General features: G+C 38.0%; 1 protein-coding gene across 8 annotated transcripts; it reads right to left on the bottom strand.

Annotated features, from left to right (window-relative positions):
• Nucleotides 1-6,285: 6,285 nt before the first annotated feature.
• SFSWAP (splicing factor SWAP) lies at nucleotides 6,286-56,037 on the bottom strand. Of its 8 annotated transcripts, XM_052795536.1 has the most exons (20): nucleotides 55,588-55,728; nucleotides 53,488-53,624; nucleotides 52,985-53,107; nucleotides 52,269-52,406; nucleotides 48,984-49,069; nucleotides 44,702-44,927; nucleotides 44,128-44,243; nucleotides 43,099-43,234; nucleotides 40,211-40,448; nucleotides 39,750-39,881; nucleotides 39,292-39,385; nucleotides 36,775-36,952; nucleotides 33,975-34,208; nucleotides 32,243-32,433; nucleotides 21,442-21,707; nucleotides 15,007-15,162; nucleotides 13,565-13,690; nucleotides 9,715-9,885; nucleotides 9,046-9,118; nucleotides 6,286-6,702 (listed from the first exon to the last, which is right to left on the bottom strand). In XM_052795536.1, exons 3-20 carry the CDS (start codon nucleotides 52,992-52,994, stop codon nucleotides 6,637-6,639), a joined length of 2,637 nt encoding a protein of 878 aa, XP_052651496.1. In that variant the 5' UTR covers nucleotides 52,995-53,107; nucleotides 53,488-53,624; nucleotides 55,588-55,728; the 3' UTR covers nucleotides 6,286-6,636. The 8 variants fall into 8 exon arrangements, 7 of the variants coding, with proteins under 7 accessions (XP_052651496.1, XP_052651491.1, XP_052651492.1 ...); XM_052795531.1 differs by lacking the exon at nucleotides 53,488-53,624 and having other exon boundaries at nucleotides 52,938-53,107; nucleotides 55,588-56,028; XM_052795532.1 differs by lacking the exon at nucleotides 53,488-53,624 and having other exon boundaries at nucleotides 15,020-15,162; nucleotides 52,938-53,107; nucleotides 55,588-56,028.
• Between the last annotated feature and the right edge of the window lie 65,859 nt (nucleotides 56,038-121,896).

Raw genomic sequence — 121,896 nt, 5'->3', positions numbered from 1 at the left:
CAGGCACAGACGTGGCTGCGATGGACCTACAGACGGACATACCTACAGCCAGCTCGGCAGAGAGCCAAGGCGTTGAGCTGAAAGCGAGCCTCCGGTCAGAGGCTGTGAGTGAAGGTTCCATGCGAGGCTGGTCAGGACCATTAAGGTCTATTACTCCACTCAGGGCCCTGACAGAGAGAACACAAATGAGCTGGAAATATCTTCCCACTGATAAATTGCAGCACAACTCACAGGGACAGTGTGAACCCAAACAGATAAGGGACCCGCACAAAAGAATAATGATCGTCTATTCTCTGTTTGCAATGGCAATTCTGAGAAAACTATTAACTTACAAACTCAAAGGCTTTCACAATTCATGATTCAACTGAGTAAACTGGTGGCTTCTTATTATGCAAATACATGAGATGTTTTGTTCTGGGAATATAAAACAATAGATTGGGGCATCTAAAGAACCTTTATTCCTCTGCCTGTCATTATTATACCATTACACTTAAATCCCACATATTCTACTCTAAGTATCCAAGGGAACAAGAGGTTTCCCACTAGAAATACACCTCTGGAGTAGTTGCCTTTTCACTCCGTCTTCAGTATCCGCTCGGAGAAGGTTTCTAGGTGAGGTCAAGGTCATATAGCTTTCGAAATTCTCTTGCAGCATAGACAGCTTACTGAAAATGGACTGTAATAATGCCATTGTAACACAGGCTTCATCCACCCCACCATTTTTTTAAGGCAACATCTTATGATTTTCATAAAATCTTTTAATCGTTGTACTTGGCAATTTATAGTCTTCACTGTGCATAAGCTAGGGCACTCAAAGCCCTGTGGACAATGTACTTCTGATTGTCTCAATAGCTTAAGGCTGAAACATCTTCTCACACTTACTTGGTTCAAGGTAGAAAAATACTCATCTTTTCATCAGTCCTTACAAAATGAATTTTTCCTTTCCATTTTTCCTTAGAAAATGAATTAAATTATTAGAACTTCAGAAAGGAGGAGCAGAGATTACAGATTACTTTTATTTCCTTCCTTGTGATGCCAAACCCTCTGACCTGTTACTTGGTCAGAGTTAAGGTTAGTTTTTTTCAAGCTTTAGCATTTCTGAAGGAAAAAAGCTGTTACAACAAGCGAGAGCAATAATTTAACAGACAGTCCTACAATCACCAAGGCTACCATATCCTAATAAATAAAGTTGCAGATAAACATCTTTGGATTGCATTTTAACAAGAAACCCCAAATCTTCCTACTTTTTAATAGAGAAAATATGAGCATATATGGGACTTCTCCCTGGAAGAATACATCCTTAGAATTTATTTTACAACAAACAGGACAAGGAAAAGCTTGGAACCCCAAATTACACCAGTTTCCCTGAAGTAACTTATCATATCTGCCACTCTATGCTGTCTGGGGAAGTCGGCATCTGCCCTTCTCCGGTCTTGCATACTGGGATTTCTCTTACCCTACCAGGCAGCTGTATTTATAAACACTGTCAAGTACCATCAAAAAGTCATCACACTTTCTATTTAGAGATCAACACTTTAATACTCTGTCTAAAGAGAAAAACAAGTTTCTCAGCATGCATCTAGATGTGCAGCCATTTTGTCCTTATCAGAAAAACCAAGTCATAGCAGGTCTCCCGACAGGAGTATGGCAGTTATCCAGAAATGGCAGATTATCACCATCGCTTTTAAAATGGTCTGGCAGAGCTTTTTATCATGTTTGTCATGCTACATATTCAGGATTAATTGTTGCCAAGAGATTATCATCTTCATTCAAATTAAAGATATTAAATTAACACCATGGAAGTTTCAAGTTCACTGGAAGGTAAAAGTGGATTTGTTATAAACAGTCAGGACTTGCTTTAAGATTATACAAAACCCAGTAGGGTATTTCTATACCTATATTCACCTCCTGTGTAATCCAGAACAGGGAAAAATCAAAGACATGCTTTGCATCAAGAATTATCAAGAATCCTTCAATGGTTCAAACAGAATAACAAAAGCAATACCACACCAGTTGGCCACCAGAAAGACTGAAACCTAATTAGTGTGCAGACAGGTATTAGTTTCTAACCAACTGCTCCAATAAAGCCTTTCCTTTTATATGTAACCAAACCACACTTCTGGTGCTTGAAAGAATCTGTCTAAAAGCAAAACAAAATATTCAGAACATGTTCATATTTAAATCACAACACAAAGAAATTAAAACACTGAGCTTTCAACTTTTAAGAGCTGCATTTAGGAGAATTTCAAACCAATTTTCATAAAGTTATAGCCAAATTAATTTACGAGATGAAAATAAGAATGTTAGATCAGTGCAATGCTGTATTTCATGCTTTCAGATCATGAGGCAAAAGAAAAATTAGTAAAGAAGATGCTCTGGCATTTTACTAACCTCAATCCACAGGTCTTTTACTTCTTTGCTTCATATAATTAGTTGCTGGGTAGGAATGGGAGAAGAGGAATAGATGATAAACAAAATTTAATTAAGTAGAAATTTAATTAAACAGGATTTCCCAATAAAATTTCTTCACAAAAGATAATAGACATTGCCTTAAATCCAAGAAAACATGAATTCTAAATGTTATCCTTTGTTGTTCCACTGCAAAATGCAGAGTATGGTTTTGCTTGTCTCTAATGCATGAAGTTTACAAATAACAAAGTGTACATTCCAAAATAATTGGCGTCAAGCAAAATGTTATGATACAAAGAGTTGCAAGTGACAATAGATGTGAAATCATGATCAACGCCAAGAGACCACAGATACATCTCAATGCCTGTCAGCTTCTTGACAGAACCAAATCGTTCAATGCCAAACCATTAACTCAGTTTGATAGAAGCTGCCCTACAACTGGAAGCAAGGTCTCTTCACCTGTTCAAAAACAAGAAGTATATACTGAGATGGCCAAATGATTTTAACTTTATTATTATTAACAGGCTACCCACCAGCTGACCTGAAGAGCCAAGTAGGAAGCTGTTGAACACATCCAATTAATTCAAAGTAGAGCATCTGCAATACAAGTTATTAGGAATTCACATCTTGAACAATGAAGATTATACCTAGATGGGCAGATTGATCAAAGCTCATGGAGTCTGTACTGAGAAATATGCCCTGAAGGAAACTGGTCAGGGATTGGGGGACAGATGCATACCAGCACCTAACACTTACCTATTTCTCTTCCATTTGACAAAGAAAGGCGGAGAACCTGAGGCTATACACCACCTTTGCTGTAGCAATGCCTTTGCCCTATTATCCATCCCTGAGAAAGTATGTCTATAATACCTACAAATACCCAAGCCCGCAAATGATTTAGTGGTTCAAAACTTAACAAAGTTGTATGTACTTTTTTGATATTTCAGTTGAACCTGAACCTCCACAGAGCAAAAACTGATACCTCTTGAACAGCTCCTACTGTTTTTCTGTCGTGGAAATTTGTTTTGAGAAGGCTACTCTGCATGAATACAGAGAATAAAGTTGCGTTGTATAAACTGACAATTTTAAAAAAAGTTTGTTTATCTTCCAAACTATGATCTGGAACTCCTAAGACGAGGAAAGACTGGCTAGCACATTAGGGACAAAAAGGCCCTTCCAAAGCGCTTTGGAAAGCTAGCATTAATATTCCAAGTGCTTCTGGTTTGTTACACACACACAGAGGAAATAATTCAAAGTACCTACAGCTAAGGAGTTGCTTAAATTACTGTATTTAACCAAATTTAAAGCAAAGCAACCTCATGTTATATTGTTTCCACAAAACTGAGAAATTTGAAAAATTAAAACTAGTTGCTGACAACTCAGAGCTACCACAGTACCTTCCCCATGACTACTCAAAGCCCACTTTCTTCCAACTGAAGCGCTCTCAATTCCTTAACTCCCCGTTGCAGCAACCTCATGGATTTCCCATCAGAAACAATATTCTGGCAATACAGCCAGGTGATACAGGGCCTCTTTAGGCCCCTTGCTGTGTGGCCAGATCGCAAGGAATCGAGTACGTACAGTTTTTGTGGATGGGAGGTGGGGTGGGAGATGCAGTCCTGTTCGCCTTTTCTGCAAATCGCAGACCTGCTGCCTGTCGTCCCAGATCCTTAGGCAGGCTCCTATAACTGGGTTGACAGAAAGGTCTCTTTCAGGGGTTGCACTGAAAATCCATACCTGGAAAATAGAAATTTGAAAATTTTCCAATTTGAAGTTCTTAAGACATTTTCCTGATACTGGTTACATTCTCCTGATGTACCAAACACCAGAAATTGTACTGATCATATCACAAGCTCCATGCTGCATTTACAAGCAGTTACAACACAGCTAGTGCCTGTGAAGACAGACCAAAAAGCAGCATCGATTTCTAAATGTGAATACATACAAAGGAATTATTCTGGTAAAGCAGTTCAAGCCCCTTTAATATGGTGAAAATGTCCATTCTGGTTTGAAAGAGAAAAAATAACACAATAAAAACACTACTACTTTTTAAATTCTGGAGAATACAACTACCCATGAGAGAGTGCTAAATGCAAACAAACCTCAGTAAACAGTAAAGAGTGTATAAAAATGTAGTTTAATCTAAATTTTCCTGGAGCTAAACGCTCCATCTCACTTCATACCACAAAAGGGAATAAGAAAAAAAAGAAAAAAAGAAAAAAAGAAAAAAAAGACTTGCTCACAGGGAGGGAAAATATTTTAAGAAGTCATTAAAGCAACAACCTTCCCAAAGAGAATAAATCTGCAAAGCAGCAGCAAAACAAGCTGCCCAGTCTATTTTATCAAAGACTTGGGCTTTTTTCCTATTACATGACAAACAACTGGCATCCAAGCTGCCAATTATTTAACCATGGTGAGACTTTTAACTCCATTTAGGAGGGAAAAATATAGGTCCTGTAAATTTAACACTGCACAACAATCTACAGCAGCTGCCTACAAAATTTACTTTATCTTTTTTATCTCTGTGTCTACTAGTACTGTTTCATCAACACATACAGAGAAAACGTTCTCTCTCCCCCACTGGTTGAAAGTTATTTTTGTCCTAGTCAACACATTACAAATAACTTTGAAATAATAAGGTAAATGGTGGGTAACATGATTCTGCATTACCATTTGGATGGCTCTGTTTCATCACAACTAATGTGCACAATGAAATTTCTCTGCCTCAGACAGCATTCTATGTTGTTTGTAGGAGTGTAAACTCTGCTAATTATTACTGGCCAAAAACTGAACAGAAACCCGACTGATTATCATTTCCAGTGGTTTAAATACTGTTCTTGCATTCCAAGTGAGCACCGGCAAGTGGCATACCAACTGCCATTTTGACCATCATCTTACTCAAAGCTTGAGTTATATCAACGCATTGTTTCTCCTCCCCTTGCTTTAAACAAAAAGATTTTGCATTGAAGTTATTAATCTGTGTAGTTCTATGTAGTTAACTTACCAACTAGTCTGTGAGTAAGCGTAAACTTTACCACATTAATTTCTCTAATCCATCTCCAACCTCCACCTACTCTCTATAAAATTTGAGAAAATTAGGACATGAGTCACTGTAACCACAATCTTTCTGATTACAGACCACAGAGTTTTTCAGGGGTCTTTAAAAGCCCTGATTCCACGCTTTATGGAATCAGATAACTGCCAATAAGGGCACTTTTTGAATGCACCAACTGTTACAAAACCTCACAGTTAAAGCAGGCTTGGGGAAAAATTCACACGTGCCTTTTTGTACTCATTTTAAGGATATTTCAATTAAAAAATTAAATAGTCTCAGTGTACAACAAAGAATAACCAAATGTGCAATTATACTGAGGCCACAAGCTTTCTGAAGAGTGTTAACTGGTATATGTCAGTAAAACATATTAGTAAGCATCTTTCCCAACTGTATGAAAGATGTTAAACCAGAAGAATGTTGGATTTATGTAAAGTATGCCTGTTGAATGACCACAAAAATATACACTTTTCTGTAGCTAACTAGAGAGAGCAAGGCGCATTAAAACAAAGGGCCTACTGACCATTAGTTATTGACCTCAAAGGGTCAATTCCTCAAATGGAGGCTCAGAGATCTTTCTAAATGAGGGACAGAAAAGCATGTCCCTTGCCCAATACCTGTCCACTACTAACATCCAAGCAAACAAGCATCCTTCTTAGATTGTTCTGTGCATGAAGGAAGATAAAAAGTATTTCTCAGCTTAAGGTGGTCAGGCAGGCTAGACAGTTGTTATTTTAAAAAGCAGAAAGTACTAAAGAAAAAGAAAATTAATTTGTAACAAAAGTCAACCACAAACAATTAAGGACTCCACAAAAAAATCTAGCTAATGAAAGATGTTTCCTTCTTTATTATTGTGTAATACTTCTTTCACAGAAACATGGTATTTACAAATATACACATATAGACTGCAGATCATAAAATGTTACTGAAGAATTAGTCAAAAAATCAATTTACAAAAACCAAAAACTTTCCAAAGATATTCTGGCTGAAAAAGTTTAATGAAATTTCAAGGAGACGCTTCTGTACAGAAAGATAGGTTTTAGCTCCTTGAGTTCTGGTAATATTAGGCGAGTTGTGAACCAAGTGAGCTAAGCTCAGCTGTACATTTGAGATGAGGCAGTTTTTTTTATATTGTTCTTTTTCACACAATTTCTTGATGGTCAGTTCAACAGGTCTCAGGAGGCACTAGTTTGTATGTTTTTGGAAGCTGCAAGCATTGCTCTCACTTTGGCCATAAGATCCTGTAGAAAACAAAAGGAAAATGATCAGGCATGTCTGGGCTTTGAACAGAGCTAAAGCATGTGATTGCAAAAACCTGCATGAAAGGGTTAGCTTATGCTCCAGTCACACAGAATACTTAGATTCATGATCATCAGATATTAACAGTCCCGAGGCTAAATGTGCAAAATAATTTGGAGAAAGTTCATATGACAGCAACTGGAGTCTGTTTTTACTACAATGCTACAAAGTTCTCTGCATAAATATTTAGAACAGTTTCTATGCAACAAAACACAGAAATCACGTCAACTGAAATTGAAAGAAACTATGTCTGTATCTTCACAAAAACTGTAATGAACATACAACTACCAACCACTGAAGGTTTAAAAAAAGAAAATAAAAAAAAAGAAAGAAAAGAAAAAAAAAGAGAGAGCTGGAAAGAAGAGAGTGCTACCAATTACTCTATAACAGAAAGCTTTTTTTGTTCACTTTGTAAACCTGAGCTAAAAATTTACATAGCAGCTGTATTTTCACATATGACAGAGTGACTGAAACATTAAGACTGTTGTGAAACCAAATAGCAACTCTCAATCTTGTCTGAGTATCCAGTGGAAACAGCATTACAAAAGGACATGAAATTTCATGTAAATGGCATCAAATAATTGCATTTCAAAAAATGATCACAAAATAAAAAGTGTGTATCGGTAATGAATTAAAGTTACTTAAAATGTTTCTTCACAAATGCAATATAAATGAATTAAAATCCTTGGTTCTTTTAAAGCATTTTTCATCTGAAGCTCTCAAAACACTTCATAGGGGAATTCAGCATAATTTTTCCACTTTACAGATGGAAGGATTTGAATGAGAAAAGATACTGAATTAGTCAGGGTCAGCAAGCACATTGGCAGCAAAATAATCATACTAATAATTAGGTAAGTTACATTTCTTTGGGCCCTTAAAGATAAAAAGATGCTAAACTAATCTATATTGGGAAATATCTTGCAGATTCACAAAAGTTTCATTCCTCTTTTTTACTTTTTGCAAATAGTAACCAAGAACTGTATTTTAACATAGTAATCTTTCCTCCTCTTACAGCTGCGCTTCAAGCAAGCAGACTAATATTTAACTAGCAAATGCTATGCCATAAGCATTATTTAACCCAAGAAATGCATGAACTAATTACCTTTCTCTGAAGGGTCTATGTTTTTAAAGGGTGGGATGTTTTACTCTGAAGACCATGATGTAGTTCACATCTTATTTCTCATACCAGGAATTTCCATGCATTTGTTTGGTAGCCTAAGTAGTGCTATGGTGTTAGTACTCCATTTTATTTCCCTGGTGCCTATACTTGTTATTTTCTATTCTCCTAAATATTCTTGTTTTGGGTTTCTCATCGAAAATGGATCAAATATGGTATGTAAGGTACTAGTCTACTAGTATTAATTTCCAACTACCACTATTTCCCTAGCGGAACTAAATCTTTGAACAACATTAATTTACTGAAAGAATAATCTATCCATCGAAAGAAATGAGAATATAAAAAGCAACTCTGATTTTATATTGTAAATTTTCCAAAGCATAATTAAGAGCTTTCCTCCTCTAAACTTGGCATATTCAATTGAAAGAAAGTTAAATATGCATGAAGACTCTAAGAGGACGAGTGAAATTAAGAATTTTGAAGAGTGATACCATGCAGTAGCTTTTAAAAAAGCAATGGAATTATTTTGATGGAGGGTGGGTATCTTAAAACTGCATTAGGGAAGCTGAATCCATTTAGAATGTTGCACAGTATATAGAGGCACATACCTGGTATGTCATGATTCACAGCAAACTTGAGTATGTCAAGGAAATCATAACAATAGTTCAGAGACATAAACAGCAACAAGAGTAAGATGAGTGAGTTGAAGATTCTGCTTAACGCAAAGCATACACTTACTTCAGTTTGCAAGAGGATGTATTTTTCCTCTACTGCCAACACTACAAACTTAGCCTTTGCCAACATATTTCTCCTTCTTTCCTTTCTTCCACGAAACTTAAGAGCATTACATGGTAAGATGGGCTCTCAGTAATACCTGCTATTGGTAACTGGGGGTTGTTGGCATAATGTGGACTTTCACAACTTAACAGTGGATATACTGCAGCATAATGAATTTAGCTTGGTCTTTAGAGGCTTGATTAAATTTGAAAGGACGGCAGCTAGAGAAGCAACAGAATTGTTCTTCTCATAAGCAAACAACTTAAGAATGACAATGAACATGTCTCTACACCATATGCAAATCTCAGAATTGTACAAGGTAGCAAGAGGAGGAAATGATATGATGGGCACACTTCATTAGGCAACATACTCTGAATTTGTTTATTTATACCTGAGTGATTTTACTCTGCACTGAAGACACAATTGCTGAAGAGATTTGGCCATCTTTTTCCTGAGAAACTCCCCTAAAAAGTAAAATTAGAAGAATCAGAAATTTATAGTATATGTTTTAAAAATGCATTTTACACACCATCACAGTTTTGGGTTTTATTGTAAAAGTCTCTCATATGTTAGTCAACAGTTATCTCAATCAACTAGAAGCCATGATAAGTCAGTCAGAAGAGTCACTCATACAAGTGATACAGAGAAATATGAACAGCAGCCTAGGAATTTTTAACAGGACTGTTCTATATTCTGTAGAAATAATTTAATTATGAATCTTGCACATACATTACAATTCAAACCACTCTATTAAAATTCTACTTCAAAGAGTTATCCCATTTAGTGAGAGTTTCCAATTTCTAACTTAGAATTAGGTTGCAAAATTTTCTGCACCAGTTTTACAGTAAGAGTATTGTCAAGATGTTTACTCCAGTAGGCAAGAGAGATCCAATGTCTTCATTAGACTGATGCACATAGTGCTGTTCTCCCAGTGTCTTCTACTTTTAATATGCACACATTACACACACACAGAGCTCCTCACCATACAAGTTGGGTCGAAAGACACACTCACAGTCAAGAGACATCAGCACTGCAGTATTACAGTAAAAGATCACATTACCTGGAGCGTTCCTGGCTGGATTCCCTGCTCTCCACAGGAGAGACACTAGTTGAATGTACAGAATTTTTGTGTGTGGATGGTTTGCCTGGTGACATGGATGGTGAAGGAGACCTAGCTTTGGACTTGGTACGTGATCTAGACCGCCTCTTCTTCTTCTTTTCATGGGGACTTCTGTGAGAAGAAAATATTTTATTGAAGGATATTTAAAGCAATATTACACTAGCTCAGTTGAAGTTACTTTTCACACTTCTAAAAGCTTATGTAGTCCTCTTCAACAGGATACTTCTCATGCATTCAGCAAACATTAGTCTTACCCCAATACTGCACTTCTATGGTTGTGCAAAATACTTTCTCAGAAGCTCTCTAACATATTACATTAGGCAACTACTAGTACCTGAGGTTCTCACTTGGAATGCTGCTGCATGGCTACACAGGAATTACTGGCCAGTATTTGACAGTTTGAAGGATGGCAATGAAAAGCCTTTCAATGGAGATTTGCAGCCTAACTTTGCTAGAGGGAAGTTCCTTCCCAAACAACATCAGACACTTAGAATATAATGAGAAATGTAGGAGTTTATATCCCTTACAATCTTCCTAGCTCATAAATGAGCAAACCATGGAATCATAGCTATACAAAAGATCTACAAGGCAAATCCATGGTTTGTTTGCTTTTTAAAAGAAATTACCCTTTTCCTTGTGATCAAATCTATAATGCGACAAACCACAGACCCAAAATTATAAGCAAGCTCTTGTATGCCACTCAAACCTAGACCTAGCAAAATGTTTTAAGTGCAAACCATTTATAACTTGGAAATTAGATACAAATGTTTGTCACTATGAGAGCTGGAAAAAAGGACTTACAGGTACCTGATGTGTTCATTATTGACAAAAGGGGAAAACAGAGGTAGCCTCCTCATATGCAATATTAAGCTCAAAGAGAATTCAATTAGTAATATACTAGAGATGGAACTACCAAAATCTTGTATACATGGTTATGAATTTATGCCTGTATGATTTACATACCAGTATCGATATTACTGTAATTAGAATTACTAGAGTAATGGCTTAATTAGAGTTAGGCAATACCTCATTGTAGGCATCTCTCTCTAACATGCACTGCTAGAAATTTATTCAGAAGAATGTTGTTGAAACTTCTAGAACATCTTAAGACATTGTAAAACTTTGAGCGATCTTTTAAGTATCACATTATTGGTTCCTTTATTTTGATTTTCTTAGGAATTTGCTACTTTAAAAGCAGCTACGCTGTAACATATTAAATTCCCATATAAATACTGTACACTTCTGATGCTTAGAATTTATCATACTAATATCTGATTTTTATATAGAATTTAGCATTCAAGACTTAAAATCGCAAAACCTCCTTACACTTTTCTTGCATAAATAATCATTAAGTGGCAGAAGAAAAACCCCACAGCTCTACTGGCCTCTAACATTTTCATGACTATCAAAAAACATCAGCTACAAAGTCGGCGATTCCTTGACTAGCTAATTATGTACTGTAATTGCTCAGTTTCTTAAAACATCATAATGTAATCAAGCTGTGAACATATTCCATACTTAACTCTTGAAAATCTCAACAAACATTCATCATGCAAGAAGAATATTTTACAGTAAGCTTTTTTGGTGTTTTTCATCTCAGATTATGACGAACAAACATCATAACAGCTGAATGAATGTGTCTATCCATTTTCTATTTTTACAACAGTCCATTTGCTAAAATTGGCTTATTTTTTAGTATTTTTCTAGGTACAAAAGCTAGCATAAAAGAACTATGCATATTCTCTGTGGACAGTAATTCACTGCAGTCAGATTAAAACACTAATTTACATTAGACTTTTTTTTAAAGTGACTATGATGGCAACTGAGGTACAGGATAAGCAGAAGAAAAAACAACTGTTGTATTTATTCTGAAGTATACCTCATTCTACAGGCACTGAGCCAGTAATTCCCAAACAAGACAAAGTAAAGCACAGCTTCCTAGTTCTTACATATTTTCTTCTGGAAATACACCTAAAAATTTACAAGCAATGCTAGCTATTTAGCACCACAACTGATATTAGATTAACGCCCTGAGCAAGTTTAAAACATTGCAGTATTTATTAATTCTAATTTTCAGTCCTCTGACAGTACTGGATTCTAAAGCTTGCCTACTTTTTAGTGAAACTATGGTTAATAAAAACCATTCAGCTGACTGCTGTCAAACCTGCTCTCAGCTATCACACAAAATATACATTACTTACTCATAGAAAGCCCAAGTAAACTAATTAGCTTTTAACAGACCTTGAACCCAAACCTTGCTTCCATTATACCATTGCAAAGAATCTAATCCATAACTGAAGATGAAAACTGGTCCATCACAGCATCTACATTTTTACCTGAAAATTTAGCATGTCAGTCCTAACAGGGCTGAAACAGTCGGCTTTCTGCAATCAGAGCTGCAAAATATCCTCATCTATGTTTGACAACAATATTCTTTCTTCAGTCTATGTTTTTTGCACTTACTGCCATATTTTATTGTATAGTGTTCCGTTTTCCTGTCTGAAGCCTAATAAAAGTTTACAATTTCCACCTATATAAACAATATTGTTTACAGAGTAATCTAGTTTGTTTCACAATTGTCATCATAATTTACCACTTGGAGTGGCATAACTCTAAACATAATTTATAGCTTAAAATGCTGAATGGTCAAGCAGCAGACACCAACACTGCATTAAAACTAGCACAGGGCTGTGAAAAAATTCTTGTGTGTGTTTACAGGAAGAAAAACATTTTAAGCTTCCATATTTTTTCTGCTTAACCAAATTTGCATGCTGAATTCCACAGAAGCCTCTATTATCTTGAGTTGATGAATGCGAAAAAACTGAATCAGTTGAAGTATACTAATGAAGTTCTCAATTATACATACCACACATCAATTAATTAGAGGCTGTCAGGTATGGAAAGTTATCTTAAGAAACAATAGAAGTTTTTTAATAATCCTAAAGTTGAAAGTGATCTCTTTGCTTCTTATTCCACAAGAGATATGGAGAAACAGGTTAAAGACTAAGTCTTCACCAATGAGGAGAAAAATTCTGTATGCTCAGTTTAGTAACTTCAATGTGTTGGGTTTTGTGTACACTTCAGGTGTACATGTACAAGCATGAAAAATTCTCACTTCCTTGCATGTTGAAGACACAACATGACACGACATTTCAAAGCCTTCTGGGCACACACTTCGCAGATGTTCTTCTTCTGCAATTGGTGAGCTGAAATAATGGTTGGTATGCTATTTTGATTGTAATAGGTTCAGAGAGACTATACGCAAGGTGCTCTCAAAAAAGGCACCTCTTGTTCCATATTTCACATTCCACTCTGCCAGTAAAATAATTGCTACATGTAAAGCATACAGTTTGCTAAACTGGAGTTTCCCCTTATTTGTGCAGATATGATGAGATGTCAAGCAATACCAGCAGGAATAACATAATACCACCATATGACCTCTGTGCAGAGGTCATATAGCTTGCACAATCAGAGCATGAGAAAATGACCCAACAAGAAGGAAATATGACAGTCCAAATAAAATATGAACTCTCACAGCTAGGAGATAGTAGCGTATTAACATTCACTGATTTGGTTGTACTTTTAGTGTTCAAACATATGCAAGAATGGGGGAAGAAGAATGAGTGCTTGTATTATTTTTTTTCTCCACAGAAGTATTTGTCTATGCAAATAAAGCTCCAGAACATAAAAAAACGTAAGTTCTACCTAGGGAGTATACAACACATCAGGGTATGTTTAAAGTTGCTTACGATGCCAGGACATAACCTTCTCCAGGACCACATATACTTACTTGGAACGTGGGCGTTTCCGACTATTTCCAGGACTATTACTAATGCGATAAGCTGTTGGAACACTTCTTTCATCTCTCCGTCTTTCTGGTGTGTGAGCCCTTCTCCTAGGTGACCTTGATCGTGACCTGAGCAGGAAAATAAACATCCAAAAGTTTGCTTTTTGTTACTTATTTCATTACTTCTATTTCAGTGGAATTGTGCTGTCACCAAACACAAATATAACACCTTTCAAATGCCTATTTTGTACCAACATGGGGTATTTAGTCTCCAAGACTTGTCAGCTGCATAAAAATTTCTTACCCATCCAAGACATTTAGGATGTAGTTATCCATTGCTTTTCACTCCCAAGAGGGATTAAAAAAAAAAGCAATTATTTTTTGGTATCGTGTGCTAATGTCAACTTCTGTATCAGTAGGTGGAAAAGTTTTACTTTAGTCTAGTCACCTTTTGTGGCAACAGAGTCTACTAACACTGGTATGCAGAAGTCCAATTTGGCTTGAAGCCTGGGATTCTCAGGCCTGACCTTGTCTTCTCAAATTAGAGGTATGTTTTTAGAACTGCTGCATCACAGAGGTAAATACAAGTTTTTGCTTTCAGCGCACCTCCAACACTGACAAGTCCAGGAAATTTTGTCCCTGATGCTGCAGAATAATCCTAGCACAGCCAATATTTTCACCTGTGCAAGTGACCAACAACCCATGATCAGTGCTGTTTGGCACTAGCACTTCAACTTGAGATACTTTTCCTAGAGAAGTGAGAGAGAGAAAGAGATCAAGAGGGAAAAAAAAAAAGCATGCCCAGTTAAGATCAGAGATCAACTTAAGAGCTTAACTCTTTCTCTCTATGATTTGGAAATAAGTGGATGTGCAAGTAAAACCTGAGTATTTCTTAATAACAAAATAAATGGAATGAGAAAAGCCCTGAGAGATGGAGGGGAGGGAGGAAGATGGAGAAGGGGGCAACTCAGGGACCCAGCTTGGAAAAAAGAAAGAAAAAAAACAAACCCCAAATTCCTGATAGTAACAGTTAGTTTTGTTCTCACTGAAATATATAATTCTAATAATTTTACTTCTATATACTTATTTATTTTAAAGCCTTTCTTATTTATTTACTACAGGTATGTCATTCCATGTATACCAAACATTCATGTTCATGAAAATACCTAATTTGCAGTGACTAAAAGACAAGCCATTTGTGAAATCACTGATCTTCTGCAGACTCACACCATATATGTTATATACATACACACTCCTGAGCCATTTCTCTTACACCTACAACAAAAGAGATCAACTGAAAATGAAAAAAAGTAATCACAATGGCAGTTAAGTGTTGCAAATTAACTGCTTTGTCACTTAGAAATCTGATCTTTACCAGGCCATTGAGAAGGATTAAAAAAAGGAAAAAAACCAACAGATTATAAAGTTTGGGGTCAGTCAGACACCTTGACATTTTACCAGGATTTCCCTCAAAAGAGCTCCAGCAGTCAAATCTTTTCGTTGTCGAAGTTGCCTGATAATTTTCCCGCTCTGTTGCTGCTGCCATTGATGAGCTGCTCAGACTCGGCTCCATGCTCAGTGTCCCTGTGGATGCTGTGAGTCTGTGATACGGAGGCACACACTTCACATTCAGAATAAAATGTCCTAGTTTTGGTATTAACTAGAATCCTGAAAAGGCTCAGTCCCTTAACCAAAAGCTGAACCTTAGTGAAACATGCCTATATGGACCAGCCTAAAAAAAGTCCAAACAATCAGAAAGAAAAAGGCATTAGCTTCATTTTTATGAACTGACGTTTGTGGTTCTACAACACTCTTCCAATCACCAAATGTTAAGAATTTTGGCCATTAGCTTCCAACAATTAAAACCAGCTTAACAGTTTTACTGCAACACATCAATTATTACTTTCATTAGACTGTTATTTCAAAAGACACTTTGTTCCCTTAAAGTCAGTATCACTTGTGTTTAGTAGGGTCCCAAAAGTTCAAAGGGTTATGAAGCTTGGCATATCTCATTACAAATTAGGAATTAAAACTGTGTGAATAGACACTGCCTCAGCAATCAGAAAATCAGTTTGGAAGGAGGAAAAAACCCCAAGCAACCTTTTTTACAAAGAATAGTTACTTCCAAGTCTCTTAAATTTCTAACATCAAGGCAAAAAGTCTCACACAAACACACACACAGGTATACTCTATCCAAACTTATTGAAAAATAACCTGTTAATGAAGTATGCCACTACTAATTACTGTTTATAACTCATTAACTGGATAAAGTAAGTGGCTTAGTACTACTCTATTACTAGACAGTATAAAGAAAAACAATATCAAAGAGAAGTTTAGACTTTCCATCTCTAGTTCAAAATGAACATCCAAATTTCACCTAACCAAATCAATAAATCATTCAGTACGTAACGAGTGCCTCTGCTTTCCTTCCTCTCCTCTCACATACACACATAAACCACACTCACACATACAAATATATCGTTAGCTTAAATCATGTACTACAAAGATCCACTGGTAGAAAACAGAGATTCAGATGAACATCATCATTATTTACACTTACTGCCAACCAGCTGTGAAACCTAACTTCTCAGCTAGAACAGCATACTGAAAACTTCAGCGATTGACAACCTACACTTCTTTAAAGAGCACCACTGGCGGGTACATTTCACATCAAACTTTTAATAGTGCTTCAAAGCCGATTAGAGAGGAAAAAAAAAAAAAAAAAAAAAAAGACACTGATGAAGCATTTACTACAGATGACCAAAAGGTACCAAAGGCTGTTTGTTTTCCAAGACAGATTTAACAAATGTGCCCTATCTTTGACATTAAGTACTTATTTGTAATAACTAATTATCTCTTTGGGACTAACAGCTCCAAAGCAATCCACACTGCAATACCTTACAGCACTTTTGGACACGGTTTACTGTTTCCATGACTTTTGTTTAACTTTAATCTGTCATGTTGGTCTTGAATCAAAACTGTATGCTACCAGGAGCTTTATGGGACTAATTTTGGTACAGAAATTTTGTTCCAGAAAATAACATGCATTTATACAGTGAATTGCTGTTAATTGCTGCCACAATTAAGCCAATATATCTGGGTTCCTTACGCAGCTACAAGTTTTTTAACTTGTTTTTGTAAAACAGGTTTGGTTGTACTAACCAGAAAAATGAATATGGAAAACATGCTTTGAGTCAACTTCATGCTACTTGAACATAATTTTTCAACTTCAATACTGCTGAAGATGCATTAGAAAATATATAAAAATGCAACTGTACAAATATTGTACCTTACCACCAAAGACTATTTTTAAATGAAGCAGATCCTCTAGACCTCTAACAATGCAAAAATAAATTATAAACAAGTGATATAAAATGGTATACAGAGAAGCACATTGCAAAGTTCATCTGTAGGTTTTCTACACAGAATACGCATTTTGGGAAAAAAAAAAAATTAAGATACACAAACCAAAAAGGAAGAGCTTGAAAAGTATACTGAACATCACTTGAATAAAGAGCAAAGGAAGTTACAGCAAATTGCTGTGTTTAACTTCACTTCCCACATGTCATTTCCTACTAGCTTGTCACAATAAGTTATATGGTAAAGGTGATTTTTAATCTTACTTTTTGAAACAACTTACACCATTAAATAGTAACTACTCAAAGTGTTTTTAAACAGAAGCTCAACTAGTGTCTATATGGAAATCTCACAAAATCTAAGGCTTTAAGACTGTTCCCCAAATACAGGACATGTGTTGAGTGGTCATTATTACAATTTAGAGATTACGATTCATTATCATCTGAATGCAATATAGTCTAATGAAAAATTATGAAATAAGCATAGCTCCTCTTTTGGCTGTCACAGTTAATTTAAAAATAACAGTTTAAATAACTTTAAATCCCAAATACTTATTTTCACTGTGCGGATACTTGAAACCTAGTAAGCTACTTCTAAGAAAGTTATGAAAGTTTGTTTATTAAGAAAATGACCTTGCTATTCTGAATTATTTGATTAACAGGAACTGGAGCGGTAATTACTACAGAAAGGGAAAATTCCAGCTTTTTTCAGTCCAATCTTGAGGTAAAATAAAGCATCAACAATCACTTTATATTGAGATTTGTAGGTTAAAATATACATTTTGAACAGAATAAAATAAGGCAACAAAATCTCAAACATAAAACATTAGACTGAGACATTCAAATAAAGCACAGTTACTCAAAATAGGGATGTTCCAGTATAATTTATCATCGGTTTCCACACAATAAAGACTATCTCTAAGCACCATCCACTTAATACAAGATGAACACATTAAACTCTACAAATAGTTTACACTTTATCCCAGGATGGTATGACTCTTCTCATAACTATTCATTCAGCAGTAAGCTGTAACATCTAATGTTTTGGGAATCTAGGAAAAAAACCCATTGTTCTAGGTGAAGCACTGGGAAAACTGAAGAGCAAAGAGACATGAAAGGTGCCATGTTTTGAATGAGACAAGACAATGCATGGAAATAACTTCCTCTGAATCAACACTGAATATATAAATAAATAAAAAAGGGAAATAAACCCAGTCATATCTTCTAGCTAGGCAACAACGTTTGCCTTTTTTTGTCAATTACTAAGACAAGGCATTATTTTTGCTTAAAATTTGTGAGACAAAACACATCAGTATCTGACTGGGTTATGAATCAGCCTCTCACTCTTGATTACTCTACAAATTTTGTCATTTCAGGGGCAAGAGCTTTAATTTTGGAAATACAGTGAGTATGTTAAGGCATAGAGAACACCTTCAATAAAGCAAGCCTTCAATCATCACCACTTCTTGTATAATGTGAGACCACATGGCCCCTAATTAAAAAGGCAGGGCTAGAAAAGACTTCAAGAAATAAGACTATTCAATATTCTCCAAACTATAATTCTTGATACAGGAATTTTCCACAATGGAGTGTTCACAAGCTATATTAACCACCTTTACCACTGAGACACTATTAAATGTTTTCTAGTCTCTCTCTTACCAATTTAAATCCTTTACTTATCATCTAAACCCCAAGGATCGAAGAAGAATGTTCTATCTCCTCTTTTTTGGCATACATGAAGATTCATTTCATCTTCCTTCAGTCTTCCCAAACAGTTATTCCAACTCTTTTTTTCTTCTTAATTCTGAAATTTTTTGATGATTCCCTCTAAACTTCCTCCAGCTACTCTAATTCCTTCTAAAGGATGCACAAAACTGGACACAGTACTCTAGCTGAGGCCAAACAGCACAACACCTTCCAGATGAGGAGACACTTGATGCATCCTGCGTAAGATTTGCTTGTCTTTACTGACTACATTAAAGTAAACCAAAACAGTCACTATATTAAGTATCAGATGCAGGAGTAAGGTATTCATTACAGTTGAATTACAAGAGATCCTTAGGCAGAAGTTTAGATTTAACCATGTTCTTGTGAAATGCTATAGATAGGAAGGTACATTCAGATTTCTAACAGGTCTCTCACCTATATAATTGCCACTAAAAACATTTCATACAGCCTGCAAAAAGCTCAAAGGGAACGGGCACCCACTCCGCACTGATGATACTGCCTTAAGTTCCCAGAAACAATGGGTTTCTGAATGGGAGACAGACCCTCCAAAGACCCTTGTTTAAACTGGTACTCGCAGAACAGAAAGACAGGCTGAATGGAAAGCCCCTTCCCATTCAGCTCTAACTTCTGTCAAGTTTTATAATGTGCAAAATGTTTTCAGTGCAAGATGTGGTGCAGTTTTTCTGAAACATTTTTAAAATTCAGCTAGCCAGCACCAAGCTTATCGGACTTCTCAGGTTGTAGAATTCAACAGCTGATCTAGGAAATATCCAACCAGATTTAATCAGGTGTTGTGTTGACTCATGATGTTAAGGCTTTTATGTATCCGTTATTTGATTTGTGCCAGGAGGCACACTCAAGATGGCACACAAATATTAGCTCCAGTAGATTAACTGTTCTTGGAGATTTTTGTGTAATTTCTCCACCAGCTGAACTATGGCCACCAAAAAAAGAAAAACCCCAACCAAAACATAATGAGACTATCCACTACGTATGTGGTAGACTTCAGTAGACTGTTATTTGTCTTTTCACCAGCAGAACCAAACGTAGACCAGTTGGTGGAAGTATTCAAGCCTCTATAAAAGGACCAGATATCTTATCTCCCTGAAGTCACAGAAGACGTATCTCAGTATGTATCAAACCGAACTTGCAAGTTCCCATTAATCTGGTTACTGCCCAATGCAAACTCATGCAACGTGCAGGATTATCTTTATCCTATTGAGTAGCATACCCAAGTACTGGTAAGGATCTTCTCAGATGATTCTTTGTCCTTTTCAAGGTACCACAGAAGACAAATTAAATTTTTTTCAGCATTACTACGTTTCTCCTTGGTTTTACCATATATCAGTAAAATCATGGATAAATATATGCAATATAGCTTGGATGAAATGGCATGGGAGGTTCAAGTGAAGATATGGCTTGATAGGGAGTTGAAAAGATGAGTGATTCACCTGAGGAGACTTTCCCCAAGATATCCTTAACTCTGAGAAGACTTGCATTCACTTCTTAAACAAGGAAAGCTTCATTCAGCATCATTCCCTTTACACGCTGGTAAGCACAGAAAAGGAATGAAAGGCACACAGTATTTTGGAATGTGCCTTATAACATAGAGCATCATGACCACCTATTGTGAAAGGCAGTCAAATAAGCAGCATGTCAGACTGACCGTTTCAGCCCAAGTTATGTTCATTTAATTCCTTGCATCTCTGAATAGCAGAGATGTCTTCAGCAAAGTACTGTATTTAACCTTAAAAATTTAGTATAAAATAAAAAGTTGTAACATGTTAACACTTAATCATATTAGTGTAGTTAGACACTTTGTTAAGCAAACAAAAAAATGCACAAGGAAAATATGAGAAGTTTTGTCACGCTGCCGTAAAGGGCTAAAAGCTGTTTTTCAGGAAGAAGTATGTCATAGGCATGGCCACGAAGATAAAGGAGTGTATGATTTTGCATGCATCACATACATACATAGCTGTATTAGTATTTATATGCACAGTTACTCAAAACACTGTTCTGTAGCATGATCTGGAGAATGCAACCTCAAGAATAAGCCCTTCCTACTGACCACAATAACTGCTATGCGGCAGAGCATTCAGATACGACAAATTTTACAGACAGTAAACTTTAAAGGTGCCTAGACCCAAATGTCTTAGATGTAATTAACAGTATTAATATAACACAATATATATCATCTTACAGCTGGATAATTAGTAGAGGGAATTTATGATCATTAATGATTAAATACAGATTTAAATGCACTGGGCTACATTCTTCTATGGTCTCCCTTCCTCATCAACTCTGTTTTCACCCTTCTTCGATTCCTGTCATATCTCTCCTGCCATTCATCCATCCATCGTACTTTTTCACATTCTACCCAACTGCTTGCTTTCCTTCTGTGCTTTGCTGTTCAACCACCTGGTTCTCTACATCTATTTCTTATCTTAATATTGTCTGATTACTTTACTCCAGCAACAGTCACAGACTTATTAGCAAGTCCTCTTCCTGCTATAATCGCATTCCTACATATTATAACCAGGTATTTCACAAACCAGAGTGAAAAAGCATTTACTAGTACAAATTTCGCACTATGTAACTAGAAATTAATGATTCGTTATTTCATTAAAACTATTTTCAAAGACCTTCCACATTTGATGATACTTATTTAATGTCTTCAAGGTGACTATGCCCTTTGTAATGGGTACGAAGACGCTTATATAATGGAAGAAGTGCAAAAATGTTTTAAGTGTTAGCCCACACAGAACTCTAAAGAACATGTTTGGTTTCCAAACCCACCTTGAATGCCTGACAGTTCTATAGGCAGTGGGAAGTGAGTGCTTTGCTTTTGAATGTGATCTAGATCTGGACTTAGATGATGAATGATACTTGAATGGTGATCGAGATCTTGTCCGAGATCTTTTCTTGTGTTTTTTTCTTTTCTTTTCTTTTTCTTCATCCCTAGGAGGATCTTTGCTTTTGCTTGAAGGCCTTTCTGCTTGTTTAACTTCTAAGGTGGGTAAAGTTCTGACTGCAGTCACAGGACACGGTATACTATTGACACTCTGAAATCAAAGGCAAACAAAGAACAGTGTTCAGTTTTCAAAGTTGTGTGCAAATTTTTAATTTGAGAAATTCCTGTAAGTGTGGACAATACAAAAGCATCTCTAGTCCTTTATACTAAACAGAGGGCTACATCTACCCCAAGCATCCCACATACACGCACATTCTGGCAAAGAAGCTTAAGATATACTGCTTGGTAGTCTTGCCAATATACAATATAGGTTTTTTGCAGAAATTCTGGACAATGAGTACAACAGCAAGGAAAATAATAACTAACCATCACCTTACATTTTTTGACTCATGAAAGTGTGTGAGACATACATCCACCTAGTTGTGAAATCAATAACAAACTAACCTCCCACAAATGCTTTAAAACCTCACAGTGCTGCATCAGTATTATGTAAAGCGTGCGTAAGTAAGGCTGACATCTTCAAAAATGTGCATCTGGTAGTATTTAATGGAGGCCTATACAGTTCCCCAAAGATACATACACAAGCTGGGATATGCATGCTAAGACTGTCAGCTTAACTAGGACATAGTTCTGAAGTTTTCATCTTTAGTTTTTAGAAGAAATGTGTTCTAAAAAATGGGTACTATCAGATATCTTTTCATCTATTTATCCCTTTCATTTAAAAAAAGATAAACCTGAAAATACAATGAGGAACTACTGAGATTTAAAGTTAAGTTTTAGTGTCACTTTCATCCCTGAACTGTGCCGTTTAGATTACAACCTCAATGAAAACAGCAAAACTAATTAGTGCTGATAAAAATTATTTCTGTACTTTGTGAAATAAATGTTTTGCATGTAAAGGGTTGAGAAGATCACAAAAATTATTATCTCAAAGATAGAACAGGTCCATGCACAATTCATGCTCAGCGAGTAATTCTGACTGCAGTCAGTCAAGCAAAACATACCATACTCTAAAAAATTTTCAAATTATCAGCTTGTACCTGAGAGAATTTTGCTCAATACCTTGTTTAGAACAATTCAAGTCAGGCGCTATAGATATGGTCCTCATTTCAAAGCCTGTCATTCCCCTAGCTGTCATTTCAAGGCAACTGGAGAAATCAGTTTCCCTCTGTCATAATTTCAGCTCCACCTCACCTGACACTTTCACCGTTTGATACAAGGAAGCTTATCGTGATCAGAATAAGAAGTAACACATTAAAAACTGAAATTACCAAATTAGAAACAGGTGATCTTTTCCTTTCTTTCTACCCTTCTCCTACTGTGAATATGTCAAGGCAATAATTGACCACATTTGAATAATCGGAAATCCAGCTTTGCTTCAAGTTAGAGAGCCATGACACTTTTCTGAGCTTTAATGGATGACTGCTATCACAGTATTTACAAAAGTATTTACAAAAATAGCAATAAAGCAGCACTAAAGTAGTTTGCTTCAAGGATTATAAACATTTTACAGCATGATAATTTGAGTGACTGGTTTACCAGATGCCCATTTCCAATTTCACTAACTTCACAGTCCACATGTAATTGCAGACACCTCATCTCCAAACTTCAGAGTTTCCTAAGAGACCACCACAGCCAACTTTCGTTCCTTGACAATGTTATTCATTTCTTTATACAGTGTCTTAGTCTTCACTTTGAACATTACTGAATATGTAATAGACCGGTTTGCCTTGAAGTAGACACCTCTAATAGCTTGAAACGAAATAGCTATAGGCAAAGTAGAGTTAAGAGGAAAAGGAGAGAGAAGAAAAAAACAACTGTTTTCAGCACCCCGGTTCATTTGGCCACATCAAACACAAGCTATCATAACACTGCCAAAAAGGATGTTAATAAATGAATGACACATTTACTTTTAGGTAACACACAGAGATTCTCTCAGCAATCAGAATGCCAAAATGCTAAGCACCCCTAAGTATCCACCAAAAGCATTGGATGCTGAAACCGTGGGCTCTCCTTGACTTTCAGGATACTTACACTAAAGAGTGACAGTGTTGTCCAGATACCTCTGAGAAAAGCACAGCTGCAGGCTGGCTGGTTGTAGATTCAGTCACCACTGCTTCAGGTTACTAAAGAATCATGTTTGGAAAGCCATACAGATGTAACTTTAGCTAGCCCCAGGTGAATTCATAGGTTCTGGAGTGCAGGACAACGGCTAACACACAGGGAGAAGTCACCTACCCGTCCAAACCTATGCAACGCATCACTGCGACCAGGAGCTCTGGTGATACTTGTCAGGTCACAACGGCATGATCAACTGTGAACAAACATGCTGATTCCCTCAGTGGCAACTCTGGTTGCCTTCAAGAAAAAAGTCATGAGCAAAATGACCCAATTTACCATCAGAGCAGAACATAGAGCTCAGTGAAAGAACTTAACGTCAGCAAGTTGCCAAGCCACAAAGAAAATTTCTAGGTGTATAAATAATGCTGCTGAATAAAAATATTTGGAAAAAAAGAAACTGTTAGCCTCTGTCAAATAGGAGAAGCTGTCACTGGTTTGTGTTTTTACTAGTGAAAGTTGATCCAGGCAAACTAAGGTAATGGGAACTAAAATTGGAGGAACAAGTGCAGGAAAAAAGTATCAAAGCAAGCAAAGGGAGATTATTAAGCATTTCCAACAGGCAGAAAAGCTCTGTTTTACTGACCAGGCTCTGCAAATCTGCAGGCCAGTAGCACACCGTTTTGGAAAGCACGGCAACAAACTGGTTACCTGATGAATTTTATTATGAATCTCCAGGGATGAGAGATTTAAACTTTTTGAGATCTCTTCTAAGAGGTTACACTGCAAACATTCAGGTAGCATTCATTTGATCCCACTTCTTTATCCATTTTGTGTAACAGCACATTTCTTTGGCCCTTATTAAACACTACAGTGTCAGACAATTTCACTGGCAGAGTTGTTCTTCAGCATTTTATTTGCACGACTGAAGCAAATCTGACTAAAATAACACTTCCTACAGTAAACATTTGGTATAAAGAAATGTTTCAGATATACCTTTTTGGAAAACAAAGAAGATTCAGTAACTCTTGTTTAGCAGTAATGGGTTAGGAAAGAGCTCTGTATCAGGAAGACTTTATAGCTATACGAGAACAGAAACGAGCACTTTAGTTAATTACAAGACATTTGCATATTTGCAGTATTCATAAGACCAGAACACACATTAGTTATTCTGGGGTTATGCTACTTAATCAATACACAAAGCCAACATTAGAAGTGAACCAAAAGGTGCTTATTGCAACAGAACAAAACACTACCATTGTTCCTGATACAAGCAAAATCAACTGGTAAAGAACATTATCAATAATGTTACTACTACCACTTTTACAACTGGCTAATACTACTTCTGTTCTGAACAGCTGAATTTTGCAGTAATTTGAATCCTGTGTTAGATCAAAATTGGAAACAGTGAGGAATGTCAGATCCGTGAAGAGTTAATCAACAATTTTCTTACTTCATTAAAATCTGAAAATACTCCAGATTCTTTTCTACCACTGTACCTTGTTTACCGCAGGTTCTCCAAAGCTTATGGTGAAGTATTCCCTGACTGAGAATTAATAAGCAACTGTCTACCAGCAATGGAAGCATATGATTGTTCTGTGCATCAAAGCGAGCAGTTACTGCTTTTAGAAGAGTTTGTCAGTCTTAGCCTCAATAAATTGGCCAAAATGATTAAATAGAAGTGGTAAAACATTTCCTATAGAATAAGTTCCTATAGAACAGATTAAATACTCAATACTCGAAGACTCAACCGTTTCATCAGGGTTTAGCTGCTGCACTGAAACACAGCTATTAACAGTACACTGACTGTGATAAGTTCTTCAAAACCAGACAGAATTTGCATTTTCAATTTTGAAGGGCCAACTGTAAAGAAATCAGTGGCTGTGAATCTGTTTGCTGTATGGATCAATAAGCCTTTGTATCTTGAGTACTTTGAAGACTAAAAATCAAGGCACAGAACATTCTTAGCTGCCTCACCTATCTTAATTAAGATGGCAGTTCCTGATATTTACCTTTTTTCCTCCTGTTAAATTTTAATTGAAGTATTTACAGTATGAGGAATTACAACACTCATGTAGTTTTTGATAGTAGGGTTCTTGCAATAAAAAGAAGTTCCAAATGCCAGCAAGCTATCCGCCCCCCAAATACCACATTAGTATGTGACATTTTGTTTTGTGTTTTTATCTGTCCTTTTGAAAAAGCAAGATAAGGGAAATTTAAACACACACACTCCCCCTTCCATGCTAAACAGAAGATATAGACACCTATATTCTGAAAAAAAAAAGTAAAGAAAGAAATGAATGGCCCTAAAATATTGTAAAGCATTTTTCCTTTAAATACTTCTTGAATGGTTTTCATTAGACAATTAGATTTTGCTCACAAATTAACATTAAGAAAATATGCAAACATAAAATTACGTTATGCATTATTATTCCAAAGAGGCATGCAGTAATATCTGCAGTCCATTGCTAAAAAAAGTAGGATCAACTACAGTAGCATGAAAGATGTACACTATCTACAGTTGTGGATAATGCTGTTATGCTTGGCAAAACTTGAATGGCATCTTATTTTTAAACATGGCACACTTCTGTTTTACTCATAAACAGACTGCTTTCCACACACACACAAAGAAGAAAATTGTTACATACAGGACAACAGTAAGGACAAGCTATCTAAAGAAACAAATGATAAAACAGGGCTTCAAAACAGGGAACATGAAAGAACCAAAAGAAGTTAAGTTTTGCTTTGTACTATAGAATCTTTATATTCAGAGGCACAACAGCAGATGACATTTGGGACAAGGCATTAAAATAGAGTTACTTTCAAATCATGAGCTTGTCTGTTTTTGCAGCAGTATGATAGTGGATTTCTCTCCTTGTTTAAATTGGATACTAAGGTTTATACAGGTAACAGTTTGGATATAACCAACTGTCTTTTACATGCATATCAAAGTACTATCACCCCTAAAGCATTTCTGACATAGGATAAAATATGAGAGATTAGCAGAATAATCCGTATTAGAAACCCATCAGACACACTATTAGTTAAATCATGTCCTATAGACAAAAGTCAGACTGTACTACACTTGCAGAACACCTGTCACTACATCAAGTAACTTCTTTGAAGAAGTTAAATACACTGTGCCTTGTCTAGCCAGCCAACAGTGCTGGCCCCTTCTCCTATTTCTGTCAGGTATTACCAGAACCAGTAGATTCTGGGAGACACTTTATCAATTAAATTACTTTAATGGTTACTTACGACCAATTTCTTTGACAAGGAATGCAGGTCTGCAGTCCTTCCTTTCACAGGGACAGCACAGGGGCTTTACCTACACAAATTATATTTACCAAAACTTTTTGCTGGAAGGAATGATTCAGCAGCTTAGATTTTCCCTCTGCAAGACTCCTATAACCTGCTACTATTATCAACCACTGTTAACAAAAACATTAAGCAAGTGTTCACCAGCAAGACACCGAACCATGCGAGTTTTCTCCTGTGAGGCTTGGCTGCACACAGATGGAGACCCACAGCTCCATAAGAGATTCTTTTCCTTTCTCTTTTTCAACCTTTTGCTCCCAGATGCACTTAAGAAAAAATACTGCTCAGATGGACAGGGTTAGGGATAATCAAGAGTTTTGAACTAGCACATTTGCAGACAAACGACATTTTAACCCCTAAAAAAGATGGCAAAAACGTTACAAGCCTGCTATACCAAGTGTACTGTACCAAGGCCTACTACCAAGGGTGACACCTATATTCAGAATTCAGCTTGTGCCAATAGCCAACATATTTGCTTTATTAAGCTGAAAAATAAAAATAAACATAATAATAATTTTTAAAACATAAAACAAAACAAAACAAACATACCATCTTAACGTGAGCTCTCCCAATGTCTAGTCTACTTAATTCAGTTTTTGATAAATATATATAGGAACATGCGCAACTAGCCTTTATTCTACTTTATATATAAATATGTCATTTTAATTTTTAAAATTTAAATTAATTTTAATAATTTTGGATAAGGTTTGCATTTCAGATTACAAAACACCTTACTATATTTGTTTAAAAATAAAAAAGCATTTCAATGCAACACTCCAGACAACCTGGCATACTCCAGCTCTGCATATCTAGAACTGCAGTTGTTAAAGCTACACGTTGTTTCCTGTTATAGGACAAAGAACCTATGTTCACTATAGAATGATTGCAACGTCTCTTTACTGACACTACCTGACAGATGTGCTAGTTGGTGTGATTTTCTTGTTACAAAAGTGTCTACATGAAATATATATGTAAACACAAGAAGTGAGATGCCACCCAGTTATAGTTTACCCATGTCCTGAAAAAGGGCAAAGACTTCACTAGCTACAATGTTACTGGAAGCTGATCAGGTTTGGAAACTGAGCTAAGCTACATGTTTTCCAAGTACTGGTTTGAGGAAGTATTATGCTTAACTGCACTGTTGTAATGCATGCAAGAATGGTGAGGAGCCATTTGTGAAAAGCTGTGCTGCTTCATTGCTCAAGCTCATTTTTCAGCCTTTTCCTGTTGCTTGATTTCACTTTAAGGAAAAACAGGAAACCTTATAAAAGAAATAATTCAGCTATGGAAAAGTAGATCTCACTATTTTTAAGAATCAGCTGAAGTCAAAAAAGCTTAAAAGCACTATGTTCTGTGGTATCAGCTGTCCTTTACATGCAGTTAGCAGAATCAATTTTGTTCAAAGGTATAATGTATGCTCAGTACCAGCATTTCTTTCAAGAATACTAGGTATCAGGAAAATCTGACAGCGGTCAAAAAAGCTTTGCTCATTTAATGCATTTCTACATGTGTGGTAAGCAGGTTTTCAGCACAAATGTACACTGTGTATACACATAAATAGTATTACTAGTTTTTATACAGTTACTAGGCAGGCGCAATCTCATAGCAATCATGCATCTCCCATGGACATCCATAGAGTTGGGTTGTTCAGCCTGAAGAAGAGAAGGCTCCAGGGAGACCTTACAGCAGCCTGCCAGTACCTAAAGGGGGCCTGCAGGAAAGCTGGAGAGGGACTTTTTACAAGGGCATGTAGTGATAGGACGAGGGGTAATGGTTTTAAACTGAAAGAGGGTGGATTTAGATTAGATATTAGGAATAAATTATTACTGTGAGGGTGGTGAGACACTGGAACAGGTTGCTCAGAGAAGTTGTGGATGCCCCATCCCTGGCAGTGTTCAGGGCCAGGTTGGATGGGGCTTTGAGCAACCTGGTCTAGTGGAAGGTGTCCCTGCCCATGGCAGGGGGGTTGGAACTAGATCATCTTTAAGGTCCCTTCCAAACCAAACCATTCTATGATGACACTCATCTGCTCTTCCGAAAAAGAGTCAGCTGTTACTGAAGATTTACTGGTTATTTCAGGCATTCTCTTAAAGAAAAATATCAAAAGAACCTCAGCTTAGAAATACCCATGTCCTTGACAAATCCCCTTGAGAAGGAAAGCAGAACTGCAAGTCTGGGGAGTTTTGCATTCTCATTGCCTCTTTGCATTCACTCTTCAATATACAACTGAAAAAAGTACTGAACATTTGTGCCAGTCAGGGAAAATTTGTTAGCAGTAGCAACAAGAATCCCAAACAGGATCTCTTTTGGGATGTGACCACACTCAATTCGCATATCTGCTACTCTATGCTGATATGGATCACCTAAACTGCAGGTATGTCTCTTTCAATTGTCTGTTCTTCCGAAACCCTTTTGAGGTGTAATCCATGATTCATTTGGAAAAATCAAGAACTGGGCAATGAATTACTTGTTAGGTACTGGAATTCTTTCTGTGGGAAAGGAAATGATGGAAAGCCATGTCATTCATTCTTGTAACCAGTCTGTCACAATCAATATCTGAAATTTTCTATCAGTATCTAGAGATGAAGTTTTGCTTGATCAGTGCAACCAAGAGTGATTTACTGGCTTTTCTGGAAGCAATGTAATTCCAAAACCAGGAAACTGAGGTTCTACTTCCCAACAATATTTGTATTTGCAATGTGCATAGAAGGTCCGACTGCAGCATATACAAACACAGGAATTTCCATCAGGCTTGTGAAGGATCCTACAACAATACCCCAAGCTGCATAAATTTCTGGCTCTATTTAGGTTAAGTTTCAGGAAACTACATAGTCTACACCAAATCCCATTGCTACTTTTTCCCCACAGCTGTTTACAGCTATTGCAGTGAATATGTAAGTCTAAGGTGACTTTGCTGAAAATGGATTTTGACAAGTTTTTCTTCGATTAAGAAGAGATTGCCTGGACTTGCTGGACGTGTCTGTACAGGTGCTGGAAACACAGACTCCCCCGTCTTTTAGCAAGCATGCATCAGATCGCACTGAATTGGGATGTGCTTATCATAAAATGATGCTTAGGCTGAATAAAAACGAGTGACACTCCTGAAAGTAAAATTATCATTTTTTAAGCTAGGACAAGCACTATACTGGCAGAAAGAGAAAGTGGCTCAGTGAAAAAGCTGGAACAAGGGGAAAAGAAAAAAAGGAACAGAAACCAAGTAGGAAAATAGCCTATTGTCCTCTGTGGATGAAGTTAAGCAATTAGGAACTTAAATGGAAAATACACAACACAAATGGGAAAGTGACTCTTTGATAGAGAACATAGCTCTGCTGCCAAAACCTGCAGATGGAGAGAAAAGCTTCAGGATAGCGCTACGATGCATGAACAAATCAATACTTGAAGGATTTTCCTATATAATAAATTCAAATCCCTCATTTAGGCTTTTAAAATCATAGTTATTTTATTGAAATCAGAAAGGGTTTATGTGAAACACATTATTTCTTAGCTATTTTAAACAGCATTTTCTGTTTATTAGTAGGAAAAAAGCAGATGTGTGGCTTTGATCAATAAAGGTTTTTAGAGTTTTGTTTTATATTTCATTGCTGAAGTTTCATTACTAAAGTCTTTTGGCCCAAGATTCTTCTTTAACCTGGCCTACTCAAAAATTCTAAGTCTTAAAACTGACTTCTAGAGGCTCTGCCTAGAAAGGGATTTTTATTATAACTACTCATCAACAGACTGACTAGTAATGGTTCTGTTTGCTGCAGAAGATAATGCCAACTAAATGATTAGCTGTTACTTCTGCATGATAAATCCTCTTTTCCTCTTTGTGATAAATTCTAGTAATCCAAACTATGGCTATGAGAAAATGGCCAAACACCCAAATGGCAAGGGAACTTACTAGCAATCTTATTGTGTTCCTAAAACCTAATAATAAGTCATCATCAATATTCAGGTTACATTCAGATTTGGCCTAAGAGTGCAGTATCATGATGACCTACTCCAAACAGCTTCTGAAAGCCCTCAAATTGACATTACCCTAGTATTATCTATTGTGGTTGACCATCCAAACAGTGAAAATGGGTGCAAACGGACAAGAAAATTACAAGGCAGAAAAAAGATGGAAAGCAGTCTGCCTCTGCCACATGACTATTTCCTAGTAGTTTTCTAAAAGAAGCAGAGGATTTGAATTTCTAACACAACTATCACAAACTGTTCTTTGAAAGAAGTGCAGGAATACTACCACTCCAAATTGATTTGCTACAGAAAGATATTTGCTTCTCCGAAATAAAGAGATTCTGCTGAACAAGCCCAATGGATTAGGTCATTTCATGATCAAGCAGGCAAACGTGGTGTGCCTACTTCCAGTTCTCTGCAAGACATCTAGCAGAGTAATTAGTCCCCTCAGTTATTTCACTGTGAGTTTTTTGTTTTGACTCTTCATTGACTATGCTTAGTGAATAACATACATGTATTTATTTGAATTTTGTGCCACTATCTGTAAACTTATTTTTAAAATCATATCCTTGTAATAACACAAAATCTTTTATAACTCCCACACTAAACTTGGGCCTAAAAGAAAAAGAACAACATCCTAGCATTCTAAGCTTTTAAGGAGTTTACATGAAATACTCAACTAACACAAAGATGATGAAGAGCAACCATTATATAGCCTAGTTTTCTCCCACCTATGTATTTGTTTTCTTGATTAAGGATGTCCCACCTAGAAACCTTAAATCGCAAACATCAGTTCACTATTCATCTCAAGTTTCATGCCAGTTAAATTAATAAAAATCAAACAACAAAACCCAGCAGAACAGGTGCAAAATAAGTCTTAAAGTAAGCTCAATTGCCTGTGAATTGTTTCTGAACTTGAAGATGTCCAGTCACATCAAAATACACATTAAATAAGTAAATATCACAACAGATACCCAAATACTCCTGAAAGGTAAGCATTCTAATTCATGGACCACTAGTACAGAGTTAAACTTGCAAGCTCATTCTCCTTTCTGTAACTGGCTAACTGACCTCTGAACTATGCATCATATTTCTCTACCAGTTCTTTAATGACAGATGAGAGACATATGTAAGATAACTGAAAAATATTAACAGTGCTTAAAACTCAAATTTCTCCCCATTTAGAAAAGCTTCTATCTCTTCAGTCAACTTCATAACATACTGTCAGGTTCACGCTCTATAGGTAAGTTTTCTGCTAGCTTTATGGTAAAGAGAAATTTGTTTCCTGCTTACCTCATTATTGAAGGAATTCTCTTCAATTTTCTCAGTTTCTGCCTCTGCCAGAGGGTTTTTCAGGGTCTGCAAGAACAGTGCAGCTTTCCTTTTGCGCTCTGCTTGTAGCTGCTTTTCTTTTGATTCTTTGGAGGCCTGTGCAAGCTTCTCTCTTGCTGCAGCTGCTAATCTATCCTCTAGTTTCTGCTTTGCTAAGAAAGACAATTAAGCATAAAGTTTAGAGTGAGTCACACTTGGGGAGCTTAGGTTTCCTTGAGACAAACACACCCCCCCAACACAAACAACCAAACTGCCCCTCCAACCATTCTCAAACCTTTCTAATACATCCATTCAAAGACATAATAAGGATGCATCAGCTTGAAATTATGAAATTCCAAGCATCTTAATTCATAGATAAATCATTTAATTGATGAAAAGCAGTACAGGTGAAGTAAAAATTTTTAAGCTTAGAGAAAATGACATGAAAATCCAATCCTGAAAATTCAGGATACTTGTCCTTTTCTATTTACAAAAGCTATCTAAAAAAGTAGCACTGTAAATCCACAAGCTTTTTCTTGTACCTGTTAAAGCAATGCAAACTCTCCACTTTGCTCTTTCCATAGATCTGATCTTTACCTCACATTTTCCAGCCCTATTTACATACGTCTTAATGTTTACACAAAGGGCTGCTCCAGAAATTTTCAGAAACTGTTTCACCATTGTTACAACCAACAGTTATTGTTATGTGATTACAGAAAGAGAATAAGCCAATTTATTTAACTATGTGCCTAATGTGTCTTTTTTCTAATTTTTTCATCTTACACTTCTACTTTTCTGTTCTACGTATATACAAGACGACCTTTTTTTTTGTTCAATTGCACAGTTCTTCCAACACACAAATTTTTCCAAACATGTTTTACACTTCATTTTTATTATCATACAAAATATTTCATATTTGCTTTAGATATGTATCACCACAGCATACTTTGTGTTACTAAAGTTTACAAAGGAACTGCAACTTTGGAGGAAAAGAACATTTTGAAAATGAAAAATTAAATTCCTGTGGCATACTCATAGTTGTAAGAAAAATATTAAGTTTTTAAGCTGGTAAACACTGACAGCATCTCCACTTTATTAAAGACTCTCTGCTGTGAAACAGCCTTGGGGAGGAATGGGGGAAATTTGATCCCTTTAAAAGATCATTTAATTCAAATTCACACAGCATACCCTTCTGCCCTTACATAAACACAGTAACAGGAAAAACCCATACAAAGACTTAATGGCATTGCATTATAAAAGTAACAAAACATCAACAAGGTGATACTAGTCTATATGGGAGTGCTATATAACTGAAAAATAGCTTGAAGCATTTCATTGTTCTCTGAAGAAAATGAGAAACAGACATGCCTTTTTCTGGGCTCTGTTAATGCAATCTGGAAACGAGAAGTTTAGTGTTCTACTCCGAGGTTGTAATGGAAAAACAAAATAAAATTCAGAAAGATCATGCATCAGGGCAAAGTACTCAACTCCAGTGTGTTACAAGTTTGATTTTGGCTGAGCAACCAATGAAGATTTCATTAACAATAAGCAGGAAACTATGGGAAAAGAAGAGATTCTGATTCCTGTTAACATGACATAGTGAAGATTCAAAATACCTAAAATGCCATACTTATTCACATAACAGTTTTGTAGTTTGCCTGATTACAAACTAGGACTCAATCTTTCATTTTGCTTCCAGTGTAACATGGGATACCTTGTTTAGCTTCCAACTCCTCCTGTGTAAGTTGAGGTTTTTTCTCTTCAGCAGCAGTACAAGGAGCAGTAACAGCTGGAGTATGGTTTGAAGCACTATTAGCATTCTCTTGGCCTTCCTTGCCCTCTTCTTCCTCCTCATCGCTGTCATCATCTAGTTTAACACGGTTTTTCTCCAAAGGAAGAAGGTCATTTTCTTTGGCCTTGATTGCAAAGCTTATTGGAGCAAATGATGCTGTGAATGAATGGGTAAGATTTTACACATCATTAGACTACAGTACAAAGCAGGTTGAATTTCTTGACTTTATCCATTACTCATGCAGACTACACCACAAAAAAAAGAAACGGGTATCATCCTTATGTTATACTAACTATTTTGGGGAAAAGGACAACACAATCTTTTTTTTTTTTTTTTTTTTTGTTAAACAAATGTTGGAAACTTCATTTGCCCTGTAAAGATCTATCTCAAAGTCTTTTCCCAATACTTCAGTAGCAGCAGGGAAAAAGAAAGGTACTCTAAACCATCTCAGGAATTACATTTCCTGAGATGAGATAAATAATTTCATATTCTGTCCCAAATAAATTTTAGTTTCAGTACTTCTTCTTCTCCCCAATGAACAATCTACTCTTCCAAGCTTAAGATGAAAACGCTCTGTGCTCGGGCTCCTGTCTGACACACTACAGTATGATATGGTCCCTCATGTTTCCTTCACACTAAATCGATGGTTTGCACAACAATAGCATTTGGCAGGCTCACAGAACAGAATTTAAAGACTTATCTCCATCTATATGAAAATTAATTACTTTGGGGAGTTAACAACATTTCATTACAGGAGATACAAACGCAAAAGCTAAGTCCTTTTCCCCAAATGTCTTAGCTAGTGTTGCTGTAACAAGATTGGTGGTCAACTATTCCTTTCAAGCAGCCCCTACTACTCCCACACAAAAGGACAGCACAACACACTCATGCCAGCCCACTGAAAGGAAAAAGAATGCCTGTAAAAAAATGGAATATCATAATGAAAAGGAAATTGTGGATCATTTCAAGCTAGGCTGTATTAATGCATCTTCAAAAAATATTAAGCATAGCTAATATCTAACTATATTTGAGTCCGAAATAATCCTTTTGCCTCACAGAATTTTCCTTGGAATGTTTTTTGAGAACCATTTTCTGAAAAAAAATACCCAATTAATCTCTAAACCATTTATCCAAAATGCAACTTCTAAGAATAAAGAATGGAATTTCTCACACATCTCAAGCAAAGCGACCTACTACCATATGGTCTGCCGCAATATTTATCTTTCTCAGAATGCCTTTTGCATAGGTAGCCTATAAGATTTCAATTAGGGAAATTTAAAAACAATAATGAAATTACATACCAAGGTTTATAAAATATAAGCTTTGCATCTTGTAATTCTGGGGTAAGAAAACAGGCTTAGAAATAAAGAACTCAAGAATTCCAAGAGAAGAGATATTATAATAGTGATTTTCCAACTTTTTCATATGACAAAACAAATCCTAAAATGGGATTTTGCTGCCTCAGAGGCAGAAGAAAAATCTAGTGCGGATGTTATGTTTGTCTTGCAGCCAAGTACTGTATTTGGGTTACAAGAAAGTGGGATTTGTATCATATTAGAGGAAATGAAAATAAGTTTATAGGAATACGATTGTCATGAAATGACTCACTGGTTACATTCCATCTAAATTTGAGCAGATTATTATTATTAAACCATGGGCTCCAGTTTGCCATTTATTAATAACACAACAAGAAGAAATGATATAATTTTCTGTTGTATATTACACTCTCTTAATAGGGCATCTTTGAAGACAGGGAAGATTGCTCGTTCCCTGGGGAAGCTACTCAGCCTGCCCAGAGAAGAAACTGCAGAGTATGGACAGCCAGACAACCACGGCAAGGAGCTTGGAGCTTGCAGCCCATGGAGGGAAAGAAACTGCAGTGAGGAGCAGGAAGAGAGAAGAATTCCAAGGGACCACAGGCAGCAGATAAACTTATCAGCAATTAAGAAAGCCACTGAGGTGGCAGGAAAGCAGTACCCATCCATAGGAACACAGGTCAAGAGTGTTTTTCCTGTTTGGTTTTTTTCAGTGGCTTTCAGTTCTAGTTAAAAGATTTACATTTCTAGTTTTTACTGAAAAGAAGAAATTTTAAGGTATCTTTTCCCGATAGGCCAGGAAATCAGTTCCCAGATACAAATAATCACTTCTCTAACTCAGGACACTATTAGTGTGTTAGCTGACTTTGTTTGACAGGCTTCCAAGAGATCCTGCCATTTTGTCCCTCTGCTGCTATGACTACAAGAGGAAAAACATTCCACTTAGACATGAAAAGGGTCTTTTATTCCAGCATGACTAATATCCAACACAGGAAGACTGAGCAACTGAGTAGTAAGCCTAGCATACTTCCTCCATATGTATGGTTTCGAACAAGACTACTGGTTTTATTCAGAAGGAATAACTTTTCTTGCACAGAACTTAACTGTCAAGTTTAAAATGACAAAAATAAGATTCTACTGGGGTCACTGATGAAAGCCTTCAACTTTGCACAAAACTGAAATAAAACAATTTATTCTGTCAGACCATAAATACCTGATAGTCTGATAAGAAAGAAATATGAAAGCAATCAAATTACTTATTTCAGTCCTAGTTTGATGCTTCCAATGAAAATATTTTCTGTATGATGAAATTCTTTTTCCTACTTTCCCCCTGCCTCTCCCCCCACCTTTTTTCTTTAGTATATGCTAACAAATATTTTCAGGGCCAACAAATCATGCTAACATACCTTTTACCAATTTACCATCACTGACAGTTTTAGAAGGAGGAACATCCTTTTTATTTCCTGGAACTCCCTTAGCAGTTGGCTCAGATGCATCTTCAGGTGCATGTTCATCTGTAAATTGAGTCTCGCTTGGTGCATCACCGGCAGTATCTGCTGGAACATCTTCAGATGAAGATACTCCCTTTTCAAAAGAAATGTGCAAGCTTACTAACTGGATAGTTCATGAAAAAATTAATGCAGTGTCTGTGGAGCTGCAATTTTGTCAGCCATTTCAAAAGTCACATTATCAGCTAATCACATAACAGCTAATTTTACATCAATAAGTACTCATGACCAAAAGTCTGTTTCTTATAAATAATGCACTGCTTCATGTAAACCCATAGGCTGCAAAAACTACAGACCTACAGTAAGAATGTGTTGTTATTTAACAGCAAAGAAAATGTTCTTCAGCTGGTACACTGTTGCCAACAACTGTTTTAAAAATTATGTTTTTTAAAAGTAGACCCTAAAAGCATATACTTTTTTTCCAAAGTATATTCTTCTAGGTCTTGATCTCCAGGGTCCAGGAAAAAATCCATTAAAATTAATTCACAGCGACAGAATGAAAGCTTATGACATTTTTTCCTAATGTACAATTGCATGATAACTGCTTTACAAAATCAAGTTTTACAGGGATCAACACAGGTTAACGTGTTTGATTTGTTCCAACATTTTGCTGAAGAACACTGGGCCTATCAATGTTTTTTGTGGCATTAAATTGATACAGTATAGATGTGCTGAGATTTTTCAAAAGAGTAAAGAATTACTGGTTCTACTATTACATGACCAAATCATTCAAAATGACCTCTAAACTCACCGTACAGAAATTTCAAGATGGATATTGTAGGAAATTAAAAATATTTACACAGTGAGTCAGGTGATGACATTAAGTCATTTAACATTTAAATGAGCCTCTCTCAATAAATAGTTTGGCTGCTTTCCACTGGCTACTGTTAAGTATACTTTGATGTTAAAACACCAGGTATTGAAGGGAACCTTTCATTGCTCTCTGCAGCCACTCCCTGACCAACAGAACTAATTTCTGAAAATCCTCAAAGGCGAAAAACACAAGGAAATCAAGGACTTCATCTTGTATTTACTGAAGCCAGTAGTACAATTTCTTATTAACTTTAATGGCCAAAAGGAGAACAATCAATTGCATTAGTTGCCTATATATACATTACTAAAGCATAAAGATAATATTGAAATCATTATTCTAAAAAATTAAAGAGAATGGCATTATCTACAAAACCATGCAGTAGCAAAATATGCATTGCTACGCATGACCTCAAGGGACTTAAACGAGTTTCTGCTTGCTTCTTAGCTGTACTCATTTGAACACTTAAAATGAATCCTTTATTGTTACACTTTGGTTAGTGTACAATTTCCCCCCAAAATAAATGTTAACAAGTCCTTATTAATTATGTAAGTATTATGAATTCAACCCACTGGTTTGCAAATAAGAAATTCTAGAATAATAGCTATCATTTTGGAACAGGACAACTTTTCATCATATTTATCAACTGAATAAGATCATGTTTACCGCAGCTTATCTTTAAAAACAGTGTTTTCAAAACATTTTCACAATTAAAACAAAATATTAGACACAAGTGTTTCAAACAGCAACTAGTAATGAATTTCTTCATTTTCCACAAAGCGATTTTGAGGAGTTTACCCACAGGCCTACCTTCTTCAGTTTAAGGCTCCCCAATCTAAGCCTTGGGATGACAAATGACATAGGGCCTAAAAAAAAAATAGCTCTTTCCCATGAAAAGTTAACATCAGATAATGTATTTCTGATACTATTTGCAATTTTCTTTTCAGTAAGAGAACAATGTAATGAGATTAGCTAACATGAGAATAGTTAAAAACAAGGATGCCAAGTCTGGGTATCACTTTCTAATAACATGGACTAGAAGCAGCAAAGTAAGTAGGAAACTGATGCAAGATTTTGAAGCTCAAATATTGTTTCAGTCAATCATGACAGGACTCTTCTACAACAAAACCTCCCTCAGAAAAAAGCATGTCAGAAACGTAGTCTAGCTACTGTGCTACTGTCCTATAAAGAACCATGAGCCATATGAGAAGATATGGTTGTTAAAAAACTATACTTCACCTTTCCTACAACAGAACACTAATCCCAATCCTACAAAGCTCTAAACCTCCACAAAGCATTTACTCCCTCATATAGAAAGACGAAAGATTTTCAGGTTGCCATTTTATATTACAACCACACCGAGTGGCTGCTTATACTAAAACCCAAGAAGTAAATATCACACCACCTCATGTATCCTTATTTAAATGCTATACAAAACTAAAAAGCAACAACAACAAAAAAAGCATTCACATCCTTTGCTGAACAATTTCTCCAGAATTCAGTGTTCCATTTTTAAAAAGTCTCATCGCAACACAACAGATAAGCAAGTCCTTTTCTCACTTACATTGCATTTTTAATATATGTATATACAAACACACATGTACCTGACAGTTATCACTGCTCTCTTTTTGAAGGAAGAACTGTTTTTTAAATTCATAATAAGCATTATACTGGTGCCACGGTTGCAGGAACTCAAATCTGTTAAAAGAAAACTGAGTATGTGAAAATGCACATGAACGTAGTAAATACCAACAATGCTTTGCCATCTAATTTTCCCTAGCCAATGGAATGCTATTTGATGTTAGGAAGCACTGTAACTTATACCTAAACTTCCAGAGGATACACATTCAGAGCATGCTTTCTAGAGATGTTTTTGTTAGGTTGGTTGTTTTGAGGATTTGGGCAACAACGCTTTGGCATTACCTTTAAGTAGGTCCCTGAATTTCAATTAAAAAAAAAAATGATAGTACTTCTCTTCTTGAGACCCACACGTCCTGGTAATATATTTAAAAATGAAAACTTCAACTTCTATTTTAAAAGTTAAAATAACGTTTTCTCTTACCTGAGATCATTCTTGGCACGAACACTGGTTTCAAATTTTATCCCATTCCTAGCAACATACTCAGCTAGTTTATCAATAACAGGTTGAATATCTGGGGGTGGAGGTATAATGGCAACCACTGGAGCAATTGTGCTGAAAACATCAAAATACACCATTTTTATAAATAGAACATAAATATCTTTCAGACTCTTGCTTTAACAGAAAAAACATCACAGAAGTGCGTTCTCTGGGTTCATTATGCAGTTAAAATAACTTGATTTTTCATCATGCAAAAAATTCCTAGTAGCTGAGTAACAATAACCATGTACAATATCAAAGACCAAAGTGGAGGCAATAAAAGCTGCATAAACACTGGCGAATGTTACTGAGGAATCACCAGTAAGAGAACCCTTACTAAATACTTCATATTGAAGTGCAGGAAAGAGACTCCTCCAACCAACAAGCAAATCTGTATGTGGTACCTTGTAGATGTTGTGGTAGAAGTCAACCCACTGCTGCTATCGGTTGTTTCTGGGGGAGGTGGAGGTGTAGTACCGGGGGGTGGAGGTACTGTTGCTACTCCTGTAGTGCTTGATACAGTCACCCCTGCAGGCAACGCATTGTAGTAGGTGGCAACATCTATTCCTGGAGGTGGAGGCGCGAGGCAATAGGTTCCATCAGGTAGCATATAGTAACTATAATACATGGCTGCCACAGTTGCTATAAAAAGACATATTTAAGAACAACGTTCTAATTAGAAGAAAAACACCTAATAAAAAAACCCAAACCATTATTGCATCAGAATAAATACATTGAGAATCCAGATTCACACAACACACTAAGAAGTAGTACCTAATTTCTAGCGTAAAAAAAAAACCAAACCCAAAGAAAAAAAAGAATGCTCCTACTGATGCACTTAGGATGAATAAGAAATATGTAGATTAAGGGACAGAATCAGAACGTACTGAAGGTCAGTTGGAAGCCGAATAGGTATGAATAAAGAAGTGAACCAGAGAAGGCCTCTGGCAGTTTAACTCAGTTAAAACTATGTATGCGTTAAGAAAGAAATGCATATATATTCAAAACTAATGTCGAGAAATTAAACCACTAGCATCACTATATATATTAAACCACTACATCGTTATACATAGACACACACCTACTTACTGAAACCTCAAAAAGTAGACAGATTTTGCAATTTAACACCAACACAATGAACAACCTATCTGAGCAAGTTTTCCACACTAGAGGCTTCTTCAATTCTAAATATTTATTTCTTGAGTGCAAAGGTTTATGGCTTGCTTGCTTTATTTCAGGACAGTATTTTATAATGCTTTAATTAGCTTAACACTTTTAAATGGCAGTTACTTCTTGTAAATCTAAAGCTTTTCTGCAGAAAGATGTATAAACAGAATGTATTCAGGTAAAATATTTCAAAAGGATTTACAGTAAGAGTTTACATTTCTGGAGGGAAAGTTTCATTGATGCATTAAATTATAATGAATTATCCTCTTAAAAGTTTCATAAACATTCCTGTGTGGCAGTATTTACTTTCTTCAAAGAATAAGTTATCTATAAGGAGAGCAGGATAAAGATCTGTTAAGTTTTAAAGGCAAGGAGAAGAGTTGCAAACTTAACTTGTATTGCTACTAAATTATAATCTCCCAGTTGGCATCATACACATTCAGATTCAAGCCTGGCATGAAAGTAATCAGAAAACTGATGAGCATTATTCTACGGAGATACTTATTCTGATCGTAGTCTTTTCCTGGAATAACCAGTAATTTTCAATTTATCCACAGAAATCTTATTTCAGTTTTATTAAGATTCTCTTAAGGTACAGTTTTAAAATTACTTCCATGCATATTCTTCTCCATATATTTCACCCTGACAACACCTGTAATCCTTTGGGGGGTCCTGAACCTATAATGCATCAAAATCAACTCAGATCATTATGGTGATACTTACTTGCAACAACTTTACTAAAAAAACCAAAAACTTCACCACCACCACCACCCTGAACTAATACTACTCATTACCTACAAATTTATATCATCATGAAACCCTACTGTAGTGAAGGCTGCAATATAAATTTTCTTGTATCTCAGTAGTGTCAAATGGTAAGTCCCATATATGAAAGGGTAAGTTTCATTTCTATATTTAAGGAATCAAGGACTTTCAGAATTCTGAAATTTGGAAAGAATTAGAGGCACATAAACCCAATTAAGTTTGACTTCACCTTTTTGAGCATCAGAATTTACAAAATTTGCAGGAGCTTTTTACAAGGCCTGCATTAAGCAGCTTCAAAGATAATGGAAAGCAGACACATCCAGAGAAGTTAAGATAATGTTGCTAAAAATTTCATAGCAAAGTTTATTCTTAAAAGAGGTTATAGACAGAACAGTATTTACATTTATCAAGAAAAATCTAAGATTAAAGATTAAATAATAATTTGGAAATAGGAGGAAGTCTTAGTATTTCAGTATCAGAAAAAGCATTTGAGCATACAATTTTCCACATTGCTTGTTTATTATTTAAATATATAATTGCTTTTGTTATTCTTTTGAGACAAAAATAAAATAGATTATCTACTCCTTTATTAAAGGATGCCCTCTGTAGCTATGGAACTTAAAAGTTAGTACTCCCTCTCAGGTATTGTAATGAGAAATATAATTTAAAAGATCAATTTTTAACTTTGAATCTTGCATATTCCTGAATTTTATTTTCTACATATAACATTGCACCAGTGCACAGAATAAGAGGTAAAAGGAAAAATTATAGGAATTGACTGTATAATAAAAGATTTATTTATTTACCATAAAACTACTTCCAACTTCAGAACAGAATATTAGACTAAAACCTGGTTTTATCACTTCAGTGGGATCCTTCCATTTACATGATTTTACCTTTGCAGATTTTTCTTAGTGTTAGACACTTCAGCAAAACCACTCAAAGTAGATTTACCATCTGCATTTTGCTTAATACAGTAAGCTTTTTTTAATGGGAATCTCATGAATGACTTTATAGGACAGTTTTATATTCAACAGTGAGGCATTCATTAGGCTTCGTTAATAGAAATTGATGGAAGTCATCAAAAAACATTAAGGGTATTGTGCTAACCGTACTCCCAGACTGGAGACTTGGCCTCCCACCTGTCCACCCCCTCCACCCCACTTCAGTTTTTCCTAAGCAGCTAACAATTCGACAGATACTCAGTGGAAGAATGCCCTTTCAAAGATTCAGGAGATTGAAAAAGAATAAATACCAGTTACGAATTATCAGGTATGAAGCTAATGTACTTTCTTCCCACCAGCATCCACATACAATTCATCGAGACACACCACCAGCTGCCTAATCACAATGCACTTACAATCAGAAGAATATTCTGCTTGTGATGTCTGTACAGCTGCCCCATCTGTTGACTGTGGTGTAGACGAGTTATTATCTGATTGCGCTTTGCGCACCAGTGCTGCAAGTGGATGATCAGGGTCTACTACCTTTAAAGGCTGAAAAAATTTTGAGAATAGAAAAAAATATTAAAATTTAAAGTATGTATTCAAAGCATGATAGTGTCAATCTAATTTGGAAAGCAAATTTATCTAAGTTAATAGACATCAATAATATTGTCCAAACACTGAAGTTACTGTTTTTGTAGCTCTCACATCAGAATCAACTTCTTTTTTGAAAATTAGTGGAAAACAAAACAAAACAAAAAACACTTTACATTTAATGTGAACAGAAATCCATGACATTAAAAAAAAAGTGGGTATTACTCTTACTTGTTTACTGCCAAGGCTGGGATAAGACACAGAACCTGACTTGTCTAAATATCAGTCAGCACCACTGCAATTCCTCTGAAAACCTCAAGTGTGTACAACCATCTGTCATTCCTATTATTATTCCATCGCTGATCAAACTCAGAAAATAAAAATAACTAAAACACCCAGCAAAATTTACATTTAATGAGTAGTACATTCTGCTGAAATATTATTTGCTGAAACTATTACTTCATGTCAACATTTTATCTACTAAAATCTAAAAAGAAAACATTCCCTCAGCTTTTATACAGAAGGCATTAAATATCTTAATCTTTTCAGCTTCAATACAGGTTCTGCGCGATAAATCCTTGAGTGATGCCTTCAATACCAGAGGGCATCAAAAATAGAAATATAATTCCTTCCAGATGGAAAAATAACAATTTGCATACTAGAGAAAAGGTAATTTGAAAGTTTACCAAAACAGACTTAAATTACTAAGACAGAGTCTAGGGGGAAAAAACCAAAAAAACAAAAAAACCCTCTTTGTTAACAGAAGATCTTAACACCTGCATATTAGAATTTTTGTGCCCGTGAATCAGATGTTTTACATGATAGAAAGTAATTTTAATAGGGTCAAGTACCTTCATGAGCTCTTCAAGCCTACTGCACTTTTTAGATGCAAAGAGACTCGGATGCAGATAATTTCCATCATCATCATCATCGTCGTCATCTTCTTCCTCAGATTTGACTCTCGAGTCTAAATAAAAGCAATGTCTGAATTTTATTTGGGTTTCCTATGGATTTGTATTGGGAAAGAAAGATGGTACAGGACAAGCATGCATTCTTAAGAAACTACTGTTTTCATAAATTTGCTGAAAAGCATAGATACAAGAAGATATTGCTGGCCATCAATAAAACTAAAACCTAAGTGCACAGACCAACTTTCCATTGGACTAAAGCTATACAAGTGTTTCAAAAGCTCCAAGATCATAGCAGCTCTTGTATGTGAAAGTTTCCCAAAACCATCTTTTCTTTTAAAAATGTTCTCCAATTTAAGCAAAATTTTGAATCATCACATCAATCTCAGCTGCAGGATAACAGCACTACCATTGCAGTGCACCAAAAAGATGTGGCTATTTTACCAAAAAAGACCAGTGGATGTTTCAATGATTCACATCCTGAAGCCATCCATTTGACAGGCAGGCAACAACTTACGTTTTTTCTCGTCCGCTTTATTTTCAGAAGGAGCAGCGTATCGTCCCTCTTTCATAGCCTTCTGAATGAATTTGTAGTAGGGATTGAGGTAGTGATCAAATCGTAAGAAGTCAAACTGGGAGTTGCGTGCTTGCTTGGCTTTTAGCATAATCTCAAATTGTGCTCCCTGCTTGCAGACAAAGTTTGCAGTTCGTTCTATAATCGCATGCATTTTTGCTGTTGGTGGCTGTGGGAGTAAAATAACATATATTTTTATTTTCATAAGCAGCTTGTAAAGTGTGTTAGAACTCCAGAGGGAATTAGAAAGAGCAGTAGTTCCCTGCCCCTGTTCTCAGCTTTCTCTAGCAACTCAGTTTCATAATCACTTCCAACTAGTGAAAGCGCATCAGCACTAAAAAAAACCCAGTCCCAATCTTCCCTAGCTGCTCATTCATTTCCTTTTGCAAGATCCTCTCCTTCCATCAGCACAACTATTTTTGCCATGGCACACCAAACTGAAGAGGGGAACAAATCCTGGTTGAGTTTGATTTAGCAGGAAAGTTATTTTAAGCCAAGTACACTCCATAGCCATATAGACACTTCTCCTGTCACAAGACAGGAGACAGATGTGTTTCCTGACACAGCAGTGCCAACTTAGAGTGGCCCTACCTTACAATACCTCAAGGTGCTCTGAAGGGTCAACATGTATGGTCTTCCTCCCAACAGCTGTCCTTTATTCTGTTATCACTGAATGTGCAAATATTGTTCCCTAACTAGAAAAGCTTGTTACTGTGCACTTCCTTGGAAGGAACACGTTGCATCTTAAGATCAACATAAGAATTGCAATTCCTATGTGCTGTCACACTCCCATAGTCACTGAACACTTTAGCAATAAAAGAAAAAAGAAAATTAATAAAGTTAAGCAGCATCCAGGCATTTCCACTCCTGAAATCCCATCTAAGGAACACTGCCATATCAAAACCAAGAAGTGAAAAGAACAAGAATGAATGAACTTCACCATTCACTGTCTTTAATTTCATACTCAGATAGCTCTGCTTTGTCTTGTGCTCAATAAACTGTAGAAACACATACTCTGTGTGTTATAAAGGTTGAAGTGTCACATTAATGATTCGTTTTAGCTTTGCACTTTTATTGGTCTAGATACAGAAGTATGTTGCAAACCTCAAAATCTTCTTCAGAAGATTGGAAGCATGTGAGATGGTGCTCTGTTTAGGGAAAAAAGTCTGACTGTGATCAAACAGCACATTTTTAGAAATTATTTTCAGCTGATTGGATTCTTTACTAGAACAACATGTTCAATATGGAAAACAATGAGTTTCAAGTTTACTTGTCCCTCTGAAACACTACCAAAGATTATTTTAATTAGAGGCAATGAAGTTCTCAACAAACTGATAACAGTTTGTATATTGCCATTTTCACTATTTAATCATACATTAAGTTTCTCTAATTCTGCAGTTCTTGGGCAGAAATACAAAATACACTTAAGGCCAAAAGATTCATAAACAAAGTTACAATCTTTTTTGAGCTTCCTTGCTGATTTGCATCTGAAATTACTATCTGGTCTTGAATTTCAAACTGATACCACTATAAGCACAGGAAAACAGGCACTATGAATATTAATATACTTTTAATTGACTTCTAAGATTACTAACACCACTGATCTACAAAACTTTAGAAACTCTACAAAGTGAAAAACATTCAATGGCAGAGATGCAGATATCATAGTTTGCTATTACATTTAATAAAACCACTAAACTTTTAAACTGAGAACTGCTAAAACTTCTGAAAGTAGGAGTACTTGCCAGAGTAGAGAAAAAAACCTTCTGAAAAATACTCCAGTGACGTAAGTGCTATCATCTAGTCAAGATATTCTGTTCCATTCTTTAATTAGTATTGTAATTAAAAGTTTTTCATGAGTGAGTTTCCCTTACTGCAAGTTAAGCAACTATCCTCCAATCTTCAGCAAGCCTGGAAAATAATTTTAAGTCTTATGTTGCCCCTCAATATTCTCATCTGGAAAAAACAAAGCAATTTTCAATCTTTCCTCATAAGTTTAGCTGGTAATTTCCTCTTACGGCCCACTTCCATAGCAGTCACGCACTTCTTAAAATGCAATGGTCAAGAACAGTCATCTTTGCCCATAACCCTGACATCAACAGTTTTCAGCAGTGGAAGACCTCCTGCATCCTTGACACAACTCTTCTATTTTAAGTTCCAGAATGACATTACTGCCGCAGTTGGATTTGCCACACACGCAACATTCAACAGCTCACTACAGCCTCTGGATATTTTTTTGCAGTAGTGTTGCCTAACTACTTCATTTAACGTTTGCACTTTGGATTGCTCTGTATTACAGGAACTATTTTACATCTGTCTTTATTGAACTGCACCTTGCAGATTGTGAACAAAGTCTCCAAGTCAGCTAGCTGATTCTCAAATTTTATGTTACTTCCAAGCACTACAGTTTCCTCCCCAAAATGATTCAAGGTTTACAGTTGTTCTCCCCCCACCATGACCATCAACAAGTGCCATGTCTTTTAACTTGAATGTTAATTAGCAGTAAACTCAGGGGAGACTGAGAACACCGCTCTGTCATTTCCACAAATCAGCTATGTATCTATACACCTTTTCCAATCACTTGTGGATTAACATAATGGCAATGGAATTTATGACGTATTTCTCTCTCTCTTTTTTAAAAATGGGAGCAGGGTAGAGTGAGAAGTATTTTTTAAACATGCCTGTAAAACCCCACCAGTAATTTACCAGGCTTCTATCCTTCACAGCAATTGAATTAAAAAATACAGAATACATACATTCAGTGGTAAAACTGAATGACTTGACTAGAACAACAAAAACAACAACAACAACTACTCAAGGCTTACAAAAAAAGATTCTCACAATTCCCTATCCAAGGACAAATATACACTGTTTTCAGAGTTGCTGTCTAGACATTTTGGGGTTTGTAAAAATTAAAACCAAATATGCCCACATTTGCTTTCTGTTCATTTGAATATACTAGAGTTCAACAGCTGACTGAGAAATTACTTCAGTAAGCCCCACACTGAATTATGCAACTTACATGTAAAATACATCTTAAGTTTCAGAACAAAATTCAAGCAAAGCAAATAACTAAAACAGCAAACTTCTTTCACCAGCAGTTAGTTTTTGGAAACAGTATCCAAATGCTAAATAAGCAGCTTCTCACTGACAACTCAACGTTCTTATTCTAAGACTAAAGTATAACTCACAATTTAAAGGCAATAACACATAAAAAATATTCCCTGAACTCAGAAGTAGGTTTGTAAGCACTTCACTAACAAAATGTATTATAAGATTGTAAAGAAGAGGAAGTAAAATTAGAACAAGTAAAGTTGCATATTAGATTTGTTAAATAGCTGTTATTTCATACAAAAAACAGAACATGATAAAAATTTTCAATTAAAAGCTAATGAAGTAGAGAAACATTCTTACACAAATACCCTGTGTTCACTCAGTTATTCTAACAGAGTGCTATGAATCTTTACTGGCCAAGTTTATCAAGTTGAGAAGGTAGCCCAAATATAAATTAACACTGTCATGACCACAGTATAGGAGAAAGAATATTATCTGACTTCCTAGTATCCTTTATGAAACTTGAAATAAATTGAAAATCCTCATGGTTACAACTGTACTCAAATAGGCAACCCTTCAGCTCCCTTCAGGAAAAACAAAGAAGTTGCAATTAAGTTTACAGTTTACTATGTAGCAAATCCTGGTAACACCACATGAAGGAAAGAGCTTCTATATGCTAATACTTTCAAGTTATTTCAGAATTTGCTAGAAATAAACTATTGCTTTTCTCCTTGAATAGGCTAGTCTTAAACACAGCCTTTATATTTGATCACTTCCTACCCCCTTCAGATTGGGACTCAATTAAAAAGAATCCAGAAAAAAAATCTTGAACAGAAGCAATCTTTTGGTTTAATGGTCCTTTACATTTAGAATGCCAACCTTGACATCTCAGTAAGTATCCATTCCAAGAACTGCCTTTTTTCTGCATTATTTAAAATAATATCACAAGTGATACTAAATGCACTTAGCATAAGCACTGCAATAATTTCAGTGTGAAAAAGATTCAAGAGAGATGACAGAACTCAAGAAAGAACATTTGAAATTAAGCTACTGCTCTAGAATAATTTAAAATGTACCACACTAAAGTTAATGGAAAAAAAAAGTCAGTAAAGCACCATAAACTCCTTGAAAATTGACAGAAATGTAGGTTGCGTTAAATGTACACACATACCAGTTCCACATCAGAAGGTACATTCAGTCCCGGAGGGGCAACAAAAGGTTCTTCATTTTCTTCTACATTTTCTGTTTGGGCTGCTTCTACAAGAAATGACAGAATAAAATACTATAGGACAAAACATGTCAAAGTACCCAAATGTTAACAAAAAATTATTGAAATAAAGTATATCTAAAAGGATGTGCAATCAAGGAATTTATCAAATGAAACTATAACCAGCATTTGCACTGAAGACATTTAAATACGTTTCCTCTCCCAGGTGTTATGTGTAGTTTATTTAAGATTGCATAAATTATGTCTTAACAGAGGTATTAGGAAGAGCGAAACCCTATAAACCTTAGCCCTGACTACAGTGCTGAAGACAAACAAGTGTCAAATCAAACAGTAAACATTCATTTTCATGAATATGACTTGTTGTTTTTACAAGAAAACCCATTCAAAATTAAGAGGAACCATTTTCAATGCAGTGGGTGAATCCCTTCCTAACAATGATTAAAATATTACAGATATCCAATACCTTAAAGCTGTTAAGACCCATACATCTGGTCTATCTGAATTCAGTTCCCTGTTAATCAACTATTTCAGCCTACGCAAACAAAACTAAGTTTTGTAAGCTTCCTAACCCTAATGAAAGTTGTAAGGGAATGCAACAGGGAGGCTAAATCCACTTTCATCACCTACAGAGATAAACCAGTAGTTGCCTTAATAATTGATCAAAATAAATGTTGCCATTCATCTGTGAGTTCAGTCTAAAGTTGGTATGGTTCTTTTTTAACATATCCAAATATTTAGCGGATTCATCATATAACTACTCATCTAAAATAGTTATTCTTTTATAAAGGCCAATTTGTATTACATTCTGTTATTTGGTATACCAGAAATGTTCCTCTGAAAACGTTTTGCTTTACAAATTTTTATAATTGAAGTGGAAAGTTTACTTTCTAAAGTAACTTTTAGTATTATCTATTCTACTAGCTTTAAGAGAAAACGTATTCCAGTTTTATCCTAATAAATTAGCACAAACTGCATGAAAACCTGACTATGGGAACTATGGACACAGACAGCAGAACAGCCTAATCATGCGTGAGATGTCATAGCAATTACTGCATACAAGCTCTTACCAATGCAAGAAAGAGAGTTAACTTTTATGTTGCTGTCAGGTGGGTTGGTTTTTTTTTTTTACATGAACTCAAATACTTTAACTCCACAAAGGCACACAGAAATTTTAGCATCAAGGAAAGGAGGAAGAAGCAGCAGACAAAGCAGAATAGGACTGTTTCTTTTGGCAGCAGCTCCAGCTAACACTTGAAGTGTTCACAGAACTCCATCCTGTAATTCACATTACTGTTATCTGCATCTTCCAATACTGGATTTTACTCTACTATGTTTTATAAAAAATGATTGTTAAGAATTTATAGTCCTGTATTATTGGAAATTGTTACCATATAGCAATCTATTATAAGTCTGTATAGTTCAACTACAGCAAAACATAATACCGATGTTTCTATGTCACTTCTGCCCCAAGTACTTTTTCCAAAAGTACTATCAAGTGTTACGAGAAAATGCCCCTCTGTTATCCATCATTACTAAAAATTTTCTAGAAGATAAAGAGTTTGGTAAGAAAGCTCACAACTGAGACAATGTTCCAATGACCCACTGTGAGGATCTCTACTTCTCATCAGCAGCACTGAGAATTCTCACATTACGCTGCAAGATTTTGTAATAGCTTAGCATGACGCTTCCATGATGCAACAAATATTAATTAACTAAATATTAACTTGTTGGAAGACTGGGTAGTTATATCTATCTTTGCCAACGACAGTGTCATCACATTTTAGCATTATTCCTAAAAATATGACTTCATTAAGGCTGAAATACATTATTCTAGGTATCATTCTAGGAAAGAAAAATAAAGTGGAGCAACCCAGACACAACTTGAACTCACAACAGCTCTCTTACCAAATGAAACTGGATTTTTTATTGATTCCTTATACACTTAATCAAAGGTAGATTCTGTAACGTTATGGCACATTTTCATGCAGTTTTACAAAGGCCTTCTACAATACACACACCATATAAAGTTCAGCAGATTCCCTTTTTAGAGACCAACAGAGAGGGATCATTCACCCTTTTAAGCTTTATGCAGTAGAGAAAGATAGGACAGCCAAACTACAAACATGTTTTTCTCTATCGCCTCCAACTTTTCAGTAGGCTTATCCCTACCCCAGATCCACACAACATGAAAAACACCCCTATGACAAGAAACACTCAAAAACTGTATGTAAAGAGAACTTAGAAACTATCTGGTTATGGAATCTAGCAGACAAATGGGAATAAAACAAATGAAATAAACCCCAGAAAAGACAACGCAATTCACCATCAGTACTGAAGAGTACAGGAGAAACCTTTGGTAGAATGCAAGCAGCATGGACACTGCCCTGAAACAACCTGTCACACACAGCAGCAAAAAACATAGAATCATAGAATCATTTAGGTTGGAAAAAACCTTTAAGATTATCGAGTTCAACCGTCAACCCAACACCACCATGCCCACTACACTAAACCATATCCTGAAAAATACTAAATAAGCTTTAGCACCTAAAATGATCCTGCATTGTAGCACAGACCTTGGTAAAAAAAGCACATCTCATACCACAGTAACCCACCAATATGTAGTTAAACAACCCAATTGTTAATTAAATAATCCTAACTTTACTAAACATAATTCAATAACACTTGAAAGCTTCCTTAAGACTTCATGTTAAAAACGCAAAGCTATCATAATTAAAGATGGGAACACGAGAACCTGAATTCTGCATTTTTTAAGATAGAGAGGGGCACACTATGTTGAAGACAGACTCATTTATAATAATTAAGATGACAAAATCTAAACTTAAAACCCATATATTCTCATTAATTACTATTCTGTCTATATTTGTAATGAGCTCTTCCTTCTTGACCAAGAAACATAGTGTTAACAGACAGCCATGTGATGAATTACTAGTTTCTTCTGAATAAGAATCTGCAAGACAGCAGAATTAAATTTCCTATCCTGACTACTATAGTGTTGACTGTGCCATAGAAGGAAAACATTTAAGCACATCAGGAGTGAAGCTTGCAAAAACTCAGTAACACAGTTCCATAAAGACTTTGCTAAAATGCTTTGAGATTTTTTACTTGTGTTATAATGAAACACACATTTTCAACCTTCAACTGCAAGCGAGAGACACAGAGGTTCTATGTTCTTCCTCTCAATTAACCCTTGCTATTTTTACCCCCTACCTCTTTGTTTTGCAGGCTGATGCTCCTCCTCCTCAGTGGGTTCTGAAGGGTCATAATAATCACTGCCATAACGGAATCCCACTGCATTATAGGTACCATCCTCTGCCAAAGCTTCACTCAGCCTTTTATATTCCTCCTCTTGAACAAAAATGCAATTAGCAATTATTAGAACATATTTAAAAGCTAACTTCTTAAAAAAAAAAAAAAAGTAGTATTTCTTAATTTAGTTTTTAAATGAGAAGTTTTTACCTAATCATTTTAGCTTTCATTAAAAACTGAATAGAAAAACACAGCATGTACATATGCTGACCATTTATTTCTTCCTGAAGAGATAAAGGTTGTGGGTTAAAACATTCTAATATAATTATGCATATAAAAGCACAGAATTTCATTTATTCAACACTAAAAATGTAGCAGAATGTGTTTATTTTGGTTTTTTGGGGGTCTGAAATCCCAGTCTGCCCTCAGAATCTGGGCAATTTCTGTGTGGATCTATATTTAAACTATCCTGAGGTCCTCTCACATACGCAAACGATTCCCGTTTTTCGAATCCACTGGGTACTGTCAAGATAACATCAGAAAAAGAGAGTATAAAATTAGGAGTAAATTTAATTTCATAATTATTTATTTAAACGTGTGCTAAACTCAGGAAGTTTCCTTGAGCAATACCTTGCCTCGCCTCCTCCTCAAGCAAGTCCGTATGCAAGGCTAAATACCTCTCTTCATCACAGAGGGCTTCTATTCTAGCTTCCTCTTCAGACAACTGATAATCTCTGTTCCATGTGGAATACTCAGCATCATATTCAGAAAGGTCATGTAGGTGACCACGCCCATCATACCTGCAAGATGAAACAGCTGGTCAATGCAAAAAACTTAGGGCTTGGGTTTATGCGACTACTTAAATACTTACCCATTAAAAATGAAAAAAAAAAAATACTTATACGTTAAAGCATATTTCCTTTTAGAAGTTACGTTTAATTTTGCTAATCATTTGTCACCAACTATCGAAAATTTGTTTAATAGTCTAAATTCCTCTCAAAGAAACTAATAAATTATTACAATTAAAGGCAAAGGTATCCTTTAATAGTTTAAGTGGGATCCATTTCCTTAACAGCTCTTACCGTACGTGCTTCAACCAACCAATCAATGTCACTTGCAAAATACGTTTTTCTGGAAAGTCAAATAGCTTACATTCACACAAACCCGAATACATAAATACCTATCCGTAAGAACCAAACGGTCGAAATTTCCTCGCTTCTTTCTGCTAGTCCCGAACTCTCAGGAGATATCTTCACCATAGAAACTTGCGTCCATTGGAGGTAAAATCATGGCTAGGCTCGGCCCCTAGCCATTTGGCTGAGGAAATAAGTTCTGGGTTATGTGATAGAGAGACACACATACATAGGAACAGTAACATATACATGCAATTTAAGGAGGTTCACCGTAAAAACGGCAAAGATCAATGACGTACAGTTCCTTTCTAAGCAGAAATAATTTTATTTGCAGGAAAAGCACTGCATTGGGATAATGTTTAGGCATCAGTAAGAGAAACTGATTGAAAAGTAAAGTGACAGTAAACTCGACTCCGCTGAGGTGTCTTCCCACACACAACTCTTGACTTGTGCCAACTTGCTAGACCAAAAACAAAGAAAGTAAATATTCTTATAGCAAAAAGTTAATGAAACACGTAGGTCTGGTTAATCAAGCTCTGTCCACAGGCAAACTTCAACCCGTGTCTTCTCATAGCAATGTGCTTTTCTCAAAATGGTGAAAATGAAGACTTCCTGCTGCTGGAGATAAAAAGAATCTAAGCTTCCAAAGGAGTTTATAAGATTAGTAATTGCAAGCTACCTTAACTTACAAATGTATGTTATTTAGATTTTTCGGTATTGTATGTACATACATGCACATACTTAGTTTTTGCTCCCAACAATTTCTGTAACACCTGTAAATTGGGTTACTCTTGCACAGGACCACAAAAATGGCCTCCACCTACTAATGAAATCTGTCACAAAAGTGATCTGGGTTAGAAGTGTGCATCGTAACACTTCTATTCTCAAGTAAGTAAGAAATTAAACATAGCTACAAACTTCTATGGTTGTTTTTTTGTGTCTTTGTGTTTATTCCAATTTAACAACCTAATTTCAGTCATAAAAATCATTAATGGCATAAACCCCAAAACAGTGCAAGGGCATTTCTTTTTTCTCCAGTCTTACAGAAGGAAATGGAAAGACCTTCCCTTACTGATATTTTTCCAAGCCAAATACAGTTGTTAAATCAAAACAAAAAAAATCATGTATAGCACCAAAGCAATGATGAAATTGAGGGAACAAATATCTATAGTATGTCATGTGATCCTTTTCAAACCAAAATCTTTCCATCTTTCCCACTGAGGTTTTCAGGTCAGCCACAACTCTTAAACTGTACCTTTAGTGCTCCACTCAAATATACCCAACCTGACCTCCCACTTTCCCTCTCTCCATGAAAATATTCAGAAACTTCATTCTGAATGAAATTTATTTCTAAATCCCACCCTGCGCTGCTGAAACACCTTAGAGACCAGAAGAAACATCAAAACAGATTCTGTTATCCTCTCTGGCCATGAACCTGTACCTACTGCAAAACAACCGAAAAAAGCCACCCCTGCCATAAAATTTGAAAAGCAAGCACCCAAAATCAAAGCCATTCTGCCTAATACAGTGAATCACGGCAAAGGAAAAAGTAATTAGGCCAAGAATTGCTTTTCGGGTATCCCACCAAAAGCCTGCAGCCAGATTACGTAGGAGAAATAAGAAAGCCCCATTTCCCCTAAGGTGGATAAATACCTTTCCACCCCTCACACTGCACCCTTCTCGCTTAGAGAACATATAAAGTGTCTAATAATGCAATAAGGCTCCCTTGGTTTCCAAGTGAGAAAAGATGATGTTTGTGGTTTGCGTTGAAAAGGAACAGATCACTCCCACTCTCCACTCCACCCTGTAAACCCTACCTTAACAAGTGGAGCAGAAAGACCCAACGCACACTGCCTGTCAGAAGGAGGGGGACCTCCCAACACTGCCAGAGCGGGGAACCCCAAGTTCCCGCTGCCGGGGGGGGGTGGGGGGGGCGGCCCTGCAGCGTTACAAAAGCAGCACTCGAAGCACTCTACCAGGACGAGCTGCCCTCCAACTCTGCCAGTGAAGAAGATCCCCACACGTCTGCCAGAGTGAGCCCTTTTGTTCATCCCCCGCCCTCACTTGCCCACAGCATAAGGGGAGGAACAGAAAGAGGCTATAACAGGAGATCTCGCAGCAGAGTCTGGGGGTTGTGTTACACCGACCTATCGATCATGATCTTGGGGTCTCCCATCCAAGGAATAAGGTGTCGCCCCTGCTCCTGGTACTGAGCCTTCTCATCATCTCGAAACAGCTTGCAGGCATAGCCGAACACCAGCAGCTCCACACGGCTATTCCCACCTCCACCTCCTCCTCCACCTCCTCCGGGGGGCCCGGGGACCGCTCCCCCGCCTGACAACAACATTAGGGGCGGCGGGCCTGCTTCTTCTGCAGTCCGTCGAGAACCTCCGACCCCTCCGTACATCACCAGGGGATGCAGCGAGGAGGAGGAAACTCGCAGTAACAACGACTGTCCGAGAAGCGAGTCCCCCAGAAGGCCGGGGCCGCACTAAACTCCCCAGCTCCAGAGCACCACAGTCGCCATCACCCGAAACAAAATGGCGACTCTTCCGCTTCCGCTGGCAGAGCAGAGGCTACGCTGGCTTCCGGCAGCAGGCAGATTCGCGGTGGGTTTTGGCAGCCCGAGTGGGAAACCGAAGGCAAACGCGGCGCGGCGAGGCGCGGCTCCGCGCCACCGGCGGCGCGGCGCGGCGTCTGGCGACAACAGCCCGTTGCCAGGCGGGAACTGTGACGCCGCGGGCGTGACGAAAGTGCGGAACCAAGCGGGGAGGGGGGGGCGGGGGGAGGAGCGGCGCGTTGGGGGCGGGGGGCGGCCCCGCTGAGGGGGGGCTGCCCGGATCCTGCCGCGGCGGGGTGGGGGTTTGGGCGCTTTCGTGGCACATCTCAGCTGGAGTGCGTACACAGAGTCTAAAAAGAGAACGAGGGCGGTCGCGGAGGCTCCGCGCGGGGCAGGGAGCCGTGTCTCCCGGCGTCTGTCGCCCTGCTGAGGAGCCCCGGCCGGGGACCGACGGCGGGGAGTCGTGGGCGAGATGGGCAGCGGCAGAGCCAAAGCCAAAGGAAACGGAGAGACTGAGGGCTACGGGGCTGGGCAGAAGGAACGTGTCGGGGTGGGTGGGTGGCTCTCGCAAGGAGAGTTGTGGGAAGGTGTGGCAAAAAGCGGGGATTCACCTCAGGCTTCGCTTGGGAAGCGCAGGGTGGAAGTGGGCCTGGGAGCCAAGGCGGGAAGGGCAAAGGCTGCGGCCCTGAGGGAGATTCTTCCAAAAAATTGATAAATTAGGCTGGTTTTGCTAAAATTGTGTAGTCTGGGCTGAAATTTTCAGTATTGTTTACCTCAGGATTATTATTTTCATCGCTCTTCGAGAAGTATGAAGAAACACGTTGTTTTGCATGTTTTATAATAAAATTTTGTAAGGAAGCACGTCGTGTTTTGCAATTCACAATGGGGTTAATCCGTAGCCTTTGTTATGTGAGAGTCTGGATGCCCGTAAATACAGGCAGAGCTGCTGGGGTTTTCCTGTGTGAACAACTTACTGGCATCATCGCACACAAAGGAATGAAATAGGTAAAACAGCGTGAGGAAAAGCAATGCACGAGCACTGGAAAAGAGGTGGATACCTTGTCTCGGCATTTAGAAATACGTCCTACCACGTAAACTTGCTGAAGGAGCAATCTAGAAACTTCCTTGGACACTCCTTTATTCACCTGGAGTCATGAAATTGAAAACAATAATACATGGGATTTCCACTGTGTCTGTCAAAGTGAACTACAAAATCTGAGTGAACCTTATAATGCTGCTTTAAGGTAATTGTGATGCATATACAGTTCCACCTACCATTCCATATCCTAGAAAAGATGGTTAAAAATCTACTCAAGATCTGTATCCTTCACAATGAATATGTGGAAGTTACCAGTAATTATCTGATACTTCAAAGCTATTGATGAACAAATCTGCTAAAGGTAGATGCTTCAGACATATCTTACTGTTATATAAAAATAATGACTGAGTTGTTTTAATGAAGGGAGAAGTTCTATGTGCAACACTCGCCTTTGAGAAACAAAGTACAGCCTTGAACACCAAGGAGACAGGTGGGAACATGCTTTAACATTGTGCAACAATTTTATACCAGCTGGGAAATGTTTGGAGTAAAGAAAAGAGCAGGAGAAAACAATAGAAAGAAATCCAAGAAAAAAATAAAGAATTTTTGATGGGGACTATAAGAAAGCAATATGTGGCAAGATTTTGGATTTGACTTCCATAAGTCTTCTGGTAACGCAAAAGATTCAGCAAAAATATAGTATGGCACAAAAATGGGTCTGTGCAGTTGAAGCAGCAGTGTAATAAGATAACTTTAGACCATTTTATTGGGATATCAGCATTTGAGACAAGGACATGAATTGTGCATGAGTCAAATAAAGGACAAAGATGGAAATCTTAGTTACAAAGCAATTACAGAAAGATGGGGGTAGTATTTTTATGATCTCTTTAATGGTGAAATGGATAAAGGCAAACAAACAGCAATTTTCCAGCCAGCTGAGCCATTTGTAGAAGAACCAAGAGGCGACCAGGACACCCAGGAACAATAAAGCACCAGGTGTTGATAATGTTCCCCCTGAATTATTAAGAACAGGAGGGGATAAGACTTTAAAAACTAATTTGTGTTAGTTTGGTGGTTTGAAAATAATGTAAAGAAATGGAAGAGGGGAACCACATGTCTAATTTTGAGAAAGGGGACAAAATGAAACCTGAGGCCTGGGGCAGCATCTTGCTGTTTATTACAGCATGTGATGTTCTAGGCTAATTGTTCACATGTAATTAGCCTGTAAACAGAAGAGAGATTAAGAGAGGTTTCTGGAAGAACAAGACTACAGCACAACAGTTATTTTCAGATTACTGAGTACCTGAGGAAAAGAAGTAGGAAGATGAGCAGACTACATACAGGGATCTTTAATGTATTTCAGAAAGCATGTCATAGTGCATTATGAATTTGCATTGTAATAAAAAAGTGCCTGTCCCTTCCTTTTTTCCCAGTATGTGTAAAAAAGTAAATATTTTTCCATTTTTTTTGTGTTTTTTACTGTACATCATCATTGGGAAGGAAACTTGGTGCTAATCATAATATAGGGTATGCTTTTTTATGCCATTTAAAGACACATCCAACTTTAATATCTACTAATAAGAAAAAATACTCTGAAATGACTACAGGCTTCTGTTTTAAAGTCTTTATATGGTATGGTGCCCATGTTATTTCATTCAGACTCTTGATTAATCCCAGCTGTCCTGGCTGTGATGAAGAGAGGCTAGCTGTAACAGGCAAAATTTGCAAAATTAATCTCTCTCCTTCTCACTCTTTCTATGCTCATTTTGCTGTAGGTAGAAAAGCAAGAATAAAGCAAGTAAAAACAAGTCTTTCTTTCCTAGGCCAATACCAGTCTTTTTTTCTCTTCTTAATGGAAGTCTAGTTTTCTAGTATTGTTTTGCAGTTTATCTGTAGCTAAAAGTGTGTGATAGCACATTATTTTTTAGTTCTGAAGTAAGTTTGAAAGAAGAGTATGTTGTGCCGATTCTAAAGAAAAATACCATTTATATCACGTTTCAGCGATATAAAGGAATTTTCAACATACCAAAAGAATGCATCAAATGTTATTCCAAGCACATGGGAGATGAAATCTGGAGCTCCGGAGTTAAAGACCCTGCAGAAAACAAAGCATAGGATGGGTAAGCAGTTCAGTACAGAAACACATGCAGTTTTTCATGCAGTAATTAAGAGGCTATAACTTGGGAGTGGGATTTGGTATAAATTCAGAGAACAGGTTTGTAGTCTTCTATATCAGTTATAAGGGGACAAAACTGTATATGAGAGCGCTACCATAAAGGATTTTGTAGATCAGCACAAGTAAAAATAGAAAGCTCGTGCATCACTGTATTAATCTTGACATTAGCACTCTCAAACTATTGAAGCAGGTTTGTTATTTTTGTAGAAAATGCTCTGGTTAGTCAGACTGGAGTCAAGATCTAAGGTTGTTTTTTTTTCTTGGTTGTCATTTGTTCATCATGGAACTTGGCCTGAACCCGCACTGCTGTCAGACTTCTTTATTCTATCTCAGTGGTGTCTGGTAACAAAAGAGCTGCTGTGTTCTTTAGGGAAGGATGCACAGAACCTGCAAGGTTTCCCTGTACGCTGAAATTGTACATAATTATTCTCTTAAAGAAGATATTGTCTAAATTATCATGACTTTTTGAGCAGATTTTATAGTTACTTCTGCCATTACTGTAGCATCCACATATAAAACATACGGTAATTCCGATCCAATTGAATTGCAATCACATTTTAAATACAGAATTGCTGTATAACAGGAGCTAGGTAAACAATTTATGGGTATGTTAATGACTGCAGTATGTAACTGGCTGCATTAATGACTGGGTGCACAGTAGCGGTTAAGGATTTCCAGCTCTTTTTAATTATAAGCTTGCTGTAATTCATAGCTTAGTTCCTCACTTTATATCCAGAGAGTTACTTACCTCTTGTATGAATTGTATAAAAATTCTATTTACCTCTTTTTCTTAAAAAAAATGAGGTAAAACCCCCTTTCTTCTTTTTAGCACAGTGTTTTTATCTGTTCACCACCTTTCTTATTCTGGCAAGTTACACAGATATGCCATGTATCCTTTGGCAGGGTTTTTTTCTTTTGTTTTGTTTGGGGTTCGTGTGTGTGTGTATTTCACAGCCTGCCAATTTCTATGATTAATTTATTTGCTTACTGTCTTTAGGCTAGAGGACTCCTTTCTTGAGGGTGGTTGTAGGAAGCAAAGATACGCTTAAATATAAACAGAAAACAATACACAAAGCTTGTCCCTTTTCCCTTCCCTTTGCTTTCTCTTTTCTTTATTCAAAAACCATCTTCACTGTTGTATTTTATAAGGCATTTTATTACTGTGTGCTTGAAAAGGGTAAATTAAAACTTATGAGTAGCACTAACAATCAATGTTGGATTTGCTCTTGAATTCTCTTATAGCAGCAGCTTTGTCTTACAGTTTTTCCCCCAAAAAGTGCTTGTGTGTGAGACATTTTCAGTTAAAGTGTGCAACAAGCAATTTCTGTTACTGTACAAAATATTCATAGAGCAGATAAAATAGTCTTAAAATGTAAGCAGTTTATAATTAACCAAATTCTTTACATTCAGCTTTCATCATAGATTTGCTTTTGATGTTACTGCAGAAACCCATGACGCAAGTTCCATAAGGAATGTGTTGTGGTTTTGTTTGCAAAGCATAGTATCACTGGATAGTAACTTACATTGTTTTGGTTTTGTTTTTAAGTAATGTTCTGTCTTGCAGATAAAGTAATCAAAATGAACTGCTGCTTTGTAGACAGCACTGATGTGTTTAAGAGCAACCTTCTAAGTTGGTAGTGTATCTGTCTTGTGGTAGGGAGGTTTTACACTAAATTCTTTGTGCAACAAAGCAGCTAACCCTGTGTTACAGTCTGGCCAATTGTATTTAATCTCCTCTTAGCCATTAAGAGGAATCCTCTCTGCAAAAGAAGAGGTCATAGCTGAGCAGGTTTACTGCATACAGAAAATAAACTTATTTTTCCTATGAGTGGTACCATTTGTCTAACGGTGTGATAGCATTCCTAACTGAACATTGATGATCATTGATCTGCTGCGTGAAGAGAACCCCATTTGATACACAAATAAATGCTTTCTGCTTTTTTTTTTTTCTATGTTACATCATTGGGAATATACAGATATCAAAAGGTCAAAGTCTGCCCTTGTGCAACCCTGTATTAAAGCCACTGTTATTTAGTTATGATAGTAGCATGCTTAAAGAACCCAAGACAGATTCATTAGCTTTAATGGATTATGAGGCCATATTTATTACTAATAACGACAAGGAAATACAGATTATTAATGGCTGTCATTTTATATGATAAAATGAATGTAGAAGCTAGGGAAGGGCTTACTTGCAAACTTCATGGCTCTGGCAGTTCGTTTTTTTTGCAAATGAAGTAAATGTTGCTCTTCAGCAGCCACTGCTTTTTTGAGGCTTCTCTCTCAAATGATGCTAAAGCACTCCTGGTCCTCTGTGTGCTTTGAGAAATCAATACTGCACTCCTGTGTGGAAATAATTACTAAAGATTTGGGCTGGGTAGACTACTAATCACTCCTAGAGGAAAAAGGTGGAGCAGCAGCAGTTTGTATTGTTTATTAGCTTCTTTAATGTTCTGTGATCTTCCATTCTACAGAGTATTTTTTGAAGATTTTCATTTTATTTGCACTTAATTTTTAAATGCTTTACCAAAGATTAGTCATTCAAGATAACTTGTTGAAAAGTTTCATAGGTAGGAGACATCAGAGGAGCTCTTAAGCCTCCCATGGTGGGGGCTATACTGGGTGGTGATCTTGGGGGGTTTTTTAATGCTGGCAGTTGAATGTCAATAAACTTAGTTCGATGGTTCCTTTAATCCATAAGAAGAGACACGGGAATGTGTAAAAAGATAAAATAAATGGCCAATAGCTATTTTTTTCCCCCTTAGTTGTCACACTGTTTCTGAACAGGTTGGAGTATGCTTTACTATCTTTTAGTTTTGATTTTTTCAGTTGTTGTTTGCCTCACAATTACTTTCTAATTCCTGTCAATGTTCACAAATAGCAATTTCTTAAGTCTATTAATCCATCTGTGCAGCAAGTCATCTGCTTGCTAGACTGCCATTCATGTCACTGGGGGTTTTGTTGATCCATAATGGAAAGGAGAACATTCAGTCCATATTGTAGGATGTGAGCCTTGAATACAATTATGATTTGCTTAGGTTTGATGGAAAATTAACTTAAAGTTTGACTAGTTTGAGCTGTAATGTTGATTGTTGTCAAATAGAAATCAACATCACTGCGCCTTTGTGTGTGGGTAAAGAGGAGATAAGTTGTGTTCTGAAAGGTTTACATTCAGAATTGCTGATGGAGTCTGCCAGGACTGCAAGAACAACCGGTACATGGACAGTTTGCCTAACAAGCCTCTAGGCAGAAATGTTGCTATCAAGCCCTTGATAGTGTGCATGAAATGATGTAATCATATGGACTTAGGACTAAAAGTTTGTGTGAGGTCTTAGATAAGCAACTGCTGTAACTGTGATATTTCCAATGTGCTTTTTTATTAGATCTTACTGCAGCAAAATTTAAACTTTAAAAGCTGGTAACTTTTGGGTAGACAGACAGTTTACAAATCAAAGCAGACTACAATTGACCTATCAGTCATGTAGCTGAGTAATAGCTTGTCAGGAGTGTGAAAGAAGTCACTGATAGACATATTAACCCAGTGCCAGATGGCACAGTGGGACAATAGACTGCATGCTGTTGCTTATGGCTCTCTGCATCCTGAAGTTGACTAGTGTGCAAAGACCTCCAGCAACGGTGTCTTTTGTAAGGCTACATGATTCACAGAGATGCCAAATAAGAAGGCTGAAGTGCCTTCATATTGATATTGCCAGTTTGAGTAATCAAATCCAGTTAATTCTTCCCTCTAAGGCTTCAAATTTTCTTGGATGAAAAATCCTTAAGTTTCTCTTTCAGTGTTCAATGTTTGGCTTCCAAATGTCTCAGCAGTGTCAAGTGTTTTATACTCAACAGCTGGTGCTTTCAGTGTGTTACACACTGTGCCTTCAAATCAGTCAGTGTAAAGCTGTATGTAATTTGCCACTTCCTTCACGTGTTTTTTTCTCCAGTGCAACTTGCCATCATCCCTTGCAAAACTCTTGTCTTTCTCATTCACATATCTGCTGGGATCAAGTGAGGGCCGTGGGAAGACAGTGGAGCTGTTGTCCCCTCATGGTGGATCTGCTGGGTATAAATTGCTAGTGTTTGCATAATGGCAATATCTAAGACTTGAATCCAAAATAAAAAAAAAACCCAAACCAACCTCACTGCCGCTGTTCATTGATGTGTGCTTAAATACCTTAGCCTCTGCTATATATGATTGAGATAACATCCATTTCTGAAGGTGGATGAAGTTGGAAAAGATACCTGTACTCGATAAGACGAGTACTTGAATCCAATGATTTATTTGAAATACTTAAATGTGAGACACATCTGAGTAGAAAATGCTAATTAAGTGATGAAAGAGAAATCTTGTATTAGAATTTATTTTTCTAAAATTCATTGACTTTTTTTCAAAGTTGTGCCTGTCATGCTGTCTTCCTCTATTGATGTAAATTCCCACAGCTTCTTTCTTTTTTGATGCTGCTTTTCGTAATACATAATTCTGTGTGCAAGGCGCAGAACATTATTGCTCTGAGATGAAAAACCTGAGCTACCAAATCTGGAAGCAAACTGCTCCAAGATCTCTTAATGCTTCATAAAGATGCCTCTCTGCCTGATGCAATGGTTATGGTTTTCTTAGCTTGAAAGTCTGAACTGCATAAGACATTTCAGTTAATATGACTTGCCTGTACAGGAGAAGCCAAAACAAATGCTTCATAGTGCTGGGTAAGTTAATAAAATCTGCTATGATTAGTAAAGACACACAGGCAAGGTGTGTTTGCCATCTCCATGCTGTGTGCAGTTTTGACATAAAAGGAAAGCACACACAGTAAGGAGACAATATTGATCAGCACGATAAGCTGAAGTCTCAGCATACAAGCAATCCAAGCCTTGTGATGTTTTTCTATTTTTGTAGGCTTTATAATATAGGAAAACTTCAAAGACAAAGATCTCAGCCTAGTATCTGCCTTTTTGCAGCCAAAATGATCTGTGTATCAGTGCAGCTGCTCAGGCATGTCGTTGTGCCTGTGCTGATCCAGTTATAGGATGAGACTTTCAGTAATGTTTTCTTCCTGGCTTGCTACTGTTTGCAATCCTAAATCTTTATTAATTCACATTTTGTGTGGGAGTACACTTGTGCTGAAGATATTAAATCATATCTCAGAATAACTCGATTATACTGGCATTGTAGTTCTTGAATAATCTGATGGGTCAAAGAAAAACTTTACAAGCAATACATGTGTTAAAGATCACTTTGTGTTAACTTCTTCAGTAAGCCCAAGGGTTTCTACTGCTATGGACCTGAGGCAGAAAGACTCGATAATTATGATTGTATTGCTTCTGATCTGCACAGTCTTGGTCATATCTTATTGTGTTAACAGGTGTCAGACTGAAGGAGAGGACACCTAAATGTGTTAACATGGAAAGGAAATAAACGCTGCTCAGCAGTCAGTCATTCCTGAAGTTCCTTCCAGTAGAAGTAATTCACATTCAATGCCTTGGTGGCTTCTGTTTAAGAACTTAAGGGTTTGAAATATTGGATCAGACAGCTGGTTCATGTTTCCAAGGAAAATAAAGCAATAACATCATATAGGTGTTTGATATGTCTTGGGAAACAGAATTAATGTCTTAGAGATCTAATTTATGGCATAAGCAGCAATATTTTGGTGACAGGAACTCAAGTTAGGATGGACAACAATAACTTGCAAACTGAAATAAGAATGTTAATTACACACATAACTCACTATATTGTGAAACTACTTTATATCTTTGTCCTAATGATAAAAGCAAGGAGAAATAGAATCAGCCACACACAATGATCCCTAAAATCAGGAGTAGTGAACTCCCCCCTGAGGCTCAGGGTTGGTATTTCATAGCAAACTTATTTTCCAGGACACTTTACAGACAAGTTGATTTCTTTAAGCATCACTTCATGCAGTTTCCACAAATTCAGTTTCTGGAAGGGGAAGAATCTTCAGGTAAAAAAAAAATCTGAAAGACATACAGTACCCACCCCAAGGATTTGGCTTAAGCCTTGAGTAACCTGGTCTGACTTCATAGCAACCCTGCTTTGAACAGGAGGTGGGACTGATGACTGCCTGCAGTTCCTTCTAATCTGAATGATCCTGTGAATCCATACATCTCTTCCACTGACACATACTCAGTGTGAGGAATACACGATCCCAATAATTTCGAGAGGGTCTGTGTCTCCTTTAGGGAAGCAGGCAGTGATGGATAGACAGTGGGGACTATGCTGCTGTAAAACCAAAATGTGGATTTTGTTAATTTTTAAATTTTCCTCTGTAGCCACTGTTCTACTTGTTCACCAGCATTTTGGCTTGGGTTGCGTTGCTCTTTATTATCAAGGCTTCTTAAATTACATGTCATGCAGGAACCTGCCACTGCTGAAGGCTCCTCATTTTTTTCCATCTTTTCAGTGCAGTTTGTTACTCTTTCTCTGTTGCATTTCCTGGGAACTCACGCTTGCCAGCAGACAAGATGACAATCTTCAAAAGACTAGTGGTGTTTCATTGAGCAAAATGGACAATAATACAGCTATGTGAATCACATTTGTACTCTTCTGCCAAGAATTGGATCAATGAAAAGCTTTTTTAATTTTAAATAGCATGTATGGGTGTGTACCTGCATGTACCTGAGGGTATGACTGCCTTGCTAGCAACAGGAGAATAAAGAGCACTTACTTCCTTGAATTTCTAGTCTTTTCTCATAATCTGAGAGCAGACTTAAAGGGCCTTGGCAAGAAGTGCTAAAGGAAGGCTGTCAGGGATTACACTGTATTAATAATCACCTGTGTTTGACTTGTGAAAATTGGTCACTGAACTTCTGTTTGAGTGTGGAGACTAGGGAACAGACTGAGTTTGAACTAAATGAACATCACATGGCCTTATCTTTGAACTGTGGGTTAGAGGCATGAACCAGGCACAGCACAGAACTACAAGATGCAAACTTAAAGCAAGATGCAAGCATTAAGTTGAAGACTTAGAAAATATTTTCTTTTAAAACAAAGGCTGACTAAAAAGCTTTGAAAGCCTTTGTGGGAGAACTTTGGCAGCAGAGTAGATGTCTCAAACATAAGTTTATATCAATTTGTGTAAACAGGACATCAGGATTAGGGAAACCCTAGAACTCCTCCAAAGGTAAAATCTGCATTTTGAGCTCAGGCACCAGTGAACTCACACTGGTAAAAGACCTTAATGCTGTCAGACCTAGCATCTTAGCAAAGCTGAAGGAACCCAAATTTACTGTGCTCAAAAAAGCTACATGATTTAACACAGATCATTGTACTGCAGCAGGGCACAGACACTTCTTGCTTTTTTGGTTGATTATTATCTGGGTGACTCCTGACAGCCTGCTGTCTTTATAAGATTTGTTTCTGGATCATGCTACGTTAATTAATTATTGGCCTAATTATATCTGCAAAATGTCAGTGTGGTTTGGAAATGTGTTCTAGGAATGGAGCACTTTCTTTGCAGTGTTAGTCCTCACAACTGCAAAAAATCTATAGGGGACTTTCTTGTTCCTACCTAGTTACTGCTGGTTTGTTTGAAAAAAGAAACAGTACTTATTAAAAGAAACTCAGACTTTCAACCATGTCAGAAATGCTCACTTGGAGCACTTCAGTGTTGTTTTCCTTCTTGTTTTCCATGGGCACTGTTAGTGCAATAAGAAGCTTGAGAAGGTCTAATAAAGTGTTTCAGAAATGCAAGAAGCAAATACCATTGTGTTCTCAAATGAATAGCTGTCTGCAGAAATGCTTTATCTAAGAAACCACTGCACAGATTTTTGCCATTAGACAGGATCTGACCACACAAACCTTTCCCAAATGTGTACTCCGAGCAGGATTATTTAAGACTGACTTTCTCCTGGGATGCTTCTGTCATGGCAGGCCAGTGAAGAAGCACTTTCCTTTCTCCCCACAACAACCTGTTCTTGATGTAACTTCCCCAAAGTTCACTTCTTTGTTGTTTTTACTGGTAATTTTACTGGTGTTTTTCGAAGGTTTATGCTCAGCAAAAAAATACATTTTGTTATCCCAAAGGAAGACTTTTTTCTATTATGAGTCTTAAAATTCAGGCTGCCAGAAATGTAATGCCAGAAATGACTCCGCTCTGTGCCTTTCTCATGTGTGATAATCTGCTCTAACCACTTTTTTGAAGTCTGGTAAGTTTATTCTTTCTTTAAGACCTAATCATCTCACAAGACACAGAAAATGATAATCTTTTCATCCCCCCTCCAACATCAGTTCCACATTGCATCTGATCTTAGTCTTTCTTTATAAGCAGCTTATTGACAAAAAAAAAAGAAAAAAAAAGAAAAAAAAAAAAGAATGGTCTTAAAATATATCTTTCCTTTGCTGGTCTTTGTGGTGTTCTACTATAAATCCAGTACAACCCACTTGCTCCCGTAAGAGCATATCTTACTCAGGTGTAATGAAGCCCACTCACAATAAATAAAATTAAATTCCCAAATGACTCAGTGTATTGAACCAGCAAAGTGTGACTACTTAGTGTGAGATTGCAGTGTGGGGTTTAATTATTTTCTATGCAATTATTCTGGCATTTTTACCTGGCTCCTTCCTTAGGCAAAAATCTCTGATGTTATTGAGGTATTACTGAGAGAAGCCTGAGTATAATATGAGTATAAATAACTTCAGATCTGGCCAAAATTCCAAAATACTAAATAAAAAAAAAAGTGTTAAATGGACCTTGTAGCTCTTCTTTTAAGGCTGCCTAAAATTCTTTCCTGCAAAATAATTTTCAGCTTTGAAAACTGTAACACTATCAAGCTTTAAGTATTGGGCATGAAATTTTCCTCTCCTGCATAAATTTTCAGCCCAAATTTTTGTTACCAGAAAAGTGGTTTACATAGGGGCATGGGGCATTTTTTGGCAAGTTTTTGTTTTTTTTTTAAATATTAAAATTTTTCTTAGGTAGTAATACCCCTAGTTTTTGGAAGAAGCACAATGTAGAATTTGGCAGTGGTGTTTGAAAATGGTAAAATGTTTTGCTGTAAGAGTCATCCATTCTTGCTGTTAGAAGCCTTTGAAAAGCACCTGTTCCTTTTTAAAAATTTGCCTGAATATCCTGTGAGCCTGTGCCATGTGCCGATGCCCCGCTCCAGGCTAAAGGGAAAACAAACCCCATGATACTCGGCACTGGTGAGGCCGCACCTCGAGTACTGTGTTCAGTTTTGGGCCCCTCACTACAGGAAAGACATTGAGCTGCTGGAGCGTGTCCAGAGAAGGGCAACCAAGTTGGTGAGGGGCCTGGAGCACAAGTCTTATGAGGAGCGGCTGAGGGATCTGGGGTTGTTCAGTCTAGAAAAGAGGAGGCTGAGGGGAGACCTTATCGCTCTCTACAACTACCTGAAAGGGGGTTGTAGTGAGGTGGGTGCTGGTCTCTTCTGTCAGGTGGCTGGAGATAGGACAAGAGGAAATGGCCTCAAGTTGAGGCAAGGGAGATTTAGGTTAGATATTAGGAAAAATTTTTTTACTGAGAGGGTTGTCAAACATTGGAATGGGCTGCCCAGGGAAGTGGTTGAGTCACCATCCCTGGAGGTATTCAAAAAGCGAGTGGACAGGGTACTCCAGGGCATGGTTTAGGGGGCATGGTTAATGGTTGGACTCGATGATCTTGAAGGTCTTTTCCAACCGAAATGATTCTATGATTCTATGATTCTATACTTCTTTCGGCTGACTTTAAGAAAAGGGCAGCAGAGCTCAGTGATGTCAGAAGGACTGAACAGCTCAGTGAAGTCCTGTAATTGGAATATATTGCACATTTAGATCTGTTACAGAATAATTTGATGCTGGACAATATTCAGGGCTAACAGCACAAGCTAATGAGAAGATCAATGGCACTAATGCTTTCCTGTTCAGTGTAGTGATGGTAGAAGGAAAAATCTGTCTTCTAAGACTATGGAAAAGGGATCATCCTCTATCATAGTTTCCTATGTGTTCAAAAGTATAATTTAGTTCTCCTATGCTATTTTTCACATGCTGTGTGCCCAGAAAGTTCTGCTGGTCTGGACAGCAGGCTGCAATATTCCTGAGACTTCGTTTATACGTTCTCGGCAAACAGACTGTTATAGCAGCCAAATTGAATTGATATATACTTTCCACATTGGACTGTGGGATTTTCACTCCTCTTTCCTGAGTAAAGAAGGGCAGAGGTTAGATATCTGGGAAGAGGAAAAAGCATATGGAATTTGAAAACTAACCTGTAAGTTTGAAGCTTTAAGATTCTTCTCAAAATTTCACTGTATTTAGTGCAATGCAATGCCTCATACTTTCTAAAGTTCACTGAGAAACTGCTCAAAAATTAGCTAAACAAAGAAAAAATTTAAACTTTCAAACTGATTATCTACATTTCCCATGTGAAACAAATACTCAGTTTTCCTTCTGTGTTTAGCATAGAAATCCTAAGAATGTTTGTTTTTTCCTAAGTGTTTGGTAATACACTCTTTCTAGCATGATGGCTTTAATCCCCTGCATGGGGAGGAGGAAAACTTGGCTGGATTTCCAGAAAAATGGGAAGCTGTGTATAGTAGCTGCCAACTGTTAACAGATCTTTTTCCCTCAAACCATTATGTTAGAGCAATGCTGCTGTAATTTAGTAGTAATTTATGTGGGATTATTTACAGAAGAAGTCAGTATTTCTTCACTTTAGCCTTGGTCAAAAAGGCCATTGAAAAGATATGCTTTGCTTTCAACTTAACAGCAGAAAGCCAAAAAAAAAAGTCCAAATGTGTTTACTAAACTCTACCATTTAAAAAGAATATTCAACCTATTTTCCTTTTTTTATAACTTTCCATGTTACATCTGATTGCCAAGTCCTTCTCCTCAGCTGCCTTTGCCAAAAGCCTAGATCTGAAAAGTATTTTGTCAGTTTCAATAAGAGAAGTCTCCAGATGTATTTTTTTCTCATATAATCTCAGAAGAAAGGCAAAAGCCCTAGACAAAATTAAAGGTTAGGCTTCACACCACCACCCCACCCCTTTCTTTCTTTGTTTCCCAGGTGAAAGTTACTCAACTTTTATAAGAGCCGCAGCTTCTGTGTAACAAAGGGTGACATGGTAGTCTTCCAGTATAAAGAAAATACTGCTAGCAGGGTGTTTTCTCTGTATTGAGGAATCAGTTACTACTTAGATTTCTTTTTAACTGTTAAAAAAAATAAAGCTCTTAAGTAGCACCCATTCACCTTTCTAGAATGTGATTGTAACTTTTACTGCAAAAGGAGGAAAGCTATTAAAGAAACATTTTCTCTGTGTCACAAGGTTAAGTATGTAAGAGCTTGGCATTGTTTTTCTGGTTTAGTGGAGTTTTGAGCAGCCTGCTTGATTTCTGGGCTATGTAGGCTCTTTATATCCTCTTCTCCAGCCCTTAGATAACTAGAAATGTCCAAAACCTTTTTCTTCTGAAATCACCACCTCCTTTTTCAGATGTGGAGAAAGCTGCTAACCTAGAGGGTTAAATTAGTCTGCCTTGACTGATCATTGATGCTTAAGAGGGCAGAAAAAGCACTAGTTTGATCCAACTTCCCTGTCCCTGGAGCATGCAGCTGTTTTAAAAACCTTTTGTGCAATCAGCTTTGTAAGATAATGGACAGCATTGGTCAGGATTGCACCAAAAGTTAAAAAAAAACCAACAAAACAAACACAAAAAACCCAAACCTGACAAAAAAACCCCAAATAAACAAACAAACCCCAAAAAGCAACCCAAGAAATGCACAGAAAATACCAGGAAAGTAACTTAATGTACAACATTTTACTGTTCACTTAAAGGATCCTGCATTTCTCTTCCCAGATCTATTAGCTATTTGTGTAGATCCGAAACAAACATGTGCCCCTGTAATTAGTTACTTCATTCTTTGATGTGTTTTCCAGTAAATGCAAATTTAAGGACAGAACCAACTGTGTTTTCAAACAAATTAACATTTGTATAGCAAATATTTTCATGATTATACTTTAGTGTATGCATAGAGTAAATTTTCTGCTTAAAAAAATCTTAAAACGCCAGGTAAAAGTTCCCAACTAGGAAGAAGTAGTAGTTTATTAGCCAGTCATGGCCTCCTCTGATTTTGGATGAATAGAACTGAATTTCATCTAAGTTTTTCCTTAACGTGTTATTTTAGAACTGTCCTGTAATTAAATGCTTGTTCATGTTTGAGCAATGTAAAAGCCTTAACTAAAAAGGCAGAACCTGTCTCTTGACAATGTGATGTAAAAACCTTCTGGTTTTGAGAAATACTCCCTTTTAAATGCAATATGTGAAAATTTTTCTTCCTTGTCTTTCTAAAAGCCTCCTTTTTTACTGTCAGCTAGCTATGGAAACACTGGCCATTATGCAGAGATTCAGCACAAGCCCCCAATACAGAGCTTTGAGACATACGTGGGTTTACATGCCCTGCCACTGGGAGCTGCTGCTTATGACTTGAGACCTGACCTCACACGTGCTTGTGTTCAGCACCTACCAGATTGCCGAAAGTGGCCCTGTCTCGTGGGTGGTCTGTAGTCTTCTGCCCCCTTCTCCCCATGGGAATTTGTAGGACAAAATATCTCTCTTCAAAATACATTTAATGTGCTCTTACTCACCCTAGATGTTTGTCAATGAAAAAGAGTAGACTAATCAATAGTTATTTTGAAACCACTCTGTCTCTGGCCCGCTTTAAACATACAAAAAGAATTGAAGGTTTCCCTGCAATTTCCACCAGTGTCTGCCAGAGCAGTAAATGCTGCCAAGCAGCACCATCCCTGTCATGATCTGTAAAGATAACTATCGGCTCTAGGCAGGATCTGGTCAACTCCCCAGTTGGTGCCCTTTTATCTCCAGTCACAAAAGTAACTGTTGGAGGGTTGCAGTGAATGCTTCTGAGCACCAGTTGAAACATTGTTGTTTGGGGAAATAAAAGCAAAACAAAATGTATTTTTATAATCCCAGTTAAGGGCAGGAGGATGGTTTGGATATGTGCATAGCCAAGATTGCAAGTGTAACTGGAAATGGGCTGAGTTGTTCAAATTTTAGTGTATGTAGTTATTAAAGAGATTGAGAGAGGTTCCAGTTACAATGAAGTAGTATTTTTGTGGGAAAAGACGTGTTGGATCCTAAATAGAGTTTCTGTAAGAATCAGCAGGTGGAAGCTAAAGCCAGACATATGCCAATTAAAAAAGATTAGACATGCATCACAACTACTGCAATAAATCCATAGTTCTCTGCCCTGAAATGCCTTTGAACTAAGCTTAAGTATCTTTTTGGAAGATTAACTTTAGCAAAATATGCGTTAAGCTTTAGTCAAATGTAAATAATTGCACTAGGTTTAAGAGTGATACTTTTCCATAAAGCCATTTGATTAGACCTTCTGGGTAGCTGGCTCAGGATGGAGTGTGACTGCCTCCAAGGGGTCTGGGAGCTAAGGTAAGGATCTGTGGTGTTAGGTAGGCGCACGATTCTGAATGAAGTGCGTATTTCATATTAGATTTGAGTAAAAAGTGAATGGAAAATTGTGATGGGCCCCAGGACGGTATTGTGTATGTGGAAATAGCTAATCAAAGAGCATTTTGGGGAGGCTGAGCAACATATGTATTGCGCATCATGCAGAAATAGTGTTAGTACAGCTACCAGACTAATAACCTACTGTGGAAACATCTTGAACATGATGGGAGATGGGAACATTGCAGCTTCACACTTGTGTAAGCTAATGCAGTCTCCAAAACAGGATGTTTCCCCATCAGCCGTTAATGATGAAGAGGGATTGTACTCTTCTAGAGACTCCTTTTCCCTTTACGAGTGGTGGTAATTGAATGACAGGCATTTGGAAGATGCATAAGGAATTTTTACAGATATATCTGTGAACCGGAGCATCTGCTCAACTCTTAACTTCTGCTGGTTATGTGTTCAGGCTGATTCAGAGTATATGTATGACTCACCTCCATAATAGTGTGTAACCGCTGCTACCTCTTCACAGCCTTTGATTTGATGTACGTGTGCATAGATCCAAATGTGTCAAATATACCGCTGAACACTATTCACTGACAATTCATTGGTCTTCATTCTCAAAGCTGTGCTCAAGAAACCAACAGCATAAATGTAATAAAGGATCTTAGGGTGTCCACTGGGGCAATTCAAATGCTTCTATGCTCACATATAGCAGATAAGGTGCTGCGCCAACACCCATTGTTTTGTTTTTATAAAAATGTATTCTTGTGCTCTGAGCTACTTGTTATTGTCTTCAGTGCTGATAGCACAGGGGAAGAATGGCACATTTACTATAAATCAGCACATGGCGCTGGCTTTCTGTTGAGAGAAGTATTGTTTATTAGAGCAGCAGTTGGCAGCACTTACTGGCAACTTTTCTCATCTATTTAAGTGATAGACAGTAGCAGCCTTACTGCATGGCCAGATGCATCTTTGGTCGCATGCTGTTTTGTTCTTCATATAGGGATAATGTATGGTTTGAGCCACTTATGAATGTGTTGTAATCTTCTGTAAAAACCAAATTTCCCAATAGCTGAAGCATATAATTTCTTTTAAGGTCTGTTTCATTGATACTGCACAACTTGTGGGGATGTCCTGGTTTCAGCTGGGATAGAGTTAACTGTCTTCCTAGTAGCTGGTACAGTGCTATGTTTTGAGTTCAGAGCGAAGAATGTTGATAACACTGATGTTTTCAGTTGTTGCTCAGTAGTGTTTAGACTAATGTCAAGGATTTTTCAGCTTCTCATGCCCAGCCAGTGAGAAAGCTGGAGGGGCACAAGAAGTTGGCACAGGACACAGCCAGGGCACCTGACCCAAACTGGCCAACGGTGTATTCCATACCATGGGACGTCCCATCCAGTACAGAAACAGGGAAGTGGGGGGCAGGGATTCGCCGCTCGGGGGACTGGCTGGGTGTCGGTCGGCGGGTGGTGAGCAATTGCACTGCGTATCATTTGTACATTCCAATCCTTTCATTATTGCTGTTGTCATTTTATTAGTGTTATCATTATCATTATTAGTTTCTTCTTTTCTGTTCTATTAAACCGTTCTTATCTCAACCCACGGGTTTTGCTTCTTCTCCCGATTTTCTCCCCCATCCCACTGGGTGGGGGGGAGTGAGTGAGCAGCTGCGTGGTGTTTAGTTGCTGGCTGGGGTTAAACCACGACAGGGGATTAAGCCCTTGTAAAAAATGTACTGATGCTTTGTACAGAGAAATCTGATTGAACCATGAAAATACAAAAAAGCAAATACATTATCTTGGATAACTCCCACCTACTTACTATTAGTGATGCACCAACTGAAGAGAGTTCTTGTTCTGCAGAAACAGGGCAGGGTCTAACCAGGAGAAAGGAGACTTTTATTGTCTTCATTGGTCAGAAGATGGTGTTCAGCAAAAAAGAGCATAGAAAAACTGAGGACCAGCTACAGATTTTCAGTCCTAGTCCAGTGTTTTGTTTTTGAGTTTTAAACTATTCAAAGCTTGCTGTCCCTCAGTGGAGTCCACATAAAGGTTTTTCCCTAGGAAGTTTTTGAAACTGAGCTATATTGGTTACTACCAAGTTTAAGAATATGTCAAATACCTAATTTTCTGAAGAAAGCCCACAGAAAGTATTAATGTAACTGTGAACTGAAGCTGAATGATAGAACTTGGATCCTGGTCAAAGCTACATTATGCCCCAAAAAGTTTTATAATCATTTTGGCCTTTAGTGCAGTGAAAGGCTAGTCACAAGCTTGACCACAGGGCTGGACCTGGGTGTCCTCTCTCACTTAAATCTTGGGCTTAGTTATCATTCTTATTTCAAACCATAGTGGTGTCTTGGATTTTTTGCGTGCCAGTTGAATTCCTTACTGGGAACACTTATGAGTCAAAGGGCTCTCCAGCTCATCTGCTGGGAGGCAGATTAGTTACAACTGCTTTACCAAGTAAGTGATGGTTAGTTGTGAAGAACAGATTGCTGTATTCACTTGAGTCTTGCCCCAGTAGTCATTAATTATTCTAGTTATTATTTTGCTTAGCCAGTAAGTCAGGGATAGGTCTTATGGGATAATTTTCTGCCTTAGAGGCTTCCTGTTCCTCGGACAGTATATACTGCAGTACTGAGGAACAACATCTCTGCAGGTCTTCAGGTCAAAAGAGCTAGATGGTGTACGACTTCCCGACTAACAGCACTGAGGTCCAGGTCTATTCTTAGGTATGTCAGCAGTAACTAATAAATGCAGGACAGATGTATCCAATTATCTCCTATTTATTGTATTGCCTTAGTGTCCTTAGCTAAAACAATAAAACAAAACCAGCTCTTGACAGCAGCAAGTAGTAGTGTTGTGAGAAAAAAAGCACAAAAATATGCACCAAACAAGCCTAGGTTTTTGCTCAAGTGAGGAAAAAAAAAGAAGGAAGCTTGTTATTCTTCCACCGAGCAGCTGCTGTGATTGGTAATTAGGGAAAGAAATGAAAAGCCGTCAGTTCATTTCTGCACTTTGTTGTTAATGCAGCAGTGGAGGAGCAGACACACCAGAGCTTGTGAGAGATTTTTCGCTTGATCTTCAAAGGGCAGGGGAGTTCTCTGCTGAGCAAGGTAAAGCTGCTTCTAATAACAGGTGTGAACCTTGCAAATCTATTGAGAACCTACTTATTTTCTCTTTAAATTATCTAGTTTTGGGATACCCCCAAAACAAATAAATCTAAAAGCTGGTTTATTCACCTCATTCTCCTTCATCCTGCAACACACACGTGTGAGCATCAGGCATGCTTGACATTATTGTGAGTTTACTTAAAATGAGGCACACATTAAACTCAGTGATTTGTAAGACTGAGTTTACAAGGCTCTTCTGAGGGACAGAATAATACATAATCTCTCTAGCCACACATACCCACTGCCATTAGTCTGTACTGCTAAGGAACTGTATAGATGCTTGCATATTGCAACTAAAAGGATAACATAATCTGTGACTAAATCACAGGACTGGGGGTCAGAAGTCTGATGACTTCACCTACTTGTGCCATCACGGCTATTTGTAACCATGTCTTGCTTTACATCTACCACTCAATGCAGCACGGTGGCTTCTGGAGGTATATATGTGGCTGAATGACACTGGCTTTATAGGCTCTCTCAAGGAATACCTCTGGCTTTGCAGGGTTTCAGTAGAGGCTTTTTTTGCAGTGCACTCACATCTGTATTTTTATTTATCTATCATCTGAAACATTTTCCAAACACTTTGGGATTTTCTGCACACCACTAGTGATGTCCTTTCCCCCCCCCCCCCTCCTTCTTTCAGTTCAATTCTAATATTTAAACAGCCCTGAGTTCATATGCACTTTATGAGACTTCTCCCAGTAATAGTTTGGAATTCTATTCAATTCTGCTGAATAGAGTAGGGTAGAAAATATGCCATTTATTTTCTGTAATTGTACTGCTTTAATTGCCAGTAGGTGTGTAGAGGGGCAGAGAACAAAAAAAGAAAACTGTCCCAGAGACCTTACATGCCAAGAAGAGACCTGACAGGGGAGGGTGGAAAACACAAGGGAAAAAAGGAGGGACCACTGATAACAATTTTGATGTTGATCGTCTGTTCAAACTACCTAGAGGACTCAGTACATTTGGTTTTGTTTCAGTAACAGCACACTAGGACAACTGGTGTCCTCATTACACAGTTATTATTAAAAGGTGCAAGTGTACAAAACCAGCAGGCATCTGACAATAATTTTTTTTGTTGTCACTGATGTGTGTTTCTTCCCTCTCTCCCATTCCCCAACCACTGTGGGTGTAATCACTAACTAGGCTTTGTAACTAGAGAGGAGGCTGGGGGATGGTTCTAATTGCTTGGGTAACTGAGGAGGGAATTAGGAGGGATGGTTAGTTTTTGTAGACAAGGTGAAAATTCATTAGCAGGTTTTCTGTGAATGTTAATGATCATTAAAAGAGGGAATCAGTTGCATCCATTCACATCAAAGTGAGGACTGCTGGCTGTCAAAGATTTTGCATTGGTCTCCTGCTTGTTGTGTAGGAGGGCTGATCTTTATGGTAGATTTAGAAGTTTTGCTTTTAGATGAACTAAAGGTTTGAACAAAACCAGTTATGGATGTCATTATTTACTTCCTGATGACTGTATAGCATATGTAACTGACTTCTGAACTGTGCATTTTTTTTTTTTTTTATAAAAAGCATCTGTGCTAACTGGAGATTGCAGGTTGTGCAGATTACAAGATAAGTAAAATAATGGAAGTTATTAGGCATTGCTTGTAGCGTGCAAAGCTCTTTGGCCAAATACATATCTGCACTGACCAGGTGGTCTGTGCAAGGCAGAGGAGGGGCCTTAGCTCCCTGGAAGTGCTAGTAGTTGCTTGATACTCAAGTGCATTTCAACAGATTATAACTCCTTCTCACCATTGCTATGGCTTTCTTTATTAGTGATGTGATCATTATCTCTCCCACTTTTCTTGTATGACAGAATTGACTGGAGTTGGAGACAACTTTGGTGTCCCTCTGCCATGTAACAGCAGCCCTTTTCTAGGAAGGAAAAGTGGAGAGAGATGCAAACAGCATGAATAGAAATTCAGAAAGGGTCATTGTAGAAACCAGTATATTTCTATTTTAGGATCCCTAAAAAGGAAGCCCTTTGAAGCCTGAGTTTTGCATCCTTTATCACCTCTTCTCCTCAGTAAATATGGGATGGAAAGTGAAACGCAAACCTTCAAGCCAACTGTACTGGAAGAGACTGGAAGCAAATGCTTATTTAGAATTATCCACAGCTAGACAGTAAAAAACACATTAATGTTGTTGCCGAAATCCAGAATAAAACTCCTTAACAGCAATGAGAAGTTAAGAAGCAGGCACTCCTTTATTGCAGCGCTGGGCACACGGGGGATCGCTCCACCTATCGTGTGCACCTGTCTTGTCTAACGATACAGTTAAATACACACCTGTTATACATATTCATTAAGTTTCTGGGAAATGTTATACATAATCAGCATCATATATTGCTGACAGAGTCAAACTGATCAAAACCAATATCAAAAGAACCACGATGGGGTGACACAACTTGTTCAGGATGCCTGTAGCAGTAGGTGACCATCCGAAAAGTGTGTCCCACCATTTATGTTCTACATCTTTTTGCACTCTTTCAAAAATTCGGTGTATTTCTTTCACATTGTTATGAACAGTTATTAAGGGGGTTTTTTTTGTCCATTTTCCCTAATTTTTTCTAAAATCTCAACTAGATCCTTGTGTTGTAGTAACTGTTTTACCAAAGCGAGATTCATTCCGATGGGTATAGGTAGTAATTCATGAATCAACATGTAGTTAGATTGCAAAAGTTGGTGAGACGTGACCGGGGCTGAATAGGAAAAGTCACATCTTACAATCTTAGTAAAATTGTATGTCACTGACCATTCTTTCAAATTTTTCCTTGCATTTAATAATCTTCCCAATTTCTCATCCTCTTCTGAATATTTAGGTTTTTTCCTTTGGTATTACAATAGTTTTTGTAAGAATTAATGCCATTTGTAAGGTATTCCTTTTGGCTGTTTCCTTAGCTGATTTATCTGTTAATCTGTTCCCTACAATCTCTTTTATATTCCCTGATTGATGTGTTTTACAGTGCATGATTGTTACTGCAGTTGGTTTCCGAACTGCTTGTAGTAAATGTAAAATCTCCTCTTTATATTTAATGTTGGACCCCTGAGAGGATAATAGTCCTCTTTCCTTCCATAAAATCCCATGGACATGGACCACGCCAAATGCATATTTCGAATCAGTCCAAATATTCACTTTCTTTTCTTCACTCAATTCTAGAGCCCTTGTCAAAGCCACTAGTTCAGCCTTCTGAGCTGAAGCTGTGTTTGGTAAAGCATTGGCTTCTATAACTGATTTTTCAGTTGTTACCGTATATCCTGCATAGCGGATTCCATTTTCAACAAAGCTGCTACCATCTGTGTACAATTCCCAGTCTGGATTGTCCATAGGTACATCCTTCAGATCCTCTTGACTGGAATATACATACTCAATGGTAGTCAGGCAATCATGTTCCAGTTGTCCTTCTTCCTGTATAGAACTTAAAAAGACTGCAGGATTAGTCAAATTAGTGGTTTTCAAAAGTACATCATCTTGCTCCATCAAAATTACCTGGTATTTCATCATTCTGCTTGGGGAGAGCCAATGGCCCCCCTTTTGCTCTAACACAGATATCACCATATGTGGTACATATACCACCATCGTCCTTCCCAAAGTCAATTTTCGAGCCTCCTGTATTATCATCACAGTGGCTGCTACTGCTCTCAAACAAGCAGGCCAGCCTTTACTTACAAAGTCCAATTGTTTGGAAAAGTATCCAACCGGTCGCTTCCAACTTCCCATCTTCTGAGTCAGCACTCCCAGTGCAAGGTGTTGTTTCTCATGTACAAATAACTGGAAGTCTTTAGTCAGATCCGGAAGTCCCAGGGCTGGTGCTGTCATCAGGGCCTGTTTTAGATTCTTGAAAGCTCTCTGCTGATCTGGACCCCATTCAAATGGTGGACCTTTAAGAGCTTCATATAAAGGTTTAGCCAACAGACCATAGTTCATTATCCATAGCCGACACCACCCAGCCATTCCCAAGAAGGTTCTCAATTCGTGGGTATTCCTCGGCTCCGGGATACTGCAAATTGCTTCTTTGCGGTCTGTTCCCAACTGTCTTTGCCCTTGTGAGATTTCAAAACCCAGATATATCACAGTCTGTTTTGCTATCTGGGCCTTAGTTCTAGAGACTTTGTATCCGCTTAACCCCAAAAAGTTTAAAAAATCAATTGTTACCTTTATACACGCTGGTCTCTCCTCTGTTGCTATCAATATGTCGTCTACATACTGTAGGAGCAAATGTCCAGGTTTGGGACCATCTCGTTTCCACATCTCAAGTTCTTTTGCTAATTGGCTCCCAAATATTGTTGGACTGTTCTTGAATCCTTGCGGCAATCTTGTCCATGTCAATTGTGTTTTTCGTCCTGTTTTTGGATTTTCCCACTCGAAAGCAAATAATTTTCGACTTCCTTCTTCCAGGGGTATACAAAAGAAAGCATCTTTTAAATCAAGCACTGTAAACCACTGGTGATTCTCCCCTAGAGCTGTTAAAAGTGTATATGGATTGGCCACTACAGGATGTATGTCTTTCACTATCTGATTTATCGCCCTCAGATCCTGTACTAATCTATATTCTCCTGATGGCTTTTTCACTGGTAAAATTGGAGTATTATATTCAGATTCACACTCCTCTAAGATTCCATATTCCAAAAATTTATCAATTAATTTCTTGATTCCCAATCTAGCTTCAGGTTTAACTGGATACTGTTTTAATCTCACTGGTTTCACATTTTCCTTCAGTTCTACTTTTACAGGCTGTGCCATTTTAGATTTTCCAGGTATCTCTGTGTTCCAAACTGTAGGGATCACAGCATCATCAACTTCTTGTGGCATCTCCTGAATCTTAACCTTCTCCTGTATCATCAGTATTTCCCCTGTCTTTGATTCTGGTATTTTTAAAAGAATTTCTCCTCCCTCAAAAGCTATCTGTGCATTCAATTTGGATAACAAATCTCGACCCAACAGGGGTATCGGACATTCTGGTACATACAAAAATTCATGTGTAATTGCTTTATTTCCAAATTTTAAATCAAGGGGTTGAAAGAATGGTCTATTCTCCTGTTTCCCAGTCGCTCCAATTATGTTCGCTGTTTTGTTTCCTAATTTTCCTTTATAAGTATTCAAAACAGAATATACTGCTCCCGTATCGACTAAAAATTCAACTTTATCATTTCCCAGCTTAATTGTAACCAGAGGTTCAGCTGGGTTCCCCTCCGGTCCCCTTCATTCATTTAAAGTCATCATTTTTGCAGCCTCTTGCTGACTTATTTGCCTTTTAGGGCAATCCCTTTTCCAATGTCCATCCTCCTTACAATATGCACACTGATTTATTCCTAGAGGTGCATTAGGTTCCCGGTTACCAAAGTTTCTAAAACCTCCTCTTCCCCGAGCTCGTCCTCTTCCTCTTGCTGCATTCCCTGTTAAGACAGCTATTAATCTACTGTCTCTAATCTTTTCTTTCTTTTCTTTTCTTTGCTCTTCTTCTTTCTCTCGATTATTATAGACTTTCCATGCTGCCTCTAACATTTTATTTAAATTTCTTGAATCCTCTCCCTCCAATTTTTGGAGTTTCCGCCTTATATCAGGCGCCGACTGTCCCATAAAAATCGAAGCCAATTGTTGTTGTTCTGCTTCTGTTTCCAATTTCAAATCAGTATATTTTCTAGCGGTTTCCTTCAATCTTTCTAAAAACACAGAGGGAGATTCATTTTTATCTTGCTTTATCTCATATAATTTAGACCAATTCAAAGCTTTCGGCATTGCATGCTTTACTCCATACAATACCCATTTTTGATATCGAGTTAACCTTCTCCTGTGTACAGTGTCATTTGGATCCCACTGGGGATCCCCTGAAGGAAAACTCTGTTCCAAAGTCCCAGAAAGCGTTTCATTCATAAGTGCTGCCTCTGCTTGTGCTTTTCCAGTTTTTAATACCATCTGTTTCTCAGTACTATCCAATAAATTATCCAATATTACTTGTAAATCATTCCAATCGGGATCCTGAGTTCTAATAATTGTTTCTACAACCCTTCCTACTCTCTCCGGATCTTCTCTATAAACTCCTGCTGCCTGTTTCCATGCCATCAAATCCATAATAGAAAACGGCACCTTGACATATACTGGCCCATGCTGTCCCACTCCCTGTCTCAAGGGAGCCAACAATTGAGATTGCTGACGAGTTCTCCGAGACACTGGGGTATGAACTACTACTTCTGGTGTCTCATCAGCTTCTTCCCTCATTCTAGTACTGTCCGGTTCTATTATTCTCTCTGACTCAATACTCCTCTCTCGTGGATGTGAGGGAGAGAGATCCTGTTCCTCCCTTGGTGGGGCTATTTCTAATTCTAGTCCCATTTCATCCTCCTTTGGCACCGTACATCTAATGCACCTCCTTCCAACATCACAAGCTGAACAACAGCTCTTAACTTTCTTATTTTCTGAAGTCAATGTTATCACTAAATTGTCTCGACTAATTAACTTGTATTTTTTTTTTTTTTTTTTGCCAATCCGTTTTCTGCCTCAAATAAAAAAACAGATCCACATATGGCACTTTACTCCATTTACCCTCTCTCCTACAAAATAACATTAACTGTAATATAGTATTATAACTTAAAGTTCCATTTGTTGGCCATTTTTCTTGATCTTCCAAAACATACAAAGGCCACCAATGATTGCAATATTCAATCATTTGACTTTTACGTAAATCATCATGTAATTCACTCCAATGTGCCAATAAACATCCCAATGGTGATGTTTTTGGTATCTTTTCATCAGTGGTTATATTTCCCATACTCTTTCTTACTCTTAAATAATTTGGCTAATGCCATTATGCTTATATATCAATTACCAAATACATCAAATATCAATTATCAAAGTTCCAAATATTAATAACCAAATATCAAATATCAAATACCAAATACCAAATACCAAATATCAAATATCAAATACCAAATATCAAATACCAAGTATCAAATACCAAATAAATGCAAATGACAATTGTCTCAGATACACAGATGTCCAACCCAGCAATAGCTTTCGCTTATGACTTACGGGTAGACTTATCCCAGATACACAGATGTCCAACCCAGCAATAGCTTTCGCTTATGACTTACGGGCAGACGCCTAGGCTTCTCCACAGACGGGTACCCTCTGAGCCCCAACCCTGCGAAGCTTTCGCCGCGCCTTACGGGCAGGCTATCCGAACAGATTCCAGAGAAGAAGTGCCTTACCCTTTCTCCAGGGAACGTTGCGAGGAGCTTTGCGAGTCGAGAGCGATGGTTCCCCCCCGAGAATCCCTCGGTGCCGGCTGGAGTTCGATCACCACTCGATCTCGTCCAGTCTCACTCGCAAGGTCCCATCTGGGTCGCCAAAACTGTTGCCGAAATCCGGAATAAAACTCCTTAACAGCAATGAGAAGTTAAGAAGCAGGCACTCCTTTATTGCAGCGCTGGGCACACGGGGGATCGCTCCACCTATCGTGTGCACCTGTCTTGTCTAACGATACAGTTAAATACACACCTGTTATACATATTCATTAAGTTTCTGGGAAATGTTATACATAATCATCAACTTTCCAGTAAATCATTAGCATATGTATATGTCTCTTCACGCAGGTGCAGCAAAGGTCTCTGGTGGTCTTCAGAAGCCCTCTGGTGGTCTTTCATAGTCTTCCTCACTTGTCCGCTTCTTGACCTCCTTTAGCTGATTCTGCGCAGTATGATTCTCATCACTATCTATATTAGTTTGCATAAAAATGTATACTATGTTCTCTTTTGAAATCCAACCTTTTCAATGATTGGTCTTTCAGTTTGTTATCAAAATGGGAAAGGTAGGGAGTTTTCAAGAAGCGAATCTTCTTGGCTTCTTGAAAGAAAATACAAGCCAACAATAATCAGCTAAAAGTACAGTACTGCACATTCTTTAAGTTCTTTATCTACTATGGTTACACCCCACAACTCTATATTCCTAATATTTCAGTTGTAATCAGATTTGATTTCTTTTAAAATGTAACAATGTTAGGATAGAGTGTCCTTAACAATGCAAAGTCCTACTTTCACTAGACACTTGTATAAAGAAATTTTCACAGTGACACTATTAAATTTTCAGAGGACTGAGTCCAGTCCCATTTACAGATGTGAGGTATGTGGGTGGAAATTACTGCACATGGACTGCAGTGTGCTTTCCTGTTTAGACCAACAACATCTGTTAGGTTTTCTTGCATAATGTTTCTTACAGACACATCATAAATGCTTGTTTGGTCAATATTCTGTGCCTGTAAGAGGATGAGCTGAGGGAGATTAGCTAGCAAATAATCACCATTGAAATGCTTGATTTATGTGAAACAGAATTAACTGAGGAAGTTAGTTTGAGTCTGCATCAACCACACACAACTCCCTGGAAACGAGAGCGTGAGATTCTCTGCTGGCTGGTGGGACTCCTTTGGGAGAAAGCAGCTGTTAATGAACATTGTATTGCTTACTGGCTATGGATTTTTTGTTTGGCACAATGCTTTATTTGTGCCTCTCTTACAATCTCCCAGTCAGCCAAATTATGATCGTGTTGAACTCTCAATCATAAATATTACAGAAACAGAGGACTAGTAGAAATTTGCATTATTGTTTTATGCAGTGGATCAGGAAAAAATTTCGTTATTTGAAGTACCAGTTGAGGTACAGAATTTTATGTTATCTTAAAGAAAAGCCTTTGCGATAGGTGTAATCTGTTTCTTTGTATGTATTATACATTCATATAACACTGACATTTCTTATGTATGAATTGCCTGAAAATATGCTGATTATAGCAGCATGTTTATCTGCAACAAAATATTATTCTATGCCTGCGGGTTACATATAATATGACTTAAATTAGAGAAGACGGATTAATCTGGAAACTCATGCAGATTAACACCATAACATGGATGGCACAGTGTTTAAATGGTGCTGTTGTGACCCTCTTTCACAATTGTAGTCTCTATCTCTGTTGCTGCTTTTACACCTTCAGCCTGATTATTGTGTTAGCAATTCTACAACAGGGGCAGAAGTCAGTGATAATTCATGCCAGTATTTTGGAATAGTTTGAAGCTATCTGAGTTATATATTTAGTAAGAACCAAATATTGATTTCATTAAAGTCAATGGCAAAATTCCCATTGACTTAAGTGGGACCTGAGTTCTCATTCCAAACAGGAAATGAATTGTCCTAAGAGTGTGCATTATAAATATGCAAAGCACCTCTGGATAACTCGAATGGCATAGGATTGCAAATAAAATACCTCTTTAATATCTCACAAAAATTACTTGAGTAATCTACTTTCTAAATAACATCAGTTGATGACCTCTCTTTCAGAAGTGCTTGGTTTTTGTTTTTTTTTTTTCTTTCTGCTATATATTAGGTTAAATAACCTTGATGTGATGACAATCCAATCACAATTCCTTCCAAATAAATGGCTTGAAAATATAAAGTATATTTAATCTCATTAAGGGTGACCACATGGAAAAAAATTTAGCATCCCATGTAATGAGGCTGTCAGTGATGTCATATGGAGGGTGAATACTGCGAATCAATACAAGTTGTTCTGCTTGTCAGCATTCAGGAAACAAGTATGTTAAAACCTGGCAGCAAAATCTTAAAATATAGACAGAAATGAATTGAATTTTAAAACTATTAATTTCCCTGTCTTATAGAAACTCAATTTAGCTAGATTTGTACCAAGCCTATTATTAGCTGCAGAAGGAAGAGCTATTGAACAGGCACACAGAGTGTCACAGACTAACACAAATATGAACAAAACTGAAATGTCATTAAGGCATTTAAACTTCACAGATCCCCCAGAGACAGCGGTAGATCTGCTCTACTTTGAGGTGCCTGTGTTATGTACAGAGTAATTATCAGCTGAGCTGATACTCAAATGGAGAAAACCCAGAAAAGTGGCATCAAAAAAATTCACAGGTTTTGTAGCATTACATTTTGTAGCTTTGTTTCTGTAAAGTGAATTTCTTCTCTTGCTACCCTTTGGCTTCATAGCTTGTTCTTGGGCAAAGTATGCAGTGATTTTCAGCAGCAAAAGGAAGGACATCATATCTGAGTGCAGCATAAATAAATTACTCTGAGCTGAAAAAAAAAAAGGCCCATTGAATTACATCCTTGGAATAACTGTTCTTGGAATAACTGAACAGAAATAGCAAGATGAGATCAACAAATACGTATTATGATCCCTATAGCTGGAGTCCTCCCCCCCCTCCCCCCCAACTGTTTGTTTCTTGCATCTTGTACATATGAAAGAGGTCATTTGGATTTATACCTTCATCAGCTGTTAATTAGGTGATATCTCTACTCTCCTTCTCACTTGCCTGTTTTGTGTTATAATAGACTGCTCAAGTTGCTATGCTGTAGCTCAGCAGTGTTGACTTACCTTCTCTATCCTCCTAGGACTGTAACTTTAAAAGCCACAGTTTAAAAAGTAAGAGCAGTTGAGAAAACAGGAGAGCTGGTTGATATTGCAGAGTGCCCTGTAATAAAAGCAGCAGAATCAGGACCGTGCCTGTCCCCTCAGATGCTCATTATATGTTTCTAGATGACAAATTGCAGACCCACAGTAACATTTTGCCCTTTAGTTTGAGGTGCAAACAAAGGGCTATTTTACAAGTGTTTTCTCTGAGCTCAGATAAAAGTGTTAGTAAATAGTCCTTTATTTGCAGGAGTGATTAATGCTTTCAGCTTTGGAGCAGCATTTGTGTTATAATCACCATGATTCAGTTTTGATGGCTAAGTCTTTGTGCCCTATGGCAGGGTGATGCTTCTAAAAAATAAAAAAAAAATTAATGGGCATGTGAAAACATGGAAGGGAGAATATAGTAGCTGAGACACTCCATTATTTCTTTGCTATGGTGGGGGAAATAGATCAGGTCCACTAAAAATGTAATTGTGATACTTAGCAGTTATATATTCAAAGAACTTTATAAGCTTTACCTGATCCTATTCACAGGGGAGAAGCTATCATGAAGTAGGCTGGAGATGAATTGGAGTATAAACACTGTCCTGCCTTGCTGCACTGGAATGCTTTTCTGCTGGATGGCATCTAGAAGCATAGCCTGCTTCTACAACTGATCTGGACAAAAAGTGTGTAGGATCACCTGAGCCATCTGAATAGTCCTTTCCTTACCCATATCTTATCTTGAGACCTATGTTAAATCCACACAGCTCTGTGGGTTTTTCTCTGTAGAAAGACTACAGAAATAAGGTCACTTCTTCAAGTTAAAAAAACAAACGAACAAACAACCCCCAAAACAAAACTGAGAAAGCAGAAAGCAAAGGCAGGGAGATAACTGAAACACTCCCTTGGCTCATTTTTGCAGTGCCACTCCAGAAAGGACAAGACTTGAAAATCAGGTGGGGTAGGCTTGGCTTCAAATTCTGATATTCAGTAATGCTTCTGAAGAGATGGGCCAGCATACAACTATCAATTGAAGTTTGAGGCTTTCAGGATGTAGCTGATAGATAAGTCTGGGCTTGAAGGCCACCCTGACTAGTTGGTATAAGCACAGACAAGGCCAAAGTTCCATGCTGCAATGCATCTTTGATAGAGATCACTGAAGTCACTCCAGACAGGCTGGGGTGGTGCAATGCTGTTTAGCACAGGTCCCCAAAATAGCAGAAGCAAATGTAATGCTGTGGCTCAAGATGAGCAACCCTGCTCCAGTTAATTCAGAAGCAGCCAGTTTATCCAGCAAGCCTGAGGGATCTTGGCGCCATGTTGCATTATGCATAGCAGGATAAACTGCCCATGTGGTAACCAAGATGCAGGTGTGCTGCGGGGGCTGCGACATTTCTCTGCCTCAGTACGACCTTTAATTTTATCTACTCACAGTTCATGCTGGTTTAACCGCTTCTTTGCTGCAGTGATTGTAACTGAATTCATGTGAACACAATATAGAGACAAATTCCAGTTGTTACAATATTAATGTCCAAGACGAGAGGTTGCATTGTCTTGGGACTCTGTATGCTGACACCTATACATACTCACAAACAGGGGTAGAACAGACTTTAAAAAACCACTACCCTCCCGTCACTAGTTAAGTGAGTTAATCATTCACAGATTTTGTAGTCTATACCAGCCTGCTGCTTGAGGATTCTCAAAACACTTTCTGCACTTTAAGAATATAGAGGTGGTGACTTTGCTACCAAACTGCTGTCACTTCTCAAGCAAGGCTACTTCACTGCTATTAGCAGTACTATAAAAGTGCCATATAGCAGCTAGCACAGCTGCTTACATACAAGAGAAAAGTGGACAGATAAGTAGGAGGTAAATTTCTTAATTAGAAATTTAAGATCATGCTAGAAGGAAGTTGTACATTATGATGAACTTAAATGTCACTGCATGAGCTGTTGCATACATCTATATAAATCTCTTCATGGAGCACTTGGCTTGATGGGTCTACTATTGGTAAAAGTAATTTGAGATCCTTAATGGGCGTAACAAGTATCCCATTCAATGGGAAACAGCATCATTAGCACAACATACAGAATAAGCAGACTTGGATAGCAAGTAATTTTACCAGCTATCATGAGTTATCAGTTCCAGAAAGTGCTTTAGGTGTATTGCAGGAGTCTCCTACCTATACAGAGGTATTGTCTAACTCTGCTTAGTGGGGATGTCTGAGTGATTTGTTACCCTCAGTAGTAGGCTGTATGGTTTAGAAAAATTGGTCTCTGATTTTTAGAGAGGAATATTTTTTTTTTCTCTCTGGTTGTCAGTTTATGTACATTTTTAAACGGACACATTTGTAGCCAGGCAATTATCATTTTGTCATTGTGGTTAAATGGAAAAGAGCATTGTAGACAAATGACAGCACTATGTATGTTTCAGTATTGCTAAACATAAACAATGTGCTTTTCATCTCATAACCATATCTATCTGTAATTATCCCTTCCATCCCCTGTTTCTAGAGCAATAGCAGCAGAGCAGCTGCCTGCTCACATGTGGAGAGCATATTGTAAGGCATCTAACTTGTAGTCAAATCATGAGACGATGTACTACTTAAAAGCAAAGGATTCCTTGGGCTGAAGGTATGCCGAAGTCTCTTGTGTAACTGGAGACAACACAGCATCAATAATAAGTTTAGGTTGGATTTATTTTTTTTTTTTATGAGTAGTTATTTTACACTGGTGCCCTATTTATTCTTAGATGGCAGCATATCTGAACAAAAACATGCCATCAGCTAATCATAATACCTTATAACACTGGGAGGCTTGCAAGAACGCACTTGATAGCTAAAAGACTTTCATCAAATGGAATAAGTTAAGAGTTAAACTAGAAATGCTTAGTCCATATTTTGACCTGAATTGTCACAGCTCTGACCTTAAAGAGCACTGATCAAACTGCGGGAACACATGTAACATACCTGGTCTAACTATAATTTAGCTAGTTTAGGCAATATAAAGTGAAGATGTTTTAGGAATAACTCCAGGCACTAGCTTGCACTGATGTGTGTGCTGTCTGCATCTGCTGTGACATTTAACTGGAATATCTGGACGGCAGTCACACCCTCCACAGTGGTGTTTGAGAAAGTTGATGACTGTTCCTTCTCTGGAAAAGTCCAGGGATACTTCCACCCAGTAACGCTCCTTACTCAGTCTTACCTCCTAGCCTAGTGCTTGCATGTCTGAAGGAAGTGTAGTCTGGCATAGAGATGCTGAAGGAGCTAGCTCAGAGCAGCAGCACAACAGCTGCTGCTTCTGGGCGTATTTCTCCTGCTGTGGGCCCCCTATTCTCACCTACTAACACCGCTGCGATGCTTTCGGGTGCCAGGCTGGTACTTCTGCATGCTGCTGTTCTGGGCTGCGCAGGCTGGTTTTTGACAGCTACCTCAGTGGTCATTACAGAACCAGAGCTTGCAGAACCCCAGGTGTGGGCCTCAGAGGAACAGAGATTTTTATTAAACCTCTGAGTCACAAAGGAATTTTAAATTCAGTAGAACAATTCTCACTTATACTCATTTTTAGGAGCAGCTGGAGTGATATGGGCAGCGAGGTGTTAGCCTTCCTTTTGACGCTTTGGCTTTTATCAAGTTCTCTTGGGAACTAACAACTACAGTGAGGCAGAATTTGTTAAAGCCAATAATGGTCATAAATCAGTTCCCAAAGGTGTGAGGTATGCGTAAATTAGTTCCCTGCTGTGTGTATCTCTTTCCTAATTCTTTTGAATCAGAGAAATGCAGGAACTCTAAAGAATTATATATATTTTCATGGTCATCAAGATTAGAGAGAAATTACTTCTCTTCCTGTTGTGAGTAATCTCTTCAAATGAGAAACCCAGTCATTTCAACACTGGCCCCTTAAACCATGCAGTGTGGAACAGAGACTGGAAATAGCCTGTCTTGTTGACATGAGAAAACGGGTGTGGGGATTCCTGACAAAGCCTGTATTAAATTAGAGCCAGGACTCTGAACTGTACCTTAACCTGCCTGGAGAGTGCACACATTGCTATGTAGCATTCTTTCCATCCATACATTCCATTGATAGATATAGCCCATAAAGAAATAAGGATGTCGGAACTGTCATATTGTTTAGACCTCTAGATCAATATTGTGTTCTATAGCAGATGGTATGGAAGAAAGGTACAAGAAATTGAGTATAACACCTCAGCATGGAATAACCTGGATCAAGAAGTATACAACCCTTTAGCCCATATCAGTTATGATTTTTTTTTTCACTCTGAGACATACGAACTGATTCTCCCTCCAAAACTCCCTTGAGGAGGAGATGGGTTTAATTTTGTTATCTGTTTTGTAATGCATGGTGTTGTCTGAGCATGTATTTAGTTACAAGAACATCCAGAGCAGCATTTTACAATCCTGTTGAGCTTTTCATCCATTCCTTTTTTTTTTACCTTTCTAATTAGTAGAGCCATTTATAACATGTGGGAGATGAGTGTAAAAAAACACCCCCCCCCCCCAACCCCCCCCCTCTGAAAACAACAAAAAGGCATTCTGTGCTAGAGAAAATATGTTCTTGTAAGTTCTGTTTTTTAAATGAAATGTTCAAACAAGCTCCCATGACATTTGGAAAAATGTATAATCAGTTATTCTAAATTTCCCAAAGCTTTGGGATTCCTCCTCCTTTTATATCTGTGAATAACACTCTCCCATCATGCTGGAACAGCGTCGGTGAAGAGCCACAGACCGTTTATCCTCACCACTCCCTTCCCATCTTTCATAAATGCCAGGTATCTTTGTTTTAGCTACCTTGGAGAGGACATCTCAGTCAAGCATATGGTCTAGTTGTAACACCACCAAGGCTCAGTCCCTGTCCTCTGAAGGTTACAGTCTTTACTCCTTTCCTGTCTTTCCCACCCAAGGACATGGAGGGAAATCACTTCCCTGTGTTTCTGTCATGTTCCAGGCTGTTGGCAGAGCTGGGAATGGACTCAGATTTCCTAATGCCAAGTGCAGTATTCTCCCTGCTGCACTACATTTTGCGTAGTATGAGATGTGAACAGGCCTTTTGTTTACTTTGCGCAGTTAACTCTGCAATCAACTTAGTGAGTGGAACGTGCTTGCTGAATTTGTGTATTTGCTTATTTCAGTCTTCTGTAGATATGTCTGTGTAATGAAAACTCAATAAAATTTTAATGGTTTAAAAAAACCCCAGACAACAAACCAACCCTTTCATCAGCAGGTCATTATCTCATTGCAGGCAGGTCATGCCAGGGTGTCACTGGCCCAGAATCTAAACAGTGTCTAACCAGGAGAAGTCATTCTTCAAACACGAATCCCATAATGAGCCATTGCATTATATAAGATCTATGAATTATTCATCAGCTCTGATTTAGCATTCATCCTGCCACTGAGGCTAAAACCAGCCATATATTTGCTGGTAAAAATAACAATTTGCATTACAGTGGATAATAATGCAAATTGTTATTTTATCCTTAACTGACAATATCATTACCATGATAACTTTACGTACAGATAGAAATTGTATCAGTTCATACTTTGAAGTCCTCTGAGACCCAATAGTCATTCTTGTAAAGTTGTTTTATATATGTATGTGCATGTGTGGTTTTGTATGTATCTACACAGTCATACGCAGCAGAAACTCTACCTTTGGATTTTGAATAATAGCAGAGAGGCAAAATAAAAGGACTCTGCAAATAACAATATATTCAAGGAGTTAGTATTGCATTATACTTTTGGCTGTGTGCTAAGCAATCCTTCATGTCTGCTTCTCTTTCTTTCTCCATTCATTTTTTGGCATGACTTTTCCTTATGCAGTGCACACTGCAAATGTTACAAATTACATTCTTTGACTTTTTCCCTTTGTTTCTGCATAGCAGTTGAATACATTGACTCCTCAGGATAATAACCTACAGTGGCCAGCTCTGCCTGGAATACTGAATGTATAAATCAATATAATTGACTGGTGGTATTGATTATTTCAGCAAATTTTCCCAGCCCAGTTTTGCAGCTTTCATTCCATTACATATTATTTAGTCCCCTGTAGTTATGTAGGACAGCAGCAACACGGGTTATGTAATCTAAAGGACAAGTTCTTTTTACTTTCAAAGTAATTAGTGCTTTCTTCCAACAGTGTAAAGGGTCAAATCCTCACCCCAGGCCCATTAGGCTGACTAGAGAAGGCACGAAAGGCATTTCAGTTGCATCGCAGCTTCTCTGAATGTTCGTCCATTGACTTGAATGGAGCTTTTCCAGTTTTGGCCTGTTTCATCATCTTGTGGGACCATGGGGCAATAAAATTAACTCTCTGCAGTTTGCCCATCTGGCCTGCTTAGCCTACATCCTCTTCCTCAATACTTCCAGAAAACTTGTAAAAGTTCTTGAAACAAAGGTCTGAAATAGGGCAAAAGAGCAAGCCCTCACTAGACCCAGGTGGAGGTGAGCAAAAGTGTAATGTTGACCTTAAGAGACAATATATTTCATTTTAAAGCCAGCTGGAGTTTATCCAAGATCCCTAAACACATAAGATATGACTTAAAAAAGAAAATGATTCACAAATATGGTTGACCAAGGTCTCAATTTTCTTGTGTTGGTGAATAATGATGGTGAGGGAAACTATCACAGCTATTCATTATGCATTTCTCTTGTGTTCAGAGCAAAATTCTGCTTTTTGTAGCATTCACTGAGATGTTGTTTTCTTTGACTTTGTGTGCAAAGCTTTGTGTGCAGAGTGTGCTGCAAAACAAAAAACCACCAGCACTCCAATGCAAAACCGGTGTGAACTATTGTCTCCCTGCTTACAGTCCCGCTGGGCTCTGCACATGCAAGCCAAAACAGCTTGCACAGACATCGTTTTTTCTTGGCACCATTTATGTTCTGAGCCAAATCTGGTTTGCTCTTATTAGCCCTCAGCCATCAGAGATACAAACATTGCTGTTTATGCACTGTCAGAAGCAGATGTTTCTCCTTGTGCATAATGGAGGGACATTCCTATGGAGAAATAAAAATGTTTCTAAGGAGAGCCACTTGTCACGAGGGCAGGAAGAATTAAGTTACTGGTCCATGCTGCTTATCTTGATCTATTTTGTATGTTCTAAGTAGTAGAAAATCATTTTTAATCACTGTGGATAGGAGAAAATAGATTTATGTCCCCTTTGTCACAGGTGCAAGCTGCTTTAATCAGCAGAGGCCTTGCTCTGTGAAGTAAAATCCAGTATGTCCAGCATTTATCATTTGCATGTACAGGCTTTCTTACATGGACAGACCGTTTCTGTCATTGAATATTTTTGCACGTCTGGACAGGAGACTGGAGAGTAGTTTTCTGGCTATTTCTAGCAGGTGTATCAAACGCTGCTGTATACAGGGCCTCTTGGGTCTGTTGTAGAGCACACTAGCTCCTCCTTGCAGCTTTCGCAGTCTGCCCATCCTAATGCAACCACTCCTGCTTCCCTTTACTTACCCCTCCTCCTACTTACCATACTGAATAACAGAGCAGATATGAACTAGTAGCAACCCTAAAGGACAGGCTAAAAGTGTGAGGAGAGAGAGACTAGAAAAGGAGCAGGCAGGCAGAGGAAGCCCTCCAGGCTCTTAATGGTTGCCAGTACCACAGGGAATGACCCCTGTAATGTTACCCATTTCAGGAGCCAGGTTTGGGTCCTGTACAAGCAGTGTACTTGTAGTTTGCAGCTCTGAGGGACTGGCTCCCCTAGACTCTGGGATTGGATATCCCCAGTGCCCATGCAGACTACCCAAATCCACATTTAGGTTTCAGAATAGGGCTAGAAAATGGTGAAGATCGGTCTGTCTCATGCATGCATGAGACCTAAAATTTAACATTAATGGGCCTTGATGTATGAAACAGTAGGAGCACCCTTACATGAAAATTCAGCTTCTCTCTGCTGTTGTTCATTTTGGAGTACCTGCCACTGCTGCTTACATACTGTGCATATCCACTAAAATAACGTTTCATAACCACTGATTAGATTGCTTTTGTTCTCTCCACAGTTTCTTATACCTTTCTCTCTCTTTTTTTTTTTTTTCCTGATCCTCTACCGTTGTGCTAAGCCTGGTGTTAACATGGGAAAACTTTAGAGAAGTCACAGATATATTATTATGAATTTAGCCCTATACTTTCCACTGCAGACCAAAGCTATGTCACAAAAGGCATTGCAGATGCAGTTCCTGTCCTGGAGGACTTAGTGTCACTGTAGAGGCTATAAGCACTGGGACATTTGGTTTGATACCTTTCTGTAATCTGTTGTCACATTCCTGGGTTAAGTGTGCAGCTCTTGAAGAAGCCAGATATCTTCAATGGTTTCAATCAAGTGGAAAAAAATCTTCTTCAAATTTCCCATATTATTCTATGCTATTGCTCGTTATGGTAGAAATATAACTTTTGCTAATTAAAATGAGTACTAGCAATTAAATTAAACAATGCCTTAAAATGCCGAGCTTCGCATAATATTCAATAATGGCTGTTTCTGCAGGGGATACTTTCTTGTGTGTATATATTTTTCTAAGATGATTATGGCATGATTTCCTTTGTTTCAGAGCACTGAATTCTCCAAGGGCTTGACCAGAACCTCATCCTCCTAATGAGACAGGTAGTAGCAGAAGGGGAGGAGGGAAAGAAAGAGAAAATAGTCATCAAGCTGAACAACTTGGAAAATAAAACTAAGAGGATCAAATCCTCAGATTATTGGATAACCAGCTAATTTCAGTTTTTATTAGGGCCCATTTGATCTATGAGTCAAGGAAATATAGAACGTTTTTCTTGATCTTGATACTTTATTATTCGTGAAATAGCCAAAGTGTTTCTCCATTATTTCTCAACTATTATGGTGAGGTATAAAGCAGTACAACATTATATAATGTGTGTACCAGTATATTTGGAACTGTTGTAGCAATGTTTATGTTATTTCAGGTTAGAATCCAGATGGGTACCCACTGCTGAAGCATATTTTAACTGGCAAAAATGAGGTCTGTGCAAGTGCTCACTGCAGAAAAGAGTACATATTCAAGCACATCTTGGTGGCGCCCCCTCAGTTGTTTCAGAAGTTGAATAAAATGAGATTCCTCTCATCTCTTCAACACACAAAAAGAAGCACGGAGTTAGATATAAAATACGATTTCACTTGAAAGATCAGCTTACAAATGAACCATAGTAGTAGTTATAACTACAATTTTTTTTCTGATAGCCTGTCTTCCAACATTGACCTTAGGACTAGACAGTCACTGTGAGTTTACCTGTTTCAGGTGCCTAACAGTGACAGACAGTTCACTAGCCAAATTTTGCTCTGTAATCTCCTTGAATTTCTCACTAACTGTTGATGGTGTAAATTTAGCACGACTTTTATGTTTTTATTTCAAGAACTCCACTAACATTAGGAAACAAAACTGCTGTTCAAGCCAAGTTATCATCTGATTTTGTATAACTGTCACACAGCTTACAGCTCAGAAGATACTTTGCCAAATTTGAACTGAATTTGTGGAAGAAGATCAAATGGAAACCTAGGAGCGTACATTTTTTTCAGCGTGACTTTCTAGCCTAGACCACCATTATAAGATGGCGTGAAGTTACTTATTGCTGGACCTTTTCCTGATGGACTAAGTGATCTATGTTCTGGGGTTTATGCCACTATTTTTTATGAACCAAACTGGAATTCTAAGTATAGAGAAGTCGGATTCACATCTGCATTTGACTTCTTCAGTTTGTATTGTTTCCCTCCCCCTTTCCAATTGTGTTTATCCTATAATATGCTGTGTTGTGCCTTCCAGTTGACTGCCACGTGGAACTGAATCCTAGTTAACTTTTTCGTATTGCTTTGGAAACAGAGCCAGCTGCTGCAGCATCCACCGTGAACAACTTGGCAGTTAGAAAGCCCAGTTAGAAGAAGCAGTTATAGTGGGTTTCTGTAGACCCCATTTTAAGTATTTTGCTTTGTTTCTCTTCTAAATGGTATCACAAGTAGGCACAGAGTAGAGAAGATTATGCTAATACTTGCAGTTAAATCCTCCTGGGACTGCTAGTATCAATGTCTTTGAGACCTGTCCTGAGAGACGAACTGCCCAGCTGGAGTTTCCACTCTCCTGTTCAAAGCAGGTTTCAGCTCCCGGTCTGAATGCTATTTATTTTGGGAAAGGATGGACCAAGATTTTTTTTTACTAGATTTATCTGACAGAGAGCCCTCTCTTGATTTAGACCACACAGGTGAATTCACAGACATAGTGGCATTTTGCAGAGCTGCACAGTAGAAAGCAGCTGTCACCTGAGGAAACTGTTGGAAAGCAAACCCCATCCTTCTGAAGTGTCTTTTCTTTTTGTAAACCATGATTTTTCTGACTGCTTTGTTATGCCTTCACTTGCCCAAATTTTCCTTCTCTGTGCTCACTCTTGCACTACTGTAATCAAGAGCACAACTTTCATTGACTTCACCAAATGGGAAGATCAAGACCATGAAACTCCTGTTACGGGGTACAGTGCACTTGTGCACAGTCACTGGTCTATGTGGAAGAAACTGTTGAACCAAGCAATGGGCTCAGTCCTTTTAATCCCAGTCATATGGTGTTGGTAGAGGAAGAGACAGAAGCATAAGACACACCAGCCTGGGATCTCATTTCATTTACGACTCTGGGGTGGCAAATGCTAAATGGATTGCAATGAGAGCACGTTTCTAGCAGCAGTAATCAGCATGTGGCTGGTTTTGTGGCTGGCATCTTCTTGGCTGCTCTGTAAGTTCCGCTTTCTGTACAGTTGCTAGAGAGCTGTGAAGCTATCTGTAGGTGAGAGAGTGTGAATTTACTGCTGCACCATTGCCATTTATTTTTTGGATGTGTCTTTCTTTAATTTTCTATGCCACAAACACTTGCATCACCCTATCTAGGAATGCTTTATGGTAAAAGCAGCCAATTCTTCCTCTGCTTACAGTTATATTTTCTATAAAAGTGCATTAAGTATGCCGTAAACACCTCTAAGCTGATGAAAATGTTCTCTCTTTCGTTGCCTGGTTTGCAAATGCCACGGCAGGTCTGGTACACATTCCCTGAGCAGACTGCACAGGAAAAGCTCAGCACAGTTTGCATCACAAGGTCAATGGCACCCCATTGTTCCCCTACAATCTCACTACTTGCTGATGAGGTGAGTAGCCCAGAGTCTACAACCGTAGGTCACTACAGTCAGGGTCTCAAAGAAAGGGATGAAAGGTACGGGGGAAATTGCTGGCTGTTGTAAAGAGGGCAGGGGTAGGACATGGTGATGACCATCTCAAGACCAAGGCAGACTGAAGGGAAGGAGATAATGGTGACTGCCAGTTTTTCAAGTGAGAGCTGGCTGCAGGAAATTTGGGAATAGCAGTGCTAATAGAGATGGCATAGCCTTCCGTTTATTTGAAAGCTGTGCTGTGCTTAACAGCTGCTTTCCCAAAACTAGTTTCTTTCACCTCCACTGAGCTGCAGCATATTTGATTGGCTTTTGGAAAGGACTGGGACATGGTTTCTCTTTTGAGACAGGTCCATTTTATTCTTGGCTAAGTGATGCCAAATCTTTATGCTAGTGTCTTGTCAGATGAGCACTAGATCATCCTTCGGAAAGTGTGCTGGCATTTCTGAAAGTGAAAACTGTGCTGGGTCCAAGCACCTCTTCTGGCAGTGATAGAAGAGGGCGACATTTGGCTGGCAGCACAGCACAGCACTGCGGTGAGCGATCATTACAGAGATGTGCTCGTTACTGTGTATCTTGGAGATGATTTTACTCTGTTTTGCTTTCTGTTTTGTATCACCAGATGAGAACACAGCTTCTCAAAGGAGAACATGGATATTAACTTCACGCATTTGTGCTGAGTCCTCTAGCAAGCAGCTAGTTGAAAGCTGTGTATGCTGAGGAGGGGGTCTGTCATTGCCTGGCAGGACAGGGACGGGGGAGAGATGTAACCTCCTTTGTCTCAGTGGAGGCTGTAATTTGGGTCTTACTCCCCATTAGCTGCCAGTTTTTGTTAGGCCTAGAGGCATTCACTTAGAGACCTTTTCCTCCACCAATTTTGTTTGAAACCAGCCAACAGGTTCAGAAATGAGGTGGAAGGAGTATTAAAAGCACATGAATAGGCAGATGGCACAACTGTATATGTTTCATTTCCTGTGGGAAACCAGACACGGTTTTCCATCAGAAACTTGCAGTTTTGAAACATTTAATGGGAAGTCATTCAAAGCAAACTTCTGTAAATTGCAGAAACTTCAATGTAATGCCTTAGTCTTTGTGCATAGTTAAGTGGTGTGTGAATAATATATATACTGAAAAAACCCTGTATCTCAAGTGACTCACATTTTACTAAATTTAGCATTGCCTCTGTGCTGGCATTCCCTGCCTGTGAAATGGGAATAGCACTACCTTTTACCTCCTGTCAGCACTATAGATTTAAATTTGCAAAAATCCTGTAAGAAGTGCTACTGAAAAGCTGACAAGTTTTGTTTTCAAACTAGGATTTGCCTATGACGCAGAGAGAAGGGTCAAATGCTAGGCAATAAAACAAAGATTGCATGTCAGTCAAACTGAATCCTGCTCCCCGTTCTGTGCACTGAATGAGGCTGCAGTCCTGTGGAAAACCAGTATGCGGTCGCATAACCATAACTAAAGGCACTGACATAATGCATTCGCACAAGACGGTTTAAGTAAGGTTGCAGAAATAACATTGGTTCTGGCATTTTCCAGTGTCTGAATGTTTGGCTTTTTTACTTTAATGACACTCTTGCAAGCTCCTTTGCATGTATGTCTGTATAACAGCTAACTTCTTCCTCCCCTACCGAAGTGCCTCTCTGCACAAGAAATACAGGGACATGCTCCAGGTAATGCAGAAAGTCAGCAGAAACCATCTGATTTTGGTTAGCTTTTCCATCTCTCTTTTTCATTTCCCCTGTATAACATTCTCTTGTGCCTGACGTTAGCACATGCTCTGTGATAGAATATTTTTCCCTCTTCCAGGAAGTGGCCCTTTCCACTGTCAATTTAAAAGGATATGTTTATCCTGTGTCAGCATCACACAGAGAGCTTTAGCTTTAAATACAGCCCATCACGTGATCTAATCAGGCAAAACCTTTTAAATCCAGGTGATCAACAGGTGAGAAAAATAGAATTCATTTAACCTGTCTGTGAAATATCTACCTGACCATAAAGCAGTTCCAATCCAAAATTTCACTGGAACAGTCATGCAAAAATCTCTGCAAAAGTACCAGGAACACCACCTGCCTTCTGCTCCCTTATACCCAACACACTGGAAGCGGAATCTGTGAACAGTTCTTTTGCATTTCATAGTTGGAAGTGGTTTGACACTGCATTGATATGATAAAAATATCTGAAAAACTGCATGCCACAGATATACAGCTACTCTGTATAATTTTTTAGCTACACAGATCGTAGATTTCAGGAATGAATTACTCAGTATCCCACCTGGCTTCTTTATGTCAACAGTTTGCTCAAATCACAAGATAACATTTCCAAAATGCAGTGAAAGAATCAGTCTTTGGTAACATTCTCCTAACTGACTTTGACAAATGGCATGTCATCCTGAAAACATATACTCGACAATTCCTCAGTGTATCTGGAGTGTTACCAAATGTGCCTGCTCTTCCATGAGAGCTTAGATCTCCCTGGAGCTAGCAAGCCTCATCAACTTTTTAAACCTGAGTTTTGGAGATCAACTTGCCATGAGAGGAACGATAAATAATGTACAGGTCTGACACAGGAAGGAGTTCTTGTGTTGTTCGCATTTGGCTGTTGACATGTGATGAGGATATGTTGAGAAAACAGGATTTCTTGCAAATCAGATAACTCACCTGTGGCTGAGGCCTGGATGGAGCATGCAGGAGAAAATTCACGTCAATATATGTCTGTGAAAACCTGTAAGAAGGTTTCCTAAAGAGATTAGCTAGGACACGCCAGGTAAAACCTTTCTTATTGATGTAGTAGTCATCTCTTCTGCAGTGTTGACTGCCAGCATAGAAGTGTACTTTGTTTACAGTCGTCATACTTTATATCCTATGGTACAAAACCTGATGTTGGATCGCTGACACCTTCTGGAAACAAGAACACTTAATGACTTCTAGGCTGTCTTGGAAACTCTATTTTGGTTTGTCAGTAGTTCTGCAGTATGCGCCTTTCATGCCAGTGGTCACTTCTGAAACATTGGAGAATAACTGTTACATGCCAAAAGGACACAACTCTTTTATTAAGGACTTCTTATTCCTTAACCATATGCTCAGAAAATAACCTTGCTATCGTTACCCTACACTGCTGAGTTACAGTAGAACAAAGACACAATTTTTGAGATTTTATACTTGTAGTGCTCACTGCTCTCTCTTATTTGGCTTCATCTTCTGAAGGGAGCGAGGAGGAAGAAAAAGGGTAAAACCTTCAATGGTGTTCTGTGTTCATTTCTTTGAGCAAGAAGGCTAATCTTTGAGCTGTGATGCCAGTTATATGTGGTAGGTAAGAGAAATAGGTGGTAGGAATCTCGTGAAAAAAAATTGTTCCAAGTAAAGATTCAGTACAGCTGTTCTCTTCCATTCCAAGGAACACATCTGTCTCATGGGGACTGTTGTTTATTAGGCTGTGCTGAAACACAGGCCTCTTCTGCTGCTTTGCTTTCTCCTTTGCTTAATTTCATGCACAAGTTTCTCTATTCCACTTTGAACGATTATGTGCCCTGAGATGTCGGAGTATTCCAAGCTGTGGATATTTCAACATCATGTCATGCACAGTGCCATCTGCAGAGAGGTAAATGATGACCTAAAGACACAAAACAGTAGGAAATTAGGTACTTCAGACAAGACTTTCAAGTGTGAGTGCTGTCTCTGTGGTCCTCCAGTTCAGGTACTTTGAAAGCATAGACCATCTAATTTCCAAAAATTGTCTTTCCGTGCTGTCTCTATGTTGGTATCTAGAATTGGACAAACACTCTGAAAGTCACTGTGCTCTCCTGTTTTCTAGCAGAGGCTTTTATCTTAAAAAGAGAATAGAAAGCATACTAGGAAAATCTAAAAAGGAGAATATGGCAAAGGCTGAAAAAGTTTATTCATAGGAACTTTCCAAAATTCATCACTGTCTACACACCTGAAAATATGACTGCTGTTTTGCCCTTGAAACAACAGATAGGCTAAGTTATTAACTAAAGCTTTTATTAATGGGGAAAAGAGGGAATGTAGACACCTTAAGAGCCTTGTGTTCTCATTACTGAAGTAGTATGTCCTTTGTTTTCGTAATCTTTGTTAGAGTAAAAGGTGCAGCTCCTTGATAAGAAGCAATATCTAGTTAAAGATGCACCATCACTTCTGCCTTTCCAGAGAATTGTTTCAAATGAAGAGACAGTGTCTGTCAGCTCTCTGTGAAGAAAGGTCAGGCCATCAGCCACCTTGCTTGTCTTACGCTAGCCAAATGAATCATAAACAGATTGCTGCTGCCTCACAAGTTCCTCGAACATTTTGCAGCTTCTGTTGCCAATTAGGAGCCCACATAGGTTCCCCAAACTGCTGATTCCTCTTCACATTGGGCTGTATGTTACAATAACTATTTTTTCCTCTCTGGTGATTCTCTGTCCATATATCTGATGTGCTTCCTTCTTACATGCACAGAAGAAATACTTTGGGGAATAAAATTATCCTGCAGAATCCTGGGATGTGCTCATGACCAATGTTTTGATTAAACTGTCTTTCTACTTCCTTGGCAGTCAGGCTACTAGACGTATGTCAGGTCAACCCAGACAGCAGTTTGCACAGTCATGTGAAACCATGAAGCCTATGGGCTCTTGGGCAATATGCATGTTATGCCAGTTTTGTTTCCATCCCTACATGCATCATACTACCTGCCTTATGGGTTGGTTTTGGTCATTGGGATGAATTGCTAGATGATCACCATGAAGACTTCTTATGTGGCAGTCTGGATTAATCAGTTGTCCTGTGGGAGTGAGACTGTAACAGAAAATAATGGTTGCTTATTTTAAAATTGAAGCGTGCTTTCCAGAATGGTGTGTTTAAGTTCACTGTGAATTAAGAATGACAGAACACCAAAGATGAAGATGACATTTTGAGGCAAGAAATAAAAACTGACAGCCTCCAAAAATGGATTAAAGGGGTAGCTGACTCGTCGCAGCGCCAAGGAGCAATCATAGGCGATCATGTTCACTGATGGAAGTTGAGTAATGAGAAGCAGTCAACAGAGGAAGTGATAGAAGGCAATAACTGAGGTGAATAGCAAAGTGTTTCTAATTCACCTTGGCTTTTTCCCTATTAACAAGCAAAGAGCCAAAAAAAGCCCACCCATTCCGAAACAGCAATAGCTATGAGACTGTATTTCTAAAGAAACCTAGCAGTATATTAGAAGCTTTTGCTGTATTTTGGAAAGGTTAATTTGCACAGTGTTCCTATGAACTGGAATGACTTTTATGTCCATGTTATACTTGGTAACTAAGGCACAGAGGGGTAAGAGCATGAGGTGATTTGTTTAAGGTCACACAGAGTATGACTCTCCCTAGCTTGGGCATGGCCCTTAGTTAATGTGTCTAAATGACTTGTTAGTGCTGCTTTCTGCTCTATCACCTTCCAGGAAGGAGAGCTAGTTCTGACTGCAAGCACCGTAGCAAGCAGAGCTGATTGTCAGTGCCATAAATGCACACCCAAGGTGCTTTCTTTCACTATTAGTGATTATGATGGGTTGTTGCTTGCATTATAGGAAAGACTAAGGATTTAAATACCAGTTTAAATTACACTGTGGAATATTTTGTAAGAACAGAGTAAAAGTTGGCTGCTTGTTCTAAAGTTCTCATACAAATGATCTGAAACGAGAAGCAATGTCTTCATCCTAGCAAGAGGGTGTACCATGCAATACCATTAACTGGCATCTTTACTTGGATGTAGATTTTCACACTGACTGCAGAGCAGTTAGGATTTGCCTATTCAATCAGTAGTGTAACTATACGTGCTAGACAGAGCTCTCTTCAAATACAGTGGAGTGAGGTCTGTATGCTCTGTTGGTGTAATTGCTACGTGGGACATAGCACCTGGAACTAACTACAACTTCTGAAGAGTTTTCCTAGGGATAGCAACAACTAGAGGAATACCAATCAATGCATGGTGTGACAGAGGCATTAATCAGAGTTGTTGCTGCTTCTATATTGTCTAAGGACTCGTCTGTTTGAGATAAATTATGCACAAGGAGAGGAGACTGTTAGTGTCCTTCATGATATACGAAGTAGAAAAAAGACTCCAGTCAACTCCCAAAGTTTGAAAACTATTTTGTGTTTAAGTAATTCCTTTATTAAAAACTAGTAGAACCTAAATAATGCAGAATCTTGTAACTGTTCGAGTAGAATCTTGTAACTGTTCGATTTGAATCAGTTCCTCTTTTGCTTGCATTTGTTTGCTCAACCGTAGCACTCAGTGCCAGCCATTGACTGCACAAGTGTAAGTGATGGTGTTTCTTTTTTTCACCTTTTCTTTTTTCTTAAAATACTAAAGAATTAGACACCAAATTCCATTTGAAATTCAGTGGATGATGGACATCAATTCCCTTAGGCTTCTTCGAAAATCCCATTTGCTCTGTCTAGTGACAATTATCAAATGTCTGTCTTTCAGCTAATAAATAAAGCTAGGCAACAAACAGCCTGTTTGTTCTTTGACATGAAGGAAATGGCATCTTTCCATGCAACTGTGGGAAAATTGTGCAGGTGGAACTGATTGTAAACAATTAGGTGAAAATATGGATATCTTCTGATATTCCTTGTCCCACCCTTCCTACATACACGAGAGATGTTTGATATGCAATGCGATGTTTCTGTGTAAATTTAATAGTAACAGCATGCTGAGGTGTTAATGTCTCTCATACAGTGGTGTGTACAGTGCTTGGCAAAATATTTGTGGATCTGGCTTTACACCTAGGTGTAAGAAATTAAGGTCATAGTCATAATTTGTCAAAGAGAAGGAGGATTTGGTTGCCACATCTAGGAAAAGCCAGCAAATGGGGAAGAATCATGAAAACATGAAAAGCCTTGAATGATTTGACATTACTTTGGACATTAGGTGGCAACAATGTGTGGTTTCTTCCCTCTGTCCCCAAAACTCTATGCTCCAGTAGAATGCAGATGGTTATGGAAAGTCACAGCAGAGCATAGGTCAGACCATGTCAAAGAGAGATAATGATTTGTGAAGAGAGCAGCAAATCTTCCAAACAAAAATGAGAGAGATGGGAAAGGACTGTAAAAAGAATAAGGGATGTTTTGTGTAGGTGCTTAACAGACTCTGCCTTATCTTTGTCAAGAAGGTCAAATGAGAAACATACATCTCCATCTCCTCACCTTAGCATTTTCCCTTTTCTTTCTGTGTGCTCTCTTAAAGTGACTGATCCATGTTAGAGGTAAAAAAGACGCTGAGATACAACTGACTTGGAAACGAGTTTTAAAACAGAGATTAAGAAAAGAACAGTGTAATTTATGCACTTAACATTCCTTGGTTTCTTTTTCTCAGTTGTAGATATAAAAAGTGTGTAATAAGTGTTAGTGAAAACCAGTTCCACTCTTAATTTGTCTGTAATCCTTTCAGGTGGACTCATTTATTTAGTTAGGTAGAGGTTATAAGAGTGTAAGTTTTTTCTCTCTACGTCTACTCATCTTCTCTGTCAGTGGTCACAGCTTGGTGAGAGGAACAGGTACAATTGCAGAGGATCAGTTCAATGGTTTGGTGCAGAAGAAAACTGAGCAAGAAATTTCCAGGTTTTGATGCCTCTGCCTCTTTCAGTCCTGCATTCAGCACCTTCCTAGTAAAATCTTGTTGGGCAACTTCCTGGGTTTTGTGTTTTCTCAGTGTTTATATACTAGTAACATGTAGAGGTCCCAGAAGCCATGAACACACACGAGAGAAATATTTTTCTTCAATTATTGTATTTAAATCATATTCATAATGTTATCAGTTGGATATTTGTGCTAATAACTCATGAATTAGGATGAGATCTAGTCCCATGTGACTTGCAGCTTGGGTCCTTAAGTGCCTCATTCATGCATAAAACAAAGTTAGATTTGATTTTGATACAGGAATAGAGATCTCTTTAACAGAGAAGTAGTGATACCAGAAGAGGGGAAGTAAGCTTTCCTTCTTCAGTAATTCATCTAATATGTTTGGAAAAATTAAAGGAAAAGTGGTCCTGATACACATGTTACTTGTGAGGTACATGTTTAGAATAAAGTGTTCCAGCCTAAACCCTGCTTCTCCTACACTATATCTGTACCTCAGCCCTTCAGTCTTTGTCTTAAAGGCATGGTTTTATTTGTGCAATAGAGGCTTAATTAATAATCATTGATAGAGATGATGACTCTAGAGTGCAATGGGCTATGACATTAACTATTTCAGTTTATGTGTTTATAACTACTCTGTGCCTCCTGTTTATAATGTAGTAAACATACCTACGATACTGTGAGATGCTCAAACATGAGGGGAGGTGAACAGCCTAAGGTCTCAGATTGGTAGGTTTGTTTCTGCAGTTTCTCTGCATAATTTTTTTCATAGGCAAAAGGATTTTTTTTTCATGAAATGGCCTTCCCAACTAGCCATAAGATGGGACTGTCTTTCAAATGGACTCATTCTTTCTCATGGAGGAGGATGGCTGTTTTTAACAAATACAAGCAAGAGGTCACAGAATAGGATCACCAGTAACATGGAGTTCAGCTATTAGTTTTTATGGCTCAGACTAATGTCAGACCCACAAACCACCATTAACTTTCACTCTGTAATGGAGCCTAATACTACCCAGGGATAGGATGCTTAGTTAGCATATGTCAGAGTAATTACAGAATTCATATGAAAGGTACAGCTCTTAATTAGCTGCACAGTCTAAAGGAAATGAATGACAAACTATCTATATAATTCATGACCTATCTCTGTTAATTTGATGCTGTCATGCATGAAGTTCAACTCCCTTGTTTCCTACCAGTCACTGAAAAAGTGTTTATACTGATGTGTGTCTGAAAGGACAGAAATACAAAGGATAAAGATGTTGTACACTGTGACAAAGAATGAGATGAGCAAAATGTTCTTAAACTATTGTGCAATGTCTCCCCTGTTTTAAATCATGAGCAAAAGAGATACTGCTTGCATAAGCTACTGCCCTCAAGAGGTTATCGGAGTCTTGTTTAGAATGGAGCTGGTCCTTAAGTCAGTCTTCCTATGAAAGTGCAATCTGGTATAACAAGTATTTGCATTAAACATCCCATGCTACCCAAGGAGATAGATGTCTTTGCAGAAGACTAAGAGCTTTGTCTTTCTGAACTAAGGTAAATCACTGTTTAACTTACCTGGCTTTAAAAAGACCACAGAATTTTGCTGGAATCTTCTCAATGACGTGAATGAACATTGCATCCCACTCTGAAATAATGAACAGTCTAGCTGTGTTCATGTTATCCTTTCCTTTCAACTAAGATACAAGTAATAATTTTGGGCTGAAGTTACTTCGTTGCTGATGACTTGCCTTTTATACAACTTTGGTAAGTGTAAAAAGAAAAACTTGTCACTGCTTATGACTGCAAATGAGAAGAATGTGAGAAAGTATTGATGGGAGAGAGCTTTCTGAGGAATGATTTTTTCGTATTTTATTTCAAGGCTCCTCAGACTTTTAGACTAGTGCCTTGCGAAACCCCTCCACCCCACCTGTCTCCTGGCATAACATTGTTTCCACTCTTATCCCAATATCAGCTCCCATATAGACTGAGAAACAATTGAAGTTTCTAGGAGTGCTAATTGTTCCATTTTTATTTTTACAGGGAAAATTTTAAATAAAATAAGCCACTCCATTTTGCTGTGAGATAATGAGTTAAAACTTATTATCCATCTGTTGTACACACATTTTAGGTAGCAGATTTTTATTATGGTAACACTACAGAGGCCCTTGAAAACTGCAGGATTGGCTTGGTTTAATGTAGCTCCCTATGATTCTCCTGCAGCCTTTTGCTTCAGGTTTCCTATTGTGATATTTCAAAGCCAAGGAGAGTAATTGCTTGCATCTCTTGGCACATTATGAAGCCCTAGTAAATGCTCTCACTGCTTTGGTCTGGCATGTTTCTCCAAGGTATACAACACACGTGTATACGTGGACAGGGATGAAGAAAGGCTCTGAAGGGAACAGATGCTGACTGCTTGTGGAAATGTAGCTGTACCTGCATGCTGCTGTTTCTCTTCCACCCTCCCCACCCCCTCTCCAGCTCCACCTCTGCCTTTGAAAGCAGTATGAAATGCAAATACATTTATGTTACCCTTTGATCTAATTTCATCTCAGTAATTTCTCATCATGTTATAAACCACTCAGAGTGAATAAACCAGTAATTAGACATTATGACTGGAGTTAGGTGTAATTAGCTATTTAAAGGAGACCTAATAATGCTGTTAATGGAATTTCTCATTTTGGGGAGGGAAGACGGATAGTGTTAAATTACATCTATAAGAAACTCCAGTTAATGCATAGAATTAGCACGCTGCTGATTTTCTGTGTTTTGTTCTGTAATTCTTCAGGTAAAAGATGCTCCATTTTGCTGAGAGATCAGCTCTAACTTTAGTTTATGGAAAACTGTTTCTTGTTAAGTTAATGATAATATAATTTTTCTGAGCTATGCTGCTCACACTGTGATTACTGCTTGCTTCTAGAGTGGATTTTTTTGACTGATCATTTTATGTTGGTTAGGAAAATGTCTGATTATGTAGCCTGGGTCCCACGGGAGGAGACATTTGTATATTATATATGAAACCTGCCTTAGAGATTGTTTTCATATCATGTATCTTGAGCCAGCCTGGAACATACTGAACAAACAGAGGGCAACCAACTTAGCTGAAAACCCATTTTGCATAATATGACTCTCCCTGGCTGTCTTCCTCACTCTTTTTGAAGCAAATTAAAGTGTTGCCTAGTCATGGGTACTGCTTCTTCTAGCTGTACCTGAAAAAGCCTGGACTATTACTGGTTTTCCATTTTCTGTTCTCCTTCCCACTATCCTCCTAAATTTCATTTGGCAGTAAGTGATCCTCCCTATTTGAAAAATTCTGTCTATAATTCAGTCCATTTATGTACCAAATGGCTGTGAGTAGATATATTTAACTCCCCAAATGCCATAATTTAATTCAGGAAAAGATTAGCCTTTGAGGATCACTTTTTCCATGTATGAATGTTAACAAAAAATACCCCCCCCGCCTTCCAAATCATTATGACAGAAGTTATTTCAGTTTGTTTTGAAATGCTTTCAGTAACTATTTGAAAAGGTCTTGGGACCTTCTAGTCAAAATACTGAAAACACATTTAGGACCTGATGTATGTGAAGGTGAGAAGGTTAGTCAAAAGCTTCAGTTAAAAAGGGGTGTGGAGACTGAGGTATAGAATCATAGGATAATTCAGGTTAGGAGGGACCTCAGGAGGTGTCTAGTCTAACCTCCTTCTCAAAGCTTTGTCCTCTGTGAGGTCAAACCAGGTTACTCAGGGTTTTATGTAGTCTGATCTTAAAAACCTTCAAGGATGGAGACCACATCTACTCTCTGAGCAACTTGTTCTATTGCTTGAATGTCCTGGTCATGAAAAAGCTTTTCTTTCTATCCTGTTTGTACCCGTCTTGTTTCAATTCATGTCCATTATTTCTTGTCCTCCTACCATGCAATACCATGAAGATCCTGGCTCCGTCTTCTTGATGACCTCCTTGTATTGGGTATTGGGTGGTTGATATTGGGTCCCTTTAAGCACAAGATGCTAGTGACCAGGACTGTGATTACTATTCATGCTGGCTTTTCCAAACTAGAAAAGGATTTTTAAAAAAAAGAAAAAAAAAAAAAGGAAGACCTTTCTTAAGAGAGGGTTAAGAGAGAAATGTGCCCACACAGGCTCAAGACTGTTCTTGAATAGCATCCAAAGATTTATCAAACTCTGTAAGTTTTGTGCAAAATAGTAGCTTAAAAATAGCAGCACTGGAGGAAGGGAAAATGCTGGTAGCAAGCTTGGAAACATCAATTTTCTGTGAGAGTGTTTCCTATGATAAAGAGCTAACAAGCTTCCTAAGGGCTGGTGATAGAAACAAATGATTCAACTGTAGGATCTTAGGGGCTGGGACCATATTTTATTTGGTTTAATGGGAGTGAGGGCTTGAACTACTGTGATACAAATTATAGTATTAGCAAAATCATTACTTCTTAAAGTAAATTCTACTGTGAGTTTGACAAGGACAGTGTGAATAACTCCCTGAAAATAAAGCAAGGATCAGTTCAAGCTACAAATCTTCACTGACATGGTTTTTGTTTTTTTGACATGCAATCTCTGCCATTAGTCTTCTCAAGTTCTTTCGAATACAGTTTGCAAGACCCAGTTGTGGGCCTCATTGCAGGCTTGCACCATCCAGCTTCTTGAATATAGGGATGCAGGCAAAGGGGTAGAAAAACGAAATTTCCTTCAGCACAAACTGAATGGGTACGTCTGTGCAATCAATGTTGGGAAGGCTGTGCTTTTGCTTGACTAGCAAGTCTCTCTGTCTCTCCCTTTTAGTGCCTGCTGTGGATGGAGGAGTCTCTGCTGACCACAACATTGGATAAAAAGTAGGAGACTGAACAGGAGGGCAAATTCCATCCTATCCCCTGGGCACCAAATGTGCACAAATGATCCAGACTAAATGGAGTACAGCAGGGTTTCTGTATGGTGAGTTGTCCACCTTCTACTGACCTCCAGGTCAGTTTTGAGGACTCCATTGTAGGTGTGCAAGTGGGAACACAGCTAACTGGGGAGTATAAGGCAGATGTCAGTTTATCAGAAAGATTATTATCACGCATTGCAATATGAATCACCAGCTCTTGTTCTGTTTTTACTGTGTTATGTCAAAATAACATAAAGCAACCCAAGGAGAAAGAAGGAGATTCTGGACAACTGTTTGTGCATGAGAACTTCTCACATCCATCCTCAGCCTGACACAGGTTGCTGTGCATACCTCAGACGTTTGATTCACTTTGACTGTGGATCCTGGAATGAAAGTCAGCGTAGCCGCTTTCATTTCTCTGGAGGCTTTTTCTGCATTCACCTGCTTCCGATCTTTAAAAAAAACCCTGTATCAATAGTAGAGGGATAGAAGGGATGTTGTGCTGTGCTAGTCTCATCGTGAAAACAAATGCTAATTGCTTCTACATGAAGAAGAAGGACATCATGAGTCTATTTAAAATCAATCATCAAAGGCAAAGATGCGTTTTCAAGATTAGGGTCAGCTGGATTGATTATAGAAGGTTGAGAGGGTTTTTTTTCTTCCAGAAAATACCAGTGGGCTTTTAATTTGGGTTAACTGGGGAAGAATTTTTTTCTTTCCATTATATTAATGATTTATTCCACATAGCATCCCATTTAGTTTCACAGTGAAGAAAGCTCTCTTGTGGCTCTCCGTAGTCTAGTCCCAGAAGAAAGGATAAAATGGTGGCTTGTTTCTGTACCACATTAAAGATATGTGCTTGTTACAAGTATTGCTTAGCCTGTGAAGTCTTACCTGTAATCCACCTATTTCAGGCTCCATTAGTGTCTGTTGTTTTTTCCTGGAGCCCATAGGGAAGGGGGTATCTCTCTTTCTTATCCTCTGTGCTCTGAAAACAACAGCTGTTCTGTCTTTGTGTGTCATCTTTTTCTCTGCTAATTCTTCCTCGAGGATTTGTGGATGGTGACGTACACCACAAAACAGCTAGCAAAAGGCAGGAGAGACAAATTTGTCCTGAAACTTCTTCAAGAGAATCCCTGCTCCTTATCTGGGGTATTTGAATGACAGCGATTGCTAGTCAGAAGTCTCCGACATAAAAGAGAATTGACCAAAATCACATGCTTCATCCCCGTAGGTGACTCTGACGTGGGAGCTGAAAAGACTTGGCTGCTAGGAAATTATTACAGCATCAGATTCACCAGCTCATTGAAGCTAGAGTTTTGGGCAGGGATTCCAAGGATATCACAGAGGGACACAGGCTTTTTAAGATTAAAGAGATGACACACAACACAGATGTTTTTTGGCATTAAAACTAAATTCAATTTTTAATGAAGATGTGAGGACAATAGCTGGCAGGGCAGGAAGTTGAGCCAATTTTTGTAAAAACCCATAGAGTTGGGAGTATTTTAGAACAAAGCAAAGATATCTGGGTCCTGTGCAAAAGTTATTAAATAACTTAATCATACATAGAGATGGGATTTAGTTTCAAGTGAAAGCTACATCGAACCTAAACTCATAATCCCTTTAAAACATAAACACTGAACATTAACCACAGAATGAATGAGCCTCTTGTATTTATGTTTTTAAAAAATCAGTTTAAATACCATCTGTCTGATTTTGCAGAGCAGTGAAGAGGAACTGGTACGAAAACACCAGCCAGTGCTTTGTACACCTTCCAAATAGCCTATAGTTTCAGACAATATATAGTGCCATATTCACCTCCATGGAAGGTGGTATATTTTTCCAGGATTGCTGCCCAACACCTCCTTTGTCCTCTGTCCAGGATCAGATTGGCGTGAAGCTTGGCACAGACCGCTGAATGAGGCACGCCTGCAGTCCCCCTCCTGTACCATCAAGGGAACAGTGAAGATCTGTGGTTGGCCCACCCTGTTGGGAATGGCAAGTGCCACTGTGCTTACAGGGGACAAGAGGCAGCCCCTGGTCACACGTTTGGCCCAGGGCTGCAGGCTGCAGCCATCTCAATGAGTGAATTCCTCAGGTGGGTGCTCGCTGCAGGAGTTCTTGTCATCAGTGGGAGTGGTTGGGGAAGGCAAGTATCTCATGCCCTCCTGTTCAGCTATTTTCTGATCTCCCTTTAATGCCTCCCTGGCTGGTTGTTTCACTAGCAGAACGAATCGCTCCTTCCACCATCTCTGCTGTCTGGGGGAGAGCAGCAGCAGGATAATAAGCAGTGATGCATTTGAGGGCAAGCCCAATACCTGCTCTTCAGGTATCCCAAATAATGGAGTTTCTACAAATTCTTGAGGGGAATAGACACAGTGAAGGTGGTAGAGGTGTTCCATTTTATTCACCCATGACTTTCCGTACATTAAATTGTCCATATTGCTTTGTGCTTCATAGTAAATAAGTATTTGTTCTCTTTGATGTTTACTTTCAATTAGATAAAGTCTTTTATCCCCATCAACACTACTTTGTTGCTCGAAAATAAATTTCCTTAAGTCCCTGGTAATTTTTTTTTTCTGTTTCCTGAACTGCTTACAGTCTTTCAGCACTTCTGTGGTAATGAATAATAATGATAATGATGATAATGAAACTGAGTGCTTACAGCAGGCTGGAGAGAGAGGGAAGTGATATGATTGAAACCCCCCTCTGTAGCTCTAAATTTTTTCAATATTTTCTGTTGTTGTGTAATGGAATGTTGTATCTAATTTGCTGTCTTTTTATGCTTTTGCATTTCTTTCACTGGTACAGCTTTCCCTGCATCTCTTCCATTGAGTTTTACATTTGACATGGTTTCCATGGACGATGAACTGTGGTTTTTTCAACTTTACTTATCCTCCTTCCTGTGTTTCCAACCATATCAGCCATGTTTCTTTAGTGTACTCTTGTCACTGGCTTTTATTCCAGTTTCCATGTTAGGATAATCTGCCAACTAGTAAAACAATTTATAGATGCCACTTTTTTCTACAGCAGTAACACTTTTCATGCACCATGGTGAGGCATTTTGTTCCCTAGGGCATAGTGCTGCCACCAATCCCGCCAAGGTTCCCTACTGAATCCGTCCCATCCAAAGTGAGCCTGGGAAGATGAATTCCTTCTCCTTACAAGTTGCTCAGACTATCTATGTCTACAATTTTCTCACAGTAAGATCAACAGCAATGTCAACAGACTAAATACAAGTCTCTGCAAAGCTTTAACACCTCCTTCATCTGCCAGGTTTTCCAATGTTTGTCTCCTTGCCTCTATGCTACCCTTTCCTTCAGCCTTAGCTTCTTTTGCTGTCAGTCCATCAGGTTGGCAAAGAGAGAAACAATTATTAGAACTGGAATGACGTAGTTAAACATGTTTCGAGACATCACACAAACTGCAACAGCCATTCAAGCTTTTCTTTCTAATTACCGTGAGTAATTAATAGCTACCCAGGAGCTAGTTTCAGATGAATTAATTCCCACCAAAGTTGTCATCCAAAGTACTCCTTTGACCAAATGTTCAAGGTAAGTCATTATAATTTGAAAGTAAGCTAGGAAAACGTTGTTAGCTACAGTATATAGCAACAAATAGCAATAAGGTTAGTAGCTTTGCTAAACTTTCTTCTGCCGTTTTCATGTGCTTTTTGGTGTTGTCCAGGAAAAGGAGAAAAATTAAAACTTGCACACTGAGTAAGGCTGTATTGATTTCTATTTCTTACATTATCCCACTGAATAGTTCAAAATGGTATAGTCATGTCTTCATTAAAATCTTAATATAGGAAGGAAAAATAACTGAGTTCCCTTACTTTGGCCATTCAAATGGACAAACCCTAGGTAATTAGCCATCTATTAAATTATTTATGCAAATGTGGACAGTGAAGAAATGAAAGTAGACCTAAGAGGTCTTTGCCATTGACCTCATTGGGACACCACTGATTTTATCAGAAGTATGATTTATTCTGCAGTCCATACTGTGTCATGTAAAGTACTGATGTGCTGCATTGACGGTGCTAGCTAATATTTGCTGCTTAAGGTATTGAAGAAATTTAGTGATAAAGCACTAAATTTACTATTCCCAAATACAGCTGTTCTTCCACTTCACTCTCTCCCCAGAACATGAGGCCAGGTTCTTTTCCTACTTTGTAGTACAAGTATTTTCTATGTATTGTATTCCAAGGATACCAGTTTTTCTTCTTTGAGTCTTGAAACATCAATTAATTGTGGATAATCTTAAACAAGAGGCCTGTGTATTGATACTAGCTATTGAATATTTGCTTAGGAATAGCTAGACCAACATGGCAGTCCTCAAACTTACCATGTCTTTAAAGCTGCACTAGTGATAAATGCTTGAAAAGTTTTTTCACTATGTTTTTGTTTTGGGTGTTCAACATTCACCCTGTCTATCAAACAAGATAGATGAGTACAGTTCCATATCCTCTATGAGGATTACATCACTGCAAATGATGAGGCTTTGGAGAGACTGTGTCTGCCCTTATCCCCTAAAATCTATCTTGGGAGGATTTTTGTAATCTCTCTGAAATCCTGGATTTCCAGAACTCTTCACAGAACTCTGTAAAACCTCTCCTTGTCAAGAGCTGTGCAGGGAGGCAGTCATGTTGCTCCACTGCAATCTGGCTTGATGCTGTTAATAGTTTCTCTACAATTCCTTGCATCATCATGCATTTTTTAGAAGTCTTTAAAAAGACAGAGTGATCACGTGAAGTAAGTAAGTAGAAAATGTACTTTGAAGAGTCTGGAGTCCAGTTTTCAGGTTATGCTTTTATTTGGAGACGGCACTAGACATTTTGTTTGTTTAAGAATACAGGAGAAAAAAGGTTGTAGACAGAGGTAAAATCTTTTAATAGATCAGATGATGAAGTGGGGAAAAATGAGTCTTATGTACCTAGGAACTTGTCTGGAGAAGGGATGTTAAGAAGAACTTGTATAACTAGATGCTTTTCTAATTTGTCCAACCAAATCAGCTGGTCTAATATAGCTGCTTGCAAACTCTGCCCTTTGTTTAAAGGAGAATTGAAGAGCTTATATTCAGCTGAATATCTGCAGTTCCTTTGGGATGATCAAGGCTTTATGTTAAAATCTAATTATTATGTTAATCACTATTCAAATGGAAAGGAGTAAACTACAGACCTCCAATTGCAAGGTGACAATAGGAAGATATCAATCATTAGATTCGGTTCTGAAATACATGAATTTTCATGGTTTGTTGAAAGCAAACCATCTCTCTGTGGGGAAAAAATTGCCTTGAAAATCAATGAAGTCATTGCAGTTGTAATTTAGTGTTTTGATAAAACTGAAAATTAGCCAGTTAAAATTCTTGCCAGTAATGAATAAGAAACGTGAATGATGGTATGTGCAGTTTTCTGTATGATTGTTTATATATATATATATATGCATATATATAAATTTCTTTTGCTCTAGTCACAAAGAAACATTATTAGCAATGGAAAAGACAGCTCAGAATCAAAAAATGATTAAAAATGCTTCTTTTCTTGATAGTGCCATTGTGTTAGGGTAGGAATTGAAGAGAGAGAGCCTTCAGAGACAGCATCGTCATGACACTGCAGCAGACAGGCAGTAACAAGTCTAAAAATAACAACGTATGGGCGAAGTCACAGAACGCAAAGCTGTGTCTCTGCAAGATGTTGAGCAGCTCCTGAGTGTTTGGTACCTGGCAGGGCTGAACTCCCGAACACTGACACCGGGGTTCTGTTCCACCACCTCACTTTGATTTTATCTTCATCTTTTACAAGCATTGAAGATGAAAGAGGGAAGCAAGCTGAGCTGAACAAGAAAGTTAGAAATGTGTAAAGTTATATAGCAAATTGAAAGTGAAGGGGTCATTGTGGTCTTGAATTGCTGAAAGGATTTACCTGCAAATGTGAGGCATAGAGAGCATAGCCCAAAGCTTAGAGCACAAGAATACAACTCAGGAGAAAGAGTCTCAAGTCTCCAACAGATTTCCTATAACTTTAGAATAGCAACAGGGTTCCACGAGGATCAGTCCCTGTTTCTAACACTGATGTGGAAAAAACCTCTTTTCACATTCTTCTGTGGAAGAATGAACACGTCCCAAACCTGTGAGATGTGCAGAGACTACGGTGTGGCAAGTTGCATGGTGTAATTTAGTCTAAGCATTTCGGAAGTTTGTCAGATTTGATGTCTAAACCACAGCCATGTCATTCAGTTTCTGGTAGTGCGTGACTGTGATGGATAATTTTTCAGTGACATTCATTTGTATGAACAATCATCCAAGTGTCTTCTGTTTGTTTAGAACTGCTTGCCAGCTGCAGCTGTTTGGGTGCAGGACCAGCCACTGTGTGTGTGAGGAGGTACCAGGTTATTTCCACTGTGGCAGCTCCTTCACTGATGGAGGACGTGGCCAGTGACTTTTCTTGTGGCAGGATAGGAAACGAGTCTGTTAGAAATGCACATTTGTGAATAACATGACACTGAACATGCAGGATATAGCTCACATCAGTCATTAAGTTGGCTGTCTTAAAGAGGAGCCTTGTTACATCTGCTCTGCTTAGAAACCTGCTGGCATAGCAAGGTAACTGTGGATGGTTACCTGAAAATGTTTCTTGGTCCCCATGTGGGAGAAGAAGCAGATTCTATTCGTTGGGCAGGACTGATTTCTCCTCGACTCCTCTAAGTTGTTCTGCAGATATTTCCTCCTCAAGGTCAGAACTCAGCCAGTGCCTCAATAGTGTGTTACATGATGTTTGTGTCTGGGGCTGATGGTAGACAGAATCTTGTTTTATGTCAGCATATACACTGAAATCCCATGCACTTTACCCAGAAAGGAAGGGTGCTGTTTCCTGTGTTCTGCCTCAATTCCATTTCACACAATTATTTCATGTCATGTAATTTCAATTAATGCTTTCAGGCATATGGTGATGTAAACTGAGGAATGATTGAAAAGACTGCTTTCTAGAAAGCAGAGAAATATTCAGGGACATTGGTAGACACCATATTTGCTAAAGGATACACCTTTGTCCAAATACAGTGTCAGGAGACTTTGAGCCAAACTAAAGATGACAAATGCAAAAGCCAATGAAGAAAATGCTCTTAATACACAGCATATAAATAACTCCTGCTTCTTGGAAGAAGTGCTGAATTAGGTGACATAAGGACTTACCATTACATAAAAGAGGAAGCAAAAATATACCTCTGTAAAAGGTCCCTTTTCAATTCGACTCAGAGAAGTAGTAAAGTACAGACTTCTAACTCACAAAAGCCTTGATTTAGTAGACTGCATGAGCATTCACCATTATTTTAGGCTCTAAGTAATTCCATTGACTCCATTAACATTCCACGCTCACTTAAAATAAAGAACATCTGAAGGGGTTTATTAGATGTTAGCCTAAGAAGACTGTTAAATATATGGCATAAGGAAGACCTTTTCCATGAGAGCTCTTTTGGAAGTTGTTCTGGTGCATTGCTTTATCTGTTGCGCCCATTAGGGATGGAGGGAGACCTGAATGCTTTTGTGGAGCTTGTTAGCCTTATTAGACTACAGCTACCATAAATGTTAAACAACTGAAAAGTACAGTCAATGCCTTTCACTGGATTCATGACAGACTCTGCCTGACAAAGAAAGACTTAGTAGTATTAGCCCTGGTGCAGGTAATGATAGTTAAAAAAAAACCCAACTTAAATCAAATTATTTAGTTTTAGGTTAAAAATATTTAGCATCACATCCAGGTTTAGAAGTGAGAATGGGGCAATGGCATCTCTGCAGAGAGGATGCACTTTATTTAAAATGCAAACTAAATCAATACCAACGTGCATGCTCATTTGTCTTTAAATCTCTGTATATTGCTGCTAGGCTTGCTTGCTTTGCTGAATTTCAGAAAGAAACCAGTGGTCATCCACATAACTTTGTGCTGAGGGGAGTTCCTCTTCTCTATAGCCCCCTGCCCCTATTATAGGTCTTCTAAAGCAAAATTCCGTTGCAACCCAAGATGCTGTTATCTCAGTGGGGTGGGTAAAGGTAACTTTTTGAGACTGGCTTGTTTTGGACAAATATGCATAACAACACAACAGGCACTGCGAGAAGGACTCAGAACTGAATATTCTCAGCCAGCACATGGGTTGCAGAATGTGGTTTATATTGGTAATTTCTGTGGATGAATTTCTTGAGACTTGTATAGTCTCCTGTATGCTTGGGGCCAACCACATCTTCATTCTACCTACAACATCATGAAAGTAGGGTACCAGTCAGCATCAGTGTAGAAAAATAACTAACCCTTACTATGTGTAGTACCTATATTTTTTCACCTTTACAAAGGCTTACAGTAGAGTATCATAAATGGCCAGTGTCTACAACACGTAAAAAAGATCACTGAGGGGGAATATAGTATCCTATTACCTTTCTCTTATGCCAGTCATTACAAAATCAGTCACATGTTACAACAGAAGCACAGCCCAATTTATCAATTTCATTGTGTATCATCAGTAATAAATTTAATGTACTCTCTACAAGAAATCCCATTATCATGATTTTATATGTAATATATAAATATATGGATTCTATTAAAACCAAAAGAAACAGTAGCACTGATTGAACTCCTTTAAAAAGGACTTACCTTAAAAAGTAACATGGTGTGATCCCTAGTAAATTCTTCCACCTTAATTTTCCTTTGCAGTGTTCATTTTTATAAGGCGAGCTTTACCCTATTAAGCTGTCAGATAAAAAGGGAGCTAACGGCCTGGCCACGTTTTCATCTAACAAAGGATACGTTTAGCTAGCTCAATTACTAGTGGAAGCTTTAGATAGAAATACAAAAAGAAGGACAACAGAGCAATTTATTTTTACAATAAAACTATTAATTCTTGCACCCTCCCCTCCTTACAATATTCTGATGCTTAACACTACATTAATGAGGCACTTTTGATATAATTATAGTTGCTTTTGTTCCAGCTCTTCCTGATTTTTAGATGTGGCCTTAGAATTAACTATCCTTGGCCAGAGTTAAATGTTCCCCTTAATTGGGCTGAAACTGTCAGCTTTTTACAATTTCCTGCAACATCTTCTGCTATTTTTACCATTTGTATTTAGGGAAAAGAAAGAGAAAACATCATTTCATGATGCTCCTCTCTTCGGATAATTTAACCAACCTAAAATTTGTAGCATCATTGCTGGGATTTGCGCAGTCTAAAGCTTAACATATGGCCACCTAACCGTTCTTCTTTGCAATCTTTAGATGCAATATAATTTATTTTCTTTTACGGCAGGCTGAAGAATACAGGATCTAACTCCTAATACAAGTAATTCATTAGCAACAGGCTGTGTTGATCCTGGAACCAAATATAGCAATTACCCAAAAGGTCTTTAAACTGCCTCTTAAACAATTATTTGAAGGAGTGGGTTATTTACACAGCCGGTAACAAGCTGTGGAGCATTTAATCTTTTAGTTCCTGGTCTGCTTCTCAGTGAGGGTTGTGCTGACTCTTATTTGTTTGTGTCCTATGACTAAGTGGGTTGGTACTGCACACAGCCAGCTAGTTTGTAGTCTCAGAAGGATGGAGGAATAAATGGACCATAGCAGCTGAATTCCCTTTCAAGTTTTAGCATGCCACCTTCCACTCAGTGCAGGGAATACAGTGCTTTGTAATTCAGCTCACCACCTTTACTGTGGTGTTTTCTTCATCTTTATGCATGTTGCTAGCTGTAGCTGGTCTTTGATATGGTTATGAAATGGCAGTATGAATTACACCTCTCTCTGGATGTATGAAATTTATACCATTATCCCCTTATGCATATTAAGAGAAAACCAGTCTTTTGTTTCAGCCATGAGGTGATCTTTCAAACATAAATGAGGAAATACCTCTTTGTGGTCCAGTTCACCTATGAACTTTATGAACTGGACATCATCACCACACTTACAGCCCCAGCAGTTTCAGATACTTTGTATGGGTGGTTGATCTTTCTCTTAAGCATGCAAGAGCAATTCTGCTGTTTTTGTTTTATATTGCAAACACAAACCCAGAAACTAGCTCTGTTCCCCCTGTTTACCTTAATGTATATGTGAAGCAACAATGTGCAAGGACAGGGCATTTATTATCCACTGCCTCCTCCCTAATGAGCAATTCAGTTTTACATCCTTGAATGTGGCTCTTCCAGAAGCAGGCATTAGTTTTTTGTCTTCTGAGGTTTGGCTCAGGGAAGAGGACCAGTTAGAGACAGAAACATCCAGCTGGAAATGAGGCCTACTACTCTTTTTCATAAAGGTGTAAGAACAATTCCTTCAGCACTCCTGGAAAAATTCAGGGTATTTGCTTCCTCAGGTGGAACATTTTAAAAATGTTTCTGTTCTGGTAAACTTCCACCTAGTGATTAGTAAAACTAAGTTGTGCAGCCCAGGGATAGGACAGAGGTAATTTGGTAAAATATGGAGCAATGTGTGGTGGGAAAGCCCTGATAGGAAGCTAGAGGTTGTACCCTGCAAAGAAGAAAAATGCTAAAACAATAAAAAATAAATATTTGTCTTGGTGGAACAAATGGCTTTTCTGGATAATCCATTTGGGATCTGAAAGGATTCTTTCAGCTGAAAAGACTAATAAGAGAGTTATTAGAATTCCCTAGGTAGAAATATATGAGATGGATTGAGGTTGTGTGGATGGAAAGATGAAGGCTCGATCTGAGCTGCCTAGGCAGAATGTAAGAGCAAAGATTTAAAATTAAACCGAGGCGGGAGGCTCTCACAGAAGCATGGAGCGGTTCTCTGAGAACAAAGGGTTTATAGGTTTCACAATCCAGCGTTGATGTGCTGCACTTTCACACGGCATTGCACCTCTGAAAACTCCACAGCTGTATATTGTGACAAAGACACCGGGGAGGTGATTACCAAGGCTGGCAAGAGAGGATAATAGAGGCTTTCCTTACTTTCCTATGAACCCTTGGAGACTGCTCAGGTCTTGAAAAAAATCACAAGGATCACTTCTTTTGCTTCAATGCCTAAGGCCATGTGCTCTGGTTCCTCTGGGGTGGAGATTAATATTTAATGACAAATCACTTTGAAACTGAAGAAAAAAATTAATGGTCAACTTTGGCCTGCTATGTTCAGGGTTTAGTAGAGTGTAATTCTTTATAAGAAGAAATCTTTGCCAGATATTTAAATCTGGCGTTGTCCAATGAATCATTCAGTGATGAAATATTCTGGAACCATTATAATTTTTAAAAATTAATCACGCATTAGACTTTTTGCACCACTTAATGTAGCAAAGAAGGGTACTATTTAAATATTATAGGCTTCATTAACTGAAACTAAATTATTGTTCAAAATCAAGTGCATCAGTCTCATCCTGAGAGATGTCTGACCTGTATTTATTTCTGCTACTGGAATAAGTATAAAGGAAATTGTACTGTCATTGTTGATTTTAGTCTTGTTATCAGGTAAACTGGTAATGCTCACTGTTCACTGTCTTGAGGTATAGGAGGGGTAGCACTAAGGGAGAGATTCTCTGAGTATTCCCATTTTATTTGTATTTTCTTGGACAGCTTTTATAAATATACAACAACCCTCAAGAAACTCAGTTCTGCACAGTACCTAAAAGATAGTCTAGATCCAGAAACAGGAATAAGCATCCATACTCACTTGACTTAATCCTGCATAGTATGTAATAATTCTTATTGGTAAGATGAGAATCTGGTTGATATAATAGACCTTTTAAATCTATATACTCTCTGAATGTAAGGTTTCCAACAAGTGTAAATTTAGTCTAGTATTCTTTCTTTGTGCTTTTGCAGATTGTCTGTCTTTATGACACTTTTCGGTAACTTAACTATAATGTGACAGAATTATACGCTGCTGTATATAGTTGAAAATGCTATATGAAAAAATGCTGATTTTCTCTTACAGAAAAACAACGATTAAGTTCTGTTTTAAATGAGGTTATATGATTGCAGTTGGTAACAGTTAGTTCTTCAGATATGTCCATATTGTTTTAAGATCAATAA

Source organism: Harpia harpyja, chromosome 9, assembly GCF_026419915.1.
Source record: "Harpia harpyja isolate bHarHar1 chromosome 9, bHarHar1 primary haplotype, whole genome shotgun sequence".
NCBI classification, from domain to species: Eukaryota; Metazoa; Chordata; class Aves; order Accipitriformes; family Accipitridae; genus Harpia; species Harpia harpyja.
The sequence above is the reverse complement of the archived record's forward strand: the minus strand, read 5'-3'. Positions and strand labels throughout refer to the sequence as shown.

Bases quoted from the DNA above. Each gene is read 5' to 3' on its own strand.
- SFSWAP (XM_052795531.1), bottom strand. From the start codon at position 55,847: ATGTACGGAGGGGTCGGAGGTTCTCGACGGACTGCAGAAGAAGCAGGC. The intron at 44,928-48,983 runs GTATGTGTGTAC...TTACTCCCACAG, and splicing joins TACCTTCTGATGTGGAACTG to CCACCAACAGCAAAAATGCA. The intron at 15,163-21,441 runs GTGGGTTTGGAA...TCCGTATCACAG, and splicing joins AGAACTGTCAGGCATTCAAG to ACTCACAGCATCCACAGGGA.